The 135,374-nt window shown below is 36.5% G+C and overlaps 15 protein-coding genes, 3 long non-coding RNA genes and 2 other non-coding genes across 31 annotated transcripts; 7 read left to right on the top strand and 13 right to left on the bottom strand.

Annotated features, from left to right (window-relative positions):
• Positions 1-7,431: 7,431 nt before the first annotated feature.
• LOC117128495 lies at positions 7,432-8,102 on the bottom strand. Its single transcript, XR_004451804.1, has 2 exons — positions 7,880-8,102; positions 7,432-7,848 (listed from the first exon to the last, which is right to left on the bottom strand). It is a non-coding gene; the product is annotated as an uncharacterized LOC117128495 (long non-coding RNA).
• A 2,150-nt stretch (positions 8,103-10,252) lies between these two features.
• Positions 10,253-13,476, bottom strand: LOC103839589 (AT-hook motif nuclear-localized protein 8). The gene is made up of 5 exons (XM_009116091.3): positions 11,614-13,476; positions 11,475-11,524; positions 11,170-11,292; positions 10,925-11,083; positions 10,253-10,847 (listed from the first exon to the last, which is right to left on the bottom strand). The coding sequence occupies exons 1-5, from the start codon at positions 12,053-12,055 to the stop codon at positions 10,560-10,562; spliced, it is 1,062 nt and encodes a 353-aa protein (XP_009114339.1). The 5' UTR covers positions 12,056-13,476; the 3' UTR covers positions 10,253-10,559.
• Positions 13,477-13,715: 239 nt separating this feature from the next.
• LOC103839590 (AP-2 complex subunit mu) lies at positions 13,716-16,581 on the bottom strand. The gene is made up of 13 exons (XM_009116093.3): positions 16,323-16,581; positions 16,058-16,235; positions 15,904-15,994; positions 15,724-15,818; positions 15,532-15,621; positions 15,382-15,430; positions 15,151-15,289; positions 14,953-15,069; positions 14,788-14,878; positions 14,557-14,699; positions 14,358-14,472; positions 14,219-14,263; positions 13,716-14,082 (listed from the first exon to the last, which is right to left on the bottom strand). The coding sequence occupies exons 1-13, from the start codon at positions 16,403-16,405 to the stop codon at positions 14,002-14,004; spliced, it is 1,317 nt and encodes a 438-aa protein (XP_009114341.1). The 5' UTR covers positions 16,406-16,581; the 3' UTR covers positions 13,716-14,001.
• Positions 16,582-17,162: 581 nt separating this feature from the next.
• On the bottom strand, positions 17,163-17,234 carry TRNAC-GCA. Its single transcript has one exon. It is a non-coding gene; the product is annotated as a tRNA-Cys (tRNA).
• A 9,389-nt stretch (positions 17,235-26,623) lies between these two features.
• Positions 26,624-30,513, bottom strand: LOC103839593 (probable methyltransferase PMT14). Its single transcript, XM_009116095.3, has 6 exons — positions 30,353-30,513; positions 29,333-30,012; positions 29,041-29,251; positions 27,336-27,996; positions 27,176-27,253; positions 26,624-27,112 (listed from the first exon to the last, which is right to left on the bottom strand). The coding sequence occupies exons 2-6, from the start codon at positions 29,996-29,998 to the stop codon at positions 26,854-26,856; spliced, it is 1,875 nt and encodes a 624-aa protein (XP_009114343.1). The 5' UTR covers positions 29,999-30,012; positions 30,353-30,513; the 3' UTR covers positions 26,624-26,853.
• Positions 30,514-30,906: 393 nt separating this feature from the next.
• Positions 30,907-39,999, top strand: LOC103839712 (ABC transporter B family member 7). Its single transcript, XM_033280921.1, has 11 exons — positions 30,907-35,535; positions 36,223-36,277; positions 36,351-36,526; positions 36,614-36,835; positions 36,918-37,156; positions 37,231-37,756; positions 37,831-38,104; positions 38,178-38,754; positions 38,921-39,149; positions 39,221-39,487; positions 39,563-39,999. Exons 1-11 carry the CDS (start codon positions 35,305-35,307, stop codon positions 39,860-39,862), a joined length of 3,096 nt encoding a protein of 1,031 aa, XP_033136812.1. The 5' UTR covers positions 30,907-35,304; the 3' UTR covers positions 39,863-39,999.
• A 7,633-nt stretch (positions 40,000-47,632) lies between these two features.
• On the top strand, positions 47,633-48,556 carry LOC117128484 (ABC transporter B family member 9). Its single transcript, XM_033280995.1, has one exon. It carries the CDS (start codon positions 48,006-48,008, stop codon positions 48,504-48,506), a length of 501 nt encoding a protein of 166 aa, XP_033136886.1. The 5' UTR covers positions 47,633-48,005; the 3' UTR covers positions 48,507-48,556.
• Positions 48,557-48,604: 48 nt separating this feature from the next.
• Positions 48,605-50,627, bottom strand: LOC103839594 (membrane protein PM19L). Its single transcript, XM_009116096.3, has 4 exons — positions 49,961-50,627; positions 49,281-49,500; positions 49,094-49,139; positions 48,605-48,857 (listed from the first exon to the last, which is right to left on the bottom strand). The coding sequence occupies exons 1-4, from the start codon at positions 50,085-50,087 to the stop codon at positions 48,777-48,779; spliced, it is 474 nt and encodes a 157-aa protein (XP_009114344.1). The 5' UTR covers positions 50,088-50,627; the 3' UTR covers positions 48,605-48,776.
• A 203-nt stretch (positions 50,628-50,830) lies between these two features.
• Positions 50,831-75,301, bottom strand: LOC103839595 (disease resistance protein RPS6). The gene is made up of 6 exons (XM_009116097.3): positions 74,788-75,301; positions 54,982-56,098; positions 54,550-54,858; positions 54,020-54,427; positions 52,150-53,209; positions 50,831-52,027 (listed from the first exon to the last, which is right to left on the bottom strand). The coding sequence occupies exons 1-6, from the start codon at positions 75,243-75,245 to the stop codon at positions 51,891-51,893; spliced, it is 3,489 nt and encodes a 1,162-aa protein (XP_009114345.1). The 5' UTR covers positions 75,246-75,301; the 3' UTR covers positions 50,831-51,890.
• On the bottom strand, positions 59,132-59,238 carry LOC117128641. The gene has a single exon (XR_004452035.1). It is a non-coding gene; the product is annotated as a small nucleolar RNA R71 (small nucleolar RNA).
• Positions 75,302-77,166: 1,865 nt separating the features above from the next.
• LOC103839608 (disease resistance protein RPS6) lies at positions 77,167-80,645 on the top strand. Its single transcript, XM_018654554.2, has 5 exons — positions 77,167-77,677; positions 77,777-78,896; positions 79,007-79,303; positions 79,381-79,788; positions 79,860-80,645. The coding sequence occupies exons 1-5, from the start codon at positions 77,223-77,225 to the stop codon at positions 80,583-80,585; spliced, it is 3,006 nt and encodes a 1,001-aa protein (XP_018510070.1). The 5' UTR covers positions 77,167-77,222; the 3' UTR covers positions 80,586-80,645.
• Positions 80,646-81,696: 1,051 nt separating this feature from the next.
• LOC117128477 (cardiomyopathy-associated protein 5-like) lies at positions 81,697-85,387 on the top strand. Its single transcript, XM_033280933.1, has 4 exons — positions 81,697-82,551; positions 82,622-82,756; positions 82,826-83,703; positions 83,786-85,387. The coding sequence occupies exons 1-4, from the start codon at positions 81,747-81,749 to the stop codon at positions 84,383-84,385; spliced, it is 2,418 nt and encodes an 805-aa protein (XP_033136824.1). The 5' UTR covers positions 81,697-81,746; the 3' UTR covers positions 84,386-85,387.
• Positions 85,388-85,667: 280 nt separating this feature from the next.
• On the bottom strand, positions 85,668-89,588 carry LOC117127698. The gene has a single exon (XM_033278323.1). It carries the CDS (start codon positions 89,586-89,588, stop codon positions 85,668-85,670), a length of 3,921 nt encoding a protein of 1,306 aa, XP_033134214.1.
• Positions 89,589-92,328: 2,740 nt separating this feature from the next.
• LOC103839607 (disease resistance protein RPS6) lies at positions 92,329-98,966 on the bottom strand. Of its 6 annotated transcripts, none has more exons than XR_004451772.1 (7): positions 97,738-98,966; positions 96,536-97,652; positions 96,135-96,425; positions 95,670-96,041; positions 93,554-95,032; positions 92,827-93,331; positions 92,329-92,724 (listed from the first exon to the last, which is right to left on the bottom strand). XR_004451772.1 is itself a non-coding variant. In XM_009116110.2 (6 exons), the coding sequence occupies exons 1-6, from the start codon at positions 98,280-98,282 to the stop codon at positions 93,691-93,693; spliced, it is 3,561 nt and encodes a 1,186-aa protein (XP_009114358.2). In that variant the 5' UTR covers positions 98,283-98,966; the 3' UTR covers positions 93,415-93,690. The 6 variants fall into 6 exon arrangements, 3 of the variants coding, with proteins under 3 accessions (XP_009114358.2, XP_033136809.1, XP_018510069.2); XR_004451773.1 differs by having other exon boundaries at positions 92,329-93,331; positions 97,738-98,148; positions 98,340-98,966; XR_004451771.1 differs by having other exon boundaries at positions 92,329-93,331.
• A 236-nt stretch (positions 98,967-99,202) lies between these two features.
• LOC103839605 (60S ribosomal protein L32-1) lies at positions 99,203-100,317 on the bottom strand. The gene is made up of 2 exons (XM_009116109.3): positions 100,106-100,317; positions 99,203-99,694 (listed from the first exon to the last, which is right to left on the bottom strand). The coding sequence occupies exons 1-2, from the start codon at positions 100,193-100,195 to the stop codon at positions 99,383-99,385; spliced, it is 402 nt and encodes a 133-aa protein (XP_009114357.2). The 5' UTR covers positions 100,196-100,317; the 3' UTR covers positions 99,203-99,382.
• Positions 100,318-102,876: 2,559 nt separating this feature from the next.
• LOC103839714 (glutathione S-transferase T3-like) lies at positions 102,877-103,650 on the bottom strand. Its single transcript, XM_009116201.2, has one exon. It carries the CDS (start codon positions 103,648-103,650, stop codon positions 102,877-102,879), a length of 774 nt encoding a protein of 257 aa, XP_009114449.2.
• A 2,802-nt stretch (positions 103,651-106,452) lies between these two features.
• On the bottom strand, positions 106,453-109,194 carry LOC103839604 (carboxyl-terminal-processing peptidase 1, chloroplastic). 5 transcript variants are annotated; one of them, XR_004451779.1, is made up of 11 exons: positions 108,750-109,194; positions 108,541-108,660; positions 108,118-108,255; positions 107,927-108,031; positions 107,686-107,854; positions 107,483-107,604; positions 107,310-107,393; positions 107,177-107,215; positions 107,043-107,095; positions 106,827-106,956; positions 106,453-106,710 (listed from the first exon to the last, which is right to left on the bottom strand). XR_004451779.1 is itself a non-coding variant. In XM_009116106.3 (11 exons), the coding sequence occupies exons 1-11, from the start codon at positions 109,158-109,160 to the stop codon at positions 106,655-106,657; spliced, it is 1,437 nt and encodes a 478-aa protein (XP_009114354.1). In that variant the 5' UTR covers positions 109,161-109,192; the 3' UTR covers positions 106,453-106,654. The 5 variants fall into 5 exon arrangements, 2 of the variants coding, with proteins under 2 accessions (XP_009114354.1, XP_033136836.1); XM_009116106.3 differs by having other exon boundaries at positions 107,033-107,095; positions 108,750-109,192; XR_004451780.1 differs by lacking the exon at positions 106,453-106,710 and having other exon boundaries at positions 107,033-107,095; positions 107,294-107,393; positions 108,750-109,193.
• Positions 109,195-109,342: 148 nt separating this feature from the next.
• On the top strand, positions 109,343-116,310 carry LOC108869650. The gene is made up of 4 exons (XR_004451798.1): positions 109,343-109,666; positions 109,799-109,907; positions 110,422-111,549; positions 111,645-116,310. It is a non-coding gene; the product is annotated as an uncharacterized LOC108869650 (long non-coding RNA).
• Positions 116,311-122,726: 6,416 nt separating this feature from the next.
• LOC103839603 lies at positions 122,727-125,765 on the top strand. Its single transcript, XM_033280996.1, has one exon. The coding sequence runs from the start codon at positions 122,806-122,808 to the stop codon at positions 123,298-123,300; it is 495 nt and encodes a 164-aa protein (XP_033136887.1). The 5' UTR covers positions 122,727-122,805; the 3' UTR covers positions 123,301-125,765.
• A 3,186-nt stretch (positions 125,766-128,951) lies between these two features.
• Positions 128,952-131,258, top strand: LOC103839602. Of its 3 annotated transcripts, none has more exons than XR_001956104.2 (4): positions 128,952-129,208; positions 129,419-129,531; positions 129,708-130,461; positions 130,727-131,258. It is a non-coding gene; the product is annotated as an uncharacterized LOC103839602 (long non-coding RNA). The 3 variants fall into 3 exon arrangements; XR_004451788.1 differs by having other exon boundaries at positions 130,716-131,258; XR_004451789.1 differs by having other exon boundaries at positions 128,968-129,208; positions 129,424-129,531.
• The last annotated feature ends 4,116 nt before the right edge of the window (positions 131,259-135,374 follow it).

Raw genomic sequence — 135,374 nt, 5'->3', positions numbered from 1 at the left:
ATGGTATTCTTTGGCCTAGGGTTTGGCAACATATGTTGTAGTATTGTATGTATTCTTAGGGTTAGATTTTGGAAAGCTTGAATGTATTTTTGAAAATTTAATTTTTTACGTATACGTGTTTATTTTTGTGTATAGTAAACACTTTTGAAGTTTAATTTGATTTTATGAAGTGTTTAGTTAGTTAATTAAGTTTAGGGGTTACGTTTAGGGTCTAGACGACTTACATTTCACTCGTCTGGTGAAGAAACTAAAACAGACGATTTACATGTAAGTCGTCCAAATATTCCCGCCTAAAATTTTTTAAAAAAATTATTTTCCCGCTTAAATAATTTAAACCAGACGACTTACTTGTAAGTCGTCTGGAAAGTCTTCTACTTTAGTTTTCCGCTAAAAATATTTTAATTTCCCGCTAAAAATATTAAACTCTTCTGGACGACTTACAAGTAAGTCGTCCAGAAAGTCGTGTGAATCAAAAATATTTAACCTAATTGGATTTTTTGTCTCCCTATATAAAGAAAAAATTACACATTCTCTCTCCTTCTCTCAAATGGCTGCAACAAGAATGTAATGTTCATCATTGTAAAACTCTCCAACCTCTCTCTAATCTCTTTGACTTGAAAACACCAAACTTTATATGAATTTTTCAGTTTTGTCTCATGTATTTCTTACTAATCTATCTCTTTTGCAGGTTTTTAATCAAATGGTACTCATCTTCCACTAATTTAAATGTAGATCTATTAATTTTAAATATGTATTTTTGTGTGTGTTATAAGAGAGAGTTACACTGAGAGACACAATTTGTCTTTCGTTTACGTAAAGAGACACATTCTCTCTTTGACACACTTTCTCATGACAGCTGTTTTTTTGTGGACAAAAATAACCCTACTTTTTGTGTAAAGAGAAATGTGTTTATTTTAAGAAAGAAAACGTAAGTTGAGTAAAATGAAACTAAGTTTGTTTTTAGTTGCAATAAATAAGAAAAGTTAAAGCGAAAAAGTAGATATATGGGTAAAAGTGAATTTTTGGGGGTGTTGGATCTATTTACAGACACAAGATCTAACGATAGATTTTTCTTTTGGTTTATAACAAAAATCTATCTGAACAAAATCTAATTGTATAATACGAAAAGAAATACAAACGTTTACAAAATGAAAAAACTATCATCTTATACAAATCTCGTAAATACCCAAAACATGGAAGACATAGGTGGGATCTTCATAGTTATCCATATCTCATCTAACCACCTTTTATCTGACCATTGCGCACTTGACCACCTCCCCCCCCCCAACTCTGATGTCCACAACCACCACATCCACACAATTGCCGTCCACACCGATCACATCCACACATCCTCTCTCCACAGCAGTCACATCCGCACCTCACATATCCCCGACAACAACATCAACGACATTAATGAAATAGATACATAATAGCTACTGCTTACAAGGATGCATAAGCTGCAACGAGTTCTCGGTAGTGGAACGGTGATCGACGAAAGTGTTCACATATCCCCGACAACAACATCAACGACATTAATGAAATAGATACATAATAGCTACTGCTTACAAGGATGCATAAGCTACAACGGGTTCTCGGTAGTGGAACGGTGATCGACGAAAATGTAGTCAATACCTAGAACGGTGATGAAACTCCCATTGTTAGTGGTTGGATTGGGGTCCTCATGTGTGTTGTGGATGGGACTCTCATGGTAAGTGTGATTGTTGTGGTGGTCGGGTGTGTTGTGGATGAGACTCTCGTGGTTAGGGGGAGTGTTGTTGTGTTGGGAGTGTTGTGGTCAAGGCTCTGGTGGTTAGTGAGTGTATGGACGCCGATGTTGGAAACAATTCCAGTGTGATCTTGTAGGCTTTGGTCTGGGTGGAGATTGTGTTGTGTGGCATATTGGCTAATGATAGGGGAGTGGCTTCCAAGTGATTCTTGTTCCTCCGGATGAAGTGGGACCTGAAAAAGAAAATAAAATGAGTCGGTGAAAGAGAGTTTGCATGATGAAGCGTCGTGTTATGTAAGTGTCTAGAGTGCCTCTCACCGGGATGTAGGGTGCAGTTGAAGATTGGCTGGGAAACAATGGTGGCGAGAAAGAACAGTCGGCCGTGGAGAGAAATAGAGTTCGAAAAGATCACGAAAGGGAGATTAGGGAATTAGAGACGATTTCAGATCTAGAAGATTAAGATTCAATTTCTCTTGCCTCTGATGTCGTAGATCAATTTCTAGATCGAAAAGATATCGAGGGAGAAAGGGGCCAAGGGTTCTCTTTGTGTCTTTTGTCATTTTAGGGATTTGAAGAGATAAGATTATTAGGTGATAAAAAAATAGTTTATTTGTTTAAAAAAGAAGCAAAAAGCAAATTGGTTATGTATAGTTAGAAATGCTAACGAAAGAGACCATCTCATTAACGAAGGTTACTTTGGTAAAATTGCTAAGAAAAAGTGTGTCAACTAGAAATGTGTCTTTTAGAGTAATTGAGAAGTCAAATTGTGTCTCTCAATGTAAAATTCTCGTGTTATAAAAGTAGATTTATCTAATTTTCCACTCATTTTCTCTATTTTTAAGTCATTTGAACGTTTTTGGATATGCAGGATTTTTAGATCTGGATTTGAAGTTCAGATGACTTCCATGAAGTCCAGACGACTTCTAGGAAGTCGTCTGGACTTCATGGAAGTCTTCTGACGAAGTCTCCCTTTCATAATAGATCTGAGCGTTTTGGTAAGTTTTTATGTATGATTTTCTTCATTTAGTAACTTCTTGTTGTATAAAGTTCTTACTTTTTTCTCAAACTAAAAATCTTTAAACCCAATCTAATCACTTTGACTTGAAAACACCAAACTTTATATGAATTTTTCAGTTTTGTCTCATGTCTTTCTTACTAATATATCTTTTTTGTAGGTTTTTAATCAGATGGTACTCATCTTCCACTTATTTAAAGGTAGATCTATTATTTTTAGATATGTATTTTTGTGGGTTCTGTAAAGGTAGATTTATCTAATCTTCCACTCATTTTTTCTCTTTCTAAGCCATTTGAACATTTTTGGATATGCAGGTTTTTCAGATCTGGATTTGATATGCAGGTTTTTCAGATCTGGAAGACTTCTGGGACGACTTACCTGTTAGTCGTCTGGAAGTCGTCTGGACTTCCTGGAAGTCTTCTGACAAAGTCATCTGGGCTTTCTGGAAGTCGTCTGGACTTCCTAAAAGTCGTCTGACAAAGTCGTCCGGTCTTCCTGTAAAGTCGTCTGGAAGTCATCTAGACTTCCTAAAAGTCTTCTGACAAAGTCGTCTAGACTTCCTGGAAGTCGTCTGGACTTCCTAAAAGTCTTTTGACAAAGTTTTCTTCCATATCAAGTGGAGTCCAAACTTGTCTTTCTAGAAGAATGATCTATAATAGTTTTGTTTGTGGTCTGTTTTGTGAATTGCATGTCTACTCTTTTAGTTATGAATTTTTTGTAAAATCAGTAATAATGTTTTTTAAGATGTAATAAATGTGCTAACAATTTGTTTACACATTTACAAATCAATGAAATAATAGACTTTAGTAGCATTTTTCTTATCTTTGGATCTCTCATATGCAATAATAAACTCCAATGGCATTTTTTTCATCTTAATAAACAAGAATGTTGGTAGCTTCATATTGATACAACATTTTAAGAAGCATTTTAACCCTTTTTCCAACTCATAACAATAATCATCATTATTGTCTATAACAATAATACTTAAGAGATGGAAACAAACAATAGTAACTAGTCAAAGCATATCATATTTTTTATAAGTTTGCGTTGAAAAACTTAGTCAAATTTAGTAAAACTAAAGGAGAGAACATATTTTGTAAATATGAGTTTTACATATCTTGAAGTTATTTATCACTCTTAAAAATACAAGTTATTTGATGTTAGGAGTTTTCAAGGCTCCTAAGACAAATGTTGTAGTATAAAAGATTGTCGAACCAGTTCTGAGGGATATCAAAGCACCGAAAATGCAAGTACTCACTTAATCTAAGTGCAACCAATGATTTAGATGGGTTTTAAGTTATGACTAAAACTAAAAAGCAATAACAGAATGATACTTTCTTGACTAAGGAAAAAGAGAATTCATGGGCATAGGGATTAGACCTTGGGTGATCAAGTATCGAACCAAGGATGGCAAATGATCAATCAAACTATCAACCTTAAGCCTAGACACAATTCTAAGCAAGCTCTATGTCTAGATGAATGCTCATTTGCTAACACATCTCAAACATCAAATGTCTTTGGTTGAATAATATGAAAGCAATCATTACTAACAAGTCTATTAGCTATCTTAGCACCTTTAACAACAAATGTCTTTGGCAAAGTATACTAAAAGCCTAGGAGAGTTGTCTCGGGCATTTCATCGAACACCTTTCGGGTGAGAAATGTCTAAGGATCAACAACTGAGTGGCCAACTCAGAAGATGCATTATGATTACTCTACTAGCAAGGAAATACGAATGATCTACACTAAAACATCCTAGCTCTAACCTAATCACCCTTAATCTCCCTAACCCATGAATTCAAAAGGTGATTACTCACTAATCTCCATGATTCCTCTTAAACCCATATTGGATTTCAGATTAATCATGTAAAGAAATAGATAAGAAATCAACACAAGAACATAACAATCAAATTCCAAGAGATGAACTTCTCAAGAGAGTTTTTGTGTATTTCTCCAATATAAAAGATAATCTGCCTCTGGTGGCTACAAAAGATGTTTAAAACATAGGTTTTTCCAAGTGCAAAACGTCCAAAATAAATTGCAAAAAGGTCCTTAAGAAATCGTGATTTTCGGCAGCAAAATAACGCGGAGCGACTTGCAGGTGTCGCTCCGGGAAGTCGCTTCAGGGCCGATTTTTGGTGTCTCCGGGCGAGAGGCCGCGAGCGACTTTGGTGTGTCGCTCCAACGGGTCGCTCTGGATCGGGAGCGACCTTGGTAGGTCGCTCTGAGAGGTCGCTCCAGGGTCATCTAAGACTGTTCGGAGTAATGAGAACGCGAGCGACTTCATGGCGTCGCTTTAGGAAGGTCGCTCTGAGAAGTGGGACACAGCGACTTCGTGATGTCGCTCCGGGAGGTCGCTCCCATGCTCGGTTCGTCCAATGGTCACCTTTTCACCTCTTTTGAGCTCCAAATAACCTCATGTGGTACTCCAGTACCTAATAGAGACTCATGTATGCAAAATGCAACCTAAACATGTCTAAATCTTAATCTATATGATGAAAATGCTCATGGATGAATGGATAAAACAATGTAAATATGCAAGATATCATTATTCAAAAACTAACGTAGAAGACTTAAAACCTAGCGGAGAAGACTTCCACGGATGTCTTCTCGGATCAGTTAGAAACTTTAACTAACGTGAATGTTGGTAACCTCATAAATATCACCAATTAATTTATAAATTTTATTCAGTAGCCCAAATATTCATTAATAAACATGAATTAGCAAGAAAATGTTAAAAAGTCTTTATAGTTTTAGAGAAAATGCAAGTTTATTAAACATTGACGCAGACGACATCCACGGAGGTCATCTAGTAGACTTCCAGAGAAGTTGTCCATTTAGGTCGACGCGGACGACTACAATCTAAGTATTCCAGATGACTAAAATATAAGTCGTCTGGTCAACGCAGAGGTTATTTTTGCTATTGACTTTGAAATCTGTTATTTGAGACGACTGAAAAATAAGTCGTCTACTTTTGTTTGGTTAAAAAAGAACTCCAAAAAAGCTAGACGACTTACATTTCAGTCGGCATAGGTTAGTTTTGCATTTGACTGGATTATTTTAGAAGTTTGACTTTTCTGGACGACTTACATTTCAGTCGTCTCGTGAAAATTAAAATATTAATATTTTTTAAAAACTAGACGACTTACAATTAAGTCGTCATAGGTTAGTTTTGCAATTGAAAAAAAAACTTCAATATTTAATTATATATAGACGACCTACAATTCAGTCGTCCGTCAAACGACTTACTTGTAAATCGTCCAGGATTTACGAGGTTTGACCAGAATCTCGGAATAAAATCATGGACGACTTACATGTAAGTCGTCGGGCGGATGACTGAATTATAAGTCGTCTAGGTATAATTAAATACTGAAGTTTTTTTTTGTCAATTGCAAAACTAACCTATAACGACTTAATTGTAAGTCGTATAGTGTTAATAAAATATTGATATTTCAATTTTCACCAGACGACTGAAATGTAAGTCGTCCGGAAAAGTCAAACTTCCAAAATAATCCAGTCAAATGCAAAAGTAACCTATGACCACTGAAATGTAAGTCGTCTAGGTTCTTTGGAGATTTTTTTGTAACCAAACAAAATCAGACGACTTAACTTTCAGTCGTCTCAGAAAAAAGATTTCAAAGTCAATTGCAAAAATAACCTCTGCGTTGACCAGACGACTTCCCATGTAAGTCGTCTGACGAACAGATCTGGAAAAAAAATTTGATTTCATACCTGAAATTGGTGAGATAACTTCCTTAGCACACATAAGGCTTTTCCAAGCACACAGAATCTCAAACGAAAGTGACCCACCCATAATCGTTAGCTTCTATGACTTTATGAAACATAAAAAATGTAAAATCAAAATTTTAGGTTTTTTTAGCTCAATGTGGAGAGAAAGTGAGAGATATGTTGTGTTTAGTTCATAAGAATGGAAAAAGAAGAAGGGTAACTCGATTTTGGGAGCATTAAGAGCTTCAAATTGGTTGTTCATGGTGGTTAGGGTATTGATGACAATGGTAATCTTGTAATTACTTGAAGATGATGAGAGTGAGAGAGTAAAAATGTCATTTTTGAAAGAAAAAAAAATTGATGGCATTTTCGTGAATTATATGAATTTGTGGGGTGAATAGGACAAAACCAATTTTCAAAAAAAAAGGAGGTTATTTTCGTGTTTGACTTTAAGTTGTAGGTCAATTCTGCAAAAAGCCTTTTTTTAATTAACATAAATTTAAAGTTATAATTTTTTTATGATTCTCAATTAATATATAAAGGATTAAAGAATTGTAAATGTCAAATATTTAGTTATGGAAATTGTTTACCTCTTAAAAGCTTTGAAATTAGAGAGTTGTACATGTCAAATATTTAATTATGGAAATTGATAAACGATAAGGTACATGCACTCTCCTTTTAATATTTTGAACAGAAAACTATGGTAATATAACTTTTGGGTACTTTTACAAGTCCAGCAATTCGCGGCGCAGTGGTTTGACAAGCATGGGTCAGTGCTTTAGCGACCACTGTTCGAAGGGTTGTACCATTCCCAAAGAAAACTAGCTCTGCTGCTTTGTCTCAAATTAATTTATAGAGTTTTACTGTATATACATAAACGAGGTATTCTAAAATACCTTTTTCTTTTGTGTTATTATCATATAGTTTTTTTATGTCTTATTTTGTTAATAATTCAGTGCTGTTTTTTATTTTGTAAGATTACTAGATAGATACATTTTATTCAATTTGTATACTAACTTTTCAAAGTTTGGCAATTATACCAGATTTTTGGGGTCTTAGCCCTTGTATTTCTTTTAAAATTTGTGGATTACTACTGATACTCACAAATAACTAATTTAATCAAACCACAGCATCATAACTGAGACAAACAGATTCCATTTTTTAATCACTTTCATTGAAAAAAGGAGACATACAAACAGATTCCTTAATTATTGTTTGCGAAACTTGGTGCAGTCGTTGCTCTAGTCTCCTTGGTCGAGCATCGTGCGAGTGTTAACACGAGACCATGTTTCGAGTATAGCCAACTGCATTAGTGGTGATGATGTTGCTGCTGCTGATGATGTTGTGTTCAACGTATACATGAGGTACTCTAAAGTACCTTTTTTTTTTGTCAACCTACTCTAAAGTACCTTTTCTTTTTAAAATCTCATGGTTTGTTGAGAAATACACGTTTCAAATTAACGACAGTCCATCATTCACACGTGACACCATCCGTTGACTTGTTTCACAACGATTCATGTTCTCCTTGACGGTCCCATGTCGAGGGGCTGCGATCATAGCTTAATTTGCATTTTACGAGATTACAGTTCAATTACTAAAATCTTCTTTCATACGTTCATCCACGCAGTATGCATGCGACCAAACATTTTGTAAATACTAGTTTGTTTAAAAGTTACGAACGTTCTATATGATAATCGAATATTTTGAGAACTTTTAACTTTGTACGAGCACCAAAACCTTGGTTGTAGAATTAGATGAAATTATCATTTCAAAGCCTTCTAAAGACATTATCCAGTTAATTAGGAGAATGTTATTTTCTTATTTGCTAATTACTCATGCATGTTGATAAAACACATATTAAGACGCAGAAACAAACAGCCAATGCCTTATATAGCTAAAGGATGAAAACGCAAACGACAGAAGACAAATGAAAGCTTAAATAAGAGTAAGCTCATAACAGTACAGCCGCTATTCGAGTGGCTCGGTGGTGCAGCGAGCAAGTGGAAGTGAGCTGGCATCAACGGGTTCGAATAGTTTGCGCTTTGTACCCGTCTCTCTTGCAATGAGAGAGACACCCACCCGACCATTACCAAGCTTCCTCACTCATATAAGGTATTCTAAAATACCTTTCTCCCCCTTTTTAAAAAATGTAATTTCTTTTGCTACTTATACAACACAGTCAAAGATATTTTCATATCCGGCGAAGAAGATTAATATTTGAAATCTTCTTATCATCCGTTTATAAGAAAATTATTGCTATGGTTAATCTTTTAAATAATAATTTTGACTAGTTATCACTAAGACCATCTCCAATGTATTTTTTTTTCTACTTCAGATAAAAAAACTTTATAAGAAAGATGAGATTTACTGTTAATATAAAGTAAAAAATAGAGAAATGATATTTCTTCTAAATATAAGAAACTAGCAATTTATATTTAGAAGAAAATCACTCTCACTTCAGGTAATAGGTCTGTTCGTTTCATAGACGCCACATCCAGCGGCAGCGGCAAAATAATGTACGGTGAACGAAACAGAAATAGAGTAATTTGACGCAGCGGCAATCGTTTGTGGACTTCCAGAGACACAAGCAATGAGAAGCCGATGCCGCTGATATTTTCTGCGTCTGTTTTATCCTCCATTTGTTGCCGCACGACTGCAAAATCAGTCAGCCGTAGTTCATCTGTGCTCTGTGTTGTTATTGTTAAAGCTTTAATTTTTTGACGCTACCGCTGCGTTCCGCGGCGATGAAACGAACAGAGCTAATGTATTTATCAAATGTATCGGCTGAGATATAACTAACACGAATCCCCTATATATTATTTGAGAAACATTGCAACATTTTTTTGTAGCCACATGTCATCACTAGAATGATTCTTAGAATCCTTAGAGAAATAAGTTGGTCCATTTAAATATATAATAAGATTTTTATTAAACCACAATAAATACATTCATTATTTTCTTAAATAAGATTACGGAATTGCCTAATGTGGCTAAAGTATATATGATAATTAATGATTTTGAATAATAAAGATTTGATAAAAATAAGTGTGTATTATAATTATATTTGTTTAATTTTAAGCTATTAAAATAAATTAAACAATCATAGTAACCAGATAATAAAACTTAAAAAAAATTATTTATATATTGTATTTTGAATTTTTTTAAAAGAGTATAAATTACTAAAACTGTTAAAAGTTTCACATTTAAATTTTGTAATCTATAATTGAAAACTTTTGTTATGACATGATACAAATAATTGAAAAATAATATAAGTTGAAAGTCTCATTTTGATAAGTATCAAAAATAAAATATATATAAATATATGTATCATTTTAAATTAAACTATATGCCATATAAAAATACATAAATATCGTAATTTTGAAATTTACTTTGAACATTTTTTTGATAAAAAAATTTGAAAAAATATTGACAACTTAATTTTTTAAAATATTATAAACTACTTAAACCATTATTCTCACAGTGAAAATTTTGTTATCACTAATTTAGATTTTAACATATACCATATATATGTTACTATCATTTAAATTTAATTATATATCATATCAAATAGAATTTTTTTTTTTTTATTTATTAAATTTATTTATATGTTCACACCAATTTAATTATATAAGTAGTAGATAATAACTTTTTAATTATTCAATATATATTTATTATTTCATAATATGTTATAAACATATAATATATAAAATAATTTATATATATAATGTTCATTCCGCGCAAGGCGCGGGTCTTAACCTAGTTAATATTAAAGACATTAACCCTAACGTCACAAACAACTTTTCTTTAAATTCCTGAATAAGAAACAAGAAAAAGAGAGATCTTTTATTGACCATCACGGTAAAATAAAATAAAAGAAAATTGACCGAGAAACTAAATTAATCACTCTTACAATGAGTAAAGTAAAACAAAACTGAAAGAACCCTAATTTTAAGATCTCCTATATGTATCTAAAATCTCCAAAAACAAAACAAAAGAAGCTACAAAGAATCCTCAAGCTTGAAGCTTAACCTTCTCAAAGGAAACAAAGATCAAAACCAGCCTAAACCAAAACCAAAACGCAAATTCTATTTATTGACCACTACTAGGCCAAAGATTATACATTTGCATCTGACGCAGTTGCTGTTGTTGAGCCATTGAGTTTCCATAAATCCCATTATTGTTGTTGTCATGGTGCTGCACTGAAGGAGAACCACTTTCATTCTCATCTGATGACTCGCTAGATGGTCCTTGAGAGTTCGATCCAAAGTTCAACATATTAGCTGGTGCTGAAGCCGGTTCAGGATTCTGTCCCTGAGCATTGTTACCGGTACTCTGTTTCAGTTTCTTTGCTTCGTCAACAAAGCTTCCCACTATGATCTATACACGGAACCACATTATGAGTCAAATGACAAATATGACTCCAACAAACCCAATAATGATTTATATTTTGTTACCTGCACTGGTGTTACAGCTACTAACCGACCAACTAGGCCACCTAAAATCTGGGCATTGGGACCAGCCAAAGCCACAGTCAAACTACCAGTTCTTTCGATGGAACCATTTACCTCATAATTGGAGAAGGAGCCAGAGAGTGTAACGATCTCGAACTGTCCCTGCAAAAGAACACATGTACAATTCTCAACACAAACAAATATTAGCTTTACATTACTGAAGTGAAAGAACATAGTTTGTTAAAAACCTTATAATTCTGAATTCCACTAGCATTATGAAGTATCACTCTAGAAACTGCGCCAGCTGCAGAGAGAACAATAACTGTTCGTGGCCCTTGAGTCGAAAGAGCCGCCACCTTTGATACTATTTCCTGATTTACCAAAACAAAAAAAAACCCACAAGAACTCGTAAATCATTCTTCCATCTAATTTACTGAAAAATAATACTTCCTCCAAACTCTTAAAATGTACCAATCTTGAAGCATTTAAACATTTTTTTAAATGCCAATCAATCACATTTAAAGATTACTAAACGAAAACAATAAAGTTGTACCTCTCCTTCTTGCACTTCAATGACATGAGTAAACATACCTCCTGATGTTCCTATTCACACACACAAAACAAAACAGTCAAAATATTATTGCATGTAACAACAAACAAACATGTCCAAAGGGTTAGAGTTTCTATTTCACCTAAAGCATCATATTGTTTCTTGATGGAGCCCGGAGGTCTTCCTCTTGCTCGTTTAGCAGAGTTTGTATTTACTCTGCCGCTGTCTCCGTCACCAAGAAGAGGAGAAGTCGGAGCTAGACCTAATGCAATGGTACCATCAGGAGCGTATTTCCTTGGCCTTCCTCTCTTCCTCTTCACTTGTTGTTGGCTCTGATCGATCCCAGATCGCATCGGTTGAGAAGAAGGCGATACTTCATCGACGTATCCAAGAGATTCAAGCGTTTTCTGATCCAACTGCTCTTCTTGCTGCTGAAGCGTCCCACGAGGTGTGAGAGAGCCAAAAGTTAGACGATGATTAATCGACTGGGAAGTCGAGTTAGGTCCCATCATTGCGCTAGTGTTAAAGTTAGGGTAATGAAACAGTGGTGGCTGAAACTGTTGTGGGATATCTCTTGAATCCATTAGAGAGAGAAAGAAAAAAAAACAATCTCAAAGACTGTTTGATCGTTTCTTTCGGCCTAACTTTCGCAGACCCAGTTTTTTTGGTTTCTTTTATCTTTTTCTGTTTTGCTGCTAATTCCTAGAAAATCAAGTCGGGAAAATAGATCCTACCAAAAAAAAAAAAGTCGGGAAAATAGAAGCGTGTGAGCTAGCTAACAACTCTATCTCTATCACAAACGCGCGAGAGAGGACGAAGTTGTGGGCGGAATTTGTAATTTAATAGAAAACAAAGTTTATATAGGGTTTTCAGGATATTTTATTTTGTGTTTATTTTAAATTTAATATATTATATATTATTAAGGATCCTGTTAACTTTAATCTAATATTTTGGTTGGATATTTTACTTAAATCATGCAAGAAAATATTTTATTAGGTCTTCGTTTGTTTCTATTATCATCCATAATATAGCAACAAATATTTGTGGTAATCCTTTCTAATATGAATCTAATATTTACATAAATTATGAAAATGTAAGTATATCTTATAAAATTTAATAGTATATATTTTTATCCTCCAAAGATTTATTACTACTAAAAGTTACATGATCCATTTACTTTGTGATTTAATATTAGCTTGTTTGACCAGATTCATTAGCCAAAACATTAGCTTCAGGCCTAGCTTTTTATAGGAAAAATTACCACATTTTGTGAGAATATTCAGTAATCTTCTGTTGTTGCAGAAAAAGCAGGTAGATGTCCACACAATGTTTTTTTTTTGAAACACAGATGTCCACACAATGTTAAACATCTCTATTAGCAATAAAAATGAATAATAAAAAAAGAAGAGAAAAAGAGAATAGAAAATAGTTTTCATTTAAAAGAGTGAGATCTTTTGACATTTTTGTTTTATAGTTAATTTTTTATATATTTAAAATATATGCGAAGAAGTTCATATGTTTCCTCCCAACGCTAGTGGCTTTTATATTAGTATAGACAAGCCTTCGCAGTTTGGTTATTGCAACTTTTAGAAACTTCATTTTTTCAAAAAAAAAAAACTTTTAGAAACTTCAACTTCTATTTACATTATTACATAGAAGTCTGTATTGGTGGGACTTCTCATAATCTTCTGCGCAGATTTTTCTGTCATGTCCATATAAAATCCACCTAACTCTAGCTAGCATTTGCAGTGATGTCTCTGACCATGAATTTTAAGCTCAAGCAAAAAAAAAAAATCAATAGTATATAACCATGATACCCTTAATTATGATAAATCTTATTAAATGAAATAAACGAATGAAGGATGGACGAGTAAAAATTGCTTTCACATAGAGAAGTATTTTGGGCATGGCTCAAGCTCGTTGCCAATTCGATGGATCACCACATCCCAATGAGGCAACTAGTGGTGTAGGTATATTGTGAATTTGTGGTCATTCACCCGTTGTACTCGCCTTCAGAAGGTTTACAGTGATGCGTATCTCTTTCACATGTTTAATTGGAAGTGCATTCTCCATCTTGTTATGTATTTTATGTGAAAGTTCTTAAACAATTTATCATATAAATATGCTCCTAGCACGTAAAATATTCAAAAAGCTTCTAGACTTCTAGTCTTTTTACACAAAAGAGCGAATCTTCGAGATAAATAAAAGAACGTAATGCAGCCATGCAGCCAATAAATTTTTGGAATTTCAGTGTAACATTCAAATATTAATTACGAAATTCATTTTAGTTAACACATCATAGAATTTATTTCACAAATACGATCACGCTCAACTACACCAAATTAATTTCACAAACAGAGAAGAGAAAACTAATTCAAAACCAAAGACGTAAGAAATCATATGAACACAAGATACCTCTTATGGTCAAGCAACGAGATATAAACGATATCTAACTCTTAAGGAACAAAAGCTAGAAGCCATGAGCCTCTCAAGTCTGATTTGACTGAACCTGAAATGTGATTTTTTAATTTCAGCATCTGATCTCATAGGATCCAGCTTTCGTTATGTATCGAACCCACTCCACCGTGTTGTAACCGCTCTTCTCCCACACCTATAAACCATTCAAGTAAAAAGGTAATAGTGAAGCAAATGAAGCAAACCAAAATAACATTAAAAAAAATTGAACTGGATATGGGTTAAAGATTCCAATACTTAGGTAATCACATTCTTGGTCTACCAAAGCGTACCTTGAGGAAACGAACTCGCAAACCAGATGCTGTGAACATTGGCACCTGTAAAGAGAACGAAGCTGAGACGGTTAACTAACAAATAACCTTAAACCAACCTGGTTCTATTTAAAAGTGCCAACAAGAGAAGAAGATTGACCTGAAATTCCATCTGAATTGGTGGCCTTGTCCAGGATTTCTTCTCTCCCATTGTTGAGATCAACTCAATCTCTGCACTTAGTGTGGATTCTGTTTGTCCTGGAAACTTTCTTATCCTAAATAGTAAAAGAGAGAAGGTAAATGATTTAAACAATACATTAAAACTGTCTGAATGTTTCTTAAAAGGGAATAAAACTCACTTCCAAACCAAGCAATCGATTGATGGATTGTACTTAGCGCGACCAGATGTCACTTGGAAGTTCGTCTTTGCTGTTTGTTTTGGCACTGGAATCTTAACTACGACTCCAAGGGCAAACATTTTAGCACCAAACACACTTTTAACCTGAAAAGACAAAATATGGAAGTGGATTGTAAGAGCGCAAAGATCAAGCCGCTTTTTTGGTTAACCTTTGAGAAGGAAAACTATGTACCTTCACATTTACTTCCATGCGTGTGCGGCCAAGTTCTTTAATCGTTGGCAATACACGGAAAGGCAGATTCACTCCCTCTGTTATTCGATACCTGAGGACACCATCAACTCAGTAAACTTTAAGTATCAGGAACAATATGCAACAGTAAACATTCCCAAAACTTACTTCATCAGTTCAAATTCACCATCCGGTGGTACAAAGCTAACGGTCTTCTCGGAGTTGAATCTCGTCAGGTTCACACACTGGTGGAAAGTGACGTCATCAAGCTCAATTGTTTTACCACTGTACACAAAGAGTGAGCTAGGTGAGAACCATGGAAAGTGCTACTAGCTAGTGTGGATCACTGTTTTAAACAAAGGCTACCTCTTAGCTGGACGAGATTTCATTTCGGATTCTTTCTCAAGACCAATTTTATCGTTCAACCCCAACTTCAAATCAGGCATCCCCGAAAGGAAACATTTCATTAAAACTTTCCCAGTCACATCACACCGAAGAACATTGCCTAAACAGTTGCCATAATATGCAAAAAAAAAAAACCAATTATACAAAGAAAACAAGGAATAAAGAAACGTTAAAAAAAAGGGAACGACTTACCTTTAGATGACATAAGAAGGTTTACACTTTCCACAATATCCAGAAACACCTGCAGTAGTGGAGTGGAAAATGCATAATGTCAACACTTCCTCACAATCTAGCAAACGCAATACACACAGAAAGAAAGAAAGAAAGAAACACAACTCTGACCTCATTCTTTTTATAAGAAAGACCCTCTCTTCGCCAACCAACAGCACCTGTAACTTGCAGCGTTGCATTCGGAACAGGCTTGTCCTTCGGCTGTTTCCATTTTTACACAAAAAAAAAAAAAAAGAAACTTATCACTAAAAAACCTCCTTCACTAGCAAGCACCGTACACCAAACAGAAGCTCAATCCTTTACCTTAGATGAAAACGGTGACCGTACACCCTCCTGAGTAATATAAAGCTTCAAAATTTCAGGGGAGAGGTTCTGTGGATAGCCAAAGTCCATAATCTCTGCAAATTCCATACAAGTAGTTAAACGAGCAATACTTGTAGAACACAGTTTAACCATGAAAGAATCAGAGGCTAACTAACTAACCGTCCAACAATTCATAAATGAGGACAAAGTTATTCTTAATAGCGTCTTCATCAAAAGCTCCGCCAAAGTATGATTTGAACAAAGCAACAGCCTACAAGTGAATCAACACATCAGAGTCCTCCATTATTAACTAACGCTAACAATCAATCTTTACCTCAACAACGAATTTGAAGCCACAAGCAACATTAGCATTGCTACTAACAACAATGACGATGTAGACATTGCTGATTCGCATATAGACGAAGGAGCATCCACCAATCTGACGCACGGGACAGTTCCCTAGCTCCTTCGTCTGCATTATGTGCGTTCGAAACGCGTCCACCATGTTTCCCCTAATTAATCAAATCAAAAAAAATTAGAGAAGAGCTCGAATCCCTACAAGCTACGATCCTATGAACAGATCAGAGAAGGTGTCTCACCCGACGTCGTCTCGGTAGGTGCGATTGATGAGTACATCGCCACGGAGGTTGAGAAAGTAGATGGCGGAAGCTGCCACCGGCATCTTCGATCCTAGCGATTCTTAGGCACAGATTGAATTGGTTTCTGTTGTATACACACGAGCTGGTTTCTGGAGATTTGAGATTAGTTTTTTTTGTTAAGGAGATCTCGGTATCGGAGGAAGAATGAGAAATGAGGAAGAGGAAGACGACGACACTGAATAGGTGAAAAAAGAAAGTATTCGACTATTCGTCGTTTCGAAATGGGCCTGGAGAATATAAATGGGCCGTCCTCATTCGTTTCTGTACTATCTTGAACCCATTGTTTTTCCGTCCATAAGAAAACAATTACAATTTGTCTGAAAATAATATATTACAATTTAGTTATATTATTAAAATTTTCAAATTATAAACATTTAAACCAATGATATAAAACAAGTGTGATGAAGACGGGGATGTCGCAGATGAATTTTTGTAAGATCATAACTCTAAGACTTTGCCAAGAAGATGCAAAAAAAAGTGAGAGGTTTAGTGATAACTTCAGCCATTAATGCGTTGAGCAATGAACACCAAGAAGAAAACTTTGCTGATTAGTGTATGTGGGTGACTGAATCAGAGAAAGTTGTGTTTCATTTAGCCATTCAATATCAATGGAAATTGATTTCGTGTTTTTTTTTCCGGAATTTTGTGTAGAGTTGGTAATTTGCGAGGGTTAATTTATAGAAAGAACATTTTTGTCGGGTGTTTCGGGTTCGTTTTTTGGCAAGTCGAGTCACTTAATAACTAAAAGCAAAATTTCGAAAAAAAAAAACAGAAGTGTTTAGGGCCCAACCGGGTCCGAACCGGTGACCTATTGATCTGCAGTCAATTGCTCTACCACTGAGCTATGGACCCAATTTGTTATTTCTTTTTGTATATCATCAATATATCTTATTAACAATCACATTGTAAATCACAACTTTTTTAATGTGTGAATTTTTTTAGTTTGGGACCATTTCCAGAAATCGTGACTTCAAACGAGTATATAGTTTTTTTTCCTAATAATAAAATGTATGAGCCTCTCAGTAATGAATATTTTTTGTATCTAAAAACAATTAAGTAGTTCAAATTAACACTGTTCCTAGGGTATTCGTTCTCTCTTGGTAGTTCGCCTCTAGCTCTTAGATTTTCTTGTGCTTCAAGACGACCGACTGGTACGCATGATTGTCATTAGAGCAGTCTTCTCTGATTTCATACAATGATACGAACTATTCTTCTTATTATCCTCTTTTGATTTCATATTAATCTCCTTAACGTTGCTTAAATCCAGTTTTGAAATTATTAATCATGGAGTTTCAGTTTTGGATGTACAATCCAGTGAAAAGGCATCGTTACATCACAATTAGGTGAAGTCACTAGATTCGAATAACCTAAAATTTCTCCTGATCCAAGTGTTTGTTCATTTACATTTCTTTTCGAATTAGTGTTGAGCTCACTCTTCTTATCCACACGGCATAACACAAAAGCTCCCTGTGATTAAACATATTGAATTCTCATCAAGAATATAGAAACAAATAAACATTATATTATAATTTGATCAAAAATGTGAAGTTCTTATAACCTTGTAACTATATAATCCTTGTTCTGAATACTCATCATCGCTTAGTCGATATTCGTGCATGAGCCAAATGGTTTGATACACTGTAATAGCATATTGAATCTTCTGTTAGTTTCAATATTTTTGTATTATCACAAGGAAGAAGGAATCAAATTAGTTATTTGCAGTCTTGTTTTCTCTTTCCCTCAAATGATTTGAACTTTCTCAAAGATGCACAAAAGTAAACAAACACTTCAGTTACTCCCTTACACATACATTTCAGCTACTGTCTGAAAAAACCAATAAATATTTGGACCGTCGGCTATTCTGTCGCTTGGCATCATAGGCTGCGCCATCACTGCGCATATCTTGAGCATCTGTCTCCGTTCCGAGCTTGGAGAGTGCTATTTATGGTATGCACACCTGAGCCTGCATCACATCTCTTAATGCAAGCTCCTGTTGGTCTGACACTAAGTAGGAGAAAGCACGTGTGGCGCATTTTCTGCACCTTCTTCATCTTTGTAACCAGTTTTAAGCAAGCCCATTAATACATGCAACATAAGCAACAAAATTGAAACCAAAATAAACATTTTGGATTATATGATATTCAAGTTATTGTCAGTTTCAGGATATTTTTTTCTTCAAACCTCTTCCTTCTTTAGCAGTGGTGCCACTCCAGAGAGAAGAAACTTGGTGTCAGGTCGATCCTTTGCCTCTGATTGAAGGAATTTTGAAGCAAGCTCAACTAGTGTAGTCGCATCCTCACTCTCATATTGCCGAGAGATGAATCAATCAATAGCAATGCGTTCTTCCCCCTTATTATATCAAGAGCCTAAATATGAACATCATAAACTAATTCAAATAAGAAACCATACAGAAAATGCTAAGCCAATTGACAAAAAAAAAAACTGTGCATAAGAGTGAGAGGCATGGCACATACATAGGTAGGTGGAATGTGTTTTCAGCCTAAAAGATCTAAATGAATAGTTCCATAAACTGAAGATCACCCTTTCAGAAATGAGTCTGCCTGCAAAAAGAGCAGATCTTCAAATAAAGAATTGGTTTGTCTTGGAGTGAGATTCACAAGTCAAGAATGTTGTTGTTACCTGTCCGTAAAGACTCAGGTGGAGTGTACTATATAGCTTTTACCATCCCTACTGTTCTTCATAAGACCAAAAGTAGATAGACGAGGATCACCTTCCTCGTCAAAGAGGATTATGTATGCATTTATAGATCTTGTTCGTTGTTGCAGTGATCAAGTGCTTCTGCAATAGGGTCTGCGATTCAAACAGGGATTTTCCATGGAAGTGGCTGCGTTTCCCTGCAAACAAACATAGAAAGAAGAGGGCATATACTCTGCTACCGACAATCTCTCATCTCCTTACTCGCAACAACGAATCAAACTGACAAATCTCTTGTTCCTAATTAGCATGAAGCTCGATCATCATATCATGCATTTTCTTATCGATTATGGATGCAAATATTTTTTAAAACTTTGAAAATTTAATGACCTGTTCGTTGTCTCTGTTATATCGAACAGTTTAGCAAAACTACCAATACAAAACTTTGAAAATTGTATTATATGTTTTGTGTATTACCAACAGTTTAGCAAAACTACAACTATCTTCGTACTAGTTATTTTTTACAATTCGTAATAGTTATTGTCCTAGCTTCATAAGACAAGTTAAAATTAAAATTCATAAAGCTAAACCTTATATAATTAACATAATTCTTTCCAAACATGTGCTCTATAAATAAAGTGATGTGCAATTAAATAAATTTTTATCTTTCTCTAAAACTAAGTTACAAAAAAAAAAACCCTCCATACTCTACAAAATAAAGAGCAAAGCGACATCAATCAAAACTGGTTCTTCAAAGAGTTTCAGTTCAACTCCAGTAACGGCCATATGGGACTACGAGAACGCAAAACTTACTAATAAGTATGATATCAATGCTCTTACAAAAATTTGGAAGAGAAGAGCTACCTGCCGTTGGTGCACCCAAATTTATCTTCCTCTTGGTATCAAATTCGTAAGGATAAAACATTCAATGTCAAGCTAATAAAAAGCAGATTATTAAGGGATATGTATCCCACATTGAAAAATCAATGGGACATTAAGTAATATATAAAGGGTTAGGGACAATCCACTAATTGCCAATTGGTTTTAGGTTGGAAGCCCAAGAAACTTATCATGGTATCAGAGCCGGCACAATACCCTGACCCATTAATCCGGCCCGGACAGTGGCCCGATCATCCCATTTTCTGATGGCCCATAGAAGGCTCAGTTCCGCCGAGATCACTAGAAAATAAAGCATGATTTCGGAGGGGGCATGATGGATTCTGCGAGATTAATGGTTATATGCACCATTATCTCGAGGGAGGGTATTGGAGAGAAGATCCCACATCGAATATATGAAAGGGACTTGAGTAATATATAAAGGACTTGGGCCAATCTACTAATTGCCAATTGGTTTTAAGTTGGAAGCCCATAATAAACCCGAATCTAATATGGTATTAGAGCCCAGATCCTAAATACCCTAAAAACTCCTAATTAATATAACATTATCCGACCGGGTATAAAGGTCGTAATTAACTCGCTCGACCGAGTATAACTGTCTTAAAAATTCTGAGATTTCTGGCCGATAAGAGCCTCATCTCGAGAAGGGGTATTAGGTATATATATCGCACATCGAGAATTCTAAGGGATATTAAATAATATATAAAGGGTTAGGGTCAATCCACTAATCGCCAATTAGTTTTAAGTTGGAAGCCCATAATTAAACCTGAATCTAACATGGTATCAGAGCCCAGATCCTAATAAGTTAAACCCCTAATTAATATTAACCCTACCCGACCGGGTATATAAGTCGTAATTGACTTGCTCGACCGAGTATAACTGTATTAAAAAAAATTTCCGAGATTTCTGGCCGATAAGAGCCATCATCTCGAGGAAGGGTATTAATGGATATGTATCCCACATTGGAAAATCAATGGGACATTATGTAATATATAAAAAGTTAGGGTCAATCCACTAATTACCAATTCTTTTATATATTAATTAATATCCCATTGATTTTCCAATGTGGGATACATCTATATTATTAAAGTTGAAGTACACTTTGAGATTGTTTGGCAACATGGATAGTAGTTAAAAAAAATAGTACTGTTTGAAAACATGGATAGTAGTAAGTTAGGAAAAAAAATAATAGGCTTATGCTACTAAAAAAATTGAAAGTCCATTACATTATATTGAAAAGTAATGGGTCTATGTTGCTTGATATATATATTCAAATCAAAATAATAATTTAAAATTGATTTATATCAAAAATTCATTCAAAAATATACATATATTCAAAATTTGATTTTTATTAACATATTTTCCAATAACTATTATAAAAATGTTTTCAATATATATAAGAAAAATACAATACAAAACCCAATTTCAAACACCAACTTAAATTATGGTTATTATATTTCACATTAAATTTTAAAATATAATATATGTGATTATTTATATGATTGTACGTATAAAATATTTTTTTTTACAGCACGTATAAAATATTATTAATTATAAGAAAACTTATTTGATGGTATATATAAAATACGATTAATTATATAATAACACATATTTTGTAACCTGTGATGACACATATAGGATATATATATATAATAGTGATTAGGGGTGGGCGTTCGGGTTCGTTTTCAGGTCTTTTTGGGATTTCGTGTTTAGTTCAGATCTTTGAGGATTTAGTTCGGATTTGGATAACCAATTTAAATAGGTTTGGTTTAAATATTTGGATAGATAATTAATAATTATTTAAGTATTTTTGAAGTTTTGAGTATTTTTTAACTATTTAAGATATTTACGTTTGATTATTTTTATATATTTTCAAGAATTTATGCAAACTTAAAAGTATCATATATATTATGGATATTTTTATATATATTAAATCTAAAAATAACTAATATATAAGTATATAAATTTATTTTAGATACCCAAAATACTTCGGTTCGGATCGGATTAGGTTTGAGTTCTTCAAATATCAAAATTTTGAATAATTCAGATATTTAATCAATTCCGGTTCGGATTTAGTACTACTTATTTGGATTGGAATCGGTTCGATTTTTCAAATTCGAGTTTTTTGCTCAATCCCAAATAGTGACATAAAAATCGAATAGTATCATATTTTTAAAAAATATACACCCGCACGGGCGTGCGGGTCAAAATCTAGTATCCCTTAATACAGATGACTGTTACAAGTTCGTCATAGTGGGTGAAAATAGCAATCAAAACCAAAAAAAAATCTCAATTTAATGTTTTTCAATTGTTTTTTTAGCTTTCTCAATTGTGTTTTTCTTTTTTTTTTTTGGCAGAAAAATTATAAGAACAACAGATATTAATGACATGCACGCGACTATCGAAAATACTCGATCAACATGAAAATTTATTAGATATATTGCTTGAATGTCAGTTAAATCTGTTATTCTCATAATTTTATTCTGACAATAAGGTAGAACAAAATTGAGAAAGCTAAAAAGTCAATTGAAAAACACTAGATTGGAAAATCTTATAACATCGATTGCTATTTTTTTCCCATACAACAACTTATATATTTGTTTTTTCTTTAGCTTGACATCTAATGTTTTGTATTTGAATGCTTGAAAATTTGATAACAGAAAAAAAGATAAAGTCTGATAATACCAACATCAATTAGTTCTTCCAAATAAAATTTGGATCTTGTTGCTTCAGAGCGATGTTGATGTTTTTTTAAGATCGTTGGTATCACAATCGTTAGGAAGTCTTGCATTCTCAGATTCCATATAGCAGTGACTAGAGTTGTACTAAACTTTTTAAAGAACTAGTTTTGCTTTATGTCACTTTTTTTTTTTTTTGGTAACATGCTTTATGATACTTATCTCATTGTTTTTGTTCTGTAAACTGTAAAGGATAAAAGCTTTTTACATCAAATCCGATTGCACATCACTTATAATCAAATGATTGCTTCGTCAGAAAGTGCTTCTTTTTGGAAAAGATTATATTTATTATGTAAATTTTAGCTTTAGGAATTGCTCATTTTAATTTGTTTCTAGGAAGCTATGACATATATCAAATTATCAATTATTACGAAGATATATGACATACATTGTTCAATATACAAAATACGATGAAAAGTTATATTTGCAAACTTTAAAAATTATTTGCATCCGTAATATATAAATCTTACGGTTTTCATTGTTGCAGATCAAGTGCTTCTGCAATATGGTCTGCAAAAAGAACACCCATTCCCCATGGAAGCCGCTGCTTTTCCCTTGCAAACAAACATAAAGGAGATTTAAAGAATATTATAAAAGGGATCTTGTAAGAGAAATAATCAAATGAAGAATAGGCTCTTACAGTGAAAGAGATGTTATGAGAGAGTATCATTGGGCGTATACTCTGCTACCAACAATCTCTCATGTCCTTCTGCGCAACAACCAATCAAACTGACTAATCTCTTGTTCCTAAGCTTCCCAACACCGGTTGCTTCCACCTCATTTCACACAAGTCAACCAATGTCAACACAAAAACAGTATTCCCATTATTTGCTAAAAGAAAGGCAACTAGGCCCAAAATACAGCGGTGAAAAGCTATTAACTAAAAAATATGAGTTCAAATCCGAAAAGATTGAAAGTTGAAACTTGCCAACTTTTGTTTTGCTTTAAGTCTTAAAAAAAAAACTAAAACCCACAAATTAGAACAAACCCATTAGTCAAAAAAAAGAATGCAAATTTACTTACTAAAAGTACATAGAATCTTCTTCTTTTTTCTGGAGCTGATGGATCATCAGAAGAAGGTATATTAGCTGTTTTGGAATGCAAGCAACCCATTTTCTCTCTTTTTTTAGTTTTCTCCACAAAGATCAGAACTTTGGATGGAAAAAAGAAAATGGAAGATGAATGCTTAAGTTGAGAGATTTTTCTTCCCTCTGGAGGTAACAACAATGGTGGGATTTGATTTTGGTTTTGGATTTGTGCTATGTATGCAGTTGAGGAGGCAGGAGAATATACGTTTCTCCACACATTAAAATGTGAAAATTAAAGGAAAGATAAGTTGCTAGAGAGAAGAGATGATCTGAAAGTTAGCTTTGAAAGCTGTAGAGTTGAAACAAAAAATAAGTCATGCAAAGCCAAAGCTGTTTCTTCTCTATATATTCCTGCTTGCATAAGCTTTTTTTCCTCGGTCTATACACTAGTTTAAAATCTTGATCTTTTTTTACTAATGTGAATTATCAAACTTTTCTTATACACTAGTTACCATTCGAACCATTACATTAATACCGTGACTAGTGCAAATAATGGCTTCACTTTTCTGTAGACTTTGATCTGACAATCTATAACAATTATGGAGAAAGAAAATAGGTTATGTACTTACTTCACTTGACATGTCTAATCATGGGGCACATGCCACTGGCTTCGTGCGTCCTTAAAGCTTACAGAAGATGGAAAATTACTGTTTCGCTTTACTTTTCTTCTTTGAGTTATTGTATTTCCCGTTTCACTCTTCTTGTTTTTGTAATGTTATTAATGTACTAGTGGAGATCCACGGTTTTTTATAATTTGTTTGTAATATTTGTCAAAGGTTTTGTCTTAGTTCATAGGGTTGTCTTCATGTTTGTGTATGTCATTTGCTCTGTATGATCAGCTTGTAGTTGTATTATTTTGTGATGTTTAATTTTAATTTTTTTTTAAATAGTATATCTCTATAAATTATATTTTATAACTGAAATAGAATAAAATTTAAATTTAGTTTGATTGAACTAAACTAACACAAATAAAACCGAACTAAACAGAAATGAATACAAACCAACCGAATTCAAAAACTAAACCAAACCCAATATAACCAAATAAATTATGGTTGACACAAAAGTAGACCCAAACAAGCTAAACCAAACCTAGACTAAATTCAAACTTAGACCAAAATGCTAACCCTTATTTTCCCTAGTCACCTTGGCACCTTTATCCCTTTTTTTGTGCAACCTTGGCACCTTTATACTAAAGCTTCAAATGGCTAACACAAAGGCTTTAAATGGCTAACACATGTTAGTTCAAAATATGCATATCAACAGATAATGCAGATCAAGCAGGACAAATACAAATCAGCTAAATTATTAAATTATTATTGTTGATTGAATTAACATTGGGTATTTTTAATTTACGGTTCGGGTCTGATCTAACTATTCGGATTGGAATGTTTAGGACAGTTTAGAAACTAAACATTTCTTACAATGGATCAGTTCAAATAATTAATGTCAGGTTCATGTCAGATTTTGTATAAAACACGAATCATAGCCGAATTAAAAAAAATGAAAACAAAAAAAAAACCCTGAAAATCCGAGTTAAAGCCCTAAAAACTGAAAATTATTCTAGCAATCCAGATGTGTTGAATAATGTTTTATTTAAAAATTATAAACTATAGATATTTTAAAAATTAAAAACTGGAGTATTTTATTATGTTTTTGGATCGGATATCCATTCAATTTTGTTCCAATTTTTATTTTCAGATTTAAAGAAATAGTACACGTTTGGATTTTTATAAATTTTGGTCTGGTTCTCTTTCATTTTGCGGTTATGTTTCGGTCTGATTAATTAGTAAAGTTATATATTTTATAGCATACTAAAATAAAGTTTAAAAATATTTTTGATTAGCATATATTAGTAAAGTTATAATTTTTAAAAATACTTTTTAATCAGTAAAGCTATATATTTTACCACATTTTAATTAGTGAACTTATATTTTTTGGTTATATTTTGGTCTGATTTAATAAGTAAAGTTATCTATTTTATAGCATACTAAAATAATTCGTAAAATAATTTTTAATTAGTAAAGTTATATATTATATTAGTAAAGTTATACTTTTTAAAAATACTTTTAATTAGTAAAGTTATATATTTTCTAAATTTTTAATTAGTGAAGTTATATTTTCGGTCTGATTAATTAGTAAATTTATATATTTTATAGCATACTAAAATAATGTGTAAAAATATTTTTTACAGAAAATTATGTTAAATTTAAGAAGATGTCAAGTTGATATATATATAAGTGTTTTGAAAATATTATAGAATTTTTTAGGTTATAAATAAAGAAATGAAGTTGAGTGTAGTATTTAGAGGAAAAAAAAAGAAAAAGAAAAAAGAAAAAAAATAAAAAAGAAAAAAGAAAAAAATAAAATCATATATTGGGTCTCTGTTTTTGGCCACCTTTCTTTTTGCCGTGTTCGCAGGAAAAACAATTTTTACATGCAAAATAATTTGAAAGCAATCCAATTTATTTTATTACTTTTTCTGTATTTTTACTGCATCCCATTCATACCATAAATCACACAAGGATACAAAACTAATATGCTAGATTTAATTTTTTTTATTATCGAATGCGGTGCAAATCATTAATTTAATAACATCTCTATAGATTAGCATTATTACAACCATGGTAGTTTATTAATTTTAAGAAAATATTAATTTATAAAATTAATTAAATTGGAGATATAGTTATAATTAAAATGTTCTTAATTTATCAGAAATAATAGTTTATAAAATATGAATTTATAAATATTCTACTATAGTCTACCTTTTTAACAAAAGAAAGTGTACACTCTTTACTGCTGTAATTTATAATTTAAGCCCTGAATGTCTGATTCTTTCCCACTTTAACACCTTGAAACCTGATCATCACGTAAAATCTGAAAATTTGTAAATACAGTGTCTAAATTGTATAAACTTGTAATTCTAATGTATAATTGGCACTTTACAATACTTCTGGTCCAAAATGAAAAGTGAAATAAAAAAACGCCAGGATCAACGGGGTTTACTTAAACCTAATCAAAAACTTGGTGGTTAAAACAAGTAAACATCTAAAATTATGGGACATTTGCGAAAACTCGTTTAACCTCGGTAGTTTCTTATTCTTCACCACTCAACGTCGAAGTACTGTTCCTTACGTTACCACCGTCACCGGCGACCCAATACTGCTTAACGGCAACGAGAATCTTCTCCGGCACGAGTGGACCATCCTCGTGATCCATCAACTTAGTGTCCCATCTCATTCCTTTTGCAATCTTTCTTACATCGTTTAGAACATCAACCTCGTCTCTGAATAAAACCGTTCCTTCCGGCCTCAAAATCCGATCCATTTCAAGCAGAATGTCTTCAACATTGCATCTACATAATAAAGTTTCAACAGTTATGTCTGAAAGTTCGTAGCTTTATGACAACAGAACTAACCTGTTTTGATACAAGCTGAAGACATTGTTTGCGTGGATGAGATCATATGTCCTCGGATAAGTCGAAAACCCTTCACACCTGCACATTTATAAAAGCGAATATTATCAAGATTTGGTGTACTTGAATGATCAATGGCTTGTGAGTTTTCTTTTGTCATTACCAGTCATGGTAGATGCCGATGAGACCCCTTTCAAACACAACACTTAAAGTGTTCTTTGCAATAGTTGGAACAACATTCATAACCCAAGATTCAGAAGATTCAAGCGCAGCCGCAAATCCACCAAGTCCAGCATTCATATCCATCACATTACGGTATCTACTGCTCCCTATCAGTCTATTGATTCTCTTGTAGTTACTCACTCGTTTCTTCCACAGTTTATTATCTTCTTGATATGATTCAACGTTCACACCCTCCACCAAACCTTTGGTTACACACGGAGGGACTGAGAATAGCCTCTCAGGAAACTTCTTTACTTCTACATCGCTTGATACTTTGGGGAATGGAGTTACACATACTTCCATTGTCTTGTTCCAGATATCATCAGTGTCTTTGCCTTTGCAGGTTTTAACATATGATGATGACATACGACATGATCTGTCATTAGTTTTCTTTCTCCAGATTGCTATGTCACCCTTCTCATACTTCTTCTCCCAGCATAAGGACTCTGCTATCTCCTCTATTCTCTTTTGCTCAGCTTTGAGTTCTTTCTTAGACCGCTTCCACGTCTTGTAGTATGTCTTCCAGTTGATTGGAGGCCCGGATAAAACCCAGTAACCTCCCGGTCTCAAGACTCTATCCACTTCCATTAAGTACATTCCCTCTGCAAAAAAGACAATCAATATAGTGAATTTTGTGCAGTGTTTAAAAAACCAGACCAGACTGGTCTGTCAGACCGGTGGACCATAATTCGTTCTTCTAACCGGTAAGCAGAAAACTGGTCAAACTCTTAAAACCGGTGACCCGGTTTGATATTAAAACCTTATTTTCTTAAATTCAAGTTAAAAAATAAAAAAAATTTCATAAAAAATTCATATTGTGTTTAATATCTATCAAAATAAATTAGTTTTCATTACATTTTTATATTATTTTGAAGTTTTCATTTTATTTTCATATCATTTTTAGATTCTAAAAATGATATAACGTATTATAAAAAGAGAAAAAGACTAGGATATCACCAAACCAAGTTTTTGTTCCCAAAGTAGCACTCAAGGCTCAAAGTCACAAAAATAGGTTTCATTAAAGAGGTAAATATACACTTATACCCCTTGGGTTAATTAATCCAAACCTTAGGGTTTAGAGTTAAGGGGGGTGGGGTTTTGGAATTAGGGTTTAAAATTTTATAAAAAATAAATACTAAAATAAAAAATAAAAATTTATAAAACAGTTTCAAAAATTATTTTTAAACAATAAAAAGAAAATTTGAAAAAAAAAATAAAAAAAATTCAAAATTTTTTTTAAAAAAAAATTATAAAAATTTCGAATCTGAAAACATATAATCTGAAACTATAAAAAAAAAATTTTATTTATTTTTTTTTATTTTTTTTATTTTTTATTTATTTTTTATTTATTTTTGTTTGTTTATTTAATTTAAACCAAGGATATTAGGGACATTTTACCCTTTAATGAATGTCATTTTTGTGACTTTCTCCTTCTAGTGCTCTTTTTGAGACATAAACTTCAAAAGGTGCTATTATTGACAATTGTCCTTATAAAAATAAGTTTACAGTTATACATAGTTACTTAATTTAAAACCGGGTTGAGTGACCCATCTACAAAACCGAGTCAATGTCCGATCCGGTTTTCAAAACATTGGTTTTGTGCCTTTTTAGCTGTTGTAAGAGAATCAATAGAGAAAGTGTATTACCATTTGAGGTCCATGGGATCAAACATCGAGAGCATTGAGCCATATCAAAAGCTCTCGGTGGATATGGAAGACGTATTGACCCGAGAACACCGATGATTGCCGGAACACCTCTCTCCAGAGCAAACTGTACTTGGGCTTCATGGACATCCCGTGGTGCAAACGACATAGTCAGTACATTCTTCTTAAGCATATAAGCACCCCAGCTTGCAACCTAAGATGCAAAATAGAACAAACAATAAAACGCCTTATCAACAAAAGCCTTGAGAGCTTGTGTAAATGAAACCAAACTCACCCCACATCCTGTGTCCAACGCAGTTCTAACTGATCCATCTTTGATAGGGATTACTTTAGCTAGCGTTTCGATATAAGCATCAGCGCCTTGAGGAAACATAGTTCCTCCTCCAGGGAACTTAAACACATCCCCTTGAAACTTCACCCAGTTCTGTCCAGCTTTTGCAACTGTTAATGTCTTGAAAGGAACATTGGCGTAGTGAACGTAGTCACGGCTTTTAGGCCAAGGGAAAGGAGTCATGTACCCTTTAGGAGCAGGTATTAGACAACGCAGCTTCTCATTCTCAGGTGGGCAATGTCTCTCTCTGTAAACCATGTTCTCCCTTGGGAACCTCATTGCCCGTTTTTGTTCATGACAAGGTGTGTAGTCTTTGAACTTCACATCACAGGGCTTGAACATGATGGGCTTGGTGTTAGCTCTTTGAGGGATCTTTATTGTCTTATGGTGAGGTTCAAAGTCGAGATTGGTTACAATGTCTGTTGTATTTGTACATTGAGCTTGCTTTGTTACTGCTTCTAGTGTTATAACACCTCCTCCTTTACCAAACCCATTACGTTGCCATGCCCCAAGAAGATAGAAGAAACAACACAAACCAGTGACAATGGTTATAGATATTCTTGTCCGATTATTCACTGGCGGAGTGTTCTTAGAAGAAGCCATCATCATCACTTTCGAAATTTCTGAAACATTAGTAACATACACTATGAATTTAAATTTACATTTAAATCATATATTAAAATGGTAAAAAAACTTGATATGACACAACTCGAATATCATTAAGGAGAAACTGATTATAAAGTTTTGATTTTTATTTGTTTAAACAGCAAAATTTGAAAATTAAGGCACTGCTACAAACTCTAGATTGGAATATAAAAGGAAAAACAAGATTGTAACTTTAGCATTGGACATGGAAACCCAAATGAATTTGAAACTGAAATTGGAAAACCCAGAAGGGATCTTTCTTCAAGAGATGAGTTTTCAGAGCTGGAAACGATCTACAAAGAGAGCATTTTTACTTACCTCTTCGATGTTATTTTGTTTGCTTCCTCTCGAGATTTCTGCTTAGCTCTTTTTCAGTGATGAGGTGCCGAGTAGTGAAGCCAAGCTTTCGCATTGACAGACGAAAGACTTGCAAATAACGTCCGTTAATAAAAGAGATTTTTTTTTTTTGAGCAACAATTAATAAAAGAGATTAAAAGCACATCTATTGCTTAAAACAATTATTTACCGAGAAAGGTAAGTGAATTTGTGCTTCTTCTTTTTTTTTTTCTTTTTTTTTTCCGTTATTTGGCCTAATTTCCCATTTATATATAGGATAGGAGATTCAACAATAACAGAGAAATAGAGAAAAAGTAGAGAAAAAGTAGAGAGAAAGTAGATCTCCGGCGGACAGTCGGTGCGTGAGCGTGCATGCCATTACCGGAGATCGTCATCCTTAAGATAAAAGTATCCGTTTGTATCTCACCTTCGGTTCTTACGACATCCACCTTGCCTGAGTTCTGGCCAGCCACCTCTTGTGGGTTTCTGTAACTGGAGTGAAGACGCGGAGGTTTGGAAGGAGTGAAGAGGTGAAGATGAGTGTGGTTTTGGTTCCGGAAGGTGGAGGCTACGTCAGATCCACTGCCGCCGGTTTTAGTCGCTGAGAGGCAGAAGTTCCTTCAACTTCGCCGTCGTCGGCTCAAGTTGAAGGCTCCGTCAGCCTTACGTCGCCGGCTTCAGGTTTTCCGAGTTTGTTTTGTTTGTTTCGAGTTTGGGTTATGGTCATGGAGCGGAAGAGGTTTTCGGCTTGTGATCTCTAGGGTTATGAAGCTTCGCCGTCGGATGAGCTCTCTTCAGAGGGATGATGCTCTATGTCAACGTTTCAGGAAGGTGAAGAAGAGATTTGGTTTCGGTGGAAGCTTGAAGGGATAATGAGCTCTGGTGAAACGAGGGTTTCAGTGGTTTCGGTACAGCGGCTCGGTGAGGCGGAGTCGGTCGGGTCGAGACAGAGCGATGCGTGGCGCACTGACGGTCAGGATCTCCACACGTGTCTCGCTTCAGCCTCCTCGACGCACGAGTACCCGAGCCTGTCGGTGCTGGGTTCGAGGGTTTGGGCTTTGTGCCGTTTTAGCTTATTGGGCTTCCGCTTTTGGTTGGTTTTGTTAGCCCGTTAGTATTGTGGGCTTTTGTATCTGGGCTTCGGCCGTTAGGCTTGGCCCGTTCTCTTTATTAAAACAAAAATTTGATGGAAAAAAAAGAGATTCAACAGTTGGTGAGACAGATGTAAAAGCCAATAGCATTAGTGACTCTTCTTCTTCCAGCGGTATAGCAATTCTCAAGAGAATTTTGATTTTAAGACTAAGAAAACAAAAATTAAAAATGTACATACATCACTATTATAAATGTATCTTTGTAATTATATTCTTTAAAAATGTACTAAGTGGGTAAAATATATCCTGTAAAATATTTCATTTATTAAAGATATATATTTTTAGTGTTTTTACGGATATTAAAAAACACATTAAATCACTATTATAAATGTATCTTTTGTAATTCAATTTTTAATAACTTTTAATCAATAGTAATTCAATAAAATTGAATCTTTTTTTTTTAAGTTTACAATTTCTCCTACAAAACGTAAGCATATATTTTTATGAACCAAATTATTTTTCTAAAACATCTATCTTACTGGAACGGATCTAGTATGTATTAATGGTCAGTACATCTCTGTATCTACATATGTGTAGTAGTATTTTTTTTTGTTTATCATAAAAATATATATTTTTAATTATAATCAAAAGAATTATTCAGTTTTATATTTTACATATAAAATATATAGATCTCTTATATAAAGCATTTAAAAAATAAAATAAAGCAGATATATATATATATATATATTTATTTATAAATTTTATAGTATATTGCATAAACTAAGTTTTAAATTTATATTATATTATACAACCATATAATATAATTCAAGTTTATCTTTCAAATGAGACAATACTTTGTTGTGGCATATTTAAGAAATATAGAACATAAATTTAACTTTCCAATTTCTCTCCTCTCTCATTTGTGCTACTTTGATATTGTAAGAACATCTCAAAAGATATTTTATTTTCAAGTTTGCGAATACTACATAATTAATACTAAATTACAAGTAAAATATCACACTATTCCAAATAAAACTATTTTCGTAATACTCTCATATATGATCAACTCGTGAATTTGATAAGTCTCTTTTGTAATATTGTTGTTGTGTAAATCCAGTTTTAAAATATTTTAAATATTTTAAATTTTTATTTAATTTTATGTGTAGAAGTTAAATTTATAAAAACAAATTTGAAATATTTGTGAGTGAAGATTTTTTAAGGAGTAAAACGATAACGATAAAATATTTAAAAATCATAAATGTGATATATAATTGTAATGACCAAAATGCAAAATACAAAAAATTAAGAGTGTAGAAAGATTTTCTCTACAATTCATAGCATTTTGTTTTACCGTAGAGTTGTGTAATCATTCTTATTCACACATTATATTTTGCGAGGCTTAAATATTGATGTATAAAAAATGACTTTAAAAATCACGAGGTGGTAGTCTATGATTACATTTATGAAACCAGAACGATTGAGTTCATAAGAGCTTTATTGAAAGATAGAAATAACTTATAAAACTTTATTCTTAAACAAAGAAATTAAAGGAAATAACTTTAGGTTTGTCACCAAGAAAAACAAGATTGTATTTGATTCATAAAATGAGACTGAAACAGGCTGCAACTATTGCAGCCAAGGTTGCATTCATCAACACATCTAACGACATATATATAGCTAAGAAACCCTAGTTACATGCTCATTAAGACTTCTTGTTGGATCATAAGATGGGCTTCAGTGTGGGCTTCAATTTCCTCCTGCAAACTTGGCATCGGGTGGTGAATCAAGCAGTTGAGACAAGTTTGAAGATGCAGATAGAGCTGGTTTTGAAAGGAACATAAGTAGTTGAAGGTCTATAGGAAATAGGTAGATGATTATTCAGCTTGGAGAGTCGACATAAGTATGAGAACATCTTCAGATTATTTTGACCTATTTGTCTCACAATAAATTGGGGATTTTTTGTCATCCTCCTAACTCGACTAAGCTATCTCACGACCAAAGAAAAATCTATCCTACAACAGCCTAAACCTCAACTCTCTATTTCCTATCAATCGTGAGAAGAAACATGACATGTGACTTGGAGAAACCACTAGTTCTGTTTGAAAAGTCATTATCCTCTTCGAACAGCTTGGCCAGCCTCACCAATACACCAACTTTTCTTTACCAATGCGTGTCTCTTCTCTGACTTCGTCACTGCCGAAAAGACTTCAAAAACATGACTGGATTTTATCAGACAGAGTAAACTAAGGCTTGAAGATGAACAGAATAATCCTATGAACCGTCTATGAAGAAGGAGAGCTTGAAAAATGGAAAAAGTCTCCTCCTTTCTTTGGATTTCGAGTTCAGGAACCAAACTCCATTGAAAGTGACAACGAAGCTGACTTGATAAATTTAGCAGAAGTTCTAAAAGAGGAATAATATCCATGAACCGACTAAAGCTCTGATACCATGATAACATTTATGAAACTAGAAAGATTGAGCTCATAAGAGCTTTATTGAAAGATAAAATAGCTTGTAAAACGTTATTCATAAACAAAGAAACTAAATGAAAGAGCTTTAAATTTGTCACCAAAATAAACAAAATTGTATTTGATTCATAAAATTAGATTGAAAGAGGTTGTACTATGGCAGCCAAGGTTACATTCATCAACACATCTAACAACATATACATAGTTAAGAAACTCTAGTTACATGCTCATTAAGACTTCTTGTTGGATCATAAGATAGGCTTCAGTGTTGGCTTCAATAGTCTAGAGACAGTTCGAAAGCACTCCACTACGCTTCAATTTGTAACCACATGGACATGAAACCATTTTATAGGTCTCATTTGAAAATTTGGAGTGTGAATCCGTTCGTAGATCGCAACATTCCTTTAAAATAGTTAGGGTCTTTCCATAGGCTTGGGATATCTCCAAATTTTATTTAAAAAACGAAAATATGTGGGCGGTGACTATGTTGTATAAAAATATTGTCAGTATGGTATAAGTATATAACGTATTTGTTAGATGTATGTATGGATTTTTTTTTAAACTAATCTTGAATGTTAACAATTGTTTTATAAAGCAACATATGAACGATACATATAACAGTTGACTGGGTACATGTAACTCATTTCATACAAAGCATCAGTACTAAAACCAATAATGCCCATTGCCCATAATAGATATATAGTGCAAATTATTGTTGACAAAAAAAATGATCGTGCAAATTATTCTAACTCTGTTAGCTGGGTATATGTTCTCCAATCCATCGGTCTCCTCAGGCCTTTATTTCTTTGTTTAAACCTGGCGTAACTATACCTTTTTTTCTTTTTTTCAGTTGGGATTAGCGGTCATCATATTCTAAATCATATGTATTGGGCTGCCTAAAGCAAAAGAAACTATAAGTCTATATAACCTGTTTTTGATGAGATTTAGCCCAAGGTCTAATGCATGATTTTCAAAGGAAGGTAGATTTACCATGTAATAATGGCAGTCGTAGTTAAAGTTCAAAAAAAAAAAAATGGCAGTCGTAATGTACATATGAGACAATTCCCTTCATTATAAGTACTTAGATCATGCCTTGTAAAATAAAACGAAAAGGTAGATCATGCAAAAAAGGATAGAATAAATTATAAGGACTACCAAAGTCCAAAGGATTCAAAAGCATTTGAATAAATACAAACTTAAATGGACAAAGTACCTTGAGAAGGCAATGTTGAATTTTGTTCCTTTTGGTCTCACTCATTGTAACCAGCCAGATGAACCGAGTTTATAAAGTCCAAAGAGTAACATCTGACTCGTATAATTCCAATAGTTTTTCTTTTGGGTTACATTCTCTTTTTTTATCCCCCGCAAGAAACCAATGGAGGAGAAAGCAAAGAGGATCACGAATGGAGACGGAGGCAATCAGAAAGTAGCGTTTTACAAGCTTTTCACGTTTGCAGATCGATACGACATCATTTTAATGGCTGTTGGGACTATCTCCGCCATGGCCAACGGCCTAGCTCAGCCGATTATGTCAGTACTCATAGGCAAAATCATTAACGTCTTTGGCTTCTCTGATCACGATCACATGGTTAAAGAAGTCTCCAAGGTTAGGATCTCAAATGATTTATGACATTTTATAGTTGTTATTACTGATATCAGTTCAAGGGTTTTTGAGGATTTCACTGTATGGATTTTGATTTTTCCTAATTGTAGTTTTTTTTTGTCAAACAATTTTTTTTTTTGTCAAACACCTAATTGTAGTTGTTCTTCACAACAAACTGATTTTTATTTTTTGTAAAAAAATTGATGTCTGGTTAAGATTATTATTATTATTGTTATAATATTTAGATGTATTATTTGGTTTTATAATCTTAAAGGGGAAAAATCCAAAAGACTTTATTTGTTACGTTTATTACATAAAATCGTCAGATTGACCACGGTTTATTGACCAAATGTATTTTTTCTACTTTGATCTTTAATTCTTAAATTATAAAGAGATTTGCTTTTTTTTCTTTCTCAATTTTTACACTATTTTACATTTTCTTCACAGAAATATAAAATTTGGTGCATATGCATGAAAAGGTTCAATAGTTCTTTAATGTGATTATTATTAACTGGAAACAATTCATAGTTTCGTTTTACTTTGTTCCTCTTTTCTACTTTCTTTAATTGAAATGAAAATTTACTTCCTCATTTGCGTCTTGAGTACAAAATGGAAAACTAAAATTTGATTTTTATCATATGCACGAATTGTAAATTTAAATCTCAAGTGCTTGCTGTTAATTAATCTCAGGTTGCTGTGAAGTTTCTTTACCTTGCAGTCTACGCGTGCGTTGTGTCTTTCCTGCGTAAGCCAAAACTCTGTTTTCCTTCTTTTTGCTTGACCTAACTTGTTCACAAAGCCTTTTCGTTCTTTCGCAGAGGTCTCATGTTGGATGGTAACTGGGGAGCGTCAGTCCGCCAGAATTCGAGGGCTATACCTCAAAACAATATTAAGACAAGATATTGGCTTTTTTGACACCGAGACAAACACCGGTGAAGTCATCGGAAGAATGTCCGGGGACACCATTCTTATTCAAGAGTCCATGGGAGAAAAGGTTTTGATAAATTTTTATATCTCGGCTGTTTCTTGCGATACAAGTTGGTGAATATTCTTTTTTTTTCTATGATTTCAAAATTTTCAGGTTGGGAAATTTATACAGCTAATATCAACATTCTTTGGTGGAATCACAGTCGCTTGTATAATTGGCAGACGCCTCACAGTAGCTCTTATTCCATGCATTCCATTGATCGTGGCCACTGGTGGTGCAATGGCCTTGATCATGTCCAAAATGGCTGGTCGTGGCCAACTCGCTTATGCGGAAGCTGAAAATGTAATAGAACAAGCTGTTGGGTCGATTAGAACAGTAAGTTTTCGCGCAGTCCGAAATTCTTTTTTTTTTTAGATAATCACATAGATTCATATCACACATTTTGATGTTTTGTCAGGTCGTGGCATTCACCGGAGAGAAACAAGCAACCCAAAAATATGAGAAGAAGCTCGAGATTGCCTATAAATCTATGGTTCAACAAGGGCTCTTCTCGGGTCTAGGCCTTGGAATAATGATGGTTGTAAGTTATTGTACATATGGTATTGCCATTTGGTACGGTGCTTGGCTGATAATGGAGAAGGGATATACTGGAGGTCAAGTCATGAACGTGATTTTCGCAATTTTGAGTGGAGGAATGTGAGTATAACGATTACATGCTCTCTTAATTTTTTTGTGATACTGAAAATCCTAATTTTCTTACACATTCTCAGGTCGTTGGGGCAGACATTACCTTCTCTTAACGCTTTCGCGGCCGGACAAGCCGCAGCCTACAAAATGTTTGAGACTATAAGAACAAAACCAAAGATAGATGCTTATAGCATGACTGGTAAGGTTTTGGACGAGATTAAAGGAGACATCGAACTTAAAGACATTTATTTTCGATATCCAGCAAGACCTGACATGCAGATCTTTGCTGGATTTTCGCTGGTTGTACCAAATGGCACAACCGTGGCTTTGGTTGGGCAGAGTGGAAGCGGAAAATCAACAGTGATCAGTCTGATTGAGAGGTTCTATGATCCGGAATCCGGAGAAGTTTTAATTGATGGAATTGATTTAAAGAAGCTTCAGTTAAGATGGATCAGAAGCAAGATTGGTTTAGTAAGCCAAGAGCCTATACTTTTCGCAACCACAATCAGGGAGAACATTGTTTATGGGAAAGAAGATGCATCCGATGAAGAAATTAGAACCGCGGTCAAGCTGGCCAGTGCTACTAGGTTTGTCGACAAACTGCCGCAGGTACTTAAACTTTAGGTGTAACGATTTCGACCAATAAACCGAGTTTACATTTCTTAATTCTCTATATTTTTCAGGGGTTGGACACAATGGTAGGAGATCACGGGACACAATTATCTGGTGGACAGAAGCAGAGGCTCGCGATTGCTAGGGCCATATTGAAAAACCCTAAAATCTTGCTTCTTGATGAAGCAACAAGTGCTTTAGATGCGGAATCAGAACGAACAGTTCAGGACGCTCTTGTTAAGCTAATGTCAAGCCGGACAACCATCGTGGTGGCTCATCGGCTTACCACTATTAGAACTGCGAACATGATCGCCGTTGTGCAGCAGGGCAAAATCATCGAGAAAGGTTAGGGTTTGTCTAGTAGCGTGCAACACAAGTAATCAGTTTTTATTTGTATATTAACAGAAGTTGTAATCAGGAACTCACGAGGAGATGATTCAAGATCCCGAGGGAGCGTATTCACAGCTTGTTTGTCTACAAGAAGTATCAAAGAAAGGAGGAGTGGAGGAACTGGAGCTGCGTGAGAATATATCCGTTAGCCACAACCAAACCGATTTTGGTTTACCGAGACCGATTAATTTGAACCAAACCAAAGAAACCCACGAGAATAAGTCTTCCACGGAGAACAAAGCGTCCAAGAAACGCAAGAAAGTATCGTTGAGACGGCTTGCTCACCTCAACAAACCAGAGATTCCGGTTTTGTTGGCCGGTTCATTGGCTGCAGCGGTTCACGGTATTGTGTACCCGGTCCAAGGGTTGCTTATGTCTAGCACCATCAAGATATTCTTCGAGCCTTCAGATCAACTACGTAAAGATTCACATTTCTGGGCTATCATCTTCGTCTTGCTCGGTTTAACGGATCTGATCGTGGTTCCGTTTCAAAACTATCTGTTCGCTATAGCTGGAGGAAGACTTATCAAACGCATTAGATCATTATCTTTTGATAAAGTTATTCACCAGGAGATTAGTTGGTTTGATAATACCGCAAATTCTAGGTAATATAACCATGATGCATCATCATTCTCTTACGTTATTTTTTTCCCTAACAATAACTAAACAACTCTATATCTAAATAATTCTGAACTAGTCACCAATTAATTTTTTAATACTTAGTTTTTCTTTTCTTACGTTAATTTTTTAATATTTCGTTTTTATTTCCAGTGGCGTGATTGGAGCAAGATTGTCTACAGATGCTGCGGCAGTGAAGAGTATAGTGGGTGATGCTTTGGCGTTGATAATGCAAAATATAGCGACTGTAATCGCTGCATTGATTATAGCGTTTGCCGCTAATTGGATATTAGCTATAGTCATCCTTCTTATGACACCAATTATAGTGCTTCAGGGATACTTTCAGACCAAGTGTATAACCGGATTTAGCGCAAACGCAAAAGTTAGTATTCAAAAACGTTTTAATTTTAATTTCCAGGTTAACCTAGTCTAATCCGGTTTACTTCGGTTCAGGAAAAATACGAAGAAGCAAGTCAGGTGGCAAGTGATGCGGTGAGCAGCATAAGAACGGTTGCATCATTCTGTGCAGAGGATAAAGTGATGGATCTGTACCAACAGAAATGCGAGGCACCAAAGAAACAAGGTGTCCGGTTAGGACTTGTGAGCGGTTCGGGCTACGGTATCTCATTCTTGGCTCTCTACTGCATCAACTCCTTATGTTTTTACGTTGGTTCCTGGTTGATTCAGAAGAGGATGGCCACGTTTGGAGAATTCTTTCAGGTATAAAAGAGTGAGATATTCGGTTCGGTTTAGATATGATTTGTTTGTGATATTTAAGTGGTTATAACGTTTCAGGTTTTCTTTGCGTTAACTATGACCGCACTAGCAGTGTCTCAAACGAGTGCTATGGCACCTGATAGAAACAAAGCCAAAGACTCTGCTGCTTCTATTTTCGAGATACTTGATAGTAAACCGAAAATTGATTCGAGTTCCAACAAGGGGACAGTGTTACCAATTGTGCACGGTCATATCGAGTTTCAACACGTCAGTTTCCGGTATCCGACACGACCAGATATTCAGATTTTTAGTGACTTATCACTACAAGAAAACATCGGGATACTGAGGGAAAAAATCGTCGGTATGTCGTCGGAATAACGTTATTCCGAGGACATACCGACGAAAAAAGTCCTCGGAAATAACTCCTCGGAAATTCATGATTCCTCGGAATTCCGTCGGAAAATGCCGACGGAATTCCGAGGAAACAAAATTCCGAGGAAACTCCGAAGACACAAAGTTCGTCGGAAGGTTCCTCGGAAAATACCGAAGGAATTCCGATGGTCCAATCCTCGGAAGTTTCGACGAAATATTTCTCGGAATGTTTATCGGAAAATACCGAGGAACAAATGTTCCTCGGAATTTTCCGAGGAACAAACGTTCCTCGGAATTTTCCGAGGAACTTTCTTCCCTCGGAATTTTCCGAGGGAGTGGAGTTTCTCGGAAAATTCCGAGGAACTCTTTCCCTCAGAAAATTCCGAGGAACTTAAAGTTCGTCGGAATTTACCGAGGGGTGAAAGTTCCTCGGAATTTTCCGAGGACCTCCATTCCCTCGGAATTTTGAAAAATTTATTTTTTTAAAAAAATTATTTTTTTAAAAAATTTATTTTTTTAAAAAATTAATTTTTTAAAAAAAAAATTAAAATTTTTAAAATTTAAAATTAAAATTGAATAAAACATAAAATAAAACATAGTAGATAATATTCAAATTTAAATAAAACATTCAGAGTTTTTGGAAAAAAAAAAACTACGGGTCTTGAATGTTCGGGAACGTCTCGTTCGGGTACATCCTCTTCATCATTCATCATCTGCTCGTTCAGCCTCTTCTGGGTCTCATAGCCCGCCTGTTGAGCTGCCATCTGAGCCTCCAACGCAGATATCCGATCATCCTTGTCCTTCAGCTGAGCCGTAAGAACTTCTGGATCAACATACGCATGTGGTGCAGAAGAAGGAGCAGCCGACCGGGAGCGACGACCCAAACCGACCAAATGTCCCTTTTTCTTTGGAACCGACTGAAATATAAATAACGAAGTTTAGATAATTTAAATTGATGATAAAATAAAAATCAAGAAATAATTAAATTGAACTTTTAAAAAAAAAAACTTACCGATTCAACGATTTCGTTGATTCGAACCCGAGACAAGTTGGTCGAGGCCGTCGAATCGTCATCATCGGTTTGAAGCTGAGACACTTCGTCATACACCTGAGTTTGGACCAGGTCGACCACGTCCCTCACAAGACCATCATCAATCTGGCCGGTCTTCTTGTTGGTATACGCCCTTTTCATAAGGGCGAGATCATCAACTGGGTGGCCTTCATTTTCTTCCGCCTTGAAAAAAAATAAATTAGACAAACATTAGAAATTTGAAAATGCAAAAAAAATAAAATTCTGAAACTTAAATAATTGAAGAAAAAGCGGTTGAGCTTACCATGCGATCCGCCAGAGTGGCAATAGATTGAGCATCCAAGTTATGCTTGTAGATGCCCTTTCCTTTACGGTCGCTCCTGCGGTTGTTGGAGTTGGTGGAAGAAGTTTATTTCGTCTCTTCTTTATCCCAATGCGCACACAACTCCTTCCAGACCGTGCCGTTCATCGACTTTGGGACCTTTTAATTTAAAAAAAAAAGTTTAATAATTTTAAAAATAGTTTAATAAATTAAAAATTGTTAATAAATTAAAAACTACCTTGTTTACTTCCCACTTCTTCTTCCACTCGTACATCTGCTTCCCATAGTTGTCCATAACTTTATGGACAAAATGGTGATAGATAGAGAGCGTATCATCGGCATTCCAGTTGAATTCTTGCTGAAATAGTTTAAAAATAGTTTTTAAGCACAAAAATATAATAGTTTAATAATTACAAAAATCGTCGTTTTAATAAATAAAAAATAGTTTAATAATTAAAAAAATAATTTAATAATTACAAAAATAAGTTTTAATAATATTTAAAATGTCTAATAAATATATAAATTAGTTTAATAATTACAAAAATAAGTTTTAATAATATTTAAAATGTCTAATAAATATAGAAAATAGTTTAATAATTACAAAAAATAGTTTTAATAATATAAAAAATATAATTTAAAAATTAGAATACTTACCGCAAACTGCTGAAACCACAGATGCTGCTTCTCGACAGGGAAGTGAGTGAAAGTCGGATGTCCGCTGTCGAGGGCCGAGTACATCATACGGTTGATCCATGCGCTGATCCCGTTCCCGGATCGGTTGAACCTAACAAAAAAAATAAATTATTAATAAAAAATAGTTTAAATAAAAAATAGTTTAAAAAATAAAAGTTTAAATTACCATGTTTGACCATGTCCATGTGGATACTCAGTGAGATAGGGAAGATGGTCACGACCGGGCTGTCGAACCAACTCCGCAACCCTCATCACTCCCAGAGGACCGGGTGCAGCAGCGGGACCAGGAGCGGGTGCAGCAGCGGGAGCGGGAGCAGCAGGAGCGAGTAATGGAGAGGGAGATGTTGGTATGAGCTGTGGGGCGAAACGGAATCCTGAACATGGCTGGAAGAACCCCGAGACTGGCTCCCCATACCACCCCGGCTACGACGCTGGCGAGGCCGGATCTGATCATCATTAGACCTGTAAATTAAAAAAAAAACATATTTAAAAATTAGTTCTAATAATTTTAATTAAAAAAACAGTTTAAATAAAAAATAGTTTAAAAAAATAGTTTTTAATCACAAAAAATATAAATAGTTTAATAATAATAAAAAATAGTTTTAATAAATAAAAATAGTTTAAAAATTTTAAAAATGTTTTTATATAAATATAGAAATTTATATTTTACATATAAAATACAAAAAAAATGTTTTTAAATATTATATAAATGATTTTTAATCTTAAAAAAAGTTTTATAGATTTTAAAAATGTTTAATAAATATATAAATGAATTTAAATGAAAAAATAGATTTTATATACAAAAACGTTTTCAATATATATATATATATAATTCAAATTCGATTTTATAACCACAAAATTAATAAAAATAAAAAAAAAATTCAAATCAAGTGAAATACATAATCAAACTCCATTTTACACAAATCTACCATTCACCCTAACAAAATCTATAAATCTCATTCCAAAATCATCAAATCTACTTAAAAACCATACAAATCTAACCTAAAAGAGTGGAATAGGGTTCTTACATGATTATGGGGGAGGATTAGGGGAGAATCGCCGGAAAAACGGGAGAGAGAACGGTGGAATCGCCAGAAATCGCCGGAATCGCGAGAGGAGAGGTTCAGCGGCGCGGAGAGAAAGAGAGAAATGGGGAAGAAGATCGGGCTCGCCCTAATATTATGAGGCGTCCGACGGAAAATATCCGTCGGAATTTCCTCGGAAATATTTTTTATTTCCGTCGGAATTTCCTCGGAATTCTTTGATTCAATTTTCCCGAAATATTTGGCGGCTTGGTTTATCCGGTTAAATGAAAATATTCCGACGAACCCTGATTCCTCGGAATACCCTCGGTAATCTCCGAGGAAATTCTGAGGAACCAGGGTTTGGGGTTTTAAAACATCGATTATTTTCGCCGTATTTCATTTCTTATACAATTATAATGCATACCATTGAGGATTCTTTGTATAGATGATCATAAACCATGAAATAACACAATTTCAAAAATAATTCTAAGTATTCCCTTTACCGTTTATTAAAGTGTATAAGTGTTTCTCTTATGTTGTGTGGTTTTCGTTCATGCAATCGTAAAAGTGTTTGTTATTGGATAAAACACCAAAGTTCATAGTTACAAACATCATAATCTGGTTATGACACTTAATGAAGGTTATATACGTGTTATTCAATCCGTAAAACGTTGTTTTCGATTTAAAACCCCCAGTTCCTCGGAATTTCCTCGGAATATACCGAGGAGATTCCGAGGAAATCCTTATGTTCGTCGGCATTTCCTCGGAATATACCGAGGAGATTCCGAGGAAAAAGAATCTATAATCAAATCCCCATCTCCTCGGAATTTCCTCGGAATTTTCCGAGGAAATGCCGACGAACATAAAGAGTTCCTCGGAATTTCCTCGAATTCCGAGGAACTTGGGGTTTTCAATCGAGAAGATCTATTCCGAGGAAATTCCGAGGAAAACCTATCTGTCCTCGGAATTTCCTCGAAATTTTCCTTTAAAAAAAAAAAAAAAAAAAGGTCGACGCTAGTCTTCTTCCGAGTCGTCATCACCAGATGAATCTGAATCTGGATCTTGGTGAAACTCTCCAATCACTGGTTCATCCTCTACGTGAACGGCGGCTTCTTCTCCGAAGTCAGTTAAATCGACTACAAGGCCAACTCCACCTAAATCTTCTGCTGCACTTAAGTTGCCGGATGTGCTTGGTTGTAGTGGGTCTTCCAGCTCAGAACTTCCCTGAACTCGGCCTCTCGGGTTGAGTCTTGTAACAGTAACCCATGGATCATCTATGTTCCTTACCCGGGGGTACTTGATATAACAAACCTGATCGGCCTGAGAAGCAAGAATGAAAGGATCATAATATTGCAGCTTCCGTCTTGAATTTACTGATGTAACACCAAATGCATCTATTCTCACACCTCGATCTGGAGTGTTGTCGTGCCAGTCACAATAGAAAACAGTACAGCGCAATCCAACCATGCCCAAATACTTGATTTCCAAAATCTCATTTATGTGTCCGTAGTATACATCATCTCCTGATGCAGAACAAACACCAGCATCGTAAGTCGTACTCGAACGTCTCCTCTTCTGAGTTGTGAATGCATATCCTCGAGTACAAAATCTCGGATATGACTTCACAACAAAGTTTGGTCCAACGACCATCTCGCGTATCCAATCGTCAAATGTTTCACCTCTGGCCAAACCATCACTCACATAGGTAAACATCCATCCACCAAATTCTCTCTGCTTCATTTCTTCTAGTTCGTCTTCTGTGGCGTATCTATATTCTAACCGCTTTTCTGCCATGAAAATCCTTTCATATTGAAGAACATCTTCGCAGTTGGTGAGTAAATATGTTTGCAAATGACTGCGCTCCTGATCAGTAAGTCGACGGTCTTTTGGTTTTCCGCTAAGTCGTCCAACGTCTGTGAAAATGTCTGGAACCTTCCAATGATATGTTGCCCGTTCGCCTCTATCATCATGCCGAGCAGGTCTTCTGTTTTTGGTCTGAACTTCTGCTGGAAAGTAGTACTCGGCAAAGTTTGAAGTTTCTTCATTGATCATCTGTGCGACTATAGACCCTTCCACCCTACTTAAATTTTTCACCATCTTCTTCAAATGGAACATATACCGCTCATACAGATACATCCATCTATACTGCACAGGACCACCAAGCTCCAATTCTCTTACCAGGTGAATAACAAGATGCTCCATAACATCAAAAAATGAGGGAGGAAATATCTTCTCAAGGTTGCACTGAATCACAGCTATGTTAGTCTTCAAATTTTCAATACCTTCAAGAGTCACTGATCTTGTGCATAAATCGCGGAAGAAACCACTTATCCCTGCAATTGCTTCATGAACATTTCGTGGTAATAGTTCCTTGAAGGCAAACGGAAGGAGACGCTGCATCATTACATGGCAATCATGGCTTTTCAAGCCAGTAAACTTTCCTTCCTTTCTGTCGATACAGTTACGCAAATTAGATGCGTAACCGTCTGGAAATTCCACATCGTTTGAAATCCAATCAAAGAACGCATCCTTTCCCGCTGCATCAAGTCGGTATATGGGAAAAGGAGCCCTACCACTCTCATCAACATGAAGTTCTGAACGAGCACATATATCGACTAAATCCAGTCTTGACTTCAAATTATCCTTTGTTTTACCTTGAACATTAAGGATCGTGTTCATCAGGTTGTCAAAAAAGTTCTTCTCGATATGCATGACATCTAAATTATGCCTTAGTAGATGATCCTCCCAGTATGGCAGATCCCAAAAAATACTTTTTTTGTGCCAGTTATGTAGGTTTCCAACACCATCTACCGGAAAATGCTCATGTCCACCGACGTCTGGCGTTCTTTCTGCACCAAAATCTCTAAGTTGTGTCTTCAAATCTTTCCCACGAATTTCCGGAGGTGGACTGTCAAACACCCTCTTGTTCTTCGTAAACAAATTCCTACTTCTACGATATGGATGATCTGGTGGTAGAAATCTCCTGTGACAGTCAAACCAACACGTTTTCCTTCCGTGTTTTAGTTGGAAAGCATCAGTGTTATCTTGACAATATGGACATGATAGCCTTCCATGCGTTGTCCATCCAGATAACATACCATATGCTGGAAAATCACTTATTGTCCACATTAGTACTGCCCGCATTTGAAAGTTTTCTTTATACGAAACATCGTATGTTTCAGCACCTTGAGTCCATAGTTGTTGCAACTCATATATTAGTGGCTGAAGAAACACATCAAGTGATCTCTTAGGATGCTCTGGTCCGGGAACGAGAATCGAGAGAAACAAAAACTCTCGTCGCAAGCACAAGTTTGGGGGTAGGTTGTATGGTGTAAGAATGACTGGCCATAGAGAATACTGTCTTCCACTCTTGCCAAACGGGCTGAAACCATCAGTACATAATCCAAGGTAGACATTTCTTCTCTCATACGCAAAGTCGGGATACTTTGATTGGAAATGCTTCCACGCTTTTGCATCTGAAGGATGTCTGATCTCACCATCTGTTGAGTGTTCCGCATGCCATCTCATTGGTTGCGCTGTGCGTTCAGACAGATACAACCTCTGCAACCTTTCCGTCAAAGGCAAATACCACATCCTTTTATATGGTACTGGAATTCTTCCACTCGTATCTTTATAACGAGGCTTCCCACAAAATTTGCATGAAACCCGCTGTTCATCCGCCCTCCAATAAATCATGCAGTTGTCTCTGCATACATCTATTACCTGATACGATAAACCAAGACCAGCTACAAGTTTCTGAACCTCGTAGTATGAGCCAGGAGCTACATTATCTTCAGGTAGAATACCTTTTACATAATCAGCAATCGCATCCACACAGTCTTCAGCCAAATTATAATCCGTCTTAATGCCCATCAATCTTGTAGCAGATGATAAAGCTGAATGACCATCTCTGCAACCTTCGTACAATGGTTGCTTTCCAGCATCCAACATATCATAAAATCTCCTAGCTTCGGCATTGGGTAAATCTTCCCCTCTAAAATGATCATTTACCATCTGCTCAGTACCTACACCGTAATCTACATCCGTTCTAATTGGATCTTCTAATCTAACCGCTGGCTGAGGTTCGCTAGTACTACCAAGTTCATAATCAGTTTCTCCATGATGATACCAAATTTTGTAACTTCGTGTAAACCCACTCAAATATAAATGAGTCCAAACATCCCATTCTTTAATAACTTTTTTATTTTTACAATTAGAGCAAGGACATCTTAACATACCTGTTTTTGCTTCCGGTTGTCGGTGAACTAACCCCATGAATTCGGTTATACCTTGTTGGTATTCTTCCGTAAGCAATCTCGTGTTCGGATCCAAATGAGGTCGATCGATCCAAGAACGAAAATAATTTGAAGAAGACATGTTTTTTATGAATCAAATTCGTGTGTAAAGAAAGTGAGAGGGAGGATGAAGATATGGTGTGAATGAAGAGGAAGAGGGGTGCTTGTATTTATAGGTGAAATCCTGCCGACGGTCCGAGGAAATTCCGACGGAATTCCGATGTAAACGGCTAGTTCGTCGGAATTTCCTCGGAATTTTTAAAATCCCCCAACGGCTCTCCAACGGCTCTCTAACGTCTATAATATTTCCTCGGAATTCATCGGTTTTTTCCGAGGAATACTAGTTTCCTCGGTATTCCGTCGGAATATTCCGACGAAATGAGTTTTCCTCGGAATTCCGTCGGAATATTCCGACGGAATTCCGAGGAAGCAAAATTTTGTGTTTCCTCGGAATTGCTTCGGAAAAGCCTCGGTATATTCCGAGGAATTCATTTTCCGTCGGACCGTCCGTCAGAATACCGCTGTTTTCTTGTAGTGTATGCTTAACTATCTCCTCTGGACAGGTAACAAACATGTTAATAGGATATTTCCGGTTTGACTATACCAAATTGATATAACCGGTTAACGATTTGGTTTTCAGACCGTGGCATTGGTTGGAGAGAGCGGGAGTGGGAAATCTACGGTGATAAGCTTAATCGAGAGATTCTACGATCCAGATTCAGGCAAGATTCTCTTGGATCAAGTTGATGTTCGAACATTGAAACTGAGTTGGTTGAGGCAACATATGGGTTTGGTTAGTCAAGAACCGGTTTTATTCAACGAGACGATCAGATCAAACATAGCTTATGGCAAAACCGGTGAAGCCACGGAGGAAGAGATCATAACCGCGGCCAAAGCAGCTAATGCGCATAACTTCATAAGCACGTTACCACAAGGCTACGAAACTTCGGTAGGTGAACGCGGTGTACAGTTATCCGGTGGTCAGAAACAGAGGATCGCCATAGCTAGGGCTATTCTCAAGGATCCTAAGGTTTTGTTGCTTGACGAAGCAACAAGCGCGTTAGATGCGGAGTCTGAGCGGGTGGTGCAGGATGCGCTTGACCGCGTGATGGTGAACCGGACCACGGTTGTGGTGGCTCACCGGCTCGCTACGATTAAGAACGCGGATGTTATTGCGGTTGTGAAGGACGGTGTGATCGCGGAGAGAGGAAGACATGAAACGTTAATGGAGATATCAGGTGGTGCTTATGCTTCGCTTGTAGCTTTTCACATAAGTGCGAATTGAAAAAACGTTTTTGTTTTGTAATGATCTTAAAAACTTGTGTTTTTATCTACTTTGTAATTTTCTAGAGCGCATTATTTTTGTTAATCATCCCATGCCTGGAATTCAAATTTCTTTTTATTAATGTTGAAAATTATAGTATATATTTTACTGTAAATTCAATAAATAATACAAACCACACAAATACACATCTGGAATTAAGCAAATTAGATAAGAAAATATAAATTACAAAACAAATAAATAAGAAGAAAATAAATCAGTTTTTCTCTCGATTTATTTTCGAGTTACATATATAGCAGCAATATAGATAAGTTGTGTTGCCGAAAGAATGATTAGAAATGCCTCCATTGTCCTCTGCCAAAAACAAATTCAAATGAAATTAAGGCTCTTTAGTTAGTTGAAGTATTTTATGGTCATAAACTGAAGTATTTAAATAAACTTTTTTGTTATCCTCATCTAAGTAACTACTCTTATGACAAAAGATATTTAATTAAAATAACTACTTGTCAAAAATATTTAAATAACTAATATACAGTATATATATATATATATATATATACAGATTATTATAGCAAAGACAAATTGCTTACCAGACGGGCATTTCTCATTCCAAGTTCAATTTCCTTGCAGCCAAATCTGCACAAGAACATTCAAGAAACAGAAAAATTAATAAACTATAATTGGATTTTTATCTTTGGCGTGTTAAAAGGTAAAGAATTGTAGGAAATAAAATGATTGAATTTTATGTCAAAAGTGTTGTTTAGATTTATGTCTTACCCCATGGCTAAAACTGTGAGCGACCAAGCAATGGTGGCGGCAGAGACAGCTGCCGGAAGACTCGCTGTAGTGGATGACTGGATATGACTGACACCGGTGATAACAGAGGCAGCTCCAGCAACTCCGGCAATTAAGGCAAACATCACAAAGAATCCGGTGGCCGCATTACCCATCGGAAAATATATTGGCGAGAAATGAGCGGGAAGGCTGTAATCCGCACCTTTAATTTTTGGAAAAAGAAACTTGAGATGCTTAGTTCAAACCATCATCAAAAAAATTTCAAAAGATTGGTTTAGATTTATTCTTAAGAAAGATTACATAGTCATCTTTTTCAAAAAAAAAAAAAAGATTATACATTTATCATGAAAATTTAGAAACTTGCTTTACTTGAGGTAAAGGGATTCGATTCATACTATTGATATTTAAAGCAGACACTAAAAGTCTAAATCGATGAAGTACATAAATATTATTCACATTCGTCAAGAACACAGAAACAAGGTTGGATTAACTGCCAAATTGTTACATGTCAAGTTTTATTTTTGTTCAGTTTGTTGTGGTGTACAATTACTGAAAAAAAAAATCGAAAATTTTATTTTAAAATACAATTATTGCTATATCTTGTAAACAGTATTTTTTGTTTGTTTTGAAACAGTATTTTCTATTACAAAAAAATTATATACCAATATGGAAGCCATGGCTGATAGCTTTGTTCATGGACCATGCTCCAATTCCGAGAACAATGGCGTACATGCAGAAATTCAGGAGTAGAAGCAAAGAAGCCACTGGTTGCATTCGCTGTTCCGCCATTTTCTTCGTGTCGCCGTAGACAAGACAAATCCAGAACTATGTAAATTTTTTTGAGGAAGATATTTGAAGTTAAGATCTTAATTGTGGAACGAATTAAGAGCTTAGATTTATATATAGGTTTTGATTAGATGGTGCTTTTCTTGTTTAAGGCTGTTTGGGTTTTCGGGATTCGTTAAGGAATTAAATACTTGTTCTTGCAGGTTGTAAAGCTGGGTTGCTGTTTTTCTTACAAAGAATCTATGTTTTGCTTCATTCACAGGGCACAACTAAATAATTTGAAAACCTTTGAAAACTTATAAAAGATTCTTTGGTTCACTTTGTTTCTTTCGTAATTTTTGTTTTATATATATAGTTTTTAGACTTTATTGTATCATACATGTTCATAAATATTCATTTACTCAATTCAGTATGGATACAGCTATAACATTTGCGATCCATTTCATAGACTTTTTAGAAAGAAAAAGAAAAAGAGTAAGAAACGTTTATGAGAAGTAATAACAATATGCAAAAGAACATGTGTAAGATCATTTGAGACATGTTAAATAATGATTAAATCGGCGGCTATAAATCTTGCTTCTCGGTTTTGTGAGAATACAGGTCAGTAACTCTTAGTCAAGCCGCTAGGCTAAAGGAGTTTCCACAAATAACTGATTTTTAAAGAATATAAGGGGGTGTTAGTGGGAATTGGATTTATAATGAGCTTTAGAATTTTCAAGTCTAGTGTTATTGGTTTATAGATTCTCACATTCTCATTAAAATCTAGTGTTATTGGTTTGATGATTCTATAATTCTATAAAAAATCATTTGTTATTCAAAAAGTTTAGATTTTAATGATTCTACAAATCTATTAAATTAAGTGTTATTGAGAATTGAATTCTTAATATTTTAATTCACAAAACAAGATTGTGAGAATAGTACATGTTTCCTTTGAATTCTTAAAATCATTACATTACTTTATTTTCATAGATTTTTACAATATACAAAATTCTCTACAACTCTTTCTAAATTTAACAAATCTCTCAACTTTTAAAATCAACAAACTCTATAGAAATTTAAGTCCCACTAACACCCTCCTAATATAGATATTAAAGATTGTAATTTATTCATTCATATAATCAAAATAGCTCTAAAATAAATTTTGCATCCATGGAACCTTTTCTCCAATTTTTAGCATTCTTCAAGTTTAATCTGCGGAGTTTCTCAATAAATTTAAAGTCAAATTAGAAAAATATTTTCCAGCTGAGCTGGCGCGATTGGCAAAAAGCGCATGTCGAAACTCGAAAGGGTACCCCATTCCGTAACTGTGACTTGTTTCTTTCTCTATAAACATTGTGTCATACATACAAACTGATTTGCTCTTTTTGTTTGGAATTGAACCCACAGGAAGGGACGGTCTAACTTTTATAAAATACTTGTAATGCCCTATGCTCAAATACAAATTTATGCCCATATTCTTCATATATATTTTTATAGTGTCCTACGTACAACTAAAATTATTTTATAAAATCAGAATGCCCTCAGCAGCCGGTTCCTTTGCCTATGCCTCGGACCAGATTCAATTGCAAACACAATTTAGAAAATTCTTGATCCATGAACAACAAAGAAGTCTGGTTCGAATCAGCAAAGTTACAATACATAAGGAGGGACATATATAGTGAAAACAAACGGACTCCTGACCCTGATATTACAAAACTTTTATTTGTCCGAAACACTATTCATACAATATCGGAATTAAGTCCCCACTGGAAGATCCATTCTCAGCACCAAACTAGTATTGCCTTTTATTTTTCATGTGCCTTTCCTTCATTCTCCACGTGCACGGCGTTTTAAAAACTGATGCTTTGCGCCATTGAGAGCCAACGTTAAATCTTTAAAGACGTTCCGTTTGGTAGGATGTGGCAGAGCCCATCTAGCTACACCTAACGTGGAGCTCACATTATCTGCAGAGCATTCAAGTGATCTATTATATGAATAAATATTAGGTTGATCCTGAAAAATTAATTATGAGATACATAAATCTCGATATATAGATGCTGAAATATTCTAGATATATGTGGCTTACCAGGTTGGTTATCTGGAGATGGGCAATGATCCTCAAAGATTCGTATACCACATCCTTTGAGTATAAAAATAGAGCGGTCCTCAATGATACGGAACTCAATGCAAACTTGATTGTAATTAAGTTCGTCTGGAGTAGCATTATCTCTGTTTAGAAGGAGACGGCAGTCAAATATAAACAGATGACTACCCTTCTGATGATATGGCGTGAAGCTATGTGGCTGACCAAAGGACTGAAAGCTGTTTCCGAATCTGTCACTGAACCGGCAACATATCTGGATAACAATGTAGGGAGAAAGTGGATACAACCTAAGATCAAGTTCAACCATGGCGCAAGCTCTAAACCTGAAGAATGGTACCGAGAGAGAGTTGTGGAGTAGAGGGATGGTCAGAGAGCATCCAATAGATCGGTGAGTGAAATATGAAGGCACTACTTCACCTGGAAATATCAGTCCCTTTAAAACCGAGAGTTCTTGAAGGAGAGCTTCTTGACTCAGTATAAAGCAGTTGACGAATTTTAGGTAGAGTTTTGGCACATAAGTTGACGAGGAGGCTTCCTTGGGAGCTGATAATGTACGGTGAACGTGAACGTTGTCTGTTTCCATTACCACTGCACTTGGACTGTCACACCAGCTAGCTTTATTAGAATGTATCCTTGAGACTGTAAAGTCAGCCTTCTCAAGCTGTTTGATTTTACAAATGTTAAGGGATACACATTTTAGCTTGAAGCATTTCCTCATATACAGAAACCTGAGCTTAGAAAAATTCCCGATCCAGGAAGGAACCTCTTCAATCCCTGTATTATTTAGATTGATTGTGGAGATGTTGGTTGAAATTTCAGGAAAACTCCGTAGCCTTGTGCATCCACTGAGATCGAGGTAATCTAGAGATTCTATGTTCATTCCAGTGGGAAGCGTCTCGAGATATATGCATTCTGTAATTCTCAACTGCTCAAGTTTATTGAGATTCTGAAATGAAGAAGGAAGCTCCACCAAACTTGTGATATTCGAGAGATACAATTTTGTCAAAAGAGGAGTCAGCGCAGTCATGAGAGCTGCCAGCGACTGAACCAAAAAATGTTTAGAATGTTAGACAAATCACCTTAAAAAGTATATGGCTAAATATTTCAAACAATTAAACCTTACTCTAACGGTCTAATCCGTAATCCCTTACCCCTATATATTAAAATATAAATCCTAATGAGAAATACACTAAAATAGCACTAAAAAAGTTTTTGTCACAAATGTAGACTCTAAATATCAAAATGACAAAAATGTTTCATTAACGAGGTAAATATATATTTAATCCCCTAGGGTTAACCAATCCAAACTTTAGGATTTAGAGTTAAAAGAGAGAGATTTATGATTAAGGTTTAAAATTTTACAAAATAAAAAATAAATATTAAAATTTAGAAAATAAAAATTTGAAAAATAGTTTCAAAAAGTATTTCGATTAACGAAATGAAAATGTGAAAAAAATTTGAAAAACAAATATTTATAAATATTATTATTTTTTATTTGTATTTATATATATACGATATTATAGTCTTTTACCTATTAAGTGAAATATTTTGGTCATTTTCCTCCTTAGAATCTATTTTTGTGACAAAAACTTGAAAATGATATATCTAGGAGAATTGCTCAATCCTAATTCATAAATCATATATTAAAATATAAAATTAACTTTATATTTTTTTTTTTAGTAAATGTTATTTTGGGTTTCTTTTCTCTTTGTGTATTTCATTACTATCGTATGGTATTTCTTATATTTTTACGGGTGTCGTGTATCTATTAGTCATAAACATATATTGTCATAGCACATCACTGTCACCTAGAACCCCGTTTATCACAATGCTAGAAAATAAAGATACATACCTGCACACTTGCCCACAATCTCTCGCTCTTGATTCGTTCCATGCGAAGACTAACAAGATTCTGAAGACGCAAGTTAGAAGGGATTTCTTCAATAGCTGTTTCATTTAGATCGAGATCTGAAATGTTGGTTGATATATCAGGAAAACTGTTTAACTCGGAGCATTTCCGTAGATCTACGCTAAGGAGAGATTGGAGGTTGATGCCACTTGGAAGAGTCCTTAGATTTATGCATCCTGACATTTCCAACGTCATGAGTTTACTCAGATTCCGAATAGACAAAGGAAGATCCACCAGACTCGAGCAACCACTGAGGTTAAGTGTCTTTAGATTAGTTGCCAAAGAAAGATCTGGAATCTCTTTCAAATTTTCAGATTCCGACAAATCCATATAGTCGAGGCATGTAAGGTTCTGAAACGCAAGTAAGTTACACATTAAGTGAAAAGAATGTCATAAAAAAAATACATTAAAAACAAGAACAATAGTAATATATATTCTCTTTCACAAAAAAAAAAAACAGTTATATATATTACCCCAATTCCTTCCCACAATTTCTCAAGCTTGCTTCCTTGCATTTTGAGCTTCACGAGATACTTGGGACAGAACTTAGAAGGCATACATCTCATCGGATATCTGTCCCAACTCAATAATCTGAGTTTAGGTGGCAAATAGTCTAAGCCTTCTAGTAAGTGCAACCGGTCTTTCGTCATACTTTGGTTTGTGTAAATATTTAGAAAGCGGAGATTACGCATCCCTTTGAAGGCACTGTTATGTACATGCAGTTCATCTTTCTCATCTATCTCATCTTTATTCAGTGATATACCCAAAACATTTTTACTTCCCTGAAAAGATAATAAATGAGAAGAGACAAACTTATTAGTTTAACAAATGCCTACACTTCCAAGCCATATGGAAAATTTTGAATCTTATAGTGAGTTATATGAAGAGTGCACGGAAAAACTTACAATGTCCTCTTCAAGCACATTACAGATGTCCTTCGAATCCGTTAGAAATTCTCTTTTTCCAGGCTCATTTGACTGTGAACGAACGACCTCTTTACCCATTTCTTGTAGCAAAGAATGCATCACCACAGTCTGCCTTCTTATTTGTATGAGAGAGTTATCATTGAGGTTTCGAAGTCCCATGTTAACATCCAAGTCACTATCAGCTAGCAACTTCTTGATCTCAATGATACCAGAATAGTTGAAAAGGCATGCGATATGACGAAATAGCGCTTTGTCCTCTTTGTTATTTAATCCATCGTAGCTGACTCTTAGTGTCTTATGGATTTTTCCATCTATACCTTTTCGAAGCCTTGACAACTGATCCAACCAATACTCTTTATCTTCCCCCCGCAAATGTGAACCCAAAACATTAAGACCTAAAGGAAGACTATCAACACGCTCTACCACTTCACAAGCAAGCTCCAGGTAACCATGAGGAGGGGAGTTTTTCCTAAATGCAGATTGACATAATATCTGGAGAGCTAGTTTCTCAGACGGGAGTTTGACTTCGTAAATATGATTGATCCCATGAGCCGTTAAAATGTGCTTATCTTTTGTAATTGCAATGATTCTGCTTCCACGTCCAAACCACTGAGCTTGACCAGCTAAAGTATCTAACACTACTTGATCATCCAAATCATCTATAATGATAAGAACTTTATGATATTTCAACCTCTCTGCTAGTGCTCCCAAATGATCAATCTTTATGTCTTTCTTATCTAAAATTTCAGATAGGAAATTTCTTTGCAAGTTCAGTTTCATGTTATAGTCATCCGGGTTGCCTCTACTATAAATTTCCATACTTTTGGATATGAAAGCTCTATCTATGAAAATACTACTTTGGAAGTGGCGACTGAGACGACTAAATAGAGCTCTTGCAATGGTAGTCTTGCCGATTCCTGAAGAACCCCATATCCCAACCATCCTCACTTCCTCACATTCCATATGCAACAATACACTCATTTTAGCGATATGATCATCAATGCCGACAAAGTCATTAAAGTCCTTGGACGTGGTTGAAAGAAATTTATTCAAAACATCATTGGCAATATGTTCAATCATTTTTGCTTCGTTGCCCCTAACAAGGACAACAAACATGAAACAAATCTTAATACTGAATTATCAAATACTGGCCATTATACCTCAAGAAGTAAAATTAAAATAAAGATTACAATTTAAAATTTAACTAAGCGTTTAGTCCGCACATACGTGCATAATCTTCTTATTAGTTTATGTCTTACTAATCTAAAATTACAGACTGTGCGCCGCCTCCTCTTCTTCCTTCAGATCTGAGGTTTTCTCCTCCGGCCGGCGCTCCTCGCCGTGCTGTGAGAGGGCCTCCATTAACTCTCCTATCTAGATTTAGTTTGATTCTAGTCTTTTGAGCCTCAATGGTGGTGGTTAGTGCTGAGCTTCTTCGACGGTATGGCGTTTGGGATGGTGCTGGTTCGTTCTAGGTGAGCTCGGCTTCTGTGTCATGGTGTGATCTCAGTGATGGTGAAGCTGACTGTAGATCCGAGAGGTATGAGTCTGTTTCGATGGTGTCGCCTTGCAGCTGATTGGAGGATCTTTGCCGTTAGCTTCTCACGAGTAATAAGGCTTGACCTTGTTCAGTTGGCTTCTGTTTGTGGTTCATGGTGGGTGTCTCCCACACGTTTCTGTTCTGAAAATTCAGATCTGTTGGTGTTGTCTCTCTTGCTCCGTTCTCCTATGCTCTCTGTTCTTACATGTGCCTCTCTATGGTGTTGGTGGGTTCATGGATGGGCTAGGTTCGGTGCGTTTATTTTTCTCATGGTGTGATTTGTGCCTTCTCAGACCTTGGGTTGTATGTCCTCAGTGATGGTGCGTGTAGTGTGTTTTAGGGTTGTGGTTTTCTTCTTGTGGTTTCTGTTGCAGTGCATATTATGTTTTCTTGCGTTGATGGATCCGGGAATTGGCGTGGGTTGTGATATCTTGCATATTTACATTGTTTTATCCATTTATTCATGTGCATTTTCATCATATAGTTTAGGATTTAGCCATGTCTAGGTTGCATTTTGCATACATATGTCTCTATCAGGTAGTTGAGCACCACATGGAGTTTCTGGAGACATTTGAGTGCATTTGGAGCTCAAAAGGAGGTGATTAGAGTGAGCTTTGGACGAGCACTGCTGGAGCGACCTCTCGGAGCGACGGCATGAGGTCGCTGTGCACCACATCCCGGAGCGACTCATCCAGAGCGACACAGCAAGGTCGCTCGCGTTTTCATCACTGGGAGACGCGAGAACAAGCTCGGAGCGACCTTCCAGAGCGACGTGCTGAAGTCGCTCCCGAAGCTTGGAGCGACGTCCCAGAGCGACAGGAAGAAGTCGCTCGCGAATTCACCACCCGGAGACGCGAGAACAAGCCCGGAGCGACCTCTCGCAGCGACACAGCGAGGTCGCTCCCGAAGCTTGGAGCGACTTGTCGGAGCGACAGTCTGAGGTCGCTCCGTGTTTTGTTTCTGCTCGAACTTGTGTTTTCTCAAGGGCATTTTGGTCATTTCATTATGCACGTTTTTATTTTCTAAACCTATGTTTTATTACTCTGTAAGCCACCAGGGGGAGGATCATCTTTTGTTCTTAGAAAAAACCACCAAAAACCTTTGGAAAGTGATCTCTTTGAATCAATTGATCAGTTTTATTATTGAAATTCTGTGTTCTTATTTATATTTTGTGTTTCTCTGCATGATTAATCTGAAATCCACCATGGGTTTAAGAGGAATCATGGAGATTAGTGAGTAATCACCTTTTGAATTCATGGGTTAGGGAGATTAAGGGTGATTAGGTTAGAACTAGGATGTTTTAGTGTAGATCATTCATATTGCCTTGCTAGTAGAGTGAACATAAAGCATCTTCTGAGTTGGCCACTCAGTTGTTGATCCTTAGGCATTTCTCACCCGAAAGGTGTTCGATGAAATGCCCGAGATAACTCTCCTAGACTTTTAGCATACCTTGCCAAAGACATTTGTTGTTAAAGATGCTAAGATAGCTAATAGACTTGTTAGTAATGATTGCTTTCATATATTCAACCAAAGACATTTGATGCTTGAATTGTGTTAAGTAAATGAACATTCATCTAGACATAGAGTTTGTTTAGGATTGTGTCTAAGCTTAAGGTTAATAGATTGATTGATCGTTTGCCATCTTTAGTTCGAGGCTTGATCACCCGATGTCTAATCCCTATATCCATGAGTTCTCTTTTCCAATAGTTAAGAAAGTATCGTTTAGTTATTCCTATTAATTAGTCATAGTTAAAAACCCATCTAAATCATTGGTTGCACTTAGATTAAGTGATTACTTGCATTCTCGGTGCTTTGTATCTCTCAGAACTGGTTCGACAATCATTTATACTACAGCATTTGTCTTAGGAGCCTTGAAAACTCCTAACATCAAATTGGCGCCGTTGCCAAATTCTGAGTCGATTTGAACATTGAGATTTAGTCAATTGCTTGAGACTAAGTCATTTTTATTTTCTTTTGTTACTAACTCTTCTTCACCTCCCTTTAATCTACAGGTGTATGAACTTGAGGAGCAAGGGTCCATCAAACCTAGTTCCAAGAGCAGCAGACATCAGAGCTTTAGAGAGAGAGTGTGCTAGAAAGAGAAGAGAAGAAGACCATCAGGCTCAATTGCAGAGACTGAACACTGACATGGGAGACGTTCATCAAGAAGATGCAGGCGTCAATGGCGCTAACAACAATGGTCCACCTAACCAACAGCGAGCAGCTCGCCCCATTGGCACTTACGACCGTCCCAACATTCATGGTCATAGATTGGGAATCCGAGCACCCGCCGTGGCAGCCAACAACTTTGAGATCAAGTCAGGACTCCTCAACGTGATCGAGAACAACAAGTATCATGGCTTGGCTCTCGAGGATCCATTTGATCACTTGGACAGGTTCGACAGCTACTGTGGGTTGTCAAAAACCAATGGTGTGTCCGAAGATGCTTTAAAGCTCAAGCTATTCCCTTTCTCTTTGGGGGATAAGGCACGTCAGTGGGAGAAGTCTCTACCCAGCGACTCCATTACCACTTGGGATGACTGCAAGAAAGCATTCTTGGAGAAGTTCTTCTCTACTTCAAGAACTGCTAAGCTGAGAAACGAGATCTCCAGCTTTCAACAGAAGGGCTTGGAAGGTTTCAGTGAAGCCTGGGAGAGATTCAAGGGCTATCAAGCTCAATGCCCACACCATGGTTTCTCTAAGGAGAGTTTGCTGAGCACATTCTACCGTGGTGCTCTACCTAAGTACAGAGCCAGACTGGATACAGCTAGTAATGGGTTCTTCTTGGGGCGAACTGAGGAGGATGCAGAGGAGCTGGTTGACAACATGGTTAAGAGTGATGCAGTCTACAGTGGAGACCACGACAGAAGCAGTAGAACTGAGGATAAGCAAACGAGGAAGGAGTTGAAGGCTCTACAGGATAAGATAGACATCCTCCTTGCTGATAAAGCTACCCAAGAGCAGCTGCACTTTGTCGGCAACCCAAGCCAAGAAACACCAGCTGTTGTCCATGAAGTTGAGGGTTTGGAAGGTCAGGAAGAGCTGTGTTTCATCAACAACAATGGTAGCTGGTACAAGAAAGAACCCAACTTTCAGTACAACAACTACCAACAGAAGTCCTATTCCAACAACCAGCAGAGTGGTTATCAGCCTCGGAACAATCAGCAAGGCAGTTATCAACCTCAGCAGAACCCTCCTCCTGGTTTCAACAACAAGGGCAACCATTCTTCCCAACAACAATCTAATCCCTCTACCTCCACTCCTCAGGTCAGCAGCACTGATGCTCTACTGAAACAAATCCTGGAGTCTCAAACAAGAAGTGAGAAGCATGTTGGCTATGAGTTGAAGAATCTTCACTCAAAGATTGATGGGAGCTACAATGAGCTCAACAACAAGTTCAGAGCTTTGGAGAACCAGTTTGCTGCCATGAACACTCAACAAAATCGCCAACAAGGTTCTCTACCTGGTAAATCTGAGCAAAACCCAAAGGAAACCATGAAAGCTATCACTCTTAGAAGTGGTAAGGAGTTACCTCAGAGAACTCTCACCAAGGATGCTGAGAAACAAAGTGAGGGGGTTGCCATCACCATAGATGATGAAGTGGTGATTGTTGATGAGAAGATCAATGACGAGATCTTGGAAAAGATAGTGGAAGCAAAAGGAAAGGGAAAGGTTGGAGAAGAGAAGAAAACAGTTAAAGATGGTGAAGTCGTCTCTCCTGCAAGTGAGAACTCTTTTGTTCCTCCTGCCTATGAACCCAAGCTCCCATTCCCAGGTCGATTTAAGAGGCAGCTACTAGAGAAGTACAAAGCTTTGTTTGACAAGCAAATGAGTGAAGTCCAAGTCACAATGCCCATTATAGATGCTTTCATGCTGATCCCTCAATACAGCAAGTTCCTCAAAGATGCTGTAGCTGCAAAGAAGAAAGAGATGGAGGGCATGGTGATTCTCACTCATGAGTGCAGTGCTATCATTCAGAGGCTGGTCATTCCAAAGAAGCTAGAAGATCCTGGATGCTTCACATTACCTTGCGCTCTAGGGCCTATGGTATTTGATAGATGTCTCTGCGATTTGGGAGCTAGTGTCAGCTTGATGCCCCTATCTGTTGCTAAGAAGCTGGGTTTCACTCAGTACAAGAAGTGTAGACTTTCTCTGGTATTGGCTGATCGTTCAGTGAAGTACCCTGTGGGTATCTTAGAGGACCTCCCAGTGATGGTTGGAAATTATGAGATCCCTACAGACTTTGTGGTGCTTGAAATGGGTGAAGAAGCTCAAGACCCTTTAATCCTTGGAAGACCTTTCTTAGCCACAGCAGGAGCTATAGTTAATGTGAAAGAAGGCAAGATTGATCTCCATCTGGGTAAAGGGCACGTTCTGCATTTCGACATCAAGGAAGTAATGAGGAGGCCAACAGTTCAGGGCCAAGTGTTCTACATCGAAGAGATGGATGCCCTTGCTGATGAACTCCTAGAAGAGTTGTCACTAGAGGACCCTCTACAGCATGCTTTAACTGTAGAGAAGGAGGCTGAGGTGATCGAGAACCTGGAGAGTACTGCCTATGGGATGATGCTGGATTCACACCAGGCGTTTGTCAGTAAGGACCAGTATGAGGAGCTTCCACAGATGGTTCACCAACAAGTCTCAGTCACTCAACGAGAGGACAACCAGCAGGATGACTGGAGTGAACTAAAGGCACCTAAAGTGGAGCTTAAACCTCTTCCCCATGGTGTAAGGTATGCATTCCTTGGTCCTAATGAAACTTACCCTGTCATTGTGAGTAGTGAACTTACTGAGAATGAGCTATCTGAACTTTTGAAAACACTTAAAAGATTTAGAAAGGCAATAGGTTACTCACTAGATGACATCAAGGGGATATCACCCTCTTTGTGCATGCATAGGATACATCTTGAGGATGAATCAATGACTTCTATCGAGCATCAAAGAAGGTTAAATCCTAACCTGAAGGATGTTGTAAAGAAAGAGATTCTTAAACTCCTAGATGCTGGTGTTATTTACCCTATCTCAGATTCTAAATGGGTATCACCTGTGCATGTTGTACCAAAGAAAGGTGGTATCACTGTGATCAAGAATGACAACGATGAACTGATACCAACAAGAACCATCACAGGTCATAGAATGTGCATTGATTACCGAAAACTAAACTCTGCATCTAGAAAGGATCATTTTCCACTACCATTTATTGATCAGATGCTAGAGAGACTTGCAAATCACCCATTCTACTGTTTCCTTGATGGGTACTCAGGATTTTTCCAAATCCCCATACATCCCAATGATCAAGAGAAAACGACATTCACATGTCCCTATGGCACCTTTGCATATCGAAGGATGCCATTTGGTCTATGTAATGCTCCAGCTACCTTTCAAAGGTGCATGATGTCAATTTTCTCTGATCTGATTGAGGATGTTGTGGAGGTATTCATGGATGATTTCTCTGTCTACGGATCTTCGTTCTCTGCTTGTTTGTCAAATTTGTGCAGGGTCCTACAGAGATGTGAGGACACCAACCTTGTGCTGAATTGGGAGAAGTGTCACTTCATGGTCAAAGAAGGGATTGTGCTAGGACACAAGATTTCAGAGAAGGGGATTGAGGTGGATAAAGCCAAGATCGATGTTATGGTTGGTCTGCCTCAACCAAAGACAGTGAAAGACATCCGGAGTTTTCTTGGTCATGCTGGATTCTACAGGAGGTTCATCAAGGACTTCTCCATGATCACTAGACCTTTGACCAGGCTGCTGTGCAAGGAAGCTACTTTCAGTTTTGATGTGGAATGTCTACAAGCTTTCAAGAAGCTGAAAGGTGAACTCGTTAGTGCCCCAATTGTCCAGCCACCTGATTGGGATCTCCCTTTTGAGATCATGTGTGACGCCAGTGACTATGCTGTGGGAGCTGTTCTGGGGCAGAAGAAAAATGGCAAAACTCATGTGATCTACTACGCCAGCCAAACCCTCAATGATGCTCAAATGAGGTATGCCACAACAGAGAAGGAGATGCTGGCAATTGTTTTTGCCTTCGAGAAGTTCAGAAGTTACTTGGTTGGGTCTAAAGTCATTGTCTACACAGATCATGCTGCCTTGAGACACCTTCTAGCCAAGAAAGATGCAAAACCCAGGCTTTTGAGGTGGATCCTTTTGCTCCAAGAGTTTGATATGGAGATCAAGGACAAACCTGGAGTTGAGAATGGAGTAGCTGATCATTTATCCAGGTTGAGGATAGAGTCTGGTGTCCCAATTGACGAAGGACTTCCTGAAGAGCAGATCATGGCTATCGAAGCAGTGATAGCAGTTTGTGAGACTGGTAGGAAGCTGGAAGAGGTCAAAGCAACAGAGGAGAAAGAACCTTGGTATGCTGATTTGGTTAACTACCTAGCCACAGGAAGAGAGCCTTTGAATCTTGTAGGCTATGCCAAGAAGAAGTTCTACAAGGATGTGAAAAGATATTACTGGGACGAGCCCTACCTCTACATTCTCTGCAAAGATCAGCTTTATAGGAGAGTGGTTGCAAATGAGGAGATTGATGGGATCCTTGCACAGTGTCATGGATCATCCTATGGAGGACACTTTGCCACCTTCAAGACAGTTGCAAAAGTATTACAAGCTGGATTCTGGTGGCCACACATGTTCAAGGATACACAAGCCTTTGTTTCGAAGTGTGATTCTTGCCAAAGAAGAGGGAACATCACCAAGAGGAATGAGATGCCTCAAAATCCAATCCTTGAAGTTGAAGTGTTTGATGTCTGGGGTATTGACTTCATGGGCCCCTTTCCATCATCCTTTGGCAACAAATATATCCTTGTGGCTGTTGATTATGTCTCCAAATGGGTGGAAGCCATAGCAAGCCCCACCAATGATGCTAGAGTTGTAATCAAGATGTTCAAGAGCATCATCTTCCCAAGGTTTGGAGTTCCAAGAGTTGTAATCAGTGATGGAGGTTCCCACTTCATTAACAAACTGCTTGAGGGACTTCTCAAAAAGAACGGTGTGAAGCACAAGGTGGCAACTCCTTATCATCCCCAAACAAGTGGACAAGTTGAGATTTCTAACAGGGAGATCAAATCTATTCTGGAGAAGATTGTGGGGATTACAAGGAAGGATTGGTCCAATAAGCTTGACGATGCACTTTGGGCTTATAGGACAGCATACAAGACACCACTGGGCACTACACCTTTCAACCTAGTGTATGGGAAGGCTTGCCATCTGCCAGTGGAACTTGAGTACAAGGCACTATGGGCAATAAAGTTGCTGAACTTTGACATCAAGAGTGCTAAGGAGAAAAGGCTCTTCCAGCTACACGAGCTTGATGAGATAAGAATGGATGCTTTTGAGAACTCAAGAATCTACAAGGAAAAGACTAAAGCTTTCCATGACAAGAATATCCTGAAGAGAGAGTTTAAAGAAGGAGACCAAGTTCTTCTCTACAACTCTAGACTGAAGTTGTTTCCAGGAAAGCTTAAGTCAAGGTGGTCCGGTCCTTTCAAGATCAAGGAGGTTAGGCCATATGGAGCAATAGTCTTGTGGAGCACTGATGGAAGAGACTTCACAGTGAATGGACAAAGGGTTAAGCTCTACATGGCCAATGCACCAGAGGAAGATGGAGTTTCCACTCCACTGTCTGATCCTACCCCGGCCTAATCTAAAAGGAAGGCAAAGTCAAGCTCGGGACTTTAAACAAGCTCACTTGGGAGGAAGTCCCATGCGTATCCTTGTATATATTGCATTGGTGTTTTTCATTTCTCATCTTATTGCATAAAAAAAAAAAAAAGGAGAGAGAGAAGTTGTATGCAGGTACTTGATCGGTTCAGTTTTGAGAAGGAGTCGTGCGTGGGAGCGAGGTCTCACAGCGACACCTCGAGGTCGCTCCAGCTGGGAGCGAGGTTATGGGAGCGACACCTAGAAGTCGCTCGCGGTTTCGTCGTTGTCTCGAGAAAACAATCACCTCAGAGCGAGGTCTCGGAGCGAGGTCGAAGGGTCGCTCCAGCTGGGAGCGACATTATGGGAGCGACACCCTCACGTCGCTCGCGTTTTCGACGGAACGGGCACTCAAGAACTGACGCGGAGCGAGATTTCACAGCGACACCTCGAGGTCGCTCCAGCTCAGAGCGAGCTTTCTGGAGCGACACTCCGAGGTCGCTCGCGTTTTCATCAACTCGCGACGCGAGGAAACGCCTCGAGAGCGACCTCTCCCAGCGAGACCCTCACGTCGCTCCCGCACCGGTTCAGGTAAGTTTGCTAACTCTAAACCCCGGTTTAATTCAAGTAAACCGATCCTAACCACCCTAAACCGAACCAGACGACCCTAAACCTACCCCAACCCCAGCGATTTCATCTCTCTCACTCTCCCCTCCTCTCACAAACTCACAAACTCTCTCCAAACTCACCCCCACCAAAATTCCCAAAACTTCCTAAATTCTCACCCAAATCAACTAGTTCTTGTTTCTAAATCCAAGCTTTCGCCCCTGTAGTCTATTCCTCACCACCCTTTCACCATTTCCTTTCATCCAAAGCAAGGTATTGAGTTTTTAAATTCAAATTCGTAGGTCCATGAACCCTAGAATTTGAAAGTCGAAATTTGGTCATTTTCTTGCTAGATTGTGGTGAAATAGACTAGGGAAAGCTTATCTATCAAGTTGGGTTGTTGAATTAAGGGTGAAATTGAGTTTAATTTGCACTTTGGCCAAATTAGGGTTCATGGATTTGGGGGAATTTTGAATTTGACCTTAATTGGGTGTGTTTGCGGGTGTTTTAGATGCGTTAAGATGTCACATTGTTGCATTGTGCTGAACTTGAGTTTAAACTGAGAAATTCATTTGTTAAGTTCATTCTTGCAAAATGTTCGCTTGCAAAGTCTTCTTTTTCTTCACTTCCATCTACTTATCCCTTTCCAAGTTTGTAACTTTTCAGGTGAAAATGGTTAAGAAGACAAAGGGCAGGTTGGAAGCTGAGAGGCAAGAAGCCGAAAGTCAAGAGTTTGCACAAAGAGGAAAAGCTTTAACCAGCGAGCCAACTGGCTCAGGAACGCAGCGGACTGTGCGACAACAGACGTTGGCTGCAAGGAAATCGAAAGAACACGAGAAGAGGGCAGGGAAAAGTGTAGCGGTTCCCACCCATGAGGAAGGTGAAACTGAGAGTGATGATGAGCCAGCACCTACGAAGAAAGCCAAGATGTCAAAGGGCAAAGGGGTTGCTGTTGATCGAGATAGGGCGAAAACTCCATCTGTAGAGGAGCTGTACGATCATTTGAAGGATGGAGTCACCTGGGTTCCAACAAGGTTCGCCGACCTCAACCTACTGAAGGAGTTGGGTCTAGACTCTGATATTGAGGCAATGCTGGGGCATTTGAAGATGCCGAAACTCCTCACCATGGCTTATCCTTTCTACAAGGATGTCACTTGTCAGTTCCTCTCCTCTCTTGTGGTCACTTACCACGACACGGCGCATGTGAGGCAAGGATGGGGAAAAATCAGCTTCAAGGTCAATGGAAGAGAGTACAACATGAACTTCAAAGACATTGGGAGAGTGATGGGGTTCCAAGACCTAGAAGACCACTCCCTTCCCAAATGTGAAAACCTTCCCACAGAGCTTTGGAAGTTGATCACTGGAAACAGACACTCCACCGGGGCTGACAAGAACTCACACATCCGACACCCGTCTGTACGCTACCTCCACACATTGCTAGTCCATGCTTTCTACCCACGGAAGCAAGCTGGTAATGTTACTGAGGAAGACATGCGACTGCTCTGCCCTGCTATCCGTCCCTACACTCAACCCGGAGTGTTACCCCTTCCCAGCACTGATATCTATGCTACATTTGGGGTGGTCAGTTTCTTCGTGGGCCGTCTCGAACACTACAGAGACTGGGCGTGGTACACCACTGATTCGCGCCCAAAGATAGGGATAGGCGGAATGATCACACCACTGCTCCAATTTCTGAATGTTCCCTTGGGAAAGGACGCATCGGGGCCTAGGTTCATTGATGGCACCTACTTGAGGATTGCCACCTATTTCAGTGGGATGTACGGGAAAGACTACGTCTACCACTACTACTTGTACGGCAAGCCAGTCGAGGTGGTTCTTCCAAACCGGAACCTGACGAGTTTAGAGATACCTGGAGCTATCAGCTTCAACATTCCCCAGGAATACTTTCTTGGAGAACACGGGCCTCTCGATCCAATTCAAGCAGCTCCATCAAGGAGAAGGAGTGTCCCCGTGCAACCTGAACCACCTGTAGCAGACACCCCTGAGCATATTTATGGACCTCCGCGCTACTACTTCAAGCCCCATGACGGAGTCCTTCCTCCTGGAGCTCTCCGTGATGCTCATGACCACATTGGTCGCCTCCAGCGATGGAACAAAGCTCAGGACAGAACGATAGAAAAGCTCAAGGATAAGTGCAAGGCACTCAGCAAGACCGTGAAGAAGCAGGCAAAGACTTCAGCAAAGTTCATGAAGAAAGTAGCTGATGTTTTAACTAGGGGAGGAATAGCTGGATGTAGCTCAGCTGATTTCGCTTTCGCGAACACCTCAAACCCCCAACCTCCACCCCCGCCTGATGCTCTTGGTTTCCCCCTCACTGCTGCGCAGCTTCAGCGTAAGTGGAGAAACCCACCCACTCAACCTTCCACTTCCGGCAACAAATCCCCATCCCTTGCTTCTTCAGATAGTGAGGACGAGATTGACGAGGTTGAGAGCCAGCCATGGTATGGAGGCTCCGGTACAGCATCCGGTGGGTACTACACCACCTTCCCTCCTGACGACGACGATGCTGGGGCATCTGCCCCTACCTACTATCCATAGGAGGTACTTCTCTCACTCCCTTGTATATATCATTTCATTCCTGCATATTAGTTTTCTTCTCGGTATCTCCTTCTTTCTTTGACAACACAGAGACTGTGTAACTCAAGTTTGGGGGAGGTACCAAGCATTTGATCATGTTTGCTTTGATTGTGTTTCATTTGAGTCATGCATTGCACGCCTATTTGCATAAAAAAAAAAAAAAGGATTTTTCATTTAGTTTGCATCATTTGCACCATTAGGAGAGTCTAGAGCATATAGGTTGCATTCACTTGCATAGGGAGCAATGATTTTAAATGCCTTGTAAAGAACACTACGTTGCACCATTGAGTAGCCATGCACCTCTCGAAAAGACTTGTATGTTTCGAGCCTTGAAAACTCTTCTTGAAACTTGTTGATTGCTGAAACTCAGTCTTTGAAGCCAACTACAACCTTATTTGAACTGAATGAACTTAATACTTCTTGCTTAGGGTCCTTTGTGTACTGAGTCATGGCTATACACACTTGAGTTGTCACATCTTTTATGCCAATCTTTTTGACAAACTCTAGTGGTAGACCACTCCCAAAACCTTTCCTTCCTTTTAAGCTTTCATTGTTTGATGAGTGAGGCCTTCTTCGGAAAGTCTTACATGCGCATAATGTTGAGAGTATCGGGAACGACAATGCTTGATCTTCATTTTTGCTAGATTGGACACTCTATTGTCTAGCTATAGGTGGGAGGGCGAGTGTTGTGATCATGATTTGGGAGAAATGAAAAGTAAAAATGGATAGACTCTTTGTGCTTAAGTGAATTGATTTTCTGGGATAAGTAGAGAACCTCTAGCTCTAGTTTTGAAAAGTCTTGGCCCCCAACCTAAAAAAAATAAAAAAAAAAAGAAAGAAAAGAAATCGAAAAAAAAAAAAGAGAAAAGAAAGAAAAGGGGGCTAGCAAAGTTGTTAAGAGCTAAGAAATGTTTTGAGGTTGTAGAAAAATCCCTTGTAGATTTCAAAAAGGAAGAGTTAAAGTTCTTAAGATCCTTTGGTGAGAGATGTGAGTTGGGTTTGACATTTGGGAATGATTGTGTAATTGTATGTTTGGGAAAAGGGTAGAACAATGGAGATTGAGCATTGTATGCATGAGTTGGTCCCTTTCTTAGATATATTATGTGCAATGTCAAGGCTACTTGTTTTGAGAGTAAACCACCTTAAAGATCATATGTTTTGAACCTCTTGAATCACTTGAATAAAAGCCTTCCCTTACCCAACCAAATGACTTGGACCAATCGACCATTTGCAAGAATTCACCTGATGTTTTGTGCTTAATGAATGTGATAGTTGGTTGATTTGAATGTGTGGATGCTTGATGATGAGTGTAGAGACAAAAGGATTTGAATAGGCCTAGAGAAGCTAGAGTGTAATAAGAGAGTGTGCTAATTATATTTGCTAGTTGTGTTTCTTTTGGCTATGAGCTCCCACCTTCAAACCTCTCTCCTTGCAAGTTCTAGAAAGTTCACTTGAGGACAAGTAAAAGAACAAGTTTGGGGGAGTTGATATCTTGCATATTTACATTGTTTTATCCATTTATTCATGTGCATTTTCATCATATAGTTTAGGATTTAGCCATGTCTAGGTTGCATTTTGCATACATATGTCTCTATCAGGTAGTTGAGCACCACATGGAGTTTCTGGAGACATTTGAGTGCATTTGGAGCTCAAAAGGAGGTGATTAGAGTGAGCTTTGGACGAGCACTGCTGGAGCGACCTCTCGGAGCGACGGCATGAGGTCGCTGTGCACCACATCCCGGAGCGACTCATCCAGAGCGACACAGCAAGGTCGCTCGCGTTTTCATCACTGGGAGACGCGAGAACAAGCTCGGAGCGACCTTCCAGAGCGACGTGCTGAAGTCGCTCCCGAAGCTTGGAGCGACGTCCCAGAGCGACAGGAAGAAGTCGCTCGCGAATTCACCACCCGGAGACGCGAGAACAAGCCCGGAGCGACCTCTCGCAGCGACACAGCGAGGTCGCTCCCGAAGCTTGGAGCGACTTGTCGGAGCGACAGTCTGAGGTCGCTCCGTGTTTTGTTTCTGCTCGAACTTGTGTTTTCTCAAGGGCATTTTGGTCATTTCATTATGCACGTTTTTATTTTCTAAACCTATGTTTTATTACTCTGTAAGCCACCAGGGGGAGGATCATCTTTTGTTCTTAGAAAAAACCACCAAAAACCTTTGGAAAGTGATCTCTTTGAATCAATTGATCAGTTTTATTATTGAAATTCTGTGTTCTTATTTATATTTTGTGTTTCTCTACATGATTAATCTGAAATCCACCATGGGTTTAAGAGGAATCATGGAGATTAGTGAGTAATCACCTTTTGAATTCATGGGTTAGGGAGATTAAGGGTGATTAGGTTAGAACTAGGATGTTTTAGTGTAGATCATTCATATTGCCTTGCTAGTAGAGTGAACATAAAGCATCTTCTGAGTTGGCCACTCAGTTGTTGATCCTTAGGCATTTCTCACCCGAAAGGTGTTCGATGAAATGCCCGAGATAACTCTCCTAGACTTTTAGCATACCTTGCCAAAGACATTTGTTGTTAAAGATGCTAAGATAGCTAATAGACTTGTTAGTAATGATTGCTTTCATATATTCAACCAAAGACATTTGATGCTTGAATTGTGTTAAGTAAATGAACATTCATCTAGACATAGAGTTTGTTTAGGATTGTGTCTAAGCTTAAGGTTAATAGATTGATTGATCGTTTGCCATCTTTAGTTCGAGGCTTGATCACCCGATGTCTAATCCCTATATCCATGAGTTCTCTTTTCCAATAGTTAAGAAAGTATCGTTTAGTTATTCCTATTAATTAGTCATAGTTAAAAACCCATCTAAATCATTGGTTGCACTTAGATTAAGTGATTACTTGCATTCTCGGTGCTTTAGTATCTCTCAGAACTGGTTCGACAATCATTTATACTACAGCATTTGTCTTAGGAGCCTTGAAAACTCCTAACATCAGGTTGGTCTTCTATGGTGCATTCTGTAGCATGTGGCACATAACTCAATAACTGTGAGTTAGCTTTGCTCCGGACTGAAAGTTTTATGGTCGATTGCCGGATCCGAAGGTTGACGGTGTGCTCTTCTTATTGTAGACACAACAAGCTATGCTCTGCAGGGCCAAGTTGTTATTCAAATGGTGAAGGTATAAAGACATACAACAATGTTTGGTCTATCCTGAAGCTGTTTATCTTCTTTCATGTTTTAAAACTATTTTGTTTCGGTTAGGATCTAGTTCTTTCTTTGGAATTTAACCATTTACCATAGCCCCTAGTGGTGTGCGTGGATATGTTTAGTTTCTAATCCATTGTGTTACATTATGGTACACGTTATTGTAGACCGATTATTTGGAATAAAATAATTTTTCAGTGTCAAAAAAAAAAAAATCTAAAATCAGCATAATAAGTTATTATTTATGTTTTCAAATAGTTAAATCAATCATCAAAGTATTTATAAGTTAAATATTTTTCATCAAAACATATACTTATTATTGTGTTAATTTTTTTAAAACACTCATATCACAGAAGTAGTTTAGAAAATATCTTTATATAGATATTTTTGTTTGACTAATATTTAATTATAAATTCTTTGGTATCTTAATTTTTTAGATTTTATGATTAAAATATTGTTTTCGGATAGAAAAAATATGAATTATCTTATTTATAAATATGTTTTTTGATAATTAGATTATATTATTTTATAATCAGTTATTTAATATTTAATATAACATATAAATTTAATATTATTAAAATAAAATTATATATAAAACTCATCAAGGGTATTGTTTAAATTAATAAATTAGTGAATAAGTTATAAACTAATAATAAATCAATAACCTAGACAATTAAAAGTCTAAAACCTAATAAAAATATGACAAAGATAATAAAAATAACTAGATATTTAATAAAAAAATATAAATTTAATGTTATTAAAATAAAATTCGTTGGATATTTTTTATATTAATAAATTAGTGAGTCAACTAAAAACTAATAATAAATCAATGATTTAGCTAAAACCTAATAAAAACAAGACAAAAAAGCAAAATTAGCTAAAATTATGGAGAACATGACAATCAGCAAATTCACTTTTAAAATAATAGTATAGATAGAGTGATAGATGATTTTCTTGTAATATTAAAATTTGGTGTAAAATATTGTTGTTTTTATATATTAGTATTGAATTACTTATATGAGTCTTGAACAATAGTTTATAAGTAAGAATTATTTATATTTATATTTTGGATATTATATTTTATTTAATATATGAATTTGTATTAACATTAATTTGGCAGGTTGTATACACAGAAAATCTGAACCATTTGTTAAAATTGTTGAGATTATTAGAAAGTTGACAAAACTTCGGTTTACATATTCCAAAAAATATTATGCAGGTTCTCAACCCGTTACGGAGGATTTTAGAAAAAAACATTAGTTACACGGTTTATTTTAATTATAAAGATTCTTAGAAATATTTTTATACATCTTGCAATAATTTAGGCAGATTTTAAGATATATAACAAATCTGCATAGATCCTAACTATTATTCATAAAATATATATCAATATATAGAATATATAGACTAAAATTTGAGCATATTCTTTCGTAAGTAAATCTATTGTTAGACAAGTATTTCCAAACTTCAAATTTCTATAGGTATTAGTTACCAAATATAACCTAGAAAACATGTATTTTTCATAATTTTGTTAGTCTAAAATCTTAATATCTGGATTGCTAAATTATAATATAATATATATATAATTATTTAAAATCTATTATTTTTACTAAACAACATACTATATAAAAATAATAATGAAACAGAAAATTGTATGAAAAATCAATACTATACATTACAAAACATAACACTATACAAGTTAGTAATATATTAATATATATATATATAATTAACAAAATATACCAACTTTACCAAATAAAACAAAATACAAAATAAACAGTATGTAAAAACACTATATAAATATTTCTTATACACTTATTATAAAAACAAAATACTGTTCGAAGTAATATATTTTGTATAATTGTTTCTAAAACTTTATATACTAAAATATATGCATATAATTTCAATATATTGTGGTTGTTAAAATTTGCTTATTTAAGTGTTAACCAAAAACAATATATTCGGATGACCGGATTGTTGATAACCAAATTACAGTAAATGTGCTCCAAAAATTGTTATATTTTTTGTTGGACCATCTATTCTATTAAAATAGATGTCACAACCTAATATCATACGTAACCAAATTACAGTAAATGTGCTCCAAAAATTGTTATATTTTTTGTTGGACCATCTATTCTATTAAAATAGAAGTCACAACCTAATATCATGCGTAATTTTTTTAAGTTGGAGCATCCTTTAGAAAATTACTTAAATAAATTTTTGTATACATATTTGATTATTTTAACTATTCTAAAATAAATCAATAGACATTCTCATTTTCTCTCTGAATTACATCTAAATAAAATCTTTTCATATCTTTTTATTTACAATATTAATATATTTTTTATTTTTCATTAAAGCAAATATTTTAAAATATTGAATTACTTTTGTTTTTGTTTATTATATAAATTTATATTTTGTTTTTTACTTAAACAAACCTTTTAAATATTTAACTAATTTTGTAATTCTTAAAATATAAATGTATATTTCATTTTCACTAAAATAAACATTTTAAGTACCTAATTAATTTTGTAGTTATATTAAACTCATGTATAATTTTGTATTAAATTTGTGATATTAATTTAACATAATTTATTTCAATTAAAATCTTTCATCTCTAACATTTTATGATTTATTCATTTGGAATTATGTACCACAATGTTGAAAATATGCTATCAATCTAAATAATCGGTCTACAAAAACTATTGTACCACTACCAATTTATGTCATTAACATAAATAACAGATGAATCATTGAAAAAATATATTTCATATGAATATTTTTGTTTTTAGTGTGCTTATTATCAAATGTAGTTGTAGGTTTAAGTGTTAATTATATAACATGATGTATGATAGATGAAGAATTGCAAGAAACATTTAACATTCAAAGATCTATTGTACTAGCTACTAGGCAGATTATTCAGGACCTAGGCGTTAGCAAACTATTCATATATATATATATATATATATATATATTTATATGACATATTTTAGTTTTAAATTTAATTAAAAAATTATTGTAATGAATTATCAAAATAAGATATACAAAACAAAAGAAATTAGACAAATTTGCAGATTTATAATAACATTATTTCTTAATGTAACATATTTAGACTAATTTAGATAGAATGTAACCCATTTTAACCAATTTAGAACAGTTTAAATCAATTTGAATCGTATAAATTGGTATAAATCAGATTTTAAGAAAATCGTTTTGGATAAGACCGAGTTTTTGCGACGCCGCCTAGACCGATTTTTAGAACATTGGTAAATAATCCAAGAGTTTTGGGGTAGAAAAGTATAATCACCAATAGACAACATAAGAAACCTCAGAAACACATATAATAAAGAGAAAATTAAGGTTTAAAAGGATAGAAACAAACACAATTTACAATTTCTGGTTTAATAATCTAAATGAAACATATGTTTTATAAATTATACTAATATAGGTTATTCAGTCAAATATTTAATTCATACAAATAATTCGATTAACATATATGTATGACCTAAACCTAAAATACAAGTATAATCGTAAAGAAATTAATTACTTTCTAAATTAATAAATTGAACATAATTTGTCGTATATATCACATAATGTAAGGTTTTAGTTAATGTTCATGTTTAAATAAGAAAGATATCTATAATATTTTGAAACAATAGATTAAATTACTGTATATAAACTATAAAACTGTTGTCTTTGTATTAAACTATTAGTAATATGATAAATGTTAAAATTATATACCACTAATCATATATATCAAGGATTTATATGTATAAAAATGAAAATAATTATCCGCACAACAGTGCGGGTCAAAATATAGTTTTAAATTTAAATGACAATTTTATATTGGTAGATAAAAGTAAAATTCTAAGTAGGGGTTATTGGTTGTTGTATTTTGATGGATTTAAAAATCCGAACTAAATCTAGTGTTATTGGTTCTGTGATTTTCAAATATGTATTAAAATTATGTGTTATTGGTTTAATGATTCATAAACTCTATATCAAATCAAGTGTTATTCAATCATACGGATTTACTAATGTATTTGATTTTATAATGGATTTGAATGGATTTGCTTGGATTTTTTAGTTAAAAATAAAAAGACTCAAATCCAAGGAAAAACCTTCGGATTTACATATTTTACTTGGATTTATAAATACTATATGGATTTCTAAATCAATCAAAATATATATACCAATAACACATCTAAATAATAGAATAGATAAAGTGATACCAATTTCGAGAATGATATCCGTGGATATTAGCAACATCGGTCAACGCTTGCTTCCATTGATTTTTCTTTTCCTCTGTTTTGTTATGGCAAGTCTTGTCAAAAACCTCTCCAAATTCTCCGGTCTGTTTCCTGACATGAGTAGGATCCAACCTGTAGAAGATCGGTATGACAAGTTGGCCAAAAATGTCCTTACATTTCTTGATTTCCAGCAACTCATCAAGGCACCAGCTTGAAGATGCATAGTTTTTCGACAAGATTACCACGGAGATCCGTGAATCTCTAATGGCTTGTTCCAGCTCGGGGCCAATGGACTGGCTTTTCTTGATTTCACTGTCTTTGAAAGCACTGATCAGTTTGCGATCAAGCTCCTTTAGTAAATGGCTTAGGAAAGTTTGACGGACATCTTCGCCACTGAAGCTTGGGAAAACATCGAATAGCCAATTGCGAGAAGAGGCCATTAGATCATTAGTATCTTTCTAGGAAGTGGCAAGATAAAGAACACAATAACTGGTAGTTGAGAGGACAAAATCAAAAGAAACTAGAGCAGATAATCGTCGTTTTGATGCTGGAACTCATATCATGTCACTAGTTTTGGTAAACTTCATGGAAAGTAAAACGAAACTTGTTGGACAATGGTTGAGGAAAGTCAACAATGTCCCTCTCTAAACAAATAATACAAATTATGGGCCAACCAAATCTTTCTGCTACGAGAGCAAGCGAGTCATCAGACATAAATATACTTACACATTTTGACCGGGTCAAAATTTGGAACTTTCTAAAGTCAAATTTCTGCTATACATGCACATTTAAATCTTATGCATAAGTTAAGAAATCGTTTAGTTTTATTTTAAACATAAAACATCATTTAGTATTTCAAACATAATTTAACTAATGATAAATAAATATTAAAACTTTAAACACACAGAAACCTAATTAGTTTGGCACTAAAAGTTAAAACATGATCTTTTTTTTTGACAAATGGCTACTAAAATTTTAAAAATCATATAATTTGATAAAAGTTTCTCTTTTTTTTTAACACCAACAAATTTTCTCTCTAAAATATCAATTTTAGACTTTGCGTGTACACAAAATTTGCAGAGAAACATAAAAATACTACTAATAATAGTTATTTATTTATTGGAACGGCCATGTAAAATCACACATCTAGAGAAACCTAAGAAAATACTAGTAATGATTATATATATTTATTTATCTAGATTTTAGTTAAATGTTTTCATTTTTCCAGATATTTAGCTTTTGTACATCTATTTGGATTAATTACAACTTTTCATTTCAGTTATCATATATATTTATTTGTTAATATTGACAAACTGATTCTTGTATTCATGTGAAATTCACACATGTTATTTTTAGTCATATTTGACTCTACTATGTTGTTTCTCCAATTGGCTAATTTGTATATTTATTAAAAAGTTCCTTCTCAGTGTATCTTTATATTTTTTTACAATATTTTTTTCTATTTTACAGTCAATGATTTCCACTTAATGAGTTTCTCTATTTTATTCACATTTTTGAATATTCATTAGTTTTTTTTTTCTTTATTTTGAGAAGTCAAGTTTTTTTTTACCAGATAAAAGAAATATATTTTACAAAAAATCAAAAGTTTCTACTCCCTCTGTCTCATTACAGTTAATGTTTAAAGTTAATACACATAGAATAAGAAAATACAAACTTTTCTACTATTATCTTGATTACATAAAACATCTCTAAAAATAAATCAAACAATAGGTAAAAAAGGAGTATTATGTAATTGATCACTAATCTCAAACAACACTAAATCAAAGACAGTATATATGTGATTATAGGTAAAAAAGTTTGTTGAGAAAGTTTCTAACTTTGACATAATAAAAGGTACCAGATATAAGGCGAATCCAAGTGATCATGGACGCCTGGCTCTGCTAAGCAACCGAACGACCTTAGCTATCCTGCTTCCGAGGAAGGCTACTCAATCGAGTGCCTCGACTAATGGAAATCAAGCAAATGAACATCCATATTCTTCCTCTATGACCATAACAAAAATATAATGGGTCAATATTAGCAACCTCTCTGATGAATGTTTGATCTTGTAGAGGAAATATTCTATTGGTACCCAAAAAGTCTCCGTTAGACTTGTTCACAAACGGCCGTGTCGTTGACTTTCTTCGAACAAACATGTATATATCCTTCGACCAAACGGGCCCATTTTCTCTTGGCATGTATCCAATTTTTTTTTTGTAAAATGAAAACGGGTGGCGTTGACTTTCTTCGACCAAACATGTATCCAACAAATTTCATAATGGGTTCCATTATTCATAAAAACGATGATGTATCCCAAGTTCTGTAAACGTTTTCCTCTCAGTTACGAGCTATTGTTCTTCACTTCGTGACTTTCCAGTTTCCAATAGTTGTTTTTTCTTTTTCTTTTTCTTTGCCTAATGGATTATTGTAATTGGCTATACGATGTTTTCCCGAGCTTTAGTGGGGAAGATGTGCGCAAAAATTTCCTTAGCCATTTTCTCAAGGAGCTAGATCGAAAACTGATCAAGGCTTTCAAAGACAATGAGATCGAGAGAAGCCACTCGATTGCCCCTGCGCTTGTAACCGCGATTAGGACGTCCAGGATCGCGGTCGTTGTGTTCTCGCCAAAGTATGCCTCTTCGAGTTGGTGTCTGGACGAGTTGGTTGAGATCGTGAGATGTATGGAAGAGTTGGGTCAACTAGTTCTGCCCATTTTCTATGGTTTAGATCCATCTCATGTCAGGAAACAAACGGGCAAGTTTGGAGAGGGTTTTGCCAAGACTTGTAAGATGAAAACAAAAGCAGTGAAAATCAGATGGCAGCAGGCGTTGACCGTTGTCGCGAATCTACTCGGATATCATTCCCAAAATTTGTACGACAATCTAAAACTCTATTAGTGCTATATATGTATGTCTTGAAATATATGTTTCTACGTGACATTTGACAATGTATTCTTGTTGTTTCCTGTTAGCAATAACGAAGCAAAAATGATTGAAGTAATCGTGAATGACCTTTTGGGCAAACTGAATTTTACTCCATCAAAAGATTTTGAGGAATGTGTTGGCATTGAAGATCATATTGCTGAGATGAGCTTGCTGTTGGATATGGAATCTGAGGAAGTAAGGATGATTGGGATATGGGGCCCATCGGGAATTGGCAAGACTACCATTGCAAGAGCTCTATTTGGTAGACTCTCTCGTCGGTTCCAGTGCAGTGTTTTCATTGACAGGAAATTCATATCTAAGATTATGGAAGGTTATAGGGGAGCCAACCCTGATGACTATAACATGAAGCTGAGTTTGCAAAGACATTTTCTGTCTGAAATTTTAGGCACAAGGCACATACAGATAGATCACTTAGGTGCGGTGGAAAATAGGCTAAAAAACCAGAAAGTCCTTATCTCTATCGATGATTTGGATGATCAAGTGGTGCTAGATGTATTGGCAGGTCAAGCTCATTGGTTCGGAAGTGGAAGCAGAATAATCGTGGTTACAAAAGATAGGCATTTTTTAAGGGCTCATGAGATTGATCATATTTACGAGGTCTGTCTCCCATCTGAAGAGCGTGCTCTTGAGATACTTTGTCGATCTGATTTCAAGCAAAACTCTCCACGTGAAGGCTTTGAGAAGCTTGCAGTTGAAGTTACTAGACATGCCGGTAGTCTTCCTTTGGGTCTTACTGTTTTAGGTTCCACTTTGCGGGGGAGGGACAATGCGTATTGGATGGATATTCTGCCAACGCTTCAAAATGGTGTTGGTGAGAAAATAGAGAAAATCCTAAGAATTAGCTATGATGGGTTGGATAGAGAAGAAGATAAAGTGATATATCGTCACATTGCATGTCTTTTCAATGGTGAGAAAGTCCCTTACATTAAGTTGTTGCTGGAAGATAGGAACCTGGGTGTAAATGTTGGGATCGAAAACCTAGTTGATAAGTCTCTCATACACGTAAGAAGCGATACCGTGGAGATGCACAGTTTGTTACAAGAAATAGGTAGAAAAATTGTTCGTGCACAGTCCATTGACGAGCCTGGAAACCGCGAATTTCTGGTGGATTTGGATGATATATGCGACGTACTTAGTGAAAACAGTGTAAGTGGTTCCTACGTAAGGTTAATAGCGTGTCATTTGATAAAAGGAGGAACTATAGACAATATTAAGCTAATGTTTTTTTCTATCTTATTTTTTAATTTTATTTTCAGGGTACTAAGAAAGTTTTAGGTGTAGCACTGGATATGGACAAGATTCATGATGAGTTACATGTCCATGAAAATGCCTTCAAAGGGATGAGTAATCTCCGTTTCCTTAAATTTTACACGTTTGGAAAAGAAGCCAGATTGCGGTTAAACGAAAGCTTTGACTATTTGCCCTCAAAACTCAGATTATTGTGTTGGGACAAATATCCAATGAGATGTTTGCCTTCCAAGTTTTGTCCTCAAAACCTCGTCATTCTTGAAATGAAGAATAGCAATCTTGAAAACTTGTGGGAAGGCGTCTCGGTAAGATTATAGAATGGTTGTTATGTTCTTAGAACATGGTTATGTGTAACTTCACTATTTTCTATTTTTGGTTTCAGCCGCTTGGACATCTTAAGAAAATGGATTTGTGGGGATCTAAGAACTTGAAAGAGATTCCCGATCTTTCGAAAGCCACCAGTCTAGAGAAATTAGATCTCAAGGGCTGTTCTAGTTTGGTGGAGCTCCCTTCATCTATTAGCAAACTCAATAAACTGACTGAATTGAACATGCCAGCATGTACAAACCTAGAGACTCTTCCGACTGGAATGAACCTTGAATCCCTCAACCGCCTCAATCTCAAAGGATGCACACGCTTGAGAATTTTTCCAAATATCTCAAGAAACATCTCAGAGCTTATTTTAGACGAAACATCCATTACCGAATTCCCTTCAAATTTGTATCTCGAGAATCTTAATTTGTTTTCCATGGAAGGTATAAAGAGTGAGAAGCTATGGGAAAGAGCACAGGTACTTAGTTATAAACCTAAAAGTTTTCTCAGAGCTCTTTTACTAACACATTCAACATGTTTTTTTTTCAGCCGCTTACACCTCTCATGACCATGTTATCTCCTTCTTTGAGGATCTTGTCTCTCTCGGATATCCCTAGTTTAGTGGAGCTTCCTTCTTCATTTCATAATCTCCATAACCTTACAAATTTGAGCATTACAAGATGCAAGAACCTAGAGATTCTTCCCACGAGAATCAACCTTCCATCGCTCATTCGCCTTATTCTTAGTGGGTGCTCGCGGTTGAGGAGTTTTCCTGATATCTCAAGAAATGTCTTAGACCTCAATCTAATCCAAACAGGAATAGAAGAGATTCCTTTGTGGGTTGAGGACTTCTCTAGGCTCAAATACCTATTTATGGAAAGTTGCCCTAAGTTAAAATATGTATCCATTTCTACACTGAGACATCTTGAGATGGTTGACTTTTCAAACTGTGGGGCATTGACTGGAGCTGGTATAATTGGTTATCAAAGTGGAGAGGCAATGAGACCAGATGATATTGAAACAGAGGTACTAGTCCCCGAGGAGGCCTCTTCTTCTCTTCAAGATAATTTTGTCCCAAGAGTCAAATTCAGACTCATCAACTGCTTTGACTTGAATCTTGAAGCTCTTCTTCAGCAACAATCAGTTTTTGAGCAACTCATCTTGTCTTGTGAAGAAGTGCCTTCATATTTCACTCATAAAGCTACAGGAGCATCCACATCTCTGACCGTCCCTCTGCTTCAAACCTCTCTCTCTCGACAAATCTTCAGACTTTGAGCTTGCGCTGTTGTTGTTTTTGACCCTATACCAACCCTTGGTTCTGTTTGCGTGTATATCAAGGTAAGTTGAAGGTTCAAAGACGAACATGGAAACTACTTTGATTCTGCTTATCATCAAGAAAGCATCACGGCATATAAGAAGGGTAGCCATATGTTTATATTCGATTATTGTTTCCCTCTAAATGAAGACAATTGTTTAAGGTGAGTTTGGTCTCAGGTGAAGTAAACAATACTAGAAATGGGTCGAACAGAGGCGTTTATTAGATTTCGAGATGATGTTACAAAGGTGGAGAAAGTAAAAGCAAGCCGGAGCTCGGGAGAGCTTAAACCGGAAAAGTACAAATAGCAGAGAAATGATTGTACGGATGATAAACCCTAATCTCGCCGCTAAGTTTGTGTAGCTAAGTGTCGATGCCTTTCTCCTTTGCTTTCCTCTCCTTTTATACTCTGTTCGATTACCTTAACCTAATCTCCTTTTACTGATTGGGCTTTGTCGGCCCTTCGGGCCTGATTATGAGATGCTCGCTCTGAGCCGCTTAGTCGATCAATCCCGCTTCGCTTGCTCTCTGCTTCGACTAACGGCGTTCCCTGGTTAAGTTGAAGCCTCGAGAATCGGCTTCTGCGCCGACGTCGACTCGGTTTGCTGGACTGGGCCCTTTGTTCGATGGGCTTTGTGGATGGGTTAAATCCATCCCCAACAGTAAGTCCCCCCCCCCCCCCCCAGTTCATTGATGGTCGAGCAATCGATCTTCGATGAATTTGGTGTCTTTAGTTCGGAGAACAAAAGGTTCAATCCGAGCAAGTGACTGATCGTTGAGGAGTCAATCCGTTTAATCGACGCTTCTCAATCGAGGGAATGGATTGACGCATCTGTTTATCACGCGTTGCGATCGTGAGATAAACGCTTACGGGTCGAGAAGACGGATCGACGCATCTGTCGATCACGCGCCTAATTGGGTTTAGGCCCACTTAGGCCTTATTAGGCGTAATGATGACGCCTTGATCCCTGCGCTTATCTCTCCCTATAAATAGCGCGCCCCTCTCCACTTCTTTTCATTTTTCTCCGCAGCGCTAAAGGTATTTTCTCTCTCTACGCTCCTTCTCTCTCTACGCTCCTTCTCTCTCTTTATCTCTGTTTTTAGATCTGCGATTATCCGAGATGTCGTCATCTCATCGTTTGACGCGAGAACAAAAGGGAAAGGGGGCGGTATCTTCTCGGGATTCTGACGGTATCCATCACGAAGCGATGATGGATACGGGAAATATGGATTTATCGCAGCGTCTTTTGGTCTCGGAAGCAAGAGAACAATTCCGGGGTGACGACGACGGTCAAGAAGCGGTCGACACCTCGATTGTTCCGATCAGCTACTACCCCGGGAACATCTTCGCCGAGGAGAGCCCACTGGAGGTTTGGAAAATTCGACCTTCGGTCATCGATGGACAGGATTGGTCCAACGTCGAGAGGACGAAGTCCACCGTGGAGTCGGTGGAGGCTATCCTCCGAGATCTCAACGCACACGGGGTCTCGTTCATTATTCCAAAGCGGGATCAGAGGCCTTGGTCACCCCCGAAGGGGTATCAGTGCATTTACGAGTCATATTTCCGGAACGACACGAAGTTGTGGTTCCCAATTCCCCGAATTGTCACGGCTTATGCGTTCCGCAGAGGAGTCGCTTTAAGCCAGTTGATGAACGGTTCTCTCCGGTTGATGGTCGTTTTATCGGTGATTGCGGCTGAGGCAGGGACATCGATGAGTGTGAGGTCGTTTGAAGAGTTGACCTCAGTTTTAATTTCCGACGATGGGCTCGTCTCGACGAGGATGCGCCCAAACTATAACGTGGTCACGGGGTACCCGACCAAAACCTCAGACTGGCAGCGTTCGTACTTCTATGTGAAGTCGAACAGGTCAGCGTTCGAGGAGCCTCCGAAGTCTGGTTATCGCGTTCTTTGGAATGCAGAGATGGGTACTGCACACTGTCTTCTGTGACGATTGTAGCGTGTGCTCGTCTAACGTGTATCTCTTTTTTTTTGTAGTTGATCATCCGAATCTTGCCACGTACCCCGAGGATTGGAAGGAGAGTGCTCGGATTGTTGCGTTGCAGAAGCAAGATCACTGGGAGGATTTTACTCGGGAGAGAATTCAAAGATCTGTAGAACGGATTGCGAGCCGTGAGTTCTCATTTCCCTTTTATGTTTCCTATCAAGTGAATAATATCTATTAAGGATTTCCTTTTGCAGAGCATTGGATCTCGGATTCGCTTCCTCACATCAATCGATCGACTTTGAAGCGGTTGTCCCTTTTCACACGAGCCGAGCAGAAGGAGATCAATCGGGCCCGAACAATGAAGCAACTACCCGATCTTAGCCTTATTACGGCGGGGAAGATAGGTGCCAAAAAGGGTACTGACGACTCTGCGGGGGTCGGGATTACGGATGCTGCCCCCGTTACCGCCGAGCGGGCGCCTACTGGCGGTTCTTCTCAGGGAAAGAACTCGAAGAAGAAGAAAAGCAAGGAGACTCGGAAGGAGTCCAATGAGATGGATCAAACCGATCTGGGTAACCCCTCCAAGAAGGGTGGTAAGAAGAGGAAGGCCGTGGAACCGCCTGCGGAAGACGTTCCTAGGAAGAAGAAAACGAAGAAGCAAGATTTCTCCGTGCCCCGACCATCCTCGGTTTGCGAGGAGGAACTCCAGGCTTTGGTTCCCGATGCTACTCCCGAGGTTGGGACCTCGGATGATGATGAAAACGAGACCATAGCTTTGCGTCGGAGGAGACGAGAGGGTCCTCAGCAGAATCGTGGAGCCTCGGTGGGCGGTCAGGGCATCTCGGAGGTTCCGAGGGAGTTGCCAGCCTCCGAAAGACAGCAAGTCCCTCTGAGGGGCGACTCTTCGGCTCATATCACGGAAGGTTCTGAGACCCGCGTGTCCGGCCGTCCCAAGGAAACCCCGGAGGATGGGTTCAGGTTCGAGTTCAACCGAGAGCTTCCGCTGGCCTGTTACCCGGAGGATTGTGCTCGCTTGCTACGGTTAGTCAAAGGCGGTCCCGATCAGCTTCCTTCGGTGGGGGACCTCATCTTCAAAGACGAGTATGAGCACGCCTCTTGCTCGTCGGTAAAGGTAAGTGGTTGCTCGTTTCCTTCTTTTCTGAACCTTAAATTATTTTGGCTAAGTCTCTTTTTTTTTTTGGTGTTTTGATTAGAGTCACGGCGACCGGAATGTTCTGGTTGGGAAGTATGACACAGCCCTCAGGCGGGCCAGAGAGCAGATCCGTGAGAGCGAAGAAGCTAAGAAGAAAGCGGAGGAGGCTCTTCGGGTGTCTTCGCGGGAAAGGACAGAAGCCATTGCTCGGGAGAGAGCTCTCAGGAAAGCATTTGACGAGACGCGAACATCTGACGCGGCTGAGCTGCAGATGTGTAAGGAGGCGATGAACAACCTTGAAGTTGTGGTGGACAAGCAGCGGAAGGAAAAGGTTGACCTAGAGAGAAGGATGGCCGCGGAATCACTTAGGCATTCCGAGGAGATGACCAGGCTTCGGAAATCTCGTAGGTATGAAGTTACGCACGAGAGAATTCGCGTGCTGATCGCCATGATTGCTAAGGCCGAGAAGCGCTTCCATAAGATTTCTCTTCGTGAGGACCAAAGAGACAAGTACGACGATGCTAGATGTCTCTACAGCCAAGCCTTTGGAACGAGGAAATGCCTCGAGCAGATTAAAGCCTCGGGTGTCGAGAGGAAACCATCGATTTCTTCGCTGGGCAAGAGAGGCATTATGAAGAAGAGGCAGAACGCTTGGAAGTAAAGGAGATTCCAGCAGAGGACCTTCGCCTCTCCCCGCTAGTGTTGGAGTCTCGGTTCCTGATCGAAGAGATTTGGCGTCAGCTCGACCCGTTTGGATCGAACATTGGTTTGATCGATTCAGAGGCTGCTATTGCTCTTCGTACTCCTCTCGCCGACCGAGATCCCCGCTCTGAAGATCCGACGGAGAAGCCCGCTCAGACGGCCGTATCTTCCAATCAGCACACTGACCAAGGCGTCGATCCGGCAGAGCGAACATCAGCGGGAGCAGTTATTCAGAAGGACGGGGCCGTGCCTACCATCGTGCTGACCGATTCCTCCGCGAAGGCATCGAAGAATGCCAGCTCGTCCGCTTCCTCGTCGGAAGACCCGGGGAAGGAAGATGAGCTTCCAACGGAGACGCCAGCTGCAAATGTGACTGACTCAATTCCAACAAAGTTCGGCCGCGTCTCGGGTCCCGGAGAAGGTGACGGCAGTGGCGACAAGGATCCTCCTGTGGTCGATTAATAATCTCTGTTGTTTGTTGTAACTTCTTTTTTTTTTTTATTTAGCCTTGACTCTTCGGAGCCTTGACTCTTCGGAGCCTTTGAACTGATTACTCTGTTAAAACTTTGAAATTTCTACTAAGTGTTTTTCTTTTAAGTGGGTTACGGATAACCGCTAACAACTTAGTAGATTGTGAAATTATTCGTTGCTCGTTAATTCAATCCCGCTATTCTTTCTTTCGATAAGTCGGGAACAAATTAAGACAAGAATTCTAAATAAGTTTCCGAGGGAAAGGTTTCTGGATGCGACACAGTAATCGAGAGAAATTAGGTCGGCCAACTCATTATTCTTCGATTTGTGACAAGATCCGAAATTCCATTCGTGAGTTTGGTCAATGATTTTCATCATCGGTGACTCTGTTTTTCCCTTCGTTCGATATCTGATCAGGATACGTTCGATTAGTTTGGGCGAGTGCTCGTGCGCCGCTTTCGAGTTAAGGGGCTGGCATCGTTTGCTCGTTAGATAAACGAGACGAGTAAAAAATTTTTTTTTTTTTGTTTGTTTGGTTGGGGCTGGACCCCGTAGAGGGGATGCCTACGTACCTCCGAGGAGGATCAAGCCTTTCGTAGTTCGTTTTAGTCCAAGTAAAAGTGGCTTGGTAGTCATTTTTACTTGGACGAGTAGAAGTGACCGTAGGGTGCATCTACTCGGGTTTTTTTTTTTTTTTTTTTTTTGTTTTTTTTTTTTACGAGTAAAAAGGTGATGTAGATCATTTTACTCGTTCTGAAAAGTTACTCGTTTTACGAGTAAAAACGACGAAGATGCATGGAGTTCCAAGCTCGTGGGACTGCTTCTCCGCGGGAAGTCTCGAGTCGGTATACTCCTGGTTTGACGACTCGAGTGATCTTATACGGTCCTTCCCAATTCGCGCCGAGTTTTCCAGCGTTGGGTTCTTTGGTGTTCTCGAAGACTTTTCGCATAACCAGATCGCCGAGCTCGAGAGGACGCGAGCGGACCTTTTTGTTGTAGTAGCTCTCGATTTGGTTTTGGTAATTCTGGATTCGAAGTAAGGCTTGGTCGCGCTTCTCCTCTAGACCGTCGAGGGCATCTAGCAGCATCTCTTGATTAAGCTCAACATGCTGAGGCATCTTGGACCGGCGGAGACTTGTTACATTGACCTCGGCCGGAGCCATCGCCTCCATCCCGTAAGCGAGTGAGAAGGGGGTAGATTTTGTTGCTCCTCGGGGGGTTGTACGATGCGACCAGAGCACGCCATCGAGTTCGTCGGCCCAATGTCCCTTTTTGAGATCAAGGCGCTTCTTGATTCCGTCGATGATAATCTTGTTCGAGGATTCTGCTTGTCTGTTTCCTTGAGGATATCTCGGCGTTGAGGGGCTTAGTCGGATGTTCCACTTGTTGCAGAAATCTTTAAAATTTCCGGCCATAAACTGTGATCCGTTGTCCGTCACAATCTCGTATAGTAGGCCGTGGCGACAGATGATGTTCTTCCAAACAAAGCCGCGAACTTCCTTTTCTGTAACCTGCGCGAAGGCTTCTGCTTCGATCCATTTGGTGAAGTAGTCGGTCAATACCAGCACGAAGCGACGTTGACGAGAATTCGGCATTGGTCCGATGATATCCATCCCCCATCGCATAAATGGGTAAGGGGCTGCGGAAGTTCGCAGTAGCTCGGTTGGGCTGTGGATACTCGGAGCGTGTCGTTGGCATTTGTCGCATCGCCGGGCATACGCTTCGCAGTCGGTATTCATAGTTGGCCAGAAAAATCCTAAGTTCCGAATTTTCAAGGCTAATGACCGACCTCCAGAGTGGTTTCCACCTGCTCCTTCGTGAGTTTCTGCCATTACTAACTGCGTTTGCTCGGCAAAAATGCATTTGAGGAGGACCTTGTTAGCTGTTACTCGGTGGAGTTCTTCTTCCATGACGACGTAGTGCGCGCTGCGTCTCTTTAATCGTCTTGCGGCCCATTTATCGGTGGGAAGCGTGCCCTTGGTGAGATATTGGATGAATTCAATCCTCCAGTCTGGTATCAGCTGATCTTGGTCTGTCATCTCGGAGTCGTCGTTGGTCTCAGATAAGGGCGTTGTTTCGGATTCTGTGGTGACGAAGTTAGCTGATTCCGTTGAGATGTCGATACTTGGTTTCTCGATTCGGTGGATTGGAATAGTCCTTTTGACTTGATCGCGGAGCTTGCTTCCGAGTGCCGCTAACGCATCGGCACAGACATTTTCTCCGCGAGGAACCTTTGTGAGCTCGAAGAATTCGAACTCTTTAGCTAATGCTTGTACGACTCGGAGGTAAGCGTCCATTCTATCGTTGCGCGCATCGTAATCACCGCTGAATTGACTGGCGACGAGCTGTGAGTCGCAGTATGCACTGAGCCGCTTAGCCTTGACTGCTTTGGCGAGGCGAAGGCCGGCGATGAGTGATTCATACTCCGCCTCGTTGTTTGACGCTGGAAAACCAAAACTGAACGACTGTCGAATGAGTTCTCCCGATGGGGATTGAAGCTGAACTCCTGCTCCAGAGCCTTTATTTGTTGAGGAACCGTCGACATTCAGGATCCAGGTTGAGTCCGAAGTTTCCAAATCCTGAGCGAGTTCCGGAGATAACTCCACGAGGAAATCGGCGAGGACTTGGGCCTTAGCGGCGGTTCTACACTTGTAAGTGATGTCGAGCTCTCCGAGTTCGATCGCCCACTTGGTAAGACGGCCGGCTCTGTTCGTGTTTTGCAAGACAGTTCTGAGCGGCTGGTCGGTGAGAACTTCTACCGAGTGTGACTGAAAATACGGGCGGAGTTTCCTCGCTGATTCGACGACGGCCAGGGCCATCTTTTCAAGTGTCGGATACCGGGTTTCTGGTCCGGTCATCCTTCTGCTCATGTAGAAAACAGGTCGTTGTTCTCCTCGGTCCTCCTTGATTAGCACGCTGCTGACTGCGGCGGATGAGACCGCAATGTAGAGAGATAAAACGTCGCCTATGTCTGGCTTTGCCAGGATAGGGGGCGTCGTCAAGTAATGTTTGAGCTGATTAAAAGCCTCCTCACATTTATCGTCCCAAATGAATTTTTTGTTTCCTCGGAGGAGATCGTAGAAGGGGAGACATTTATCAGTGGACCGGGAGATGAAAAGATTAAGTGCTGCGATTCGGCCTGTTAGTCGCTGGACTTCTCGGCAATTTCTCGGACTGGGTAGATCGAGGACGGCTGATATTTGCTTCGGGTTCGCTTCGATTCCTCGCTGCGTCACTATGTAGCCGAGGAATTCTCCGGACGATACGCCGAAGGTGCATTTGGCCGGGTTTAGCTTCATCTTGTACGCATTTAGGATGTCGAAACACTCCCGTAAATGTGCTAGGTGGTCGTCGGCTCGGACTGATTTGACGAGCATGTCATCAATGTAGACTTCCATTGTTGTACCGAGCTGTTTAGCGAACATGCGGTTGACAAGTCGCTGGTACGTTGCACCGGCGTTCTTCAGCCCGAAGGGCATTACTTTGTAGCAATAAGTTCCTCGATCAGTTATGAACGACGTCTTCTCTCGATCATCAGGATGCATCATGATCTGGTTGTATCCCGAGAAAGCGTCCATAAACGTGAGCATTTCATTGCCGGCAGTTGATTCGACAAGCCTGTCGATGTTCGGAAGCGGGTAGCTGTCTTTTGGGCAGGCCTTGTTGAGGTCGGTAAAATCGACGCACATGCGCCACTTGCCGTTTTTCTTCTTGACAACCACCGGGTTAGCGAGCCACTCCGGGTAACGAACTTCTGCTATCGAGCCCGCGCTTAATAAGCGCTCGACTTCCTCAACAACTGCTTTGGATCTTTCGGGACCCAACTTTCGTCTCTTCTGTCGGATGGGCTTGATATTTGGATCTACGTTTAACTCGTGAGTCGTGATGGACGGGTCGATTCCCTGCATGTCAGTCATCGACCAAGCAAAGGTGGACAAGTTTTGCTTCAGGAAATCCGTGATATCGCGCTGCATCTCGTCTGATAGATAAGCGCCTACTCGTAGCACTTTACTTGGATCCGATTCGTCGACTGGGACTTCGAGCACCTCTTCTTTTTGTGGGCAGATCTTGCTTATTGGAGGGGAGATCGAGTTGACTAGCGACTGAGATCGCTGCAGTTTGACCGTGGCAATTAAGAGATCTCGCGCGGCCCGTTGATCTCCTCTCACTGTCTTAATCGTACCATCCATTTCCGGAAATTTGACGCACTGATGGTACGTTGATGCGATCGCTCGCATGGAGTATAACCATGGAGTGCCTAGTATCACGTGGTAGGGAGCCTTGGTGCTGACTACCGAAAACTTGACCATCCGAGCTACTCCCTCAGCTTGTACCGAGAGACGGATAGTTCCCATGATTACTTCGGAGGAGCCGTTAAAGCCGGTGAGAGTCCTGGAAGACGGTTTCACGTCTTTTAAGTCGATTCCCATTTTTACGAGAGTTTCGCGAAAAATGATATCGACCGAGCTGCCAGTATCGATCAGCACTTTGGTGACGTCGTACTTATCGATAGCCAAAACGACGAGAAGAGGGTCGTTATGAGGAAAGTTTACTCCGAGAAGGTCTTCAGTTGAGAAGGAGATTGGAGGATCAGCTGGGGACTTCTGCGGCCAGCGCTGCGAGGTGTCCACCATTCGTCGGTGATCTTTGACCGCTCGTACAGAATCCCCGCAAGGTGGAGATCCTCCCATAATCACGTTGATCCGCGGCCTGACACTTGATTGCTTCCTGGTGAGAAGAGCTCGGAGGTCTTCGCTTTCTTTCGGCGACCCGGCTTTTTTGTGGTCCAGCTTTGCACGCAGATCACTGACTCGCGCGTTAAGCTGATCTCGTAGATCGACGATAGGATTACCGTCAGTAGTTGCCAGTGAAGATCCTGGGCCCAGCGAATGCTTAGTTTTTTAGCATTGAGCTCGACTCGGAGATCGGAAGATCCGGGAGTCTTGTCATTCGTTGACGTGGTCTTTCGTTTGAGGAGTACATGTAAGTCCAACGGGTCGAGGGCTTCCTCGAGATCGCTCTCTTCGTCTGATGAGGACTCCGGTTGGGCGCGAATAACTTCAATCCTTTGTCTGGCTGCTGGCGGATCTTCGTCAGCTGAGGCGTCACCATCGTCGTCTGGATGTAGGATTTGCTCGGCGACCTTTGGCTTTTGGTCGTCTTGACGCGGTTTTGCTTGATTTTTTCGCTGATTTTTCCTGTCCTTGTTTCTGCTCCAACTGTTCTCGCTTTTTGGCTTCGGAGGAGGAATCTTAATTTCACCGCTTTCGAGTGAGGAGAGGAATTGCGCAAAAAGTGTTTTGCACTCTGAAGTGTCGTGACCTTTTACACCGTGGAGTTTGCACGATTTAGTAAGCCCTGGTGGGGTCCGGGAAGATCCCGCTGCCGAATAGACCTGGGCGACCGTGGCTGGCGCTGTTGCTCGGGGGGATTCGCTTGGAGGATCGGTTTCCCGATGAAAGGTGTTCCACTTCTTCCCGTTTTCGTCGACGACGTAAAGGAGACCGTTCTTACGGTTGTTTTTATCGCTTGGAGCATGTTGACGAGGTTCGACGTGAGCTGTGGCGGCGTTTTTAGGCGCTGATTGCTTCGCCGAGTTGTGCTTGCTCAAGATGGCTTTAGTGTCTTCTTCCTTACGAATGAAGTTGTGAGAACGAGCAACGGCATCTTGCAACGTCGTGGCGGTGCATCGATAGAGATCTTCTCGGAACTTACATTCCACAAGGAGATTGTTCCTCAAGGCGTCGACGGCGATGTGGTCTGGGATATTGATTCTTGACACGACCGACTTAAAACGTTCCATGTAATCACGAAGATTCTGGTCCTTCGTTTGCTTGAGGTTCCAGAGAGTCGAAGCCGTTGCTTCACGCTTGGTGAACATGATGTAAGTCTTGAGAAAAGCCGAGGAGAGCTCTTTGAAACTTCTAATTGAATTTTCTTCGAGTCCCGAGAACCAGGTTAAGGCTTGCTCGTTGAGTGTTTCAATGAAAAGTTGGCAGTATCCCGCGTCTCTTTCATCGGGGGCAAGTCTGGCCCTCGCTACCGCAATATTAAAAGCTGTCAAATGCTCGACGGGATCTCCTCCTGGTTTGTATTCTGGGAGACGCAACTTGTCCATCTTTCGGAGTTTAACCTCCGTCAGTTCCTCGGTGAAAGGAGTACGCGATGTTGACGCGATGACACTGTCAATCTCGGGTACTGCGCTCGTTGCTTGGTGGATCCTCGAACTCATTTGTTGGAAATTTAGTTTAAGCTCGGCGATTTCTCGGACAGTCGATGGATCTGACGCTGTAGGAAAAACGTCGGCGGCTAGGGTTTCCGCGAGTTGAAGAGTAGGATCGACTGGGTTCGTCGTTCGTCCTTCTGCCGGAGTAGGGGGGTTTGTATTGAAGAGGTGACGACGGAGCGGTTGGGAGTTGCCGGTGGAGGCGCTAAGAGCAGCGACAATGGCGGCGAGCTGATCATTCGTCGTCTTCTGAACTTCTTCTTGATGAGCAAGTCGGGCTATGACTGAACTCATGAACTCCGACGAGAGGAGGGGAGGAGGCGTGAGCGCCGGCTCCTCTCCGGAGGTATCAGGGTTCGTACCTCCGGTGGTCATATCGGTCTAGAAACGCTAGGTCTGTTCTGCCCCACGGTGGGCGCCAATTGTTTAAGGTGAGTTTGGTCTCAGGTGAAGTAAACAATACTAGAAATGGGTCGAACATAGGCGTTTATTAGATTTCGAGATGATGTTACAAAGGTGGAGAAAGTAAAAGCAAGCCGGAGCTCGTGAGAGCTTAAACCGGAAAAGTACAAATAGCAGAGAGATGATTGTACGGATGATAAACCCTAATCTCGCCGCTAAGTTTGTGTAGCTAAGTGTCGATGCCTTTCTCCTTTGCTTTCCTCTCCTTTTATACTCTGTTCGATTACCTTAACCTAATCTCCTTTTACTGATTGGGCTTTGTCGGCCCTTCGGGCCTGATTATGAGATGCTCGCTCTGAGCCGCTTAGTCGATCAATCCCGCTTCGCTTGCTCTCTGCTTCGACTAACGGTGTTCCCTGGTTAAGTTGAAGCCTCGAGAATCGGCTTCTGCGCCGACGTCGACTCGGTTTGCTGGACTGGGCCCTTTGTTCGATGGGCTTTGTGGATGGGTTAAATCCATCCCCAACAACAATGCTCATCTAGCTAAAATTAGCTGCGATCACGTGGATATACAGTGTCATTTCCCTTCGAATATTCCCTGCAAACTGATAGAATGGGGTATACGACTGATAGAGGATTTTTCATCACCGGAGAACCAACTATTTAGTCCATCCACTGATGAACACAATGTGGCTGATGAGACTGACCACGGTGAAGAGTGTGAAGTCCAGGGCTGTTTTTCATTTGTGAATCTGTTATTTGCTATTTGTCAATGGTGACTTTATTTTTGCTCTCATCATTTATGTTCTTGTACATAGGTATACGACTACATATCGCCTAAATGCACACTAAGTGGTTTTTCCTTGAACTATGTAATTATACTATGAAAAAGTATCTCCAAATAAAAACAATTTTTATTATAAAATAGCCGAAAAATCTTCAAAATAACATTTTTTAAAAAATAAAAAATAAAAACCTAATTAATTACATTGATAATAAAGACCTACATATTCTGAAGTATGAGATTTATGGTTAACTAAAAACGTCTCTTCAACTCATTGTGACGATTCATGTTGTTCCTTTGGCACCGGAAAAAACAACTCATTTCATCGCCATGAAAGTTTCTCAATGTATCACAATCAAAGATTCAAACTGACGTCAGCGAAAGCGGAGGTTTCTTGAATGGTCCTTCATGTAATCTGCAAAAAAAAAATAAAAAAATTTTAGTGATCAATTACAAAATAGTTTTTAATTGAATTGCGAGACATATCAGTATTATATTCAGGTAGCTTGATCCTTACCCGCATTCGCTTCCTGTTTTTCTCTGTCCCTTCACAACTGTCTTCATAATCTTGTTTAGGCCCATGATTAACCATGTTGTCTTCATTGGTTTCACAAACACCTGGAAGTGTATTTGGATTACGTACCAATTAGTTGGTTCATTGAACTTAGACTCACTACGGCCGAGAAGACTCACTACGACTGAGGTGATAAACAATTCTCAGCTAGTCATATACCCCATCCTTTCAATTTGAACTTAGACTCACTATGACCGAGAACATATTGTTTATCAAATATCTTTGAACTTAATGCAAAGTCCATTCTAGTACTTACATGGAGTTGTATATCCACGTGATCATAGTTCAGTTGAGCTAGAGGAGCACTTTCTTTGTGTAGAGGGATACAATAGTCCATTATAAACAGATGACCATCCTTCTTTTCTGTCCAGAAGTTTTGTTGCTGGCTAAAATAATCAAAGATGTCCCCAAGTCTGCCTTTGAACCAACAGTTGACATTGATATATACTTCTTCTGTTTTATATTAAGTGTCCTTGTAGATAAAATTTTTCGTTACAAAATAAGTGTGTTCGATTTTCAATGCAAAATTTATTAATTTTATTTAACAATTTATTTTTATATTGGTTGAAATATAGTTAGGTGTATAGTTAATTGTGTTTTTATATAAAAAATATACAAAATTAATTGTTTTATTAATCTGTGTCCACAAACCCGGAAAAGAAAGAAGTACTAAATTACCACCATATCTAGGCGGAGAGTAGAAAAAACCGCGAAGCCCTGAACCGGAAAATGACTGCGAGAGAGTTTACAATCATGAGCATGAAGGTAAAGTTTCTCGAAGATTTACAATCAAGATCCAATGTTTCTTCACGTAGTCTGCACCAAAAGAGGTCCAGTAAATGCAAAATTATGAAGGATACTAAAACAGAAAACGAACTATAAGACAAAAGAGTATTATGTTCAGTTCATGCATAGTTCTTACCCGCATGCGCTTGCTTTTTCTCAATGTCTCTACACTTTGGTCAGCCACATGGCATCCATCATTAACAACATTGTCTTCATCAGCTGCAAGAACATGTGAAATATTATCTGGATTACTCTCCAGAGCGCTATCTCCAGACTCTTGGCTGTGTACGGTCTCATGGCCTCCCAAGTAACCATTGTTGCTTGTGTTTCCTCCAAAAACAAGTGGAAGAATGTTTGGGTTACAAAGTTGGTTACCCATTGATTGACCGTTCTCGGGAAACAATATGCCGCATCCTTTTAACTGAAGCTCATAGTCTTCCTCAATGAGACGAAATTGTATATCAATGTGATCATAGTTAAGTTGATCAGATAGAAGTGTAATGTCTTTGTTTGAAGGGAAACAAGAGTCAAATATAACCAGATGACCTCCCAGCCTCGATGTTGAGAATTCTGGTTGCACATCGACATAATCAAAGTGATTCCCAGATATGTCTATGAACCGAAAACATACCTGGATGTTGAATGAATGAAAACTAAATGTAGCGATATCAAACAAGGCACAAGCCTTTAGTCTGAGGAATGGTTGGGAGGGAGAGATGTGTGGTAGAGGGATATTGGTTAGAGAGGTTCCATTATTACGGTGAGTGAAATATGAAGGCACTACTTCACCTGAGAGTATCACTCGCATGAAAACTGTTTGTTGTTGAAATAGATCTTTGTGATCCAAGTTGAAGCAGCCTGTAAAATCGAGGTGGGCGATTGAGACATAACGGTCAGGAAGACTAGAGTGAATAGTGTCTGTTGCTATTGCCAGAATGCTTGGACTATCATCCCAGTTAGCTTCAGTCAATGCCCCACAGTTTGAAAATAAAGCCACCTTGAGATGTTTCAGTTTTAAAATGTTTAGGGATATACGTCGTAAGTTGGTGCAGTTAGCCATATTTAGATCCTTGAGCGCAGAGAATTTCTCAACCCACCAAGGAACCTCTTCTATCGCTGAAAAGCTTAGTTTGAGGTATTGGATGTTTCTTGAGATATTAGGAAAACTCCTCAACCGTGAGCATCCGGAGAGAACTAAATATTCGAGTGATTGGAGGTTAATGCCAGTTGGAAGAGTCTCCAGATTTATGCAATTTCTAATGTCCAACCACTTCAGTTTATTGAGATTCTGAAATGAAGAAGGAAGCTCCACCAAACTTGGGATTTCCGAGAGTTGCAATCTCGTCATGAGGGTAGTAAACGGCTAAACCCAAAAACAAAAGAAATTTAATTTTAAATGAAATCACCCAGTAATTTTAAATATACTGCATGTCAGTTGAAAAGATTACTACAACTATATCTTTTTTACTCTATTTGCTCATTTCCTGCTAAGAAGATATAAAATGATACTTTTTTGACATCTATAAAATGATACTTACATATTTTATAAAGTTGTTTAATGCAGTTAAAAATAGGGAAAAACTGTTGTGTTTTTTTTTTCTCTCGAAATGTTGTAAATGTAAGAAAAAAAAAGTAATACGATTAATTTTGAATCTTTTTAAAAACTATTTAAAGTTATTTTGAATCTTTTTAAAAACTATTTAAAGTTATTTATAAGGACTCTTTTTATTTTGAAATTTTTAATATTTATCTTTGATTTTAAAAATTTGAAACTCTATCTTCGAAACTCTATCCCTCAACTCCAAACCCTAAGTCTATATTAGTTAATTTAATATAAAAAAAGTAAATAAAGTTATCCTAGACAATTTTTCTATTTATAAAGCAACTCATAGAAATGCAAAGAAAGTTTCAATAGCAATATTCTCCTACATGTAACATCCGATGTAAATTTTCTCTTATATTTTTGCATATATGTGTAGGTTAAGTTTGGAACGACATACCTGCTGCACTCCTTCCCATAGGTTCTCACTCCTTAGGTTGGTCATGTTAAGCACATCGAGAGTCAAATAAGAAGGGGATTCTGAGATGTTGGTTAAGATTTCAGGAAACCTTCTCAACCGTGAGCATCCAGAGAGAACAAAGCCTTCGAAAGAGTTGAGATAAATCCCAGTTGGAATAGTCTCCAAATTTGTGCAAAAATTCATTTCCAAATCCCTGAGTTTTTTTAGATTCCGAATTGAGGAAGGAAGCTCTAATAAACTCGAGCAAAAGTCAAGACAAAGCCTCTCGAGATTCATGGCCTTTGAAAGATCTGGGATTTCTTTTAGATTTACAGATAGCGTCAAATCTATTTCCTTGAGACATGTAAGTGACTGTACCAAAACAAATAAAAAACACATAGTTAAGTAGAAAACTACTCATCGGGTGACCACTAATACATATATAGCCATATTAGCATAGCTTACCGCAACTCCTTCCCACAGCTTCTCGAGATTGCCTGCACGCATCACAAGCTTGATGAGGTTTTCAGGTTGGAACTTAGAAGGCATACATCTCATCGGATACCCATGCCAAGACAATAATCTGAGACTAGGGGGCAAATAGTCGAAGTTTTTGGGTAAGTGCAATCTAACAACGTTACATCCGAAAATTTCTAGAAAACGGAGATTACACATCCCTTTGAATGCATTCTCATGTACATGAAGTTCATCAGTCTCATCCATAATCAACTCTATCCCCAAAACCCTTTTGGTACCCTGAAAATATAAGATCAACACACGGAAACAAAACTAATTAGCTTAACAATAAAATGACATGCATTTAATCTCTGAGCGAGATATATGAAAACGAGCACAATAAAACTTACAGTATTATCTTCAAGTACATCCCAAATATCCTTCGAATCCATAAGGAATTCTCGTTCTCCAGGTTCATCGGACTGTGCACGGACGATCTCTTTACCCATTTCTTGTAGCAAAGAGTGCATTTCCACAGTATTAAATCTTTCATGGATAAGAGATTTATCAACTAAGTTCTTAAGCCCAATATTAACATCCAAGTTTCTATCTTCTAGTAGCAGTTTAATGTGATCAACTTTCCTCCCACTAAAAAGACATGCAACGTGACGAAATATTGCTTTATCTTTCTTGTTATTTAACCCATCGTAGCTGGCTCTTAGTGTTCTCTCAATCTTTCTATCCAAAGACGTTCGAAGCCTCGGCAGCATATCCAGCCAGTCTTCTTTGTCCCTGCCCCGTAAATTAGAACCCAAAACGTCAAGACCCAATGGAAGGTTACCGGCACAGAATACAACTTCAGAAGCAAGCTCCATAAAACCATCAGGTGGAGAATTCCTTCTGAACGCAGATCGACAAAAAATCTCAAGAGCAAGGTCTTTAGAAGGGAGACAGACCTCGTAAATGTGATCAATCCCATGGGCCCTTAGAAAATGTTTATCTTTTGTAACCACAATGATTCTACTGCCACTTCCAAACCATTGGGTTCTTCCAGCTAAGGCATCTAGCACGTCCTGATCATCCAAATCATCGATAAAAATAAGAGCTTTTCGGTGCCTTAGCATCTTTTCCACAGCACCTATATGGTCTATCTTTATATCCCTATTGTCTAAAAGTTCAGCTAGAAAAGCTCGTTGCAAGTGCAGCTTCATGTTATAGTCTCCTAGATTAGCTCCTCTATAAACATCCATATTCTTGGATATGAAAACTTTATCTACGAAAGCACTACTTTGGAAACGACGAGAGAGGCGACTAAATAGAGCTCTTGCAATGGTAGTCTTGCCAATTCCAGAGGGGCCCCATATCCCAACCATCCTCACTTCCTCTGATTCGAACTCAAGCAATGAGCTCATAGCTCTGATGTGATCTTCAATTCCGACAAAATCCTCAACCTCATATGATGGAGAAACATTCAATTTACCCAAAACATCATTGGCGATTTCGTCGATCATCCTTGCTTCGTTGTCCCTAATAAGGAAAAATAAATTTCAGATTCCACAATCATGTTTGTTAAACAATAGTACATATCATATACTGATCCATAAATTTGTACCAGGTGACACTATGATATCCAAGGATGTTAGCTACATCAGTCAAAGCTTCCCTCCATAGAATGATTTCGTCCTCAGTTTTATTTTGGCATGTCTTGTCAAAGATCTTCCCAAAGTCTCCAGTCTGTTTCCTCACGTGGGAAGGATCCAAACCGTAGAAAACCGGTATCACCATCTGAGCACACTCTTCCTTACACCTCACAATCTCAAGCAACTCATTAAGACACCAGCTTGAAGAGGCGTAGTTTGTGGAGAAAATGACCACTGCAATCCTTGAATCCTTGATCGCTTGTCTAAGCTCAGGATCGAGGGACCGGCTTCTCTCGATCTCGTTGTCTTTGAAAGCAGTGATAAGTTTGCGATTTAGCTCCTTCATAAAGTGGCTGAGGAAGGTCTTGCGGACATCTTCTCCACTGAAGCTCGGAAAAACGTCATATGACCAATTGCGAGAAGAGGATGAAGAATAAGAAGAAGCCATACAAGATTGTTCAGATAGGTTATTCCGTAAAAAAAAACACGGAGAAGAGAAAACAAATAAATTGCACATATAATATAAGAGAAGATGCACACATGCATATATAAAACGAGAGCAGATGTAGAGTACCTAGCAATTGCATGTGTTTATGCGACTTTTCAGATGCAACTTTGCGGAAGTTTCCTCTTCTTGACTATTTCGTGACTTTTAACATTGTTTAATATTTAAAGTTTCTCTCTCACATCACAAGTCAAAAGTCTTTAGAACAAGCCAGTGAAAGTGATCTCATCTGGCTTTATGTTTAACTGAATCATTTTCCCCGCTTTTCTCTCCCATGCTGCGCGAAGACAACAATAATTTAATTCCACGAGATGATGATCTTCGTCTGTGAACACCGTGACAGAATTGTTTGCATTTCCACAGTCACTGTACATGACAACTTAAATACACACAAAGGTATATCAGTTCCTAAACCAACCTTTACTACATCTCTTTAATCCGCTGGGAAATGTTGACTGATTTAGCGCATTTTCATGCTTTCTGTTCAGACTATAGCCTGACAATAGAGCAGTCCACTTGTTCATGAACCTTCTCGTCAAACCTTCCCAGATTCATCTGTTCTTTTAGCAGTTTGCGTAAAACGTTATGAGGGAAGCAGATACACATTCCTCATTAAAACATCTGACACCAAAGTCGTTCAAAAAAGGCTCGATTCTCCATTTATATAACACTCTCATTCGCAATTAACAATATATTAGCCCTATTCGTTTACTGAACGCAGCTTCAATGACAAGCGATTAAAAGATATTAAAGGGATTTTTATGTGACATGTCAGGTTCAAGTCAAAATTCTGAATTTGAAGATGAACGCTAGCAGCATCTTATTTAGAAGAAATTTACTTGACATGCTTGTAAATTTATTGTTGCTGCTCGCAGACGCTGGAGTTTCTCGAAACGAACAGGGCTATTTGTCAACAATGCAACGATAAACGTAAAGTCTTGAACTTTCTAACAAAATAAGCTTCTATCTGACAGATTTGGCATAAAAAGTTTGAAGCTACGGTTCAATGTTTTACTTTAAAAATATGTGAAATTGTATCGAATGACAAAACAGATAATAAACTGAAAAATTGGCAATGACCAATAAAAAGTAACCCTAGTTAGGGCATGTTTTTACTCGTCTTCCTGGCTACGCAACCTAGCAAGCCTGTTGGTAACGACAATGTCGAGTTGAGAAGCTCTCTCCACGATAGCCTTCCTCTTCTTGGTGGAAACGTTGTGGGCAATCTCTGCGCAGTAAGTCCTGTTGTGCATCATCAGCAACTCAAGATCAGCAGAGTTGTGAACAACGAACTTCTTGAATCCATTGGGGAGATAGTGACGGGTCTTCTTGTCAGATCCGTAACCGACATTGGGCATCAAAGTGACACCTTTGAACTTCCTCCTTACTCTGGAATCAATACCCTTTGGCCTCCTCCAGCTTTCCTGAACACAGTAGTAACAAATCAAAACCAATAAAAAAAAGAAACAATACAACTCAGCAGATTGTACGAGAAAATGAAATGTAAACAGGATTAAAAGTAACAGTAAGCTTATAGAACTAAAGCAAACTGTGTCGCAAGACCTGTAAGAGTGTTCACTATACGCCCTTGAAAAACGAAGTGACCAGAAACAGGAGTTTAATCCTAGCCACCAGATACCATAGGGCATTATATAAATGCAAATGGAGACTGAAACTATCAAGAAAGTCTAGTAATTTTCAGCTAAATTGTCATATAATTCAAGAAACTGAACAAGTCACTAATCGTTACAGCATCACGCAGAGCTATGAATCTCTAGGAAGTAACGAACGACCACAAGAGTCCATGAATACCAACGAGAGAAGAAGGAGGTTACCTTAACGGTGATTCTGCGGTCACTCTGGGGTCTGATGAACTTGGCAGACCTCTTCTTCACCACCTTCTTTGTTAGCAACGGTACCGCCATTTTTGCTTCCTTCGCGTAGGGATCTCAAAGGATTTTTACTTGACAGCGGAAAAAAATGCTTTATAGGAGTGTCCTAGGGTTTCTGATTACACATGAATTGGGCTCATGCCCATGTTATGGCCCAATATCATTTATTCAATGGGCCTTAAACTATGAAGAAACTAGCTAATTTGGGTTTGAGCAGTAGAACCAAAAATATTAATCTACAGCTAAAAAGTTTATTTTCTCTTGAAACGTCCAAAATTTGGCAGCGTAATTTCACATGAATAATATTAGGGTTGCCTGCCTATTCCCCCTACAGATATACTGACCCTACTTAATCACCCCTGAAGTATTCACCTCTTCATAATCCCACCCACACTTGTATTTCCCCCTAAACTTTTTTAATCCCCCTCTCTAATTGAATTCCTAAATCGTGATTATAGAATTATAAAGCGCGTTTTGTAAACAGTGATTACCCATTAAAAACAGAACCCACCCGACATTAAAAAAAACCCGATCCAGATTTTTAAAACGAATTGGGGCACTTTTTTAGGGTTTCTTATGCGTTCTTGACTTATGACGAAGACAAACAGAGAAGAAGAGAGAGAGTGACAACGAACAGAGGAGAGAGAGTGACGACGAACAAAGGAGAGATCCTAGCAGAGAGAGTGATGAAGAACTTCCCCATTGATAATGAGCAGTTCAGCCTCATCTTCTTCGCGACAGAGAACAATGGGAGGTGTACCAACACAATGTTGGTGTGGTAAGAATGTTGTGATATTTGTCTCAAAGAAAAAAGAAACCGTGGTTGTTCAAAAGAAAAAAAAAAAGAAAAAAGAATCCGTATAGGAGGTTTTACAGGTGTGAGATTGCAATGCAGGTATGAGAATTGTGTTGTTCGTGTTGCCATTTTAGATTTGCTTCTTCAGAGGTTTTAATGGATATATGTTGTTTGTGTTTTATTATAGAGAAAAATGGAGAGACATGATGGAACACTTTGAGGTTTAAGAAACTAGGATTGACAAGATAGAAGAAGAAGTGATGAGAATTAAGATGAATGAAGAGGTGCAGGTGCTTGAAACCTATGATATGATATGATATTATGGAAAGGGGTCTGGTAATTTAAATGATCAGCTTATGTGTTTAGACTCATGTAAGATTATTATAGAAGCGATGAGCTTTATGTAGTTTGGTATCTTAGAGCATGAGCATTGGTGAACCCCCCCCTTGGGGTTCACATGATTTTTTTAATATTTTTTGGTGGGTCCATGAATAGTTATGGACCTGTATTTGTCTTTTTCTGCATTGGTGAACCTGAAGAATGAGTTCATAAGAATAAAATAATAATATTTAATTTTTTTTTTTAAATTCAAATTATTCAGAATACATGCATGCTTCTCTTGATCTCGAACTTCTCTGCGCATGCCTAACATATCACCAGCATGAATACTTTCTCTGCTTGTCACCTTTGAACTTCTGCTTGACTCTCCTGATTCGAACTCAGAAGTATTTATTTGAGCGTATCCGTGTCGTTCGTTCTCTACTATCATATTGTGCAATATGACACAAGTTCTCATTATCTTACCTATCTTTTCCTTGTCCCATTGTAGAGCTGGGTTTTTAACAATTGCAAACCTCGACTGTAATACTCCAAAAGCCCGTTCGACATCTTTTCTGGCGGATTCTTGCTTTTGTGCAAATTTCTCGGCTTTAGGACCTTGAGGAAGTAGGATAGATTGGATAAATGTTGACCAGTTTGGATAAATTCCGTCAGTAAGATAGTAGGCCATACGATAAGTGTGGTTGTTGACCTTGAACTTAACTTTAGGTGCTCGACCATGTAAGATGTCATGAAAAACAGGTGACCGATCAAGAACATTGATATCGTTGAGTGTACCTGGTAAGCCAAAAAATGCGTGCCATATCCAAAGATCTTGTGATGCCACGGCTTCTAAGACAATTGTCGGCTTTCCTGAACCCCGTGTGAACTGACCTTTCCAAGCCGTTGGGCAGTTTTTCCACTCCCAATGCATACAGTCGATGCTGCCTATCATTCCCGGAAACCCCCGTACCTCTCCAACATCGAGTAATCGTTGAAGATCCTCGGCTGTAGGGCTTCGTAGATATTCATCTCCAAACAATTGTATTATTGCGTCAGTGAAATTTGCCAAACATAAACGTGCTGTACTGTCACCAAGTCGGAGATATTCGTCATATGTATCTCCCGATTGACCATATGCCAGCATACGTATAGCTGCCGTACACTTTTGAAGTGGAGATAGCCCGTTCCTTCTGCAAGCACTTCGTCTTTGCTGAAAGTATGGAACTTCATTACTTATACGTTCGACAATGCGAAGGAACAATGGCTTGTTCATTCGAAAACGCCTCCTAAACATTTCCGGTGGGTATGTAGGATTATCATTAAAATCATCGTTCCTCATAGTACATCCGTGACTGAAGTGTAGCATGAAACAAAAGACTACACTTTCACCTACTTCCCGCGACATATAGAAACAAAGAAAAGACACCTTCACCTGCAACACCTTCCCACCCGTGACCTGCTAGACCGTGTCCTTTAAACCCGTGACCTGCAAAAGAAAAGACAAGATTTTCAATCAACCAAAAGAACAAGATTTGAAGCTATACGACTCAATCAAATTAATAAACATTCAAGCAAGCAAAACTACTTAACTGACCAACTAAAGCATTTCTGAGATGAGTTTAGTCTTAAGAGCAATTTCTTGATCAGAAAGTGTTTCCACTTTCTTGGCTAGGAGGCGATCAAGTATCTTTTGTCTAGAAATGGTATTTTTCTGAGCTAGGATGCTATGGATTTGATCAAAAGCTGCCTCGTTCGGCTTCTTTCGCTTCGCTGCTTTGCTGGCCTTAACCCCAAGCGGCCTCACCTCTTCCTCCTCAGGCACCACCTCCACATCAGCTTCCTTCCTCTTCTCCTTCGAGATAGCGTGTGATCTCCACTTCTGATCGAACCTCAGTTCTCTCCAGCAGTGTTCAAGCTGGAACTTCACTTTGTAGTCATTGAAGAAGATGTCATGCGCCGCCTTCATGACATCATTCTCACTGTGGCCACTCGCTTGCTCCTTCAACGCCGCCTCATGGCACCCCACAAATTTACAAACCTGCTCATTCACTCTTCCCCACCTCTGCTTACACTGACCCCACTCCCTAGGAGCAGAGCCACTCAGCTGAGGACTCGTATTGAAATACCCCTCTATACGCTTCCAAAACGAGCCTAACTTCTGTTCATTATTGACGATGGGATCCTTGCTGGTGTTCAACCAAGCACTGATCAACACAAGGTCTTCTTTGGTAGTCCACTTTCTCCTTTCCGCAGGCTTAACTAACCCGGGAGAGTTAACACCTGGCTCAGCAGAGTCTACGTCTATTGGTGGACTACTCTGCGAAGCTAACAGGTTAACAAACCCGGTAGAGTTAAGGGGAAAAGGGTCCATGTTTGGGGTGTTTTGGTTTGGGGTGTTTTGGTTACGGGTGTTTTGGTTTTGTGTGCTGTTTAGATGTTTGTGTGAATTTTAGGGTGGAGTTACTATGTTTTTAAACTACATTTTACGTTTCAAAAGGTAGAAATTAAACTACCTCTACCAACCAAAATTCATTACAGACCAAGAGCACAACTACTAGATACCTATGAGAAGTCAATACACATCAAATCAGGCGAAACAATTAACTGCTCCTAAGTACAATTTAAATTAATTACAGCAACCAACCAACAGATAATTAATGTACTTGTACTTCTAGTTATAGTTCTAGTTCTAATTCAACTTCTACTTATAGTTCTAGTTCTAGTTCTAATTCTAGCTCTACTTATAGTTGTAGTTCTAATTCTAGTTCTAATTCTACTTCTACTTCTACTTATAGTTCTAATTCAAGCGAGAGATAGCAATCAGAAGCGATATAGTTTAGCGGAGGCTAACCTTTGGCTGTCAATCAAAGCAGACCCTCTCGAGGGTATCGACCTGCACACTGAGGTCATAGACCTGCTCATTGAGGTCAGAGACCTGGTCATTGAGGACAGAGACCTGCTGATTGAGGATTTTAACCTGTTCCTGGACATGGGAAAAAGAAAGAAGAATTGTGTTAGTCAATTTTATAAAAATAGAAAAATACACTAAAGCGATGAAACAGCTAACAATGTATCACTAACCTCGACTGACTCAATCTGTTTACTGAGATTCGAGACCCCCATCATCACCTCCTCAGCCTCCTCCACCCGTTTAGTCAGCCTCTCGAGCTCCTCCTGCACACCTATCACCCAAGGCTGACGATAATGGAACCCATCAGCCTTGGTTACAACATAAAAACAGTCAGAGTCTTAAAGTATAAAACTTATACTATAGCTCGTAAAAGTGATATACAAACAAAAACATCATTGACTTTACCTCGTAGTTTTTGCAGGTGAAGAACCGCTTCCCGGGGAGAGTGTCGTAGTCCTCCTTCCCGGCAACCTCGTTAATGACTCTCCCACCACACAGACACCTTGTAGGAATGCCGTACTCTGAATCGGCCACGAACCCTAACATGTTGATGTGGTGGGTTTGCCTCTTCGAATGTCTTCTATCTTCTATCGGATCCATCTGACAAAAAAAAAATTTGTCAAATAAATCCAAAATTATTAACGAAACAAAATGATTCAACGAAACCTATATCAAACCGTCGTGACGATTTAAACAATAAAACGAAACCCATAACTCGATTTAGAAACCATACTCGAAACCCCTAACTCGATTTGAAATCTCAGAGAAAAGAAGTCTAAAACAAACCACCATCACGATCTACAACCGTTTATCGAAACCCATAAATCGATTTAGACCCCTCACCAAAAACCCCCAATTTTTTCCCAAAATCGAATAATGGCATCCGAGCCCCAAATCGACCCAATATATATGTCAAACTACTCGATACTCACCTACGCTCGTCGATACTAGAGATTCGTCGTCGATTAGCTGGAGAAATCTCACGGAGGGGCCGTCGCACGATATATCGCCTCTCACGGCGAAACCCTAGCTTTTCGAGAGAGAAGGGAAAATGAGAAATATGTCGTCGAATCCCTCTTTTCCTCCGGGACAACGCGGAAACGAACGACCAACCACAGCGCGACGCGTGGTAACTACCGCTTCATACGGGTTCATCCGTAAGGCCCGGTCCGTCTAAACTAAAGTTTTTTTTTTTTTTTAATCAATCGGGCCTATGATATCGAGCCCATGAACCCGGTAAAAAGCCCTACTGCGCATGGTCTTATGTGTTTAAACTTATGTAAGTGATGAGCTTTATGTAGTTGTTTGTGATATTTTGAGTGTTGAACTCTTGAACATGAGTAGTATTATGTAAGAAAATATTCAGGCTATGACCGCTGAGCAAATGGTTGGATATTTGGAGAATGATGGTAAGGGTCAGATGTTATGTAACTTGTTGTAACCAGTGTCTGGATTTGAGATTAAAAACCCGCAGACAGGACACACTGTCTTTTTACTCGGAGGAATTTTTAGAAAAGGTTTTCAAATTGCATAAGAAAAAATAGCTAGAAATCATTTAATTTGAATGCGAGAATTGCAATTCAAGAGTTGTTGGCAATCTCACCTCTCTCTCTCTCTCTCTCCTTCTCCTCTCTCTCTCTCTCTCTCATTCTAAGCTCTCTCTCTCTCTCTCTCTCCCTCTCTCTCTCTTCTCTCTCTCTCTCTCTTCTCTCGTCTTCTCCTCTTTCTCTAATTCTCTCTCTCTCTCTCTCTCTCTCTCTCTCTCTCTCTCTCTCTCCTCTCTCTCTCTCTTCTCTCGTTCTCAGTCCTCTCTCTCTCTCTCTCTCTCCTTCATCTCTCTCTCGTCTCTCTCTCTCTCTCTCTCTCTCTCTCTCTCTCTCTCTCTCTCTCTCTCTCTCTCTCTCTCTCTCTCTCTCTCTCTCTCTCTCTCTCTCTCTCTCTCTCTCTCTCTCTCTCTCAGTCGGGAAGAAAATAGAAAAAAACCCTGCCGTCAAAAAAAAAAAAAAAATAGAAAAAACTCTAAGTCCCAATTTGATTCTGGTTTCAAAAGATCTCCAATTAAGTCGGATCGTTTCTTTTCAACTGTGGGTCGGATCTGTTTTTTTAATTGGGCAATCTGTGTTTTCAAACGCGTTTTTAGTTCTTCTAATCACGATTTGGGAATTGATTAGAGAGGGGGGTTAAAAAAGTTTAGGGAGAAATCTAAAAAGAAATAATATGATTGGGTGGGATTATGATGAGCTTGATACTTTGGGGGGGGAATAGGCAGACAACCCATAATATTATTATCAAACAACCATAAAAAAATTATCAATTACACCCCATAAGGTTTCTCTAATTTACGACACACCCAAAAATTTAGATAGGCTCATGTATATACCCAAAGACGCTAATCGTTTGTTTTTTTTTTTTTGTAGCTTGGGGAAAGAATAAGAGGAGATAGTCTGATGAACTTCATCACGTTTCAGCTTTGTTGGAGAGTGTTGCACTTAGACAAACGTTCTTTTACTTCATCCCAAGCTGCTTACCGTATCATCCAACAGAAAGTTGAAAACGAGGTTAATAAGTAAATGTTCAAATGGTCATCGAAAAAAAAGAAAAGAGGAAAGATCAAAAGACTCAGAGATTAAGCGAACCTGGTAAGTTTCTGAAATCAGGTTCAATTCCACCACCATTGATGTCTATGTGGTTTGGTGTGACATACTTCCCTATTGTCACAACAACTCCTGATCCATCCCGGAGTTCAAACACCGATTGAATCAAACCCTGATCAAAAAGAAGATGATCAATAAGGTTTCAAATCGATAGATTCAATATAGAACTATTAAGACTTTGGTGTAACCTTTCCATACGTTCTTTCGCCCACAAGAATTGCTTTACAGTTATCATGAAGTGCAGAGGCCACCTAAAAAAATAGACAAACTCATTTCGTTTAAGCCATAAGAAGACGAGTCTCCATGGCTTATATCTTTGTAAGACTACTCACAATTTCACTAGCACTTGCGGTTCTGTTGTTTACCATTACCTGCAACAATGATAAGGATTCTAATCAGCTCCTGATGCAAGAAAATCATCATCAGTGTGAAAAAATTAAATGGCTTACATGATCAATCACATACAATAAGTGGGGCATTGATCAATGGTTGTCTATCTGCAACAACAGTCTTTTGAGTCTCGGTGTCTCTCCCGGCTGTGTATATCACCTGTTACTCAGTTGAAACATACAACAGGAGTTCAAGTAAATTTATATGAATCTCTTCATGCAGTTGAAGTAGGCTATTATGTGATTTACCGTATCCCCTTCATCTAGGAACAGCTTAGCAGTTTCTATTCCAGCCTGCACAAGTCCACCAAGGTTATCTCTAAGATCCATTACGAAATAAGACGCACCCTTGTCCTGTAGTCGTTTCATTGCTGCAGATATATAAGCATAAACACAAGTTAATAAAGGGATGAAACCACAAGTTGAAAACTGTAGATGTGAAAGGCTTTTACCAATCACCAGATCTTTCCTAGCCAGAGCATTGAACTCTTTTAGACGGATATACCCAACAGAGATCTTTCCGTTGTCAACTTTTTCCAAACGATAGGAGACTGGAGTCTGAGCATTAACTTGTCTCTGTACTTTAATTGTCCTAAGAGGTCCACACTTCCCATGCTTCACCTGCAATACGCATACACATCATCAATCTTTAGTCATGAGCTTAGTTTTTATCTTGTGATTAAGAAGAATAACCTTGAGAACCACAAAAGTTTTACTAGGGCCTTGTAACAAAGATGATACTTCAAATGATGATTTCCCACTAACATCAACTCCATTGACAGCAAGAATCTCATCTCCCTAGCAAGATAAATGCATTACACACTCTTTAAGTGAAATCATCAACGAACAAAACTAGTACAAAGAAACTGGACCAGTATGTTAACCTGTTTCACGCCAGCAATGTCAGCAGGACCGTCCAACACAATACCAAGAACCTTCAGCTTTGCATTTCCACCACCATCAGAAACTTCTCTAAGGTTTATTCCAATACCGGTAATGTCATATTTGGACATCCTGGAGAACTTCAACAAGTGACACAAACAAAGAAGTCTGTTACTGAGATCACTCAAGAATCAAAACCAAAAGGATGTGTAATTGATAACTGATAAAGCTTAAGACTCCTCCATCACTTAAAGACTTAAAATCAAAGGGATGTGTAACTGATACAACTTAAGACTCCTCCATCAACCAAATTCATAGAATCTAAACACTGAATGTAGTTGACAACAAGTGACACAACCAAAGAGATATGTTACTCAGACAACTTAAGACTCCTCCATCAACTAAATTCATAGAATCCGTCAAACCTCATCTGGTGAGAGAAAGCGAGTGTACTGATCACCCAAACTTCCCAGCATTTTCTTAATCACTTCATGAGCCTTTGATCTACTCTTAATTGGACTACTCAATATCTCTTCCTTCTGTTTCTGCAAAGTTTCAACAACAACAAGTAGAAAGATTCAATCTTTACACATAAAGTTCCTTACTTTATCCACCCATCAAGCTATTTAACTACCTGCCACGTTTCAGGACTCCATGTATTGCTTCGAGCATCGAGAAAGGCGTCGTTGACGATCTCCCACGCCTCTTCAACAATCCCTTCGTTAGTTACTAACTGAGACCTGACGTCATCTTCTAGCACCTCAGTATCAGCTTCTTCCTCGTTAGGGCAATCTTCCGGAGAAGAATCAGGCGATAACGAAGGCGGAGTCATGGATAGGTAAGGATCGATGGAAGCTGCGACGGAGGGAATCGGCGACGAGAGTACGAGAGTGAGTGAGAGAGCTCCGGTTAGTGTTCCGATTACCGATTTTTTGAAAATTTTAGTTAGACCGGAGTATTCGATTTTTGACGGAGGTGGATGGTCAGGTAATGACGGCGGTGACGTGGCGGATAACGGCGAGGAGAATGGGAGCAAGAGCCTCATCTTGTTTTAACGGTTTAGTTTTTATTCGCTGGTAACAGATATATGGTACGAAGTATTTGCAAATATACCCTCGTACATTTTGAAGTATTATATTTAAAAATACTAACTTTTTAATATACATTATTTACCCCCAATGGAATGGACAATTGATGTTCAATGTCAAATTATTATTACTTCAATAAAGTGTGGAAAGTAATATAGTACTTAATTTGAATATTAATTTTTCTCGTTTTGAATATTAATTTTTCTCGTATTTCAAAAACTATAAAGCTCAGAGATTGAAAGATTGAAAGAGTGAGAGAGAGAGAGGGAAAAAGTTAAGAAGAAGGTTTCTTGATACTCAAGAAGAAGCGCGAGAGAGAGAGAATCCGTTTTGTTCCTTGTTCTGAAAGAAAGCTCTGACAAGTTTCGGCAAAAAATGGCAGCGAAGGACGAAGACGGCAACGATGGTTTTCTAAAGGAGATGAGAGATCTCGCTCAGCTGATGCAGGATATTCTTTCTCAAGGTTTCTTCCTCTTCTTTCTTTCTTTCGAGGGTTTTAAGAGCTCAAGTGAACGAAAACAAAGCAAACGCCCTTAGGATCACTTGTCTATGTAAAGTTCTGCTTCTGAGTTATTTCTGATGATGTTGCTTCCAGATCCTCCTGTTGATGAAGTTGAGAGCAACCAAGGCGAGAAGAAAGGAACCAGTAATCATCAATTGTCTGGTTTATCTACTACTTACAAGGCCCTTGTTGCATATAAGAGGTTCCTTCTTTTCATCTCCTTCTCTGCTAATCTCACTTATAAAAAGTCCTTAAAAAAGTTTGGCAGTTTATTCATCTTCTTATCGCTTGTAACACTCCTTGTTCTTTGCAGTGACGTAGCAAATGGTGAAACCAAGAGTGTGCCAGAACGTTCGGGTGAAGCAATGTCCTTGCCATCTTCTTCTAGGTATATCAATCAATCTGTTTGAAGTTGTGATACCTCTCTGGCCAGTCAAAGATTGGTGTATCTCGATTTGTAACAATATCCCTCGTTACTTTCTTGGCAGTGATCAAGCAAATGTTGAAATCAAGAAGAGAGTGCCAATAACCTCAGGCAAGACAGCTACACTCCTGCGACCAATGGCTGATGTTTTGAAGACGAGTTTAGGTTTTTCATCAGAAGAGTGTTTAACTGAAGCACGTCCTGTCAAGGAGGACTCTTACTTGCATGAGAAGCAAACTGCTACTAAAGCCTCCTCCTCTAACGCATCTACTGAGTCTTCTGATGCTAAAAGAGATCAAGTTGGAGATTCTGATTTGGCATCCAAGTACAAGTTGCCTGATGATGAAGAAGTTACTAATCCAATCGATTACTCATCTAGTGACTATGATGTTGTAAGATATCTACTCTCTCTAGAGAATGATGACTCAAAAGAGTATGCGTCTCTCAAACAGTGCATGACCAAAACGTAAATCTGCTTCTCTACCTCTACCTCTCTCTCTCTCTCTCTCTCTCTCTCTCTCTCCATTTTATATATTCTCTACTAATCATATCTTAAATGTTTTTTTTTTCACAGAGATTCCTTCTCCTTAGACCATCCTAAACCAGAACAGGCGCAGTATGGAGCTCATGAGCATGCTTCTGATTTCACATTTGACATTAGGAAACCTGTGATTAATCCTGCGCAAGCTCCTCCTAAACCAAGTCTTCAGAGGCAGAACGCTATGGTGAGAGATCAAAATGGCTTCTCTTAATGTCTCTTTATATATATAGCTGAAATCAAGATCTTTATATATAAAGCTTGTGTCTTCCATATGTTATAGCATCGACAAAGACACACAAGTGAACTGGATCCTGGATACTCAGCTTCTTTTTTGAATCAGCCAATGCCTACAAGTCAAAGCATTACTACTACTGCATCTTCACATGGTCGTAGGCCATCTGTTTCCATGACCAAGGTAAAGTCTTTTTTTAATAAAGCATTATTCTTTTTTACATAGTACTTTGAGTTTTGATTTTCATTTTGGCGCAGGCATTGATAACATCTACTGAGTTTGTACCACAGACACAGAGGAACCAACAAGCCATGAACTCTCAGTGGCAGTATGGTAATATGACTAACTCTCTTTACACGGCACCAAATCAGAACGAGCGCTACATTATGCCACCGTCGGCAACACCATTTCAGCAGCAACAACAAGGTGGTAGTAACATAGCGCATAATGGTAATATGATTACCTGGCGGCCAGAACAGAACGACAGCTACAACATACTTCCTCAGTCAGATGCCTCTGTTGCTCCCTATGCTTACGGTTCTGTTAACCTCTTTGGCACGTCGAGTGATAACGTTGCAGCAGACTCGATGTTTGGCTATGAAGGTGGTGTCTCAAGGAACCACTTCTCATCGCTTCAGCAGCATCAGGTGAAACCCAAACAAATATCTCTTAGGGTTTGGATGACTTGGCATACAAGTAACGCTTGTTTTTTTCTTTTCTTTTGCTTTTGTTTTGTTCACAGCGTGGAGATTCAAATATGTGGCCACCTAGTTCCAGACGTAGCCGCCAACAACGCCAGCAGCAGCTTCGGAGTGATTTCTTTGCAACTCTGAACCAACAAAACGATAGGAGTGATCCGTCTGACCAAACCCAACAACAGTTATGGCCAAGAGACAACTAAAGTAATCAAAAATCAGCCATATATCAATGACGTTCTATCTATCTTTATTTTTGTTACAACTAGGTTTATCAAGAGTTCTTTCTTTCTTTCTTTATTATTGTAAGACAAGCTTTACTCTGCTTATTATTGTGTATATCTCGGTTAGGGCATCCTCGAAGGGGGAGCAGTTAGGTGTGTGCTTAGAGTGAAAATAGTAGTATAGGGTCTGATTGGTAATGGCTGTAGCTTTAAATATTTTGCTGTAGAAAAAAATCTGTAGATTTTTTGCTGTGGCTTTAGATTTTATTGCTGTAGAATTTTATTGAAGCACTAAAAAATTGCTTTGGATATTTGGCTCTGCAGAGCACTTGTACAGTTGTAGGTTATTTTAAGAGCTGTGGTTTCAAAAAAAAAATTAAAGCTTGATTGCTCTAAATTTGGTGCTGTAGAAATAAATAAGGCTGTGGACAGCACCTACATCAACTACCAATCACCCCCATAATATTGTATTTAGGCTAGGAACATGGGACATTCTAAAAGGGAGATCACTTAATTAAGGGTGTGCTTAACCAAATAAAATTAATTAAATAATGTAACAAAAAAACTTATTTTAAAATTGATTCCAAAAAAAAAAAGAAACACAAAATACAATCGGAAATTTGTATGAAACAAACATATTATTTAATTAAACAAACAAACATTTTATTTAATTAATACAAAGGAGAGACGATAAACGAAGGAGACAAGGAGACGAGGAGAGAAAAGATCAGAGACAAAATTTTGTTAAGAATCTAACCGTAAACAATGGATAAGATCGATTAAAACGCTTAACTCATACCTACAAACCTAAATCGATGAGGAGGAGATAAAAGATCGATTCACGGTGTGCTTCGGTCGGAAATCGAACGGAACTGGCTTCTCCCGTTCGTCGCCGTTTGTGGATTCGAGAGACAGAGAGATAGATCGCAAACCCTAGGAAATGGGAAAAAGAAAAACCCGTGTTCCCTTTCATTTTTTCGACCAATACACACTTGCCACGTCGACCAGCACTTCCCTTAAGCACAGCTCTTCGACAAGCCCTCCCAAACTGCTCTTAGCCCACTTTTGGATTAAATCCAAATATATTAAGCCCAAACACACCCCATGTGCTCCCCCTTTGAAGATGGCCTTATGTGGCTTACGGGTTTGACAAGATTGACCGAAATATTAGTGGATAGATTACTCTTTCAGATCCATGGAAACTATTAAGAACAAAGTTTTACATTAGAATTTGTCCACGATACGGCAAGAATTCTAATTTTACCACAAATTTAATACAAGTTTTCAACTTTACTTTTAAAGACTAACTATATGATAAATACTTACATTTTTTGATGAAAAATGATTAAACCGATCCTACTAAATTATTTATAAATGTTTAAGAAGTATTAATTAAAGTTTATAAACCAAGTCCACCTGATAAATATCTAAACTATTAAAACTGAAGTACAAATAAATCTTAACCCTAAGTTTTCCTCAATAATTACCATCCAATGCCACTGACCTTATAAATAGCAATTTAAGTAAAAATTGTTATAAAATTGCCTAATATTTAGCTGCCTAATATTTAGCTACCTAATAAATTTAGAAGATATGCAATCATTCATTTATTCAAAAAATCAATAAAACAATTTTGCAATCTATAAAAAAACTATAAAATAGATTCAATGATCAGATTAATTTATTGGTTTATTAAAAATTAAATTAATCAAAATCGTTTAAAATTTTCAGAATAATAAAATTAACTCAGTTATATTTAATTATTTAGCATCTTCTAATTTAATTAGTACAATAATATATGTATTTAACTTTTAAATGTTTATAAAAATTAAAAACAAATACCCGTGCGGAGGCACGGGTTAAGATCTAGTTAATTCTTAAACAATAATCGCTAAACTTTAAATTCAAATGTTATGATATTTTTTTATTTAATTTTTTTTTAAAAAGTGATATCTAATTAATGGTATTTTAATCAAATTTTCAAACTAATAATGTAAATGTAAGAAAAAAATCATGTTTTAGTATTAGAGATAGAGAGATATAGGAATGGTAGAAGATGTAATGTTCAAAGCAAATAAAGGGTAAATCTTAAAAAGAGTTCATGTGTTAATAGTATAGAAAGAGTTACCCAAAAATTACAATGAGCACGTTGACTACAAATGGAATGAAACTGATGGTCACCGTCACTAGTCTTATACAATAAAGGAGAGTTGTCTTTCTCCTCCTGCGTCCATGTCTAGCTGTTTCGCCTCTTCAATTCAAATAAGAATCAAGATCAGCTTTGATTCCCGACATTCTATCATCCCTTATGATTATACTAATTGTTGATTATCCTATTCCATAATTGACAGACATCCACACTTTCGAATCCTCAATTAATTCACTGTGAACACAAAATATTAAATCAACATCTATTAAATCTTCTATCTAAATATAAAATACAATTGTATAGTGGATATACGATAATTTAAGATACATACCAAGCGAATGCCTTACCTTAAGTTGATTTCAGCATCTAAGCGAGGAAAGCGAGCTTATCCTCTTGATTTGATCGCGGAAACCGGATGGAGGAGACGAGGAAAGACGAAGAAGAGGGAATGAGATGGGCCCCGCTGAAGAGAAAAAGATTTTGATTGGTCATGTAGAGAGGGGCACTTTCGACATTAACCATCAATATGAGGAGTATTAGAATAGATAAGAGTATAGCATAATAAATTTTGCCTCATTAAAAGCATCCGAGATTATTCCTCGAATCAAACACTCGAGGTGTGGATTCACATTCCCTGTATGAATACAATAACGTATCGAACAGCTTAGCAGGCAAATCCACGCCGCCGGTTACGAGTATACCTCTCAAGATGGACTCTGCTGATTTGAACTTGCGGTTCTTGGTGAGAGTGTGGAGAACAATGGCATTCGTCTCAAGAGAGTGGGAGCCTGGGTTCTGGTGTTTCACCCAGTTGAAGAACTCGAGAGAGAGAGAGAGAACATAATTTTTCTGGATCTTGAGTAGTATGTTCTTAAACTTGAATGAATCCAAGTGGTATGGTAGCCTCTCGAGCTTATCCCACTCAGATTGAATCAGGTGGCTATGAGCTACATTGACGAAGTCAAGATTTTAGCATTTGGGTTCAAGGTTGCTCCTGTGGGGATCGGGATTGTGTTTATGTTTCTCGAGACGAGAGGTTTGGATACAGTAGGGTTTGGAGGTCCTGGATGCAGCTCACCATAGCTAGCAAAACTTGAGAATCGAATACACAAACAGCAATGAACGCCGATGCTTATGCGGATCATCCTAATACAGTAAGCTTTTGGAGATTTAACAGGAAAGGCTGGTTTCACTAGAGAAACTATTTCAGTACGAATTGAATCGCAAGCCGTAAATACCAATAAGGTTGTTAGCCTTCACCAGTCGGAGAATTTAGAAACATTTCTAAAGCAGATTTAGAAACCGCGGCCGATTTTTTCTTATTAGCTATTGCGAGAGCTTTTGATCGGAGACGGTGTCGGAGAAAGAGGTAACAAAGGAACTCTAAACTGCTAAACACAATTTAAATGGTAAGTAGAAGATTAGTGAATCTGAAATTGCCTTTCTATTAAGCCCATTGGACCCTGACAAAATATATTAATTGTTTAGAGGAAGCCTTTCCACGTAGCTGATACTCTAAAAATGAATTCTATCTACAGTCAAGTTAACAGTGGTTGTTATAATACTTTAGATTCAAATCCAGATGACCAATTTACACTTTATTTATATGGGTTCAATATTAAGCTAAAAAAATGATGAGTTTTTTATTTCAAGGTAACGTAAGAAACGAATAACAGATTGATTTAGGTTTCAGATTGATGAGAAGCTAACCTAGGGTGATTTCAACAGGCACTTGCAATCATGAGCTAAACAATTATTCAAGTTCAGTTATGGTCCTAGTCTAGAACTTTGAAAACAATGCTAGATTAACCCACTATCATGGTGTTTCACCTTTCATTGATCAGCCTCATCGCCTAAGCTATCGCTTGGGCTGAGAGATGATGATGAACATTAAGAGTAGATCTGATCGGTTCACAAAACACCCTAATATCTACTTTCGCTAATGTAGGATGCAATGCTCATTCATGACATATCTAGCAACCTATAGATTAAACCTAAGTTCATATATTAAGTGTTCAGTTTAATGCAAGCAATAAGAGCAGTTATGAATGAAGACAATCGATAGATATTTATCTATGTTAGCTCACGATCTAACACCCTAACACCCTAGGCTAACAAGATCAACTACTAAGTCATAACAAAAGAAAACACATAAATCAATTATGAATAATACTGCATGTAAATAAAAGAGATAAAAAGAGAGTTCGGGATAATCTTCTCTAGGTGAGAGAGATGAAGTTTTCTCCCTAACAAGTAGCAAATCGCCAAGTACAAAAGTCTTCAATAGATTCTTGTGTAAAAAACTAGCGTAGAAAAACAAAGAGAAAAAGAAAAAGAAAAAGAAGATATATCAAGGTTCCTCATGTCTCGGAGAGAAAATTGGGATGATTAAGGCAAATCTCGAAATAATTTGTAGTTTTCTTAAAAAATCTCTACCGCTGGAGTAGATACTCGGGTGCTCCTCTCGATCGGGATCAGCCATCAGACTGTTGCTCTGTGTGAAAATTTCCAAATTACACTCTTTTCTGCCTTTTTTGCTCCAATTGGTCTATATTTCATCCAAAACAGTTCTAGATCTAAAACGACTTGAAAAAAACTAGAAAGACTCGACAAAGACTAAATATATATATATATATATATATATATATATATATATATATATATATATATATATATATATATATATATATATAAAAGATGTCAAAAACAACATATATCAGTAGAAAATATATATACAAGATGTCAATAACACGGAATAGAGCCCACTAGTCAGAGAATATAAAAAAGAGGAGATGCAGGGTATGGGAGGGCTCTACCATCTGAGCTATATCCCCATTGTGGTAACCGTTCTAAGGCATATTTTAATCACAATTGGTTTTCCCAGAATTAATCGGAATATGGTCAAAGATGATCATCGCTCTCTGAGGATTTTCTGATCTTTGTATGCGTCTATAGCTGCAGAAGCTCTGGGTTTCCCCACTTCCATATGGTAAAAATTAGAAACACCAGTTAGGTTATTTCCGTGATAATAGTTTGGTTGTTAATACCCAACATGTTTCAATATATGTGCTTTAACGAAACATAGACGTTGCACACAAACTGCTCGATCAAATGTCTCCGAGAAAGCTTCTCCTCTTTAAGTTTAACCATTGTGCCTAGTTTCTCTCCCTATTTGTTTTGAATGTTCCTTTCACGATCATTTTCATCTCAATTCATATCATACATTCCAGCTTGCTGCCAGCTTACGAATTGTAAATCACTATTTTAGTTTAGTTTTGCGTTTGAAAATCTGTTTTAGTTTAGTTTCGGCAAATATCTTTCTTTTTTATCTCTTGCTCTCTACACAAAGATCAGCAAAACTATCATCTCAATCTTAAGAGAAACCCATATATGAAAATCAGGAAGCTATATAGCCTGTTGATCTCTCTGTTTCTTTTCTTTCAAAGCTCACATATGATCTTCTAATGTCTTCACGGCTTTCTGGTAAAGCAAGACTGCATCCAACTCTGTGACTTATAAGAAAAAAATTCTGCAGATTTTCCAGAGGTTTGATGCAGTTTGTTTTAGCTTTGTAGTTTCAATATATCTTTATTTATTTCTGTTAGGTCGGTGGTTTGTGTGTTTTGTTCTAAAGTAGAAGACTCTGTGACTTTTAACCTGTGTTGAATCGGTCCTTCTCAATTGTATGCTTTTAGGCTTGTGTGAACTTTATGGTGCCATGTTAAGAGAAGTGTTTTATTTTTTGCGTATGTGTAATGTACTTAATACAGATTATGTCAGTCCGTATATGTGAGGTATCCCTTTTATTATTAAAAGAGGAGCATTTATAAGAAATAACCTTAACTAGGTGATAACCCGCGCCCTGCACGGAGTTAAGAGACTTATAGTTTATCACTTTAAATATATAGGTATTAGAAAAATAAAAATCATAGAAAGAAATATTATATTTTATATGGTAAAAGATTTCACGAAATTGTGTATGTCTATATAAATTAAGCTTCAATTTGTTTTTTAAACTTGTGTATTTGTTTTGTTACTTTGAAGTATATGTCCTGGAAGTGAATTTCTAGGAGTAAAAAAAGCTTATATAAAACAAATTATGAAGTAAAGTTAAACAAAACATTGGCGATAGTGGCAATATAATTATTGTTTTCATAAATAAATTATAAATATAAAATAAAACATAGGATAAGCAATATAGTAATAATATATGAAAGAAACAAAATATAAGAAAATAATATGGTGAGCATGTATTGAGAAGGTCCGCCATGAATGCCATAAGCATGTTCGTAATTCAAATTCACGTCGGATTCGATGGACTATTAGTCTATAATAAAAACAATTACATATATTGGTCAACGCAAATAAATTAAAACTCAATAAATGTCGATGAATAAATGAATGTATGATTCGGGTTTGACTGTAATTTTCCATTAAAAATCGTATAATATTAATGAGTACGTTTAAAATAGGAATTAGTGTTATATTTAGCTCAAAACATTCCTAATTCGACAGTAATTTTCTATTACCAAAATCAATTACATTAATGAGTACGTTTAAAACAGGAATATGTGTCATCATTCCTAATTTTGAATATTATGAAGATCATTCCTTGTGTTTCAAAAAAAATGAAGATCATTCATTTGCACACAAATAATGCTAATTGACAATGTATAATCTATTTTTGAAATGTTCAGAGAGCGGGAATAAATGCTATAATTGCAGAGCGCTTGGAAGGCATTCTTGATAGGGTTCAAGAGGAAATGACATTATTATGAAGTGCATTGTATTTTATATCATTTTAGGAAAAAAATGTATCTAGCGTAATTTAAACACCTGATGTACAGTGGACAGCTTAAAATTACCTGCATAAAACAAATCTTGGACCATGAGAACTATATGAACTTTAAAATTTGCTCTGATTCATACACATTATATACTTTATAACTTTTGAACTTTTGAAGATGTATTATTCAGTATTTCATATTTAACGGTGTAAATATTATATATTAAGTTTAAATAAAATCTTCTGAGCAAAATATATTAATTTGAATAAAATTCTCTTAACATATATGGTTTTTTCAATATTAAAGTAAAAAATAGATTTTGTGATTCAAATATCATAGAAAACACATTTTCGCGTCTAAAGATGTGGTTTAAGTAAAATCTTCTTAACAGATATGGTTTTTTCAATATTAAAGTAAAAAACCATATGTGTGATTCTAATATCATAGAAAACATATTTTCGCTTCTAAACATTATATAATAAGTTTAAAAAAATCTTCTTAACATATATGGTTTTTTAATATTAAAGTAAAAGTAGAATTTATGATTCAAATTTCATAGAAAACACAATTTTCATTTCTAAAGAAAACCATTTTTGTTCCATTGGCTAACTTTTGTAAATTGTTCTTCAGAAGAAATGATTTTTTTTATTATTAAAATTGTCGAATAGATTTTGTGCTTATAAAATATCATTTTAAAGAATATAAATAAAATCACGTCGATTAGACAAAATCGTGGTTTGTAATGCAACTAAACCATGATGCATTGGTTTTATTTGGATCAATAAAACAAATTGAGTGTAAACAAAGTTAGAGATCACATTGCATACACACTAACAAACATGTTATGTAAATGTGAATATAACATTATGTTAAGTTACAATTAATGAATAATGACAAAAAATGTAATAAGTCTAGTAAAGAGAGGATAATTAATTAGAGAGGGTGAGAGTGAATATGGTGTTGCCACCTAGGAAATTGCATTTTTGTTATTAACACATGAGCTTAAGGTTAGTCTCTAATAATGCTCCTCCTTTAATAATAAAGGGATGATCTATCTTATTAACAGAAATGCTATGTTAATGATGTGTCAGCTCAATAGTTTACTCTCACACCCCTAAAATAAATATCCATCTATTACTAGAGTAATTACATAAAATGCCATTGGTCTTACCTATTGTACATGTTAATTAAACTCTATATCAACCTTTATAATTAGTGTTACATTACATATGACGTGATAAATATTTATCCACCTCTTCCAATAATAACTTTACATGTTAATACATATTAATACACCAAAAAAGGTTTTACACGAGCCTTGATCAAAATGAATTTACAATTTATATTAATAGTTGCCGGGCATAAAGAACCTTCAACGTAGTCAGAATGTTTTAAATCTATGAAGAACAAATATAATGGTTCGTTCTTAAAGTAATCAATATTCATAATTCATCAACCAAACTAATACAAAGGTTTACACCCAACTGCAAGTTCCATGAATTATATTAGCTAATTCTTTTACACTCGAAGTACCGTGATAACAAGTTTCTTTAATGGGATTGAATAATTATTTTCTCATGTGTCTAGCAACCTATCTATGTTGTAAGAGGTGGTAATTTTCTCATATGCTGTTAATTTATATGATGCTTTAATAGCTGATCCTGTCTTTAAATCTTATAACGAGTATTAGCATGGATTGTCTTTATATTGAAACTAGGATAAGACTCGCGCCTTGCGCGAGATTAAGTTATTATTTTTATTATATTTTGGAGAATGAAACAATAGTTTGGCTTCATTTGGATTAGGGGTGTTCAATCCGGATATCGGGTTTCGGTTCGGTTCGGTTCGGTTTTTTTCGGTATTTCGGTTAGTAAAATATAACTACTATTCTAAATCCATATTTACTTTGACTTTAGTCTTTCACATACTTTTGAAAGATTTCTCGACGACTAAATTGATCAGCCAATCTTGTTGCTTTAAATCATTAGTATATATATATAGTTTGAATATTTATTAAATAAAAATTCATATGCGTTATATTTTATGATCATTTGTAACTTATTATAATAAAAAAAAAATCTATTGATCACAAAATTTTCAGAGTGGGAATATTCAAATTTCTAATAATATATAGACGTTTTGAAAAATTCAAAATATAACATATAAGAAAAAATATAAATGTTTTTATTATATATTTAATGTGATTTTTTAATATCTTTCAATAATATAAAATTAAAAAAAAAACTAAGATACCAAAATTGTTATCAAAAATTTATTATTCATAATAATTAATTTTCATATATACGTTAATCATATTAGGTAATTTCGTAGCTTCTAATTAAGGAAAGTGCAAAAACAATTTGGTAGATTATTTATCAATTCGATAGTTAGTTTAATAAAAAATATAATGTAAGTTAAGATGGACCAACCTATTTTTGTAAGAATAGTACTATTTTATATAGTCATTTATTAAATGAGAATTTATAATCATACAGTTCTATGATCATTCATATCATTTTATAACTGAATATTTAATTCATCGATAACAAAATTTTCAATGTGAAATCTTTAATAAATTTATAATTTATAAATGTTTTTGAAAATTCATTGAAAGTTTTAATATTAAAATATTTATGTAATCTTATGGTATATAGTATAATCTATATATATATATGTTTTATTATTAAATGATATTTTTTATTCATATGGTTTTAAAATCATGTGTATCTTCTTATAATATTAAATAAAAGTTCATATTAATACAATTTTATGATCATTTGTAACTTATCATGACTAAAAAATAATCTATTGATCACAAAATTTTCAGAGTGGGGATCTTCAAATTTCTAATAATTTATAGACGTTTTGAAAAATTCAAAATATAACATATAAGAAAAAATATAAATGTTTTTATTATATATTTAATGTGATTTTTAAATATCTTTTAATAATATAAAATTAAAAAAAAAACTAAGATACAAAAATTGTTATCAAATATTTATTATTCATAATAATTAATTTTCACATATACGTTAATCATATTAGGTAATTTCGTAGCTTTTATTTAAGGAAAGTGCAAAACATTTTTTGGTACGTTATTTATCAATTTGATAGTTAGTTTAATAAAAAGTGTAATATAAGTTAAGATGGACCAACCTATTTTTCTAAGAATAGTATATTTTGTATAGTTATTTATTAAATAAGAATTTATAATCATACGGTTCTATGATCATTTATATCGTTTTATAACAAAATATTTAAATCATCGATAACAAAATTTTCAATCTGAAATCTTTAATAAGTTTATAATTTATAAATGTTCTTGAAAATTCATTGAAATTTTTAATATTAAAATATTTATGTAATCTTATGGTATATAGTGTTTAATATATATATATATATTTTTATTTTATTATTAAATGATATCTTTTACTCATATGGTTTTAAAATCATGTGTATCTTCTTATACTAAAAATGTTAAACCATTGATCATTAATTTTTAACATAATAATTTTAATACTTTTAGTCATTTATTGTCGTTTTTAAAAATTCAAAATGTAACATATACGAAAAAATCTAAATTTTATTTTTATAGCTAATTTGATTGTTTATAAAATTAAACAAAAAATGATGGAGGAGATATAAATTGTTATCAAATCTTTATTATTAAAATCATTAATTGTCATATATATATTAGTCATTTATGGTAATTCCGTAGGTTTTATTTAAGGAAAGAAAATATCATATCATATCATTATATCATATAGTTTGACCAACTTATGTATCTAACAACATATAAAAATCGAATGTGGACCTACTTATTTTTCAATTGAATGTAATTGACTATCTAATTGAGTGCCACCTATGCATTAGAGCCTCTTTTAATTAATACAAAATTGAGGTTACATCTTTTCAAATGTTCCTCAATTAATATATAGGGGATGTACACAATGCAATCCTAAACTTTTAAAACCAAAATTTTAATTTTGATTATATAAACATTTCAAATGATTTCACCTGTAGTTTAATAATAAAGTTGAATCAACAAATGATATGTTTGAGATTAATTTCTTTTTTCTGTACAATTATCATGTTCTTCACAGTGCTTAACAGTGTTGTTGTTTCCATAGAATCAATGACGGTTCTCAAAAGGTACGTCCTAAGGCTGTTCATGTCGATCAAGTACATAACAGCAAACGTAGTGGATAAAAACAACGGGAGAGTAGTGACAACAACTTCAACGGTAGAGCACGCAGTCAAGAACTCACTAGAGTGTGGTCGTACTTGCAATGCCAAAGCAGCTGCTATTCTAGGAGAGGTTTTGGCGATGAGGCTGAAAGTAGAAGGGCACCAAGATGGGCAAGGAAGAGGCATCCACGTCGATGTCAAGAAAGAAATCGAAAAGAAAGGGTTCAAGAGTCGAACCAAGGTATGGGCTGTTATTAACTCCGTAAGGAACAATGGTGTTACGCTAATTCTTGATGATTTTAATGTTGATGAGGACAAATATTATCGTTATCGTTCTGACGAGGGCCATCAGTGAATTCTCCTTCTGTCGAATCTTAGATTCTGTTCTACATAAACTTGGAATAGTCAAATCTTTGTGACAATATAAAGTGTTCAGTGAATAAAATTAGCAGGTTTTAAATTAGTTAATAAACTACTCTATTAGCTTAGTTATCATAAACTTGGAATAGTCAAATCTTTGAGAGTTTTGCTGACGTCGTTTCGTGTTTAGTGTTGACTTATTTATTTATTTTTATTTTTTTGACAGAGTGTTGACTTATTCTAAACTACTCTAATATGATATGTATACGGATAAACTTATTATGATATCTATAATTAAGTGTTTCATTAGCTAATTATTATGATATGTATACAGATAAAATTATTCGTGTATAATATTTTATTAATTTTTAGAATTATTAAATTGAAGAAAATGTTTTTAAGATTCAATTTTTAAAAGAATTTTTATTTTATTTGAAATAAAAGTATTTATTTATTTCTATTAGATTATTTGGTGTTTGTGTGTTTCAGAAACATCAATGTAAATAAGTTTATTTTTATTTAATTAGATTAAGTAACATTAAACTACTTGGTTTTCTATGACATGCGCATGAAATATTTTTTCTAAGAATAATTTTATGTAAAATAAAATTTGAATTATGCTTTACTGGTTTACAATATTTTAATTTATTTTCTCAACTAGTTAAACAATATTTTAATTTATTTTTTATTTAGTTAAAATTAAGTTTAAAATAAAAAAATTGTTTAATAAGTATTTTATTTTAATTATTTTTATATTTGAGTTCATGTATATTTAGTTTTACATTTTTATAGATTACAATATATTAACTGATTAAATGATTTATTATATTTGTTTTTATAAAATAATTGTTAATCATAACATTTTATAGCATTTAAATCCAATTAAGTACAATAACTTAAAACTCAGGTTAGTCATATATTTATGCCATTTAACAGATATAACATATTGATCGATTGGAATCTATTCTATTAAAACAGCAGCATGACCTATTGATAAAGGTTATGTCCAATTTATTTTATAATAACTTCTAATTAATTATCTAAATATATTATGTAACCACCTTCTAAATATAACTGCATCTAAATAATTTTAGTTTTGGACTAACTATCCATTATGTGGGGCCCAACATTATTTACGTTAATAGAACTTACAGTCCTTTAGTGATCAAATCTTATTGGCTAAGTTCGATTTTTAATTTCCAAAGATTTAAGTTTTTCTATTGCAGTTGTCTCAAAAAAACTTTTACTATTTATACACTTTTTGACAGCAGTCAATAATAGTAGGAAAACTATTTATACTATTGAATTACTAAACAAAATTGTAATTATACTTTATTATTAAAAAAATTAATAACTGTTTAGTAATACAAGCGTGTAATTATGTAACATCACAAATTCAATACAATTATCAAAACCAATTACTATTAATTAAAAAAAAATTTATACAAATATGATATAAAGAAAAACAAATTAACGTAGACAGTTTATCTGGATCCAAAGACTCAAATCAGAACCGACTCAAAAATACAGGTCCGGGTCCATGCTAAAATGCCTATTGGTTCTTTTTTAAACTTGCGGGTCTCTGTTCGGGTCTGAATCTTACCCGAGATCCGATCGTGTACCCAAAAAATCTGAAAATTATTGTATATCTATTCTATTAAATTAGGAACATGACCTATTGATATATGTTTAGTCCAACTATTATTTTTCACATGATCTACTTAAAAAAACAAATATTTTATAACTGCATGAAAATTAAACAAACTCTATCTCGGTAACTACCTTCTATTGGTCAATACATATTTTTTGTAACCTCCTCACCAAAATTATCGGTGGCCACCTCTTTTCAATATTATATTAGCCAACAATTATATATTATGTAACAATTATTCAAACGAAAATATAGCAACAATTATCGGTGATCATCCTTATTGCTGCAGCAAAATTTTTCCTCTTAATAGTATGTTTCCAAATTTTGGCCCTTTTTATTATATTTTTGTACCTAAGATATAAAAATTCTTTTAAACTAATTCAGAAATGGCACTCTTAGTTAAAAAAAAACAATTATTCCTTCCTTTTGGGTTTATACCTTCTTTTTTGTCATTTCTTTTGGGTTTATTCCAAAATTAAGTTTACTCTTTTCGACAGTATTTCACCCAATTTTTTTTATCTTTTTGTGTTATTAAATAATCTCAATCTGTTTCTTTTTAGAATTTTAACCTTTTATTTAATTAATATAACACGTTATTTTATATAGTTATGTACCCAGTTACATTATTGACATATATTTCTACAATGATATATTAATTATTCCTCATAATATTGGTTAAGAAGTATAAAATGTAGTTATTATATTATAGATACTTTATATTTGTTAAGAAATACAAAATAAAACACTTATAATATATGATTACATGAAAAACCCATATATAAAAATTAAATTTCTCAAAAAAATTAAATCAAAAGAAAATTTAAGTAGATCAAGTAAAAATAATAGTTGGACTAAACATATATCAATAGGTCATGTCTCTAATTTAATAGAATAGATTTTTTTTTTGACGTCAATTTAATAGAATAGATAAATCACAAATATGATTACATAAAAATATAAATATAAAATTATTCAAAAAAAAATTAAAACAAAAAATATACCCGCCCTTTGAAGGGCGGGTCAAAATCTAGTTAATAAAATAATTCTCAATCAGACAACCATTTCATTGTATAGCATTTAAATCCAAAGAAATTCAATAGCTTGAAAATTCAATTTTTCAAATATTTCTGTCAATTAAAAGATCTAAGTATAAATTTCAAATATTTAATGAAATAACTATTCATAAAATTTGAATTTTTAATCAATTTTTTTTTTTATTAAGATATATTTACAATTAATTTGATTGGATGTAAATAATTTAGGAAAATTATTTTTGTCCTTTTTATAATAAACATGATGCATTTATGAAAATAATTATCATTTAAAGGTAAATTTTAAAGTGGTATCAAATTTAAGGTAAAGTTAAAAAATTTCCCATTTGATATAGTATTTGTAACATATTGTTTTCAACCGGAGAAAATTATCTCTACATAGACGTGATGATCAGCCTTAACATCATACTAGATTCTGACCCGCCCTTTGAAAGGGCGGGTATATATTTTGTTTTAATTTTTTTTTTTCAGAATTTAATTTAATGTTTATGTTTTTTTTTTGTAATCATATTTGTATTTTTTTTGTATTCATATTTGTGTATAAATTTAAAATATCTCTTATAAAATAATAATAATTTAAAAGTTAACCAGACATACACTCTGTTTCTTTGTAATCATATGGTCATATATATGTTTCTTTGTAATCATATTTGTCTATTCTAGATCTTGACCCGCAGGTTTTATGTTAATTTGTATTTTTTTGTTTTTTCTGTAAATATGTAAAATTTTCTGTATTTTTTTCTTATATGCTAAATAAACTTAAGTGATATTCTTGTGTATAATTTTTTAAAAACTATTAGTAAGAGGTTTTGATATTGAAAATATATTTTAGATAATTTTATTAGATATTAAATTACAATATTTAAAATAACATTTATATAAATTCCGAGTTATTAAAGGTTAATAGTAAGTTACAAATTTGGTGGTTTTTAATTAAGTTTTTGAACTATACATTGAAAACAAAACATATTTGTTTGGTTAAATAAATGTTTTTGAATCATGTTTGACTTTATTTATAAATAATCTCACCTTTGATACGTATATGATTTTTAACATATAAGAAAAGCATATATATATATATTTAATGAAAATTTTAATTTATGATCTATCAAAAGAATGATTGTTATGTACAACCTATCTCCAAACTACTGAATCAATTTTTTAAAATTGTTCCATGTACAGAATATTTCTCATTTAGGTTTCTAGTCGACAGTTTTTTTAGGGAGTAATGGATTATCATGCATAATAGGAAATTAAAGAAGAAAGTGGTTATACAACATTTAAATTAAATATAGGAAGTTAGTTATTATTAATAGAACAAATGAATAATTAGACATAATATTTATCAATATATAGGCCATATGATCATATTTTAATAGAATAGATGTATCATATTTAATAAATTTAATAAATATTTTTAATTGAATAACCTATTTAAAACTCGTTAAATTAAATGAGATTATATGAATATTTTTTCAAAATTCAGAGAATCATAATTCAAAAATATCTTTATTTTTTTATTTGGAAAATATATATGGCTGCAAAATATATTTTTAGTGTGTAGATGTTTACAAAATATGTTTTTAGTTTGTAACTATATTAAATAAATCAAGTTTCATAACTATACACTTATGTCATATGTATTTCGAAAATTATTTTAAAAATTTATTCATAAAGTTTGCAACATATTATATTTTTATTAAGTTTTATATTGTTATACCAGTTATAGTTTCCCACATTTTATTACTAAACTTAAGTAGGTGTTTCATAAAAATATATATAACTGATACACGGAGTAGATATCACCACTTTAATTACATCTTCGTATATAACTGCTTGTTGTGTTAAGTTGTAACTAATGCAATTGAATGGTCAAGACAAATAGAAAAAGGAAAAATAATTAGATGCTGTTAAAAACTTAAAGTGGATCCCGATTTTTGTGGACTTCGAAGTGGTGGTTACAAAATTATTTCAAATGCAGTTAGGAAACATAAAATTTATATTTCGTGTATGTATAGTTGAAGAAAATAACTGGACTGAACTAATATCAATATAGCATGTTTCTGTTTTAATAGTATTGATATGAATAAGTTTTAGCCATGTAAATAGTTTTTCCTTAGTTTTGTCTGTTTAAACATTTACAAAGAGCAAAAACATAATGGTGGAAAAACTTGCACCAATTGGAAATTCTTTTTATTGATTTATATCACCGGTTTTATTTTCAACTTTTTTTTTAAAATTAAATTATTTATTGTTGGCAAAATAAACTGAAAGAAGAAAACAAATTGATGGCTGTCAATAGAGCCAAGACCAAAGCCTGAAACAAGTTGCTTTATATCTCCTTCACACTGTTTTTACTCACGGACAGTTGTACGTTGCTATGTCTCGAGTAACAACCCCATCTGGTCTTAAAATATTAGACGAAACTTCTGATATGGATGGTGGAGATGGAGTTACTAATATCGTCTACAAGAAAATCTTTAAGGATGTTCGAACAATTAAGGTTATAACTACACTTTATATAATGCAACTATATCAAACTTATTTCGTTTACTTGAAATCTCTTATTACTTGCAGTGAAAGCAAGCGGTACGCGTACGACTTTGCTGTTTCGTCAACAAACATCGTTCCCAAAACTACCATCACTATTATTTTGATACTCTGCACTCTCTTTTCAGTTTTTACATTTCATGCACACACAACTTTTATTTTATAGTTATACAAATCTCGGATTAATGGCAGCATAATTATTAAATTTTCTATGAAATTTACTAAAACCGGTAAAAACCTAACTAATATATAAACTTTAATATAGCACAAACTATACCCATTCCAAAATTTAAGGATATATTGTCTCTCTCCTGGTGACGACACGTCAGAAAGTCGTTGAACTTAGTCTTGACACGTGTCCTATTTATACGAAACGCGTCACTTCATTAATCTGCAATCAGATGGGCGTATTTTGTAAAGTGAATTTCTTTAATGGACTGGCCTGTACGACCTAGAGATTCTGAAAGGTTGTGAAATCTGATTAATCTTTGCACCGATCTCTGCTATTCAATTATTGAATCATTGCATTAGTCGGAATCGAAGCGTCACCTTCAACGGGCTCGTTATCTCGTTTTTCTCCACTCCTCCCACGATCTATCATTGAATGCATCTCCCTTCGTTTTTTTCTCAGAATCTGCAACTATCAAAAGGTAAGTCCGATGCTCTGAATTTCATTATTTCTATCATTTCATATCTTTCAAAAATCCCAGTGATAACGTCGATGATTAAGATTTCGATATTGTTAGTTGATTTTGTTTCAGTTTGTGCTTTTTTCAAAATTTTAGCTTTATTTCAGAAGCTTTCGTCTATGGTAGATTATTCGATTTCGATTTTGTTTGTTGATTTTGTTTTGATTAAAGCTAAGGTGAAGATGAAGAGACTGAGACGATCCAGTAAAAATGCAAACAGGAAAATCCAGTATGCTTGATGGGATTATCAGGCATGTTCTATATCCAGAAACAAGTTGAGGCAAGTATGAAACCATGATTCTCTGTTTCACCATTTGCTTCAAATAATAAGAATCTATCTCAGGATGAAATCACATTTTCTATTGGAGATCCCTTTAAACGTTTTGATGTTATCACCATGAGACTGTGTATTCTGTTACTCAGATTTTGATGTTGTGTGTTTCTACTTGCTGTGTTCCAGGGTATTGTGAATCTTCCTTCCATTGAGAAGTAATTGGTAGCTGCTACAAGGATAACTGCATAACTTATGGTCAAAACCGCATATTTCCAGGGAACTATAAATCTTCATGAAAGATAAATTCTTGGACCCTTACGATGTTTTTTTTGTTACACATCAAGATTGCTCTAGCCTTTGATTTTAGTGTTACTGTCTTGAGGTAAGTAGAATTGAAACTGATTATGTATGAAGTTTTCTATATAGAATCAGTCTAGCAAATTGCAAAATCTGAATCTATTTTCATTCAAAAAAATAAAAAAAATCTGAATCTATTTCTAATACAACTTACAAGACCAACGCCTTACTTAGGACTTTGCAGTAACTATAAACTCTGACGGTATTAGGCAACCCATTCTCTGTGCTTTGCTTTAGTATGGCTAATCTGATTCGCTTCGTGTGTGTTAATAACTTTTTCGCTTTGTGTGTGTTAATAACTTTTCCTCTGGTTCCATGATATTTGAAGTTGTTTTCATGAATTCTTTCAGGTACCAGTTGATAAGAATACCTTCTATAGGTTCGGGCACCTACAAATTTGTAGATTTGTTCGAAGACGTTGGGACAGCTGTGTTTGTTGATTAAATGAGAGACTACGGACCAGATTTCAGAAAACAATAACAACAGCAACAAGATGTGACTCAATGAGAAACTCTTTGAAAGCACACTCAGTCCATCTTTGAGCACATGGACTTCCTCTTGATACTCACCAATTACAACAACAGTAAGTCAATAACCCAACTTTGGTTCAGCTCGCGCTCCACTACATGGCAGTAGCGGTTTTACTCTTAGCCGTGAAAAAAACTGTTTGTTTCATCAAGAAAATTTGGACCCGAACAGTGTCAATTCCTCTCTCAAGTTAGCTATGGAGTTCTGAATTGTAGTTAGGAGACAATAAACATTTACATGAGTGAATTGTCACCGAGCCAAGTTTCTTCCCAACTTAATTTTCGCACTAAAAATGTCTAATGTAAATAGTGACCAAGCAGGGGAGAGGGGAAGGAGTATCAGCGGAGGTGAAGAAGATGAGAGAGGAAGTATAATGTGTGTAGGATGATCCAGTGAAGATCGTGTGTGAGAAGAAAGAGTTGATGAGGAAGAAGGCATTGGAGCTGAAGGAGTGGAAATTGGGTACCAGTGGTAGGCGGTGGAGATGGAAAAGCAGAGAGTGAGGTGGATGAGATAGCGTAGCAAGAAAGAAATGGATAAGGTTATGCGAGAGAACTTGCGAGGAAGGCTTGAGATGGAAAGGATGGTTCATATTATGAGGCGGAGAGATATGGTTAGCGGAGTTAAAGTCGTTGTGTAAAAAAGTTGAACCGAGTTCTGCAATTGGTGAGCTGATTAATGTTAGGAGGATACTGACACTGTCGACATAATCAGAAAAGGCACAACGTATTTGCATGATTGATTAGAAGAGATTAAGCATATTTAGAGTTATATTTTTTGAGTTTGGTGCAAACAAATTCAACAAATAAAAATTCAGTTGAAATATGTAATATAACCTAATTACAGTTAAAACTTTAAAAATAATTAGAAAAAATTTATAAGAAAAAAAAAGTTTTTAAAATTAAATAGACACGAGCAAGAAGCCTGTTACTCTTCATTTTAGATCAAACTTAAAGGAATTGAAAAATTATGAAAACCCACGATGAAAAAAGTTATAATTAAGGCTGCATGTTTTTAAAATCTACATAAATGAAATATAAGCAAATAAAATAATGAAAATTTACTGAAATACATAACGTAAAAAAATACTTAATGTAACAAAATATATACATAAAAATAAGTTAACAAATAAAATATAATTAAATCCAAAAACATAATGCTTATTTTACATTAAACTCAACTGAAGAAAACTTACAAAATATTAAGGGAAACCACGAAAAATACATAATAAGAATATATATTTTTTTTAAATAATCTTAAAATAACAAAATATAACAAAAATGAAAAAGCAAAAAAAAAATTATTTTCATGATAATACAAAGCATAAGAAGTATATATTTGCTACAAATACATAGAGACGTAACACAAAACAATATAACAAATAACATATAAAAACAAAAATAAACATATGCGCTAAAAAATAAAAGAGAACAATACCACAAAAATAAATAGAACATGTTTCATTATAAAAATCTCAACAGTTACGTTAAATTATGAAGTTTAGTTTATCATAACGAGATTGAATTCGATTATCATTTTTAATCGAAAGTATGGTCAAGAATACTGAATCACATAAAATATAAAATCAAACACTTTCAAATAAAATCTGAAGTTCAATAAAATACACAAATTTTATGCACGTAGTGCAACAAATATTGAAACCCTTTAAATTCTTAGTATATATTAACCCAACACTTCTTCTCCAATTCAAACTTTTTTTTCAAATCCAGTTCACCAGTATTGTATACTATAAATCATCTTCGGAAGCATACAAAATAATCATGTCACAAATTCAGCCATGTTTGGTTCGAAGGTGAGATATGGGAACAAAAGTAAAAACAATGAATAAAGTGAAACACGGTCTAAACTTATTTAAATATTGTATCTTGATTCTCTATATTGTTTTGTTATAAGAGAAAAACATCAGTTACATATTCTGATTTAGTGCATAATCGTTTGACATAACAATTACAATATAAATTAAACCACAACACAAAATTTGTTATACTTTGGTGATAATTTTTTAAATCAACAACAAATTTTGAGATAAAATTATGATTATCATTGTTCAAAATTGATTATATATATTATATAAATGGTGGATTTACATCAAAATAGACTTTGGACGAAGTGGAACAAAAATTTGAAAAGGCAAATTTTCAAACACCTTGAAACTAAGATAAATAATATTTAGATAATGAGTCCGATTAGTTGGGTTGTAAATGCAGAACTTTTATTGTAAGAACTCAATCAATAATTTTCATTGACGTAGTTGTAAAAAAATAAAACAAGAAAATATTACAATTTTTAAACATCTAGTTTAAGAAAAAAGCATAAAAATATAGAAGGTTGTAAATTTAAAGGAGAGAGTCCATTGAATTACGTAGAGACTAATTGGAAACAAACGTTATAAATAGTTTCAAGTGAACCGAAACATGAAAACGATTTAACCAATTAAACACGGTAACTAAAATTTAATTAAGTTTTGTTCATTTTGCTCTTCACCTTATATATAATTTTCAATAACAAAAAACTGCATACAAAAAATTTTGAATCGCGTAAGAGAAAACCTTTGAGTAATTTATAATTATTTTATATTTGTCTATAGCTACTTATATTTTTATATTATATTACAAATTTTATATATTAAAATAAACATACTAAATATATAATCAAAATTAAAATTAAATTACAAAACCCGGGCGTAGCCATGCCCCCTGCTCTTCCCCTAAACTGTTCTCTAAAGTACTCCACACAATCCCCCAAACATTGCTTGCAATCTTGGGAAGTTATGTCGGGTGTGCATTGCATCGCCATGTTAACATTCGGAAACTCTGTGAAATGGGCGTGTATGGCACTATAGTACTTATGTACCGAGGAAGTATTGGATTCGGCTTTATTGAAGGAGGTACAAGCTCGAAGTTTCCAACAGATTGGTTTGAGGAACGTATAAGACACCAAAAGCGGTCTTCATCGTCACTGCTCCAAACGAATGACTTCATGCCGTCTCCACAACTCGTTTGTGTATCCAGAATCAAGCTTTGGAGACAACTGAAACAAGCTTTTTGCTCGTAGTATTTTCGCAGAAGCCAAGAGCGTAAACTCTATTGGGATACTGGCCGAGTGAAACGTTGTAGAATCCGCCGTTAGTGACGACTTTGTTGGAAAAAGTAGAGAAGAGATTTTTGCGATTCTGAACGTAGCTGCTGTTGCCGGCTAAGCTTCCGTAACACTTGGCGCCGTCAATAACTTCGAGGGTCTGATGAAAAAGAAGATAGCAAATTATCAAAGCAGGGAATTTCTCCATATTTTTTATATGTAAGATAGCAGATGTTTTATTTTTTTTCTTGTAGTTTCTTAGTTAACTATGTCATGAAGTCAGGGTCTGTCAAACATTTGCCTCAAGCCCCTTCCCCCTAAATTTCTCGATTTTTTTTTATATACAAATAGATTTTTTAATTTGTAAGAAAAAAAAAATCAGGCTTCCAAATTATAGAAATCTTTCTTAAATCCTTCATAATTCCCAAAATCTCGAAACTGGCCTTGCATGTAATTGATTTAAAAAATATTGTTATATTTGTTTATTCCATGGTAGGTCTGAGAGAACGTGAATTGTTAGATTTTTAACGATGAAAGTATGTGGTGATCATTATTAAAACAGAACGGATATGTCTTATATGGACATCAAAACTTCAAAAGTATTTCGTGGATATCAAAAAATGAAACTTGAACGTGAAAAAAAAAAGAAACTTGAACGTGATGCCAAGTAGGCCTCAGACGGATCCGGGTTTTTGCACTAGATATACATGATACATTTTTTAATTAGGTATATGGACAAAGCACTGTACATTTTTTAATAATCCAACTATGCCCCTGTCTGTATAATCGGTTACCTGCATATGAAACTATAAGATCTTACATATCCTATTCTCTCTCATCAGTTTTTTTTCTCAATTTATTTTTTTTACAATTATTTTCTTCTTTGCCTTACATTTGTATTCTCTTCTGATTCCTTGCTGTGTTCCTTCTAGTGGTTGTCGATTTGTGTTCTTGGTTGGTCAGAGTTCGGTTTTGTCGTCCACAATATATTTTCCTTCCTTCTCTCCTCAGTCGTGATACTTCTCTCTTCCCTCTTCTCTTCTACGGTGCTTCATCTTCTCTCGCCAACCTTCACAATTTGGGTACATCACGAAGAAATTACAAATCTTCCGATCTCTTAACTGGTCTCGCTAAAGATGAGTGATGTAAATTTTTTTTGTTAAAAACGTCTCTCTCTCTCTCTCTCTCTCTCTCTCTCTCTCTCTCTCTCTCTCTCTCTCTCTCTCTCTCTCTCTCTCTCTCTCTCTCTCTCTCTCTCTCTCTCTCTCTCTCTCTCTCTTTGTTCTTGGTAACAGTGGTTGTCGTGAGCAAGAGGAGACGTCTCGAGCTTGCATCCGTCTCGACCCATCATCAACGGTCTCGAGCTTGCCCCGGTCACCACCAGTCTCGAGCTTGCCCCTGTCACCACTGGTCTCAAACTCGTCCCCGTCGTCATTGGTATCTTGTGCTGGGGATGGAGACAGAACAGAGGAAGACATCGAGAAGAGAGGCAAAGGAGGAAGGAGGAGGTGGCAGCAAAGAGATTAGGTTTAGGGTTAATTAGGTTTTGGTTAATTAGGTTTAGGTTAATTATGTTTTGGTTTATTAGCTGAGCAAGGCGATTTCAGAGCTTTCGCGGTGGTGGATTGCGTGGAGGAGATCTCCGACTTCGAGCGTGCCGGAGATTGACGAAGAAGGAGAATCATGGAGGAGGCCCGTTACCAACCGTAATACTTGTGAGTTTCAAAAATATATATGTGTTCATTTTCGATCCAACGGTTAATAGTAGTGTGGACAAACAATAAGATGTTTTATGAGCCTCATGTTTTACCATATGATGTCTTGAGATTTTACATGATTTACTTGTCATTTTTATACTTATTTGAATCA

This window comes from Brassica rapa, chromosome A09, assembly GCF_000309985.2.
Source record: "Brassica rapa cultivar Chiifu-401-42 chromosome A09, CAAS_Brap_v3.01, whole genome shotgun sequence".
Lineage (NCBI taxonomy): Eukaryota > Viridiplantae > Streptophyta > Magnoliopsida > Brassicales > Brassicaceae > Brassica > Brassica rapa.
This window is presented reverse-complemented; position numbering and strand designations above follow the sequence as displayed.

Coding starts and splice junctions, on each gene's coding strand:
- LOC103839593 (XM_009116095.3), bottom strand. CDS start 29,998: ATGATGATGGCTTCTTCTAAGAACACTCCGCCAGTGAATAATCGGACA. Junction 29,252..29,332: donor CGTTGGACACAGGATGTGGG/GTGAGTTTGGTT, acceptor TTTGCATCTTAG/GTTGCAAGCTGGGGTGCTTA. Junction 27,254..27,335: donor ATCGGCATCTACCATGACTG/GTAATGACAAAA, acceptor ATAAATGTGCAG/GTGTGAAGGGTTTTCGACTT.
- LOC103839603 (XM_033280996.1), top strand. CDS start 122,806: ATGATATGTTTGAGATTAATTTCTTTTTTCTGTACAATTATCATGTTC.
- LOC103839712 (XM_033280921.1), top strand. CDS start 35,305: ATGGAGGAGAAAGCAAAGAGGATCACGAATGGAGACGGAGGCAATCAG. Junction 38,105..38,177: donor GGGCAAAATCATCGAGAAAG/GTTAGGGTTTGT, acceptor AGTTGTAATCAG/GAACTCACGAGGAGATGATT. Junction 38,755..38,920: donor GATAATACCGCAAATTCTAG/GTAATATAACCA, acceptor TTTTATTTCCAG/TGGCGTGATTGGAGCAAGAT.
- LOC117128477 (XM_033280933.1), top strand. CDS start 81,747: ATGTCGTCATCTCATCGTTTGACGCGAGAACAAAAGGGAAAGGGGGCG. Junction 82,757..82,825: donor TGTAGAACGGATTGCGAGCC/GTGAGTTCTCAT, acceptor TTCCTTTTGCAG/AGCATTGGATCTCGGATTCG. Junction 83,704..83,785: donor CCTCTTGCTCGTCGGTAAAG/GTAAGTGGTTGC, acceptor TGTTTTGATTAG/AGTCACGGCGACCGGAATGT.
- LOC103839589 (XM_009116091.3), bottom strand. CDS start 12,055: ATGGATTCAAGAGATATCCCACAACAGTTTCAGCCACCACTGTTTCAT. Junction 11,084..11,169: donor GTGGAATTCAGAATTATAAG/GTTTTTAACAAA, acceptor GTTCTTTTGCAG/GGACAGTTCGAGATCGTTAC. Junction 10,848..10,924: donor TAGCTGTAACACCAGTGCAG/GTAACAAAATAT, acceptor TTCCGTGTATAG/ATCATAGTGGGAAGCTTTGT.
- LOC117127698 (XM_033278323.1), bottom strand. CDS start 89,588: ATGGGAGGATCTCCACCTTGCGGGGATTCTGTACGAGCGGTCAAAGAT.
- LOC103839595 (XM_009116097.3), bottom strand. CDS start 75,245: ATGGCCTCTTCTCGCAATTGGCTATTCGATGTTTTCCCAAGCTTCAGT. Junction 56,099..74,787: donor GGATATCATTCTCGAAATTG/GTATCACTTTAT, acceptor TGTCCTTGTTAG/GGGCAACGAAGCAAAAATGA. Junction 54,428..54,549: donor AATTGTGGGAAGGAATTGGG/GTAATATATATA, acceptor CTTGCGTTTCAG/AACCTTACATGCCTCGACTA.
- LOC103839714 (XM_009116201.2), bottom strand. CDS start 103,650: ATGGACCCTTTTCCCCTTAACTCTACCGGGTTTGTTAACCTGTTAGCT.
- LOC103839605 (XM_009116109.3), bottom strand. CDS start 100,195: ATGGCGGTACCGTTGCTAACAAAGAAGGTGGTGAAGAAGAGGTCTGCC. Junction 99,695..100,105: donor ACCGCAGAATCACCGTTAAG/GTAACCTCCTTC, acceptor TACTGTGTTCAG/GAAAGCTGGAGGAGGCCAAA.
- LOC103839604 (XM_009116106.3), bottom strand. CDS start 109,160: ATGAGGCTCTTGCTCCCATTCTCCTCGCCGTTATCCGCCACGTCACCG. Junction 108,256..108,540: donor GCTTTCTCTCACCAGATGAG/GTTTGACGGATT, acceptor CACTTGTTGAAG/TTCTCCAGGATGTCCAAATA. Junction 107,855..107,926: donor AAACTTTTGTGGTTCTCAAG/GTTATTCTTCTT, acceptor TGCGTATTGCAG/GTGAAGCATGGGAAGTGTGG.
- LOC103839608 (XM_018654554.2), top strand. CDS start 77,223: ATGGATTATTGTAATTGGCTATACGATGTTTTCCCGAGCTTTAGTGGG. Junction 77,678..77,776: donor GGATATCATTCCCAAAATTT/GTACGACAATCT, acceptor GTTTCCTGTTAG/CAATAACGAAGCAAAAATGA. Junction 79,304..79,380: donor ACTTGTGGGAAGGCGTCTCG/GTAAGATTATAG, acceptor TTTTGGTTTCAG/CCGCTTGGACATCTTAAGAA.
- LOC103839590 (XM_009116093.3), bottom strand. CDS start 16,405: ATGCCGGTGGCAGCTTCCGCCATCTACTTTCTCAACCTCCGTGGCGAT. Junction 15,995..16,057: donor GCTTCAAATTCGTTGTTGAG/GTAAAGATTGAT, acceptor ATTCACTTGTAG/GCTGTTGCTTTGTTCAAATC. Junction 14,879..14,952: donor GGTGAATTTGAACTGATGAA/GTAAGTTTTGGG, acceptor TGGTGTCCTCAG/GTATCGAATAACAGAGGGAG.
- LOC117128484 (XM_033280995.1), top strand. CDS start 48,006: ATGGGTTTGGTTAGTCAAGAACCGGTTTTATTCAACGAGACGATCAGA.
- LOC103839607 (XM_033280918.1), bottom strand. CDS start 98,282: ATGTGCAATTTATTTGTTTTCTCTTCTCCGTGTTTTTTTTTACGGAAT. Junction 96,426..96,535: donor ATGTACTTGAAGATAATACT/GTAAGTTTTATT, acceptor TTATATTTTCAG/GGTACCAAAAGGGTTTTGGG. Junction 95,033..95,669: donor TATGGGAAGGAGTGCAGCAG/GTATGTCGTTCC, acceptor TTTTGGGTTTAG/CCGTTTACTACCCTCATGAC.
- LOC103839594 (XM_009116096.3), bottom strand. CDS start 50,087: ATGGCGGAACAGCGAATGCAACCAGTGGCTTCTTTGCTTCTACTCCTG. Junction 49,501..49,960: donor CAGCCATGGCTTCCATATTG/GTATATAATTTT, acceptor CAAAAATTAAAG/GTGCGGATTACAGCCTTCCC. Junction 48,858..49,093: donor GAATGAGAAATGCCCGTCTG/GTAAGCAATTTG, acceptor TGTTTTTGGCAG/AGGACAATGGAGGCATTTCT.